Consider the following 144,179-nt stretch of genomic DNA (forward strand, 5'->3'; position numbering starts at 1 on the left):
CTCCCTGCGACTACCTTTGTTCTGGCCAGATCGCTGCGCCTAATCGTTTCTTGACATCGTTCGGACTCTGTTGTATCAATTTAGACTCTTGATACAACCAACCCGTCCAGCTATCCCCGATGCTACACGAACCCGTTGTTTCCGGACTAACGATATCAGACCTTATTGCCAATTTAACAGAGTGATGTCTGAACTGTGTGAAGATGCTGTTAGCACAGTAGAATATGCTAGGATAAATAACGTTTTTGGTGCATCATTTCATATTCTTATTTCTCTTTTGTTTCGTTTTCATGTGAACGGAAATGTTGATGATCATTTAGATGTTATTTAAAGCATTCCCCTGCCATTTTATCTCTTCCGGCAAATCTAGCTGTAATGGAGCAGACACGCCTAAAGAAAATTCATTCTTACACGATCTTCAAGTTCAGACACAAAAGATATATTGTAAAACGATTCTGTCTTCATTTCCGTAAGACATTAAGCATTGCTTATACTTAGAGAAATCTATCAATTAAGGTAATCCAGTACACGGTATCTCATATACAAAATAAAGAGACGAAATTCGAAGAACTGCATTAATTTCATTCCGCAAGATTTCAACAAACTTGCAGAGGTATTCGCAGTCCCATTGAGCATTCTATTAGAAGCAACGTCTTCAAATGAAATTGTGAAATGGCTTAGAAATGTAGAAAAAATAGAGAAATGGAGAGAAGAGTGTAAAATAGAGATTAGGTAAAACACATTATGCTCGTTTGGCGTTGCGTAAATGTATGCAAGAACTGAGATGTTCTTTCATAACGAGAGCTTGTGTTTATTAACAATAAACACAGATATATGATGAATGTTATAATGTGAATGTATTCCACGGCGCGCGCGGATTGTCAACTACGGAGGAAGGACCCTAAACTATGCACTAGAATGAACAATCTTGCCTTCGGATACGCTTCAATTGCTTTAACGCATTCCATGTGTTCGTAAACTTATTCTTACACTATTCTGTTCGTAAACTTGCCAACAGTTTGCTTGGAGGGATAAAATGTATGGAAGGATGAGTGCTTGCGCAAGAAGGAGTGATGTATAAGGATTTGTTAAGAAACGTTTAGAAATTAAATAAATATAACAGCGTCTTATATGAACGACAATAGACTACAAACGCGTAAAGAGTTAACAAGGTCCAAACGAGGCTCTGCATATTTTCCAAAGTTCCCAGCCGAGTGTATAGCAGAAAAGTGATTCCCGAACGATTCCTGGTAACAAAATCTCCATTCGGCAGGGACCTCCTCCGTCCATCGGATCGGTAATTCGACCTTGTTTCTTCCCATCGTCCTCCTATTCACCATTGCCGGCGAGACCATGGCGACCGAGTCGATAATCAAATTAGGTCCCGTGGCCCGTTTTGCGGGAGAAGGGTCAGGTCGTCGCGATCACGGGGGCCGACGAGGTGAGGTCGGGGACGGGGGAGGCAGGTGAGAGAGGACGTCGCTCGTATCGAACCTGTCCACTGGCCGGATCCCGTCCAACCGATGGAACAGGACGCGTCTCCTAACAGGGCGTCCTGTTACGGCCGCGTAATTGAAAAACGCGTGCAGGCCCGATGCTGCCACGGTCTCCACGTTGTACCTCCTTTTCCTCTCCGTTCGTCTCCCCCGGACTCTCGTTCTATCCTACTCGGACCCTCTATTTTTTTTAATTCGATCGCTGTTCACGAAGCGCTGAATGGAGCGCCGGTTTTCGGAGAGAAAAAGAGAGAGAGAGAGAGAGTGAGAGAGAGGTGGAGAACAATGTTGGCGGTGGTGATGCGTTGGTCCTTACCGATATCGGCTTTACGGTGTTTTTGTGTTTCCAATTTGGTAACGACGATACGTTTTCATTAGATGTAACGCTGTCCGGATAGACGAATTCGATGCCAGACACCGGATGTCGATATCCAGGAGGCCGTTGGTCGTCTCCATTTTCTGAACGATCTGGGATTGGCGGTGCTTTGTTTGGATCGTAGATGAGGAAATTTTACTGACTTCTTAGAACGTCACAGCTGATACTTTGATACTTTAACGCTGATACGATATGGTATCGAAAAAAGATAAAGATATAAAGGTAATATAAATAATAATAATAAAGGTAAGATATAAAAGTAACGCCGGGTAATTGTCTACTTACTAGATTATTTGAAAAGTTCATTTCAAATCTTTTATACGAATTCAGTAAAAACTCCATTCAATGTATAATTAACTTGCTGAATAAACCTAATAGTTTGAGAACAATTTATTGGGTTATTCGAAAAGTGCGTTTCATATTTCATAGAAATTGTTGCATTGAATTTATATAAAAGATTTGAAACGAATTTTCCAAGCAACCTAGTAGTGCTACTTGTATACAGTTATGTTACTTCTCGCGTAGTCTGCTCGGAAATATTGAGCAAACTAAATTTCTACGTGCCAGTGCGCAGCCTCAGATATGTATCTATTTTTCGTCTTGAATCACACCGTATATTCTATAGATATCATCGCCATTTCATTACTTTATTCTACCTAGTTCAGTTATATCCTCTCCTTTTCCATTTTCTATTCTTCTATTTATCCATATTGCTGCACGTCAATTTTTATTTACATCGATACTATTATTTTTATTTTGTATTTTATTTTATTATATTATGTATTAATGTCTCTCTTACTTCTTATCATTGTTCATGTTTCTAATATATTTTTCTAACTTTTTAATAATTATACTCGAATTATTATATATTAATATAATAGTAAACTATTGTATACTATATTACGAATCATCGTTCTGTACATTTACGCGTGGACAAGTTATTATAAATTATTATAATTACCGTGAACAATAAATAGCTACGTTCATTCTGCTTCGAAGTTCAACTGCACGAGACAACATCAGAAATAGGTTCCTCATAATCAGAAGCTATATTACGGACACCAGAGGTCACTATAATCCAGAAGAGATCGTTCAGAAAATCGAGGATGAGACCGAAATAAGTATCACTAACAGAGCGAATGCTATTTCATTCAAAGATCCTAGCAGTCTGGAGCTCGAAGGCCCGAAATCCTCAATCAAATAGCCACGGACAGGGCCTGTGCAACTGAACCCGGCGAATCCAAGGGGCCGCAGCCGCAGCGGATAACCCGAAATACCGAAGATTGAGAGATTACGGAGGAAAGCTCGCGCGAAACAGAGATATAAAGAAAGGCAATAGAACCGGACAGAAGAGAGAAGAGGAGCGAACGGTGGGCCAGAGGAGGAAAGACGCTGAACGAGGCAAAATGGAAGGAAGCCGAAGCATCGCGGGCCAAGGGAGCAGGAAGGACGGAAGAACGTAGGATAGAATGGAGGAGCCGGGGTTTCGCTCGGATGATGGAACGTGGCGGAGAACGCGGTGGAAGAACGCGGTGCCCGAGGCATGCGAGAGCGTAGTTTCGAAGGGAAGGGGGCCTTGGCGGGGGGTGGTGACAGCGGGGCCCGCAGACCGCGGGGGGTCTACTCGGAGGAACCAGGAATTTAACCACGAATGGCCACGCAACCAGCGGAGAGCCGTCACTTCCAGCGAGCCCGGGCATCCATTACCTCCTGGTGCCCTGCCAACCACTGCACCGCCACTCGTATCTTATATTAATATATTATTTACCTCGATCCATGCCGCTATAACTCGCTGCGCCTCGTTGCACGGCGCGCAACAGAAGGAGAGACGGAGAGAGAGAGAGAGAGAGAGAGAGAGAGAGAGAGAGAGAAAGAGAGAGAGAGATTACGGGCAGAGGACGAAAAGAGGGTAGCCGGTTAGAGGGAGCAAGAGACGAAGAGCACGGACGAAGCCGAGAGGGACGAGGACGGGAAAGTCGAATAAGAATGACCGGAGCGTCACGTGCCTCGCATTGTTCTCATTACTCGAGGACCATCCTCTTACCCTCCGTCCCCGGGATCGAAGCGGGAGATCGACGATGATCTAGAGCCTCGACCTCGGGGCTAGTCGAATTCTAGAACGGTGTTCGATCGATCGCGAGATCCTTTCCACGAAGGACGGGAACCGGGTCTCTGTGATGTCATACGGATTGCTGGATCTACCGTCACTACGGCCTGCTCGATTGACTGGCTGCGATCTTGCATGATCGGTCTTCTAATCCTGGATGAGGCCAGGATCGTTCGACGGTTGCGAATTTAGCGAGTGAACGGTGTGGATCGGGCTACGTTGATTCGGAGATGATTGAAGAACGGTTAACGTATGTTAGCAGGAAGTACGACAGCGCGGAGTACGGCGTTGCAGGGTCATCCTGCTTTAGGTAGATAGACCTTTCACTGCCGCAATCGGTTGACTGTTATCTAACTTTCGATCGAGGATGATTTGTTAGAAACACTAGGATTGCCACATATTTAATTATTATTAACGATGATAATAATTACTGCTATTGTTACGTTAATTATTCATTTATCCTATGTAACATGTATGAAATAAAAGCAAAAATACGAGTATAATTATACAAAATTTAGAAGAAAGAACGATAATAAGTATTATAAGTACGAAACACATAAATATAAATACAATAAAATTTAAATATTATAAATATAAATACAATAAATAGCGACACTGTAAATATAAATACAATAAATAGCAACACTGTAAATATAAATACAATAAATAACGACACTGTAAATATAAATACAATAAATAGCAACACTGTAAATATAAATACAATAAATAGCAATATTGTAAATATAAATACAATAAATAGCAAAATTCGTGAATTTCAGGTTGTACTTTACGATCAGATGGCATCGGTTTGAAGATGAATAAAAAGGATTTGTTACGTGAAAGGGAGAAGTAAATAGTCTTCAGATCTGCCTTCGAGAATCCCATTCGACTGACTAATAGTGATCTTCCTCGATCTATCTTGTTATCCAAGAAGAAACATCCGAGATCCCTCGATTGCTTCAAAGTTGCAAGTATAATAGATCAATGAGCTCTGTGACCAGATTGCGTTCACTCTGCCATAGTTAAGGATCTACTCTACGGAAAGGAGTCGATGATGTTGCCCTGCTGATAGAATACACAATTGCTTGATAGTCACGAATTGGTTCATTTATTTATTTCATGTCTTCAATGAGGAAAGTCTTTGTTACGTAAGGTGAAAAAGCGAAGTTATTAAGAGAGTTAATAGACACGGATAAAGAGCCAGTTCTAATGATTAATACAAAGATGGTTAAAATGTTGACACTTAATCAACCGAATGGGGAAATTTCCCACTATTATCTTAGCAACAATCGATTCAATAATTTTTCTTCCTTTACAAAACATAGTTCTAATTAAACTTTGTTAACACTTTCACTGTCGCGTTAATAATACGTAAGTGGTATAGTCATTTAAAATGTAATTCCTAGAAATTAATTTTTACGCTAATCGACATTATAATTTCTTAATTTTATTAATATTTGCAAGAGGTACAAATCTTACAGACTCCCGATGCCACATAATTGGTAATCAAAGCAGAATAAATATGCGTTGCAATTTTAATTTAACAGAATAAAATCCTCTAATTCTATAGAATTTTTAATTTCTTTTTGGCGCGATCGTAAAAGTGTTAAGATAAACGATGAACTCTTGCAACTATGTATAACGTTTCGAACAAGGTAAAAGAACTACTAAAGAGATTTTTAGATAAACGAGCCCCATGAACAGGATACCTTGATTTCGGACTAGTCGAAGAGTGTTACCCTGGAAAATAGCTCGTGATATTTTCAGACTTGAATCCATTTAGGTACCAGTGGATTGACGATCAGATCTGCTCTCGTTGCTCCTATCCAAAATGAAACATTGAAGAACCGCGGATCGTCAGATAGCCGCGGCTTTGCGAAATAAATGAGCCGAGCGAACAGGTTGCGCTGATTCGGAGATAGTTGAAGGACGCTTACTGCGCTCAGTCACGGTAGAGAGTAGCATCAAAGCGTCGCGGTTGTTCCGCGTTGCACCGGTGCAATAATTGATTCATCCCGCATCTCTGTTCCGCGCGCTTGCGACACATCGACGGAACAATGACGATAGCCCGGCGTACGCCTGTAACTGTCAGCCTGGGACACGATATCGTCGGTAATTTTTGTCGAGAAATTACCAGTTCTCTGCCATCATCGACTTCGTTCTCTTGTTTTCCTTCTTTTTTTCTTTTTCTGTGCTCTCTTTCTGTCTCTCTCTATCTCTCTCACTCTCTATCTCTATCTGTCCATCTATCTCTCTATCTGTCTTTCTCTCTCCTTTCTGCTTTTATCTACACGCGCTTTGTGTGTTCCCTAACCCCGAGTCGTGCATGCACGGAACAACCCGGGTACAACGCTTTTTCCGAGTCTAATTAATTCGCAACGACCAATTATCATGCTTCCAGGGTATTAAGGAAAAGTTATGTCGTACCGCGAAAAGTTTCCTCGAGCACGCAACATTGCGCCGCGATACCTTTCGTTTCCCGGGAAGATACTCGACGATTAGAACGCTGACAAACATCCCGCGATAGGAGCGGAACACCTTGACAACATTTTTATTGCGGGCAAATCTTTTGAGAACAAATGTCGGTGATCGTCGATGTGTCGATGATATAGAAAATGTTGTTTCTATTGTTTGCTTAGCTGGAAGTTTATAAAGCCTATCAATATAATATGATAACATAATGTTTATTTATACGTCAATTGTGAACAAGAGAAACAAAAGGAGAAAGAAAGGAAACATAGCGTAGGAGAAATGGGAAAGTATTAATGATAATGATTAATGGTACTTTGTGTCCAAAGTCATTGATATGTACAGTGAATCCCATTAATATTCGAACACTTTTTGAAATGGAATAACATTTTTGAAACTGGATTAAACGTTTCTAAGTTCTTTTGTTAGATGACAGAGAATTGTCTTAGACAATGGCTGTTTCAATTTCGCTATTGCTTAGAATGATGAAGAAAAATAAAAATAACTCTCTTTCTTCAACTTTATTATCTGAGCTTGTAACGAAGATTTAAAAAATGTGATTTCTAGATCTTTGACTTTGACATGAGTCGAATTTGCAGTTACTAAAATTTTTCAATGGGGGTAACTTATCTCTGCGTTAACCAATTTCAATGAAATTTACAGCCTACATGCGTAATAAGTTAACGAGATCTACAAAACGCATTTTCTAAGTTTTCGTTATAGACTTAGATAAAAAATGAGTTTTTTCTATCAGTTCAAGTGATATTAAAATGGTATAAATGTATATTAATTATTACCTAGTAGACCAGTCTTTCCATAATCTAAAAAAAATTAAATCATTTAGCGCAGTTTAAAAAAAAATGATTGCAGTTCAAAAGGTGTCCGCATATTAATAGAAATCGCCGGAATTAATGGATAGCGAATTTTTACTCACAGTAAACATTTTATTCATCAATTCAATACTTTTAATCAACTAAAGATAATGTAACAGTGTTCCTAAATTTGTTAATATTCTCACTGTTCTGTATTTCCTTCCTACAATGAATGGATAAAATCGGCTGTTTAATAACAAGTAGACATCCAGATATTTCGAAAAAGTGTCTCTAAAACACCAAGACAAGATCGAAGATGCACCAGAACCCGACGCGCTTCAAACTGGCGTAAAACTCGCCGAAATTGCAACGGGGAAGACGATCTCCGGGTTCCCCGGTGCATGAAAACGGGAGTTTGCATAATTATCCACAGTCTAGTAATTACTCTGCGGCGCTGACGCGCTAATGGTTCAAAGTTCCGTAGAACCCGAACAGCACCGAATCGCAGAAGGTACGTACATAGAATCCGAAAACGCGGAATCAGCACGGTTAATCGGGAATCCACGGAACGCTGTAAGATCAAAGGTTTACCGTTTCCGCGGGACAAGATACAGTGACAGAACGATCGCGATCCGCCGGCTCTCGTAACGTCCCTTGGTGCCGCGATAACCAGAAACTGTTAGCGCGAAAAAGGGCCGCGTATCGTGGGTGTGTGGAGGCGCGTAGATACGCGCGAACCCGCTCCTCGCGCACTTTCGTGGCCGGTGGTCGTATACGCGCGTTACGGTGATACGGCGAGGTTTATGGTATCGCGTACCGAGGTAGGCATAGGGCGTGCAGTCATGGCGTGGTGTATTCATTTCCACGGCAGCCTCGTAAAACCGACTTAATTTAATGTACGCTCCTCGCTTCCAGCCTTGCGCCTCGGACTGCTTTTCCGTTCGGACCGTTTCCTCCTTGCGAGTTCGATTCCTCTTCGCGGAAGACGCATTAGCGCATGGAACATAACTCTGCTGACGGTTTCTGTAAAACACGCCCCGTAGGACGTGTACGGTTCTGTTAGTCTCTTCTTCTCTATTCTTCTTAACATTTCTTAAATAATTTTAACATCGCGTGGCATTAAGACTAATTAACGCGTGCTACTTGATATGAAAGAAGAGATTGAACTTACCTAGTTTTTTCGTTTTATTTGTCGTAATGAGTACTCAACACTTAAAATTGCAGTATTTTATTCAAATAATGAAAACTTCAGAACAAAACAGGCATCAATCTTTAACCCTTTGCACTCGAGTGGTGACCCTGAGGCACCACTAAAATTATGCTATTACGTTGCAAAATAATTTTTGTAACAATAAGGTTTAGATTTAAAAAATTATCAAGTAGTAAAACTGTTGGTAGGAGTCACAAGATAAATTTTGTTAAATAGAATGGAAGTACCACGAATCAGAAAAATTATTTCAGATTTACGCTCCGCGTGCAAAGGGTTAAAAGAAGAAGATTGGCGGTAAAATGTCTTCCTTCCGTCAATAAACGATTTAATTTTATCACAGGGAGATCTCCCCATGCGGTTAACTAAATGTTAACACTTATTGAGCAGTAAAAGTGATAAACGTGACTTCATAAGAATGACAGCACTGGATTTATTTAAACTTTTTGACATTTTTTCTATAATGTACAAGCGAACTAAGAGATTTATTCAATTTTTCACCATGAAAGTTTTCATTAGTTCAATAATCTTAAAAAAAAGAAATTGGGTATTTCGACCGGGACGTTAATGATTTCTTCAAAAGTGACACTATCGTTGAAAAATTTAGAATATGACTCGAAAGGTAATCGTGAGTTTTAGAGATATGGAAATATGGCTGGAAAATGTTAAAAAATGTAGCCACAATTTCATGTCGGTATTTTTCTAATTGTAGTAAATGGTTGTTATTGATTGATTAATATTATTAATATTTTCGTAGATCAGGTCTAATTACTAGAGTGCGAGGCTTTATACAAAATGAAATGTCTTTTTGTCAATTATAAGCAACAATTGTTGAACACAAATATATTTCTTCTTTTAATAATGCGAATACTAATGATTATATTATTAAAACTAATAATTATATTATTAACATGAGTAGATGATATACAAACCTGCAAAAACTTGTGAAGAAATTAAGAATCTTCTTAAATAAGAATAAATGCATAAAATTCATCATTATTGTATCCGCTAGGCTCGCAAGCATCAAATGCATGTTCCCACGCATTAATTTCCTTCGGATGTATTTTTATCAACATTTTCTCTATTGTGATGTCAAGTGATTAATACTCTGTTAAGACGTTTAATGAATCCAAGAAATTGAAAGTATTCGATGTTTCGTACAGTTTCAAGGATCTCAGAAACTTGTAGGTTTCGCATTTCTGGGATCCTCCGAAGGATGGTGCTCTTCCCACACGTGGGTTCTCGGTCGCGGAACATGTACTTCATATTGTAGAGAAACTCTGGGAATATTGTAACTTTGCGCATACTTGAGGAATAAAATGAAGATAGCTTCGTATTTTCGCAAAACCTTACACGCCGTCGGTAGTTTCGCATATTCGAATCCCTTGAAGTTTTGATGTATCATACTCCCCTACCTCCGATAGTTTTTTACTTCACTTACTCGGAAAGAACATCTACATCATGTAGATGTAACTTTACAATATATCTGGACACCCCGTGCATCGTTGTTCAATCCTTGGAATTAAGAATACATAGATACTAATGCATACAAGATAATGCTTCAGCGCGTAAACCTAATAACAGCTTCTAGAGAAGCTAATGAAGTCATTAGGAATTTCCAAGAAAGTATAAAAGGAACAAAAGAACAACAGTTCTCTTCGCGTATCCCACGGACGCAACCTATGCCCTGTAGGGTTAATTTCGATCGTTAGTGTATTCTCACCTGAGTAACCAGTATAATTCTACCAATCATTAGCGCGAGCATCCACATGCACGTACATCTGAAAGGTTTTTCTGGCTTATCGTGATTCCATGTGCGAGCGCATACACGATTTCCATTGCTTTCTTATTTTGTATGTATCATCAGCATCTTTCTGTTATTACTATCATTGTTGTTGCAATGCAAAATAAAACTGTCCTGCCTTAATTACAAGGAACAGGAACTGCACAAGTATTTATTTCTGTCTTGAATAACTTTAACGAGTTATGAATAATATAATCGAATCGTTAAATTTGTATAATAATGTCGCTGTTTTGTACGCCATTTGTTAATATTTGTCATAAATACAATACATAAAATCCGTAATCTAGTTATTACTATTCTCTTATTTAATGACGCATTGCTCTAGGAAAACGAGTTTTTGTTAAATTCTGTGTTTTAAAAGTAATTGCAGTACGTCGCATAATTTTAGCATGTCCGATTTCTACGTTTCTTGATTAAATACCATGACCTATATTAAATAGAGGATGTGCATATTGTGAATGATGCGTACTCTTTTGTTCATAAAAAATATCACAATTTATTCTCCTTTAAATGTATATGCACTTTAAGAAACATAAACACACAGGAGTACATAAAGACAGGAATATCCACTCTCGTCTGTTACATTAACAATTTTTACCACTTGTAAAGTAAAAGTTAATGTACTTACAAATATAAAGTTACTTGTAAGTAATGTTTTGAATTCACCTTTTTATGCTTTTTGATTGTAACGAAACAACACTACATCATTCCACTAAAGAAAACCAAAGTGACCTTTAAATAATCTGGAAAAATTTAATAAAAAATCTTTTCTCCCACATTAACTTGTTCCATGTAAAAAAAAAACCCATAAAAATGCCTTTCCATTCCGTTCAATGCCGTTTCCATAATGTCAACCGTGTACCAGTCATTTCGAACGACACTTATCGATGGACACCTTGTATATTGCATGAGATACGACTCGATTTACACTCCTAACATCGTCGGTTATCCAAATGACCTAACCTAAAAGCAATTTCAGCCGAACATAGTTCTGTTCTAACGTTATTTCCGCGGATATCGAGCATCCGACGGCAGAAGCACATCTCCGATGCGCAGAGAACGCTTCTTCCTCGGACAGGACGGTTCCAGAGGATAGGGTGCACCGATTGGTCGGTTACCGAGATAGTCTGAGAAACCGCGGCCAGCTCTAATGCTCTCGCAGTATCGTGGCATCGTCGGCCGGAGCATATAAAACGCGGTTTCGGGTCTGGGTTAATGCGCCGGTCTCCTCGGCCGGCCTCGGCGGCGTGTTCTGCATCTCGCGGGCATGTTTTGGCCGGCTTATGAATTTATTGGGGGCCATTCATTAGACATTAGGGACAGCCCCGTGAGCGCGTAGGAGTCGAGAAAAAGGATAGCTACTCTCCCTGCGGGACCCCGTTACGAGCGTCTAGCTCCGGACCCGCTCCGAGTCCGCTCCGAGTCCGCTTCGGACTCGCTTCGAGCTCGCATCGAATCCGCTCCAGCACGCCCCGCGAACTATCTGCATATCGGGACCAACTGGATGGGGAACTCGGCGCGGCGTGAAACAAAACGGTCCGCTCGCGGGAACACGCGAGCTCGTTAAAAACGATCGCTCGCGATGCGTTTCCGCCGCGCGTTTCCGTCCGTGTTCACCCGGGGAAGATCGCCGCGGCGGCGCGGGGCCCGGCAGCGGATCTCGCGCGGATCGCGCGCTGATTTATCTGCGCCCGTGCATACGGCCCGGCCTTTTTCGCTGCGAGTTTCGTACCGAGCGTAGATCGCGGTGATTAAGTGCCGTGGTACCGCGGGACCGTTCGATAAATAAATAAACCGCGGTGAATTAATTGGCGCACTCGGCCGGGCCCGGGCCGTGTCGAGCGTGTTCCACCGGGCCCGCTCAAAGCGCGCTCTTTATTTTTCTGTAATCGATCGACGCCACCCTGGGCACGCTTGATAACCTGCGAATCGCAGCAACGAGATCGGCTACGGAATTCTCCCCCTTTAAACTGTTCACGAACTCGTTTTATGAAGTTCAGATTGTCGAACACAATTGGACTTGAAGGCTGGCGTCGAAGTTTCGCCGCGATTTAATTTATCGCTTTTGAGGAGAAGATTTTCTGGGGTTTAATTATTGTTTCTCTGTTAAGGACATTTCTTTTTTTCTCGGATAATTTCTTGAAAACTGTTAGGTGACTCTGATTTTATGTAAATTTGCATTATTTCTATATAACGTGATACTAGAGATACCAAGTATGTATACTAAAGTGGAACAAACACGAATTTGTATGTTTTCAAAGAAAAAAGATTTATTTTCTTCGGTATTCTCTTACTTTTGCGTTAGTTAGCTCGTATGTAGAGATTAATTTGTTCCTTTGCGATATATATCACCGTCCATAAGTATATGGGTCATTTCTTTTAATAAATAAGGGATATATAAGATTAATTAATGCTATAAAACTCTATTTTGCAAAATTCTATTTCGGATGTATATTCAGTAATATCTAATAGGATTAAATAAAGCGATTTAATTATTTAAGTCGCTAAAAGTCATTATAAGTTTAAGTGGACACTGTAGTATGTCACTTTCCGTACGTTCATTTGTCGAGGTTCCCTCATCTCGCATTACTATGAATGTCACGAGTTAAATGAAAAATATTTCTTCAAGTATAATGAAGAAATTCGTGGCTAAAATGCCAAAATTAGTAAAAGAAGTTTTAAGAGTGCACAGATGGTACATCAACGAGAGAATACATAATCGTTTCCTTGTTATTATCAATTAAATATTAAATACCTTTGTTCATAAAATATATTCTGTAATATATTACAAATTAACCTCGTGATGATAAATAACATGCATACATGTTACATGATATTTTATTAATGTATTTATATGAAAATAAGATTATGTTAATGTTACGACCTTAATGTCCTAATGTTAATGTTATTAAGATTACAATTCTTTCGCAACTCTTTTTATATAACCATTTTAATTAAGGAAGAGTCCACATACTTATTAACGAGGTATACATGTTATTATCAAGGTTACTACTTATTACTTTTCTCGGACAGTTGTTTTCCAGTGACTGTACAAAAATCATTTTGTTTCTTCGCGATCTAATGGGACAATGAAGTGGTAGAGAGGCGAACGAAAAGAAACTTGCGAAGACCGGTATACATTCAGGCGTCGTCGAAGGCTGCGGTGGTTCGAGCAAAGAGCGGGCCACAAATTAGCTCGTTAGAAGCGCGACTTACCAGAGAACCGGTGTCCCAGCATCGTCCACGAGAGACACGCTGGTTTCCGACCGGCTGAAGTTTCTTTTATCCGCGTTTCTCAGGACATTTGAAGCGACGAGTCGACAGGGGACTTGTAGCTGGTACGGCGCTGGTACCTGCAAGCTTTTCTAGCTCTCCCGCGCGTCGCGTTCCCCTAATATGCGCGAACTGCGAAAGTTTCGTCGTAAAAGCTCTGACAAGGAGGAGAGGAGTCGGTGTAACGAGATCAAGGGGCTCCGCCTACGTTTCGTTTCCACTTCCTGTATATACCCCACCTACCGAGGAATCTTCTTCTTCTTCTTCTTCGTCGTCGTCGTCGTCGTCTTTGTATCTAACGCTCGCGCCATTAGAAGACAACTTTTGTCATTAACAAGCGCGGACGCCAGTTCGGATCCGCTCGAACAATCTATTCCATCCGCGAGCGAATTACAGCCTCGTTTAAGCAACGAACGCGTCGCTTTGAATGTTAACGAAGTTTCGCTTTGTTCGACGGCCCGCTGAATACAATGCCGTACTTCGTGGTCACGCGACTCGTGAGCCAGCCAACGGCTAATTAGAAATTCAGGCTGCCTGGAAGCTCGCCGCGGCGAACCTCGTGTTCCTATTGAGGAACATTCGAGAGCTGCCTTTCGGCGACCCGTGCCTCGATGACTCGCCTATGAAATACGATGTCGATATCAATTGGTGGACAGTTCTGATTTTATTCAGCACCATATTCGCTTTTCTTGCGCATTATTTATTCAATTGGTTCACGTACTCTGTTCCATTTCGGTTTATTAGTATATTAGTATATAGTTTTATTAGTATATTAGTATATGGTAATAACAATAATCGCGGAGCGATTTCTATCGCTGATCTCTACCTCTTTTCTTTTGATGAAACTTATCAACTTTGCGTTCTATTCTTCTGCTTTCTCACCTTTCCACGCAGACCGAATGAAATTTTTACTTTTAATTAGAAAGACACAATTAACTCAGCTGTAATTCTTAAGTTAACTTGTTAATCGAGGAATTAACTTTTGTTCAATCTGGTTTAGAAGGAGACCTTTTTCCGTCATTGTGCAAAGTTGTATTATCACACTTCAAGTAATTTAGAGAATCGCTTTTTTCTTGTTATTCATTTTGACAAAATATTTTATAACATATTTAGAAAGAATTAATATAAATTGAAATAATTGTTTCGGGATGGTTAAATACATAACGTGGTAGCAGTAGAAGATTAATAGTGTAATATATACTAAAGAATAACATATGTATAATGCATACATGTCGTACATCACGAAATGTTTCGTCATATCCGATTAACAGATTGACGATGCATTTGGAATATTATTGAAACGATAGAAATGCATAAGCTACAATTTTCTTTTATATTTCTCTGGAAGTTTTAATGTAGATAACTTCAGCCTACTTATCATAGTTGCCTCAAGCCTTTTTCTTCGAAGAACAAATCGCCGCATTATCCAATAACGCAAGAAACTTCAATTAGCTTATATGTTTAACATACTTCGAAAGCGCTTTACATACTAGGGCAGACACCTAACAGCCTTAAAAGAGTCCAGTCAAAATGGACGCTACAGAGGGTTGCGCAAAGTGGCAAACCAGTATCAGCTTACCTAAAGCTTCTACGTCTTCAGCGATCAACCATCATGAAATTTTCACATCACAGTGAAATGGCTGGTCAAGTAGGTTCAGTAGGTTCGAGTAGGTTATCTCCAACTAAACAACGACGTCGCTGTACAAAAGTTCTCTGCTTGCAAGCTACCTCAAAGACCACTTTTCAGATAACAAATAAATAAATCCGATGATCCAGATTAAAGAATATAATTCGCAAACCTCGAGGAAACGGTCGTCGACAGCGACGCCGTCGCCAAGACGGCAAACTTGTCTCGACACCGTCGGAAATAGCAGCTCCTTTTTGCTCGATCCCCATCTGGGCAAGACGACACGTTCTGTGCACGTCACACATCGTGACGAAACTTCGGCTACTTGTACAAACTGTAGGTACAGCGCGTTTCGACAGCGACTGACTAGGTATATACCTATACGGGGGGGGGGGGGGGGGGGGGTGTACATCCAAGACAGAGGGGTGTATGTATCCAAGGTGGAGGGGTACATAGCGTCGTAACGCAGCAAAACTTACACGAAAGTTTCGTTCGAGGGGGGTGTAACGGGACTGGGAAAAGAGCGGGGAGAGGCTGCGAATATACGCGGCCGGAAACTCGGCTTCGACGGAAACATAACGTCGCTCGCGAGAGCATGGAAACGGGCCGTAAGGCAGTCAGAGGAAGAAGAAAATCGGAGGTGGTGCACGTGTCGTGCTCGCGAAGGGTGAAGCGGCTGGAACAGCCCCCGAACTGCGAGTTCGCGCTCTCAACTTCGGTCTAGTCCTCGTGTACCATGGCAAACTTTATCTCGGATGAAATTCGTTCGGAGCCCGGCCCGCCCGAGCCCGGAATTATTCTTTGTTTCGACCATATGGTTCGCCCCCGCGGCACTGATTGAATCCGGGTGTCCGTGTCTTCGAAACAAAATTTCGCTAATATAATGAAATATACTAAGCTGGAATTACATAAATCTTTTCTGCGCTTTTGCAATTACCCATTCTTATAGTAGTTTTCAAATAATTAGAAAAACAATATAATATTAAGGCTCTGTAATTATATTTTTTATCGAAGCTGCAGCAACAGTAACCTCATTTACAGCCTCCATGCTAACATAATTTCATTTCGAAGACATTTTTAGTAAATTCCTAATTAATATTAAACAAATCTTAAAATTTTTAATGTAACGGATAATATGTTAACTTTTAATGAAGCTGAACAATTTTAACTTGACAGGTGCACTGTGGCAAGGTTACGTCATATCGACAAGGAAACCCTGTATCATGCGTACGCATCACCTGACGATAGCGAGTACCTCGTAAATAAATATTCTGTGTCTCGTTCATAAATATGAGAATATTACCAATTCAACTTCTTTAATTATAGTACTGCATTCAATGTTATGGGACAACAGGAAAAATATGACTTGCAATTAAAAAAGGAATTAATAGCCTGGCATAGTTACGTGTCAATTCGTAGCAAATTGATATTCAACTGAAATTCAAATTAGCTGTAAATAGATACTCATAAAATAGTAACAAAACTATTAAAGTATGATTTTATTATATACGTTCCATTCATGGTAGGTCTTTTATCTTTATTGATAAAACTTTTATAAAAGATAGTTACTGTAAAAACATTTCACACGAATTTTCTTTCATTCCCCGTCGTTCACGTTTAAAAGTTGAAAACAGTTCTGTAAGTTACGACTGGAAAGTCAATTTAAGGGATGTTTTCACTCTTTCAGTATGAATGATACCGGATAAAAAAAACACATATTAAATATTATTTGAACAACTATTTCTATAATTAAGGACCAGTCTATTGCACGCTATAGTGTTTCCAGAAAGTCTCTATACATTAAATTTCATTGTCACGCAGTCGGACGATTAAAAGACATGCGTTCAGCGTAGTGTTAAATAACTGCTGACACAATCGAAGCAATATTATTCCTTTCATTCAGATATTTCTATCCTGGCTGAATATTTTTATTGCATAAAAGGTACAGAAAGTGCAGTGGAACGAGAGATCCGTACTTTAACGGGCGAGGAAGAAGTAATGGACTGCGTTCGAAACGGCGTGTTTGACGGAAAGGTTGCCGGTCAAGGGTTAATCGCAAAGTTCCTGGCGCGATCTGCGCTGTCCTTGAGGCTGCGTTTCGTCGGTCGTAGATCAGGATCAGTCGCTGGGGGTGGGTAGGGAGGGGAGGGGAGGGGGCGGGGGGGGGGAGAGAGGTTTGGCGAAGCAGAGGGATCGGTCCGCGTCCTGCAATAATTATTCCGATGTAGATAGGGCCGCGTAACTCGAGCGTTAATGCTCGCCGACGGTGCAAGTCGCCGTGAGTGCACCGCTCGAGTGCAACGCTGCGGTCGGGGGAGAGCTGAAACGGGGAGACAGATCACGAGGCCCGATTGGCTCTCGGCTATAACCTGGCTCCTGAACGATATTCATGCCGGTCAACGGTAATAACGATAAATTGCCGGGCCCGTAATGCTCGTACTGCCGTCCCTACGAGTCCCGGGAGGATGCGCCCGAACGATGCACCCTTCGTCGTCCGGTGAACCATTTTTTTTGCTCCGTTTTCGGGCCCCTTAAGAACCGGGGCCTTCTTCTGCTCGGGCCCGTCGGTTCGCGCTGACCGCGCGCGGCGCGAACGCCGCCCGCGCGAACTTCGTGGGACTCGGCTACCCTCGCCAACGAGTATCTCATCGGGCATATCGAACGCTCGTCGCCGTAATTATTCAGATATCCGTCGTAAATTGTCGCATCGACGCGTTACATTAACGCGCTGCCCATAAAGTGCCAGAAAGTCGGAGTTATTTATTTAGAGAGCTTCGGTAATTGAATAGTCGGGATCCATTACAAAGATGATTAGACTGCAGATTTTTGTGCAGTGCAAGAGTCGTTTGCATTAATTGCGACATAGAGGAACTTTAATGAGTTGAAGTATTATTAGCAGCACTTTAAAGACACTGTGAACGGCTTTATTGGCTCCCGTTAGGCTTGCTCGTTTTTGCCGCTGCATGAATTCCTAGTTTATTCATCGCTCTCATTAAAATTAACTCGTACGAACAAGTACTTGCGGAACTGAAATATTTATCAATATTCGAACGTAGAAAGAATCCGGTGACTGACTAATTGTTTTGATCAGCGGTCTTTTGTTTATTCAGAGTTCCATTGGGGAATCTCTAAAACGATTTTCAATTATGCAAATAGTCTGACTGTTTTACAGGATCGTCAACGCGATTTTTATAAGTCATAATAACTCTTTTGTATCGTTTTCCGATTGCTTCTTTATTCGAACGGAGTTACCATTTCGACACTGACCTCGTAAATACGTCGTATATCACTTCTTCATTGGTTTTTTGACGACAGAGATATCAGTTAGATAACTTCGAGATTGTGGTTTACATAACGGGAATACGGAACTTGCAACAGTCGCGAGGGCTATAATATCACGCATAAAACGTTGTGTTTAAAGATCAATAAAAATAAAACATTATATTCAATTTCATTGAGATGGCCCGACGTCGGTCTTCCTGCATTACCAACATTTTTACGAGCTGTGAATTCTCGAACACCGCAGTTCAATTATGAAGAGATTGCCAATAAATCATGCACAGACAGGAAAGTTACATTAACATTCCCTTACCGCTATGAAATGTTTCACGTTGGCCGAACATTATTGATTCCTATTAAATCGTGTGCTTCCCTGCATTTTATGAATTGAAATTTAATGCCGAACGTCGACGATCTGTTAGTATGCGCATTAGTGCGCATTTATGGCAAACGTTAATAGATGGAATTTAAGACGTTAAACAAATTCTTTGAATTTAGGTATGCCCATACGTTATTTTGAGCTATTGAAATGATTAAAAAAAAAAAGCACACATACATATTTGCAATTTATTGGACACTCTGTCGTGTTCAGGTTTGAGGACAATATAATTACTATCCTTGCGCAAGGAGCTAGCAGAATTAATTGCAGTCAGTACCGAAAGGAATTGTCGACTGTGTCCTCGTCGCGATAAAAACCTCTCGACACGAGAGAGATCATACCCTAATAACAGGCTCGGTTCGTTAAAGATCGCGAAAATTGTAACGCGCGACGACCTAACGAGTCTTCGCACCTTTCGTCGCCTGTTGACGACAACTGCAATCACCCCGTGGGCAACATAGTGTTTTTCTGCACGTAACCGTTTCATTCTGACGACTGTCATTATCGAGTTCGTGCTGACAATCGCGGAGTTCAAATCTGCTGAGCACGTATCGTGTAAATTCTACAGCTTCGTACACTGTATTCTGTATTATACAGAGGACATTTTCGATCGTGTACAGAGTTGGCCATCCGCCGGTTTCTTTTTAACGCTGTCGTAAAAAAGACCCGTTTAACATATTCCAAAGTTATTTTTGCTTTATTAACGAGAATGAACGTATTGATAAACTATGAAAAATGAATTTTGAACGTGTTCGGAAAATTGAATTTTATTATAGTAGCATGATTAAATCGAAAGAGTATTTCATGACAATTTTACAGGGAAGAAATTGTTTCTTTATTTATTTATTTACTTGTGGAAAAACTTTTTAGTACAGAAAGAAGGTAATATGTAAGTATATGATAAGCATATAGTAGGAAATTGGAATAAAAATTATACAAAAGAAAACATCATTGCTTATAAAGGTTAGTAACAATAATTATTATACAATATGCTACATGTTCAATCATATCTGTTTTTGCGTGTACGAAATTAGCATGATCGATCATTTCATTTATACAATTTTGAGATCCATATGTTATGCGATAGTTTACAGTTTTACATAATAAAATAAAGTATGATTCTTTAGATATTTTTATAATGCATACAAGAAGAAGAATTAAATATGATTCATTGTTTACAAGATTTATTGTGTTTTAATTTTCTATAAAAATCTTTAGTCTATATATTGGTATATGATTCATGTTATGGTGACCAAATACAGCCATATTCCAGGATAAGTGCAACCAGAGCACACTAAAGAATTAGTGTTATTTATTCAAAAAATTTAGGATCTCTGTGAATAGGTCCCATCGAAGTACGACTACGTGAAATAATTGTTTCATAATCTACTTTGAAAGATAAGTCAGTCGACAGTCATTTGGATAAGATTATAGCAGACATTTTGGCACTCGCCCACTCTCCCACCAAAAACCAGCTATTTCAAATTACTTTGTAAAAACAGCATACATACATTTATTCAGGCTTTTAGCGATTTTTATCAGAATGTACAGAGAAACAAATTCAATAAATAAAGTCGCTCTAAACGTATCTTTATAATTTCAATAATCGTAAACTAGACAGTTTCGAACGTGTCAAAATGAATTAATATTAAATTCGCTTATAGCATGATTTTCTCGCGAGATAAATATTTTTTGAGTTTCGTTATACACTTTTGAGTAAGACTTTCAATTTGACTAACACTTATACTAACGTCGTTGACTTCTTCATTGATGATTATAATAGATTAAAAAATCAGGTACATAATATCAGAAACTGAGATATTTTGTTTGGGTTTGCTTCGTATATTCTAATCGTATTGTCTTCATTTTCATTTTCATATTCGTTGATATTCTATTATTATTATAACTGTCAGTATCTTTTTTGTAGAAACATGAAAAAGGCATCCGACCCGCATATGCCAAATAAATTAAACGGGATAATTTAATTAAAGGCGAGTCCGGAGTTTCCGTATCGAGAGGATGGCCAGGTTTCGCAACATAAAAACCGCTAAGTGCAGAATTCCAGTATTCTGTTCTTCGACGAATTCGTGTCACCTTTCACTTTCTACGATCCGCGCTTCGCGTCGATCCGGATCGCTCTCTGTGTTCTGGCCCTCGTAAATTCAATCTAAACGCGTCATCGATAATTAAACGCGGGTTATTCCGAGGCGATCGACACGGGATCTCTCCTGAAATATTCGCGAGGAACGGGATCGCTCGTTCATTAGCGCAGTTTTATCGTGCAATCACGGCTGCAGAGCGATGTCGGCCCCGTGTACCGGTGCACACTTATCGCTGATAAGCAGCCGTTTATCGGCGCGGTGGTAGGGAGGAGAGCGGCAGGGAAGTGGGGAACGCGTAATGGCAGCTTCGGCATTCATTATCAGGGAAATGGCAGCCGGTGGCGTGCTCGAGTTCCGATTCTATGATCTATTTTGCACGCGCCGGTGTCGCGCTGGAATTAACGCCGATGCAAATCGACTCGCGTCGACGTTCCCTTCGGCCGCAGGACATCGTTCTCCTCTCGCAAAGACACGCTCGATGACCTATTCGAGTGCTCGCATCCGCTTCGCCGGCGACGGCCAGCCGGCCGATCGACGCCGATCCTTCTCGCGACGATCGCTCGATCCGTGGAATCCGAGGATATTGGCCGGCGAACGCGCGCGATGATCAAGCGCCTCCGCTATTCGATCGTGGATGGAAACGTGGGCTATAAATTGAGAATAATATCTTGGATGGTTGCCTACTTGAAACGCTGATCGATCGGAAATTGTGATTAAATGGTCAGCCAGCTGCGGATCTCCTATTTTTCTGGAAAACTCCTTATATTGACGAACTTCTTTTGCGGGGCTTCTAGTAACAGACCGTACGGGAAATGAATTTTAATCTGTTGAATTTTGTTGTTTGTTATTTCTTAGTAGACGTAGAAGCTACAAGCATATTATGATCAGATTGCAGATTTTATGCATTTACAAGAAAAGTAAGTATCTGTAAAAAGAATAAAAGTATTTAATGGTGTCGAAATTGTCAAAGAAGTAATCATATTTCTAAGTAAATCTTATTTTATTAACAGATGCAGACAACTTTAATTTTTTATCAGGGTCCGCTGTCTAATTCTATTCCATGGTTTATTTGATCGAGTTGAATTTTATCAGCTCCTTCCTTTCAAGTAAAAAATTAGATTCGTAATTACAGTTCACGAAAATGCAGAATATTTCAAATAAAATAACTCTATAGTGGTGAATCCTAGATCTATTTTCAAGATTCTACCTATATTTTCGGAATTGGTCAAGGAAATTACTATTAATTTGAAAGAAGTGCGTCCAAAAATGCGAAATAATCGTACAGGTACTACGGAGAGACGTCTGAAGAAAACATCAACGGCAAAAAAAATGAAAATTAAATGTTAATCAAAAATCGATTATGAAATATTTTTAATGTTCATTCAGCAATACGAGAAGTATCCAGTTAATGAATTAATAATGATCAGTTTTAAAATCGAGGTACTCCTTGTCCTTAATATACAGACAAATATTTATGTCTGGATTGATTTATGTTCGTCAAAGACTATTCGCAGATCCATCAGTGTCCCTTTTCACGCAATCTTCCTTTCAACGTGGCAAGGTATAAAATTTCCACTGATAAATTAATCAAGTAGAATATCCAATGCACGTCTACCCAGTTCTACCGGAACCTCTCAAACTGTCTAGCCTTCAGAAACTCTAATTAACCGAGCAGACTTTAATCAGTATCTACCAGCTTCTATCTGGATCCTCTCAAACTGTCCAGGTTTAACGTCTCTGAACTGTGCATTCCACGATACTCTGAACTCTGCGATCTACATCATTTACACGCTACTGTGATTGCCCTTAAATTTATCCAAAGTTGAGATCTCCAGACTTTTCTGTACTTGCTGATTAAAAACCAAAAAGTGTTGGTAACAATACTTTTATTATCATATTGGTAATACGAAAAGTGTCTTATTCGAGTTCCAAATTCTAAATTGCAATCCTGGTTTTATTTATCTTGTTAGTAAAGATGACGATTTATTTGTATGTACAATGGCAAGCTTTAGAACTAAATCTATTTAACCCCTTGTACTATGACTCTTTTCACGCTACGTTGGTTAACACTTATTTATCCTAAATATTTCTCTTAATAGGACCGGATGATTTTTGTCTCTTTTATTAACTTTATTTAGGCTTTGTTAACAGAAGAATACAATTTGATTACGATTTAGAAGAAATTAATAATATTCACATCTAATAGATCCCACATGGAATCTTTATCACGAGTCTGACTCGTTATTATAGTGTATCAATCCTGCGACGGCGGAGTCTTTACAGTATTGAAGTTTAAATTGAATTATTCAATTATTAGCGATTATATAGAATAAGTGGCTGCAATATATTAAGAGCAACATAAAAATTAATAAATCCGCAAGGAAATCCTCAAAAATTCGCTGAATCTTCTGTGCTTGTTAAATAGATCAAAAAGACTTCTTACAAGTTTTATTAATATGTCCGCTTGGATGAAATTTATTTAATAATTTCTTAGAAAGAATCTACACAACGTCAATAACTTTAAAATAAGAAACGTTATAATTAACAATACACAGTAGAATTGGTCACAGTGTAATTTAGATCCCAAATCAATTTATTTCCATACAACATCTCAAAATAATAAGCAACAGTCAAGAAAAAACCAAGAATCACGGCATTTATATGTAGATGACGTACAACAACGTATTAGAAACACCTGAATCAAGCAAGTCTAGTTTCTGCATCGGTTTTGACATGAAAATTGCAGTACAAATCATTCATTATTTTCATCTGCTTCTAGAAGAGTTACCGCCACGTAATCACAAAACGAAAAATGCCAAATCCACGATGCACAAATCGAGCGTCTTCCACCGAACAATATAAAATTGCATCGTGATTGTCCGTCGTCTTTGAACCCTTGATCCGATCATCCTGCAAAACCGGAAATCCTAAAGGCCCTCGCGGATTCTGGACGTTCGCCGCGATGCGGCCGCTGCGGCACACAATGACCGCGGATGCAGCCGCTCGGTTGCAAGTGTTGCAACGCGTAAAAACGCTTAGTTCCCGCAAGTAGCAGATGGCAGCACCGCACTGCACCGTGTGGAATTAAAAAGCTGGAGAGGAGGAGGGAACGCTGGCTCGGGAGGAGGACGAGGAGGAGGAATGAATGGAGCGAGAATCCTCTGCGGTCGAACAAAGAGAGAGAGAGAGAGAGAGAGAGAGAGAGAGGGAGAGAGAGAGAGAAAGGGAGAGAGCAAGAGAGGCACAGGATACGGTTAGAAAGAGATGAAATCGTAGAACGACTGGGGGGGGGGGGGGGAGAGGCAGGGGGGGGGGGAAAAAAAAGAGGAAAAGGAAGAGGGCGGGGGGGGGGGGAGAGAGAGGCCGTTGGTCGGCGAAAAAAAAGAGCGAAGAGAGATGGAGAGAGGGAGGATCGGTATTCGTTTGTGTCTACGTGCACCGAGGCTAGTGTGCGTTTAATCTGCTCTATGGCAGGGAGGTGGCCCGATGGGGGGAAAGTCCGGTCTTCTTAGGAGGGAGATGACTCGGCCGGCTTAATGATTCCGGGGGAAAATAATGAAACATGACCAGGTATCAGAAAGGGGCGTTACTGGCGTCGGAGAGGCTGGAGGGGTACGGTCGCCCTTTTCCTTGGCGGCCGTTGATATAAGGACCGGGATACGACGTCTCGTCGGCTCGGGGAAGGTAGGAGGCACTAATGAGGACCGTGAACAAGGACGACAGGGCCAGCAGGAGCGACGAAGGCCGAGAGATGCGACCCAAGTGCCGCCGAACGGAGAGGGAAAACGAAAGGAGGCTGTGGCTCTCTGGACCGGCCGATCATCACCGGGGATTGGCCCGCGGGCCCCGGCGGAGCCGCCACCTGGTTGGACGAACGGACCCCTCGGTGCACCAGGTGAGAAAAACTCACCTGGAGAAACCATGCCTCCGCCGATGGGAGTGGTGAGCCCGATCGGCAGGGCTGCGAGCCCGGCCAACTGATTCGGGCCTAGCTACCATGTTGACTAGAGCGAGTCGAATCGGCGCGTCGGTGCACGGCGTCGCGGCGCCGAACTGCGATTTATGGAAAGCCGCTGTGAGAACCGCGGCGGCCTCTCTTCCTGCTTCTGCCGATGAACCCAACTTTGACCCCGATGGGAAACCGTGCCGGCCCGACAGCTCTCGGGCCTCGACAATTTTTGCGGCCCGTGGGAAACGGGGGAACAACGGATTTAATTGCTGCAGATTCGACGATATTTGGTAGCAGATTGGTAGCTGGTCGGTCTTTGAGAGTCACGGTAGCTCAGGCAGGGATTATATTTCTATATTATAATATTACCGATATACATATATACTGACATATTTACCTACATTTACCTGTGATTTCTACGATCTCTGGATTTCATTATAATTTTTAAGGATATCTTGAAGCAAAAATCAATAACTGGTATTATTATCTATTCTATTTTATTATTTCCTTTTTTCTTATTATTACAGGTGTTATTTCTCATGCCAAAACTGTTGTAATACTGAGATTGCTATAACACTGAAACCAGTATAATTAAAACAAGACTGATATGCTTGATATGTACGATTTTCTGGGACCTTCAAATTAATCACTTATAGAATTGGACATCATTTTTATAATGCTTATATATCTCGATTTAAACGACCACGATTGAGACATTGTATTGTTTCTTGCAACCACTGCGGCGGCAGTGCGTGGAAAAAGTAGAAACCACGCCACTTGTAGTGTCTAGAGAGAGTAAAGGGAGAATGGAGAGAATCAAGACGTTAAAAAATTGTAATCAATTCTCTAGTTAAGGCTCGGAATGAACTTGCCTGCAACCGAGCATTTGCGGAGACTGGCTTTAAATGTGCTGCAGAGTGGTGGAGGGGAGATCTCACAATTGGGATTGGCTGTTGCCAATGGATTCCAATTGCATTTTCCAATGACAGTATCGTCAGTATATTATTCCAATCCCCACTATCACTCTGCAGTACAGAAAATGTTCCATCGCGAGCAATTTAAAACCCAATCCTGCTCTAACAAGCATAAGGATTCGTCACTCTAATCTTTGACGACTTGTACCCGAACGGAATATCGTAATAATATCCCTACTTGTTTCGATTTTCGTTATTATCGTTATTATATTGTCATATATTTCGATATTCGGTTTTGATATTATAAAGGGATTGGTATTTCGCTATTATAGCGTTTTCGGTATAATGGAATGATATCTATATAAAATCTTTGTTTTGAGGGAAGTTTTTCACTTTTATGAAAATTTGGAGGTGAATGAGTAAACGTAAGGCTGTTCGCAGGAATTTCAATCCTATTCGCAGAGCTGTTTGAGACAAAGACTCTGCAATGTTCGATGAATTCGTTATTTTGTAACGATTCCAATGTAGGAACTATTTATACTATTAGCTAAGCTATCTAGGAATTTGAGAAACATTTTTAAAGTGTATGGACGTAGTTAGACAAGAATCGCAAGATTCGTGTGAAATTAATTTATTTTTGCAGCGTCAATCGTTTCGGCAAGCAAAAAAGTATTGTCTTGCAATATATACCAAAAGACATCAATCATTCTAAAATATTTGAAAACGTCAGATTGATCAACTTTATATCTCTTTACTAGCTTAGAATATAAGCAATCGATGTTAGTTGAAAATGTACGTCTCTATTCAGTAATTTCAATGCATCGAGCACAATGTAACAATACTATTAAATAGCTTTACTCCCGCTGTCTATCAGCAATTAGTTCAAACTACAAATGCATTTCTCTCAACATTGTATAGCTTCGTTCATAAAGGATTGTGCGCAATTGATCGCGAACTAATATGCGCAACATGTATGTTTCCTATTGTGAAAAGCCAAATTATCCTCCTATCTAATTGTCTCGCTCATTCAACTGCACTAACAAAAACGAACTCTTGGAGCGATCTAATGAACACAATACAGTCTCCTGATTGCTTCACCGATACCACGATTCCCGCTTATCGAGCAACGAAGAAAACGTTAAGCATTGAACCAGAAAATTGTTCGAGCGCGAATTAACAGTTCCCCGCCTCTGCAAGCTCGTCACCGTTGTCACTATCAATTCCGTCGTGTCGCTTCTGTTTTCATCGGATCTCACCTGGCCGATGGAAACGAATAATCACGGGCGAACTGGTTATGAGCCCCCGTCAACGGGTCCCGTCGCGGAGTTTACAGCGTTAATATAGCGGATCGACGTCGAAAATCCGTTCGGATTTCATAGAAATGCAGATCTGTGTTTACCGATACGCGGCGTCGTATCCACGTAGCCGAGCTTACAACAGGAAGCGATTGTTACTTTGTTATCGAGCGGATGCAAACTCGCGCAATTACCTTTAATTACCGTTTAATAGCGAGCGAAACGAGAACGGTAGCGCACCTGTCTCTCATCGGGCAGATCCTGATGCATCGACACGGCCAGCCGGTGTACCTATTTAATTGCTTTGATTATATTTGAGAAGATCTGAGCCCGGATACCATCGAGCAACCGGTTCTGGATCCGTAGCTAGAAGTTCGTGCGCACGGTCCATTTCGCTAAAATAGCCGTACAGCAATTAATATTAAAGGCACGATATTTGGCTTAATAAACGTCCGCCTGAACCGCTTCTACGAACGCGTCGACCCGTTTCAAATCGCATAATTTATTCCGCGGTCGGGGAGGAATAAACGCATCGCGTTTTCAAGGTATCCCACTTCACGACTTAATTGGCGCTTGGAAAATGGCACCCGTGTTCTCGGAAGAAGCGCGGATTCGTCGAAACGAATTTCTCCCTTCGAAATCAAAATAAGCCGAGATAAAAATCACAGGACTCTTGATCTAGACTCAAAGAATCATTATTTGAACTTTTAATTGCATGAATGAGTTGACAAATGTGTGACGATTGTCTGATTTACTAACTTAAATTCAGACTACTGTAATAAGCAAGTTGCGAATATTCTATTCGATTATATTTAACAGCGAAAGATAGAAGATAAATAATAAGTTCCTTATGTTTGAACCCCTTGCGCTATAGTAACGAGTCAGACTCGTGATACTTCATGCAAGATCTATTACAGATGAATATTATTAATTTATTTTGAATCGAAATCAAATTTATTTTTTCTGCTGTCAGAGTCCAGAAAGAAACGTGTATAAAGATAATAAAGGAAGCAAGAATTGTTTGGTACTATTAAGAACAATATTAACGACAAATAACTGCTAATCAACGCAGCGTGGAAGGAATCATAGTGCAAGGGGTTAAACGATCTTAGTAGATTAGAGGTAATAAATTCTCCTAATTCTTCTACTACATAAATACACTTTAGATTGCATCTGCACAGTTTTGCCACAATTGCATATAATCAACGGTCTAATAATAAGATACGTTTTCCAATTAGAAGCATCATTGCAAATTCAGTATAATCGAGCAAAACGTAAGTCGTTGACATTCGCTGTTTTATGCGAATTTAATCAATGCTTGCGCAATTTAATTAATCAGGTTATATGTTGCGTCAACTAGAGATATCAAGCTGTCTAATGAAGCAGTTTGCGTCAACAGCTGATTCACCGGAAAACCCGCTGGTTCATGAAGCGCTTTGTAATCGTCGTACCCTATTTTGCCGGTAGATTCGTAAGATTTCGATAAGAGATCGCCTCGAGAGCAGCCGTCGAAAAGGGGAAAATCGGCTCGGTCACCGTCAACGATCTGCGGGAATTGTCACACGCCTAATTCCCGTACACGGGCGGCACACGCGTCCCCAGATAAAAGTCTGGCTTTAATAATTAGCGTATGCATAATTCACCGCTGAAAAAGCGTCTTATCGCCTCCTTTAAGCGGTCGGTTATGCCGACTGAAGTCGTCGGCTGTTGCACAGCAGGCCCTCCGCGATCTCTGCCTCGGAAATGATAAACCAATGGTCCTATGGTGGTCCGAACGGCCGTGAAATGGTACTTCGGTACTTGATTCTGTGCTGAGAGCTGTGTAAACGTAACGTTATCCTTTATGGTTTTTGGAATCGTTAATAGTGGTCTGGAAAGATAAAAGAACGGTCCTTGCGGTCTGGACGCGAGTAAAATGGCGCCTTACTGTCACGATACCCTGATAATGATTGTTAATTTATTAATCTAGAGAGTTTTATGTTCAACAAACTCGACATAATACAGAAAATATGTATCTTGTTATTTTTAAAGATCTCATATGTTATAATCGCAGAAAGGTTTCTTGTTTATCATTCCAGCCATTATCAGACTGTGTACCATTATACAAATTTCCATTTCCATGCATAATTTTACGATAAGCAAACCGAAGGAAAATCGAGCGATTAAAAGTCTCCTTGCGATCAATGCGTAATTCATTTATGTATAAATGCATTCGGATCCGCGGTGCTCTCATTATCATAATCGAACGATTTACAAGTTAATAAATACACGTAAAACTCCTGTTATTTCAATAAAGACAAATTGTTATTGTTATCGGGATCTGTTTCACTTGAAAATGACAGATGGATCAATGCGGATACAGATCGTTCCGATACCAATAAATGACACTAATTAGTTGCCGACAACGACGATTGCGACGCAGTGCGGATAAACGTCCCGGAAAGTTGGGCAACGCGATAAAGTATTCGCATTGAGGAATTCCCGAAGATGTTTATGATATGTGTGTAAGTGAGGTACAAGACTTTAATTTTTACACTACACGGATTCTTTATCTTTCTCGTTCTATCGCAGATAAAGAACACGAATCGTATCGCGTGTTGCCGGGCAGGGTGGTCCTGTAACTCTCCCGTATCCTTCTACTAATGTAATAATCCATTTTACTATAAACTTCCCTGAACACTGGCTCGATCTTTCGTGTTTCACAGTCACAGCCACGCGGCGGCGGAATTAGTACCTAACGATTCAATAATTAGATTAAACGAAACCTGCATGTTTATAATCCCATTTGGGGATTCATACGATTGCAGGCCTTTCAGGCATGTGTCGAGTTTTTAACATGCTGGTATTTTGTAATCAATTCCATTATAACTGTAAAATAAAGGCAGATAGATCAGGTAGATTAGGATAAGAAATAAATCCAGTAATGTTGCTCTATTATTCATAGCAAATTTATGTTGATTTAATAAGACGTGTACAGTGGTTATAATTCTTTTCTTATTTATTTAATTGCTTCTAACTACTTTACTTTCAGCAACGCCGTATTAAAGAATAACAAAATTTAATTGCTAAAATTATTAAAAAATATCAACGTGTAGTATACAATTTACACAAGAAGATCCAATCAGTTGTCTAAATCAACTATTGAACGCTCAGAAAATTGATCTGGTATAAATACCAGCTCGGCGGAAATTCTGCTAAAATTGATATTTTATTATTCAAGATGAAATTAAAATAAAAATCATTATACTGTTGTGAAATGTTGTATAAATTAATAATCAATGGATTCTGTGTTTTTACTAATGCATTTTATATGATTCGTTGAAAAAAATAATAACTCAGCGAATACCGCAGTGAATTAATAAACGCCATGCCGCCACAAGTCCATCGAATCCACCCCAAAAGAGCGGGCTACACGAGAACGGTCCCTCGGAGTAATTACCATCGAAACGACGTCCGCGAACGTCCTGGGTCGATAAAGCAACGCGTTATTGTTCTCCCTATAAACGCGTGTAGCCACTGTTCGCGCGTAGCCGCCGGCTGAAACGGAAAAGAGATCAGCAAATCCCTGCATCGCGGGGGTGCGGTGTCCGGCGAGAATGGCATCGCGTACGATCCGCGTTATCGTGCCCTAGAACATTACAATCAACCGGCGAAGTGTCATTAACGACATAACGACGCACAGCGTGGCCAATCGTTTTCATTCGCTTAGCTCGAAGCTTCGCAAACAATGTACACGTCTGCTTTACGGAAATAAATGGTACTACGGGTCTGATGCATTTGCTAGAGAATGAACAGGTTCGTTTTCGAGAAAAATGCAATTAGCAATTTCTTTGATATGATTTAATTGAATAATTGCGGATTTTCCTGCAGAAGATATTGTCAAATCGTATTAATAATTTCGTATGGGGAAAGATCGATTGTATACAGTTCACATGAATTAACGTTTAATGCATGTTTCATTATTGAAAATATCTTGACATGTTACTTGATTTCGTTAATATTTATTATTACTGTACTGTACCTTAGTTTAATATTTCTTCACAAAGTCTGTCTCGTAATTGAAATAACTTAGAATTTTATAATTTATATATGAATAAATTGTCTTGAAAAGTGCAAGTTCCAGAAACCGTAATTTAATTGAATGCAACGTGCACTATTCAAATGTGATAAATGGTAACACGAGCTTTTACATATTATTGCGAAAATAATGAGGTCTCGTTATCTCGTTTCAAATCATAGTATCCAGGGTGGAAGGAACAAACTAAAAAAGTGGGGAAGAGTGAGAACATCGTGATTCAACGCAGCCAATGCATCATTGATAAGGGTTGATTATCGCGAATCGCCAAGCTAAAAGATTAGTCCCTTTCCTCTGCGGTCCGCTTCGTCGACTCCAATTCCGATAAATCTGTATCGTTATTAACACCGAAAGGCACACGAGGGCGAGGCCGGATTTCAGACTCGTTCCAAGGGTCCATCGCGTTCGTTTCCGGCGATGATCCTTGTCCATCATTACCGCGATCGAGTAATCCGGAACGATGTCCCACGGCGAACGACCGGAACGGTCCCTGTCTCCGTTGTCTCCGACCAGATATACCTGTGCATCGATCATGCTCATTATCGGCGCCCGAGTCACCTGGAAATTTTCAGAAAGCTCCGTGGAGCCAGGATAACTTAACGCGTGCCGATAAGCGGACGACGTTCGTGCGTTGTCGGGCGATAATCGGGGGGGAAACGATCCCCTCCTACAATCGTTTCGGGATCCAGCGACTTGTCAATCAGCCGGCGAATCGCGATCCATCAGTAGAACGGATCGAACAAATTCGGAAGAAAGTCGAGCCTGTCCCTAGGGATATGATGAATCGATTCTGGTTCGAGTCTATCGACTAATTTCGAGGCGACTTTGCTAAGGCGTTGGTAGAACTCTACAGATGAAGTTGATAATTAATAGATAATTAATAGACTGAACATCTTCATTCAGATTTTTGTTTTAACACTTTATCGATCGGTAGCTTATAAATCGGCATTTATATTTTATTAGTCGCGGTAACAAATAATTGTTTAATAATCCAATAAATGCTATCGATTATTGAGGTATTATTATATAATTTTCTAAATATTAGATAACTTTCGCGATGAATAAAATAAGTAAAATAGCTACAATAACTATTGTTTAACGTTAATGTTAATGTAAAATTTTTTATATACAGTGTTATTGCCACTTGACTTTATGCATTGTATTATAATTTACATTCAATGAGTATATCAATATTCATTTCTCTCTTGTATATATTTTCATTAAGAAATATGTACATGCAACTTGATCCACGTACCCTAACATTCTAATGCATCATAATTTTGTTGTTTTGTTAAATAACACTTATTGAATATTGACTTTCGTTTTTAGTTTGAACGTTTTAAATTATAGTGCTGCTTTGTGAGTCATTAATACTTATTTCATGTTGGCTTTTCTTATCTTAGAAATGCCGACAAACTTGAAATATTTTAAGTGATCAGTAAATAATATAGCTAAGAGTGTTTAAAATTCAATAATTGTTTTCATGTTCAGAAACCAATTTTTAAATTGGATAAATTAACAAAATACAATCTTTTGACAAAATTGTTTTATTCATGCATCAAATTGTAGCAAATTGTTTCCTTCACACTCAAATTGTGTATTTTTACTATAGTATAATGTACATTTTGCTGTGAAATATACATGAAAGATTAGTACATTTATTGTTAATTATTTTGTGAATGCTTCAAGGAGGAAAACATTTGTTGCAATAACATGGACATTCCTTCTGCAGAATGTAACATGTTTGAACATGTTTTGTACCATGTTTTGAAATTACACATTTTGTGCTCTTATTTTATTAGATTGTGGAGGTTTATGCATTGAGGAAATATGTACAATAATAAAATGCAAGAAAACTTAAAAGCTGAACAACATCGACATAAGTGCTTTTCACTATCTTTTTTAGTTTTTAAAAGACAATAGACGTTTTTAGTTTTAAAAGACAAATTATACGAAAACTGTACTTGGTATAGCAGTATATAAAATACTGTAGTAAGATACCTCAGTAAGAGGATAAAAAGAGAATGCCTGCGGATTGATTACACAAGATATAAGAATAGGATAGATATAAGAATAGAACAAAACAGATGATAATAAGTAATAGCTACAAATACCCACAAATCAATCACAATAATGTACCAAAGGAAATTTAAAATATAAATAAGACACTTATATTACATTGTCTATATTATATAATATATTATAATGGGTATATAATATTACATAATATATTCTATTAACGAGGTGAGTAATAGATAAAAGACATCAAAGCACATTTAATATAAAACCGAGTCCATCTCCCTACCTTATATCCTGAAATAAATAAATTTAATCCAGTTTCAGTCCCCTATGTGTTAACGAAATCATTAATAAACAGTTTTCCTTTACCGCAAGCAATATCAATCAACGAAAATAAACGCTCTATCCTAGTCTCTTGAAACTGGCCATCCAAAAAAATAAAATTTCTCCTAGTTATCAAAGCTAGAAATAAAAAGGCCGTGAGGCTCCACGCAGGTAACAAACGTAGCCACTTAACAAAGGAGTTGATGACTAATATAACCGAATGTGGGCAAAGCCCAGAAGGCTGGGCAGCGCCCAATCAACGGGATCGACGTCCATGTGTCGGGAATAAAGGTGGGCTAGCGTGCAGGCCAGCGGCAACATGAAAGATTCCTCGCGGTAGAAAATCCACCGACGGATTCGTCCGTGTTTCGCTCCAACCCCATACATCGTCGCTAGCTGAGTGGTCCATAAACAGCGTGATCGTTGTATCCTCATGCTAGATGCGCGTGTAATCGTGAGAAGAATCCACGACTAGACCTACCGAAGAGGAGAACGGACGTCGAGAGAGGGAGAGAGAGACAGAGAGAGAGAGAGAGAGAGAGAGAGAGAGAGAAAGAGAGAGGGGGGCGATGCCGGCGTTCATTAATTAAACGAAGCGTGAGATTCCCAACCCTCTCTGCGCGGCGGTCCCTCCGAGTCGCCCCACCCTCTCTCTCTCTCTCTCTCTCTTTCTTCCTCCTTTGTTCCAAGCCGACCAACCCCCGCGATCATCTGAAGGAGCCGCTTCTCCGGCGATCATCTGCCAGAAAGTCGATCGACCGATTCATAAATCCGTCCCCGGTGTCCCTCGTCGCCCTTCCGCTTTAAATTGTCGGGACAGTTCGAGAGCCCTGGAACAAAGGGTCGACGGGACCGCGCGCGTACAAAAGCTCGGCGGGACGCGGCGCGGCGTGTCCGCGAGGATCTTGGTAATTGTTGCGTGATGATTGGACAGCTTAACGATCTTCCTGAAAACGCTCGGCGGAGATCAGAGAGGGCTCGCGACCGTCTCGCGTCGGATCGCCGATCCCTTTCGGCTCCGCGGATCTCATTTCTGCTCGTCGGAGCACGAACCTCGCGAAAATTTCACGCCCTCGAGCACACCGATTTTCGATTGCTGTTCATTATAATAATCGCCCACGAAATTGTTATACGAACGTAAACGGTAAGACGTGACATTAGAGGCTACTATTTTGTTGTTTTAGAAAATCTATATCTCATTGTTAGGCTGCAGATGTTAATCGAAATTTTCTGAGTCGGTCGTAAGATTTCCGAGTGCATTTTTTAACACTAGGTTTACGGAGTAATAAAAGCAGCCGTTTTGTATTTGTTTATGAAAGTAACGATTTATTCTAATCGTTAATGTAATCGATAAATAAGCAATAAATGTATCTTTAAAATCTGAATTATAGCACGTTAACAAATCGGTGACCCGTCATTTTGACGGATTCCGTAAATCTAGTGTTAAATATTTCAGGTGTAGTCGCAGTCAGTTTTGTATTAATCCAATATCACAATATACATACAAATACATTGTGTCTGCAACATAGATATATTGTATTTCAATTACGGTTAGTTTAGTTGCAAATTACTTTAATTACGAGCGTAAATTAAGTATAATGTAATGAAAATAAAGAACTTCTTAAAAATAATTTAATTAAAATACAATTCATCATATTACAATCTAGAATGTCGAAGAAGTCAGACAAATTTCTATGTTTTTCTTTTGTATAATTATTCTTTGTCTCCTCTGCGTATTTTCTACTCTTATTACCTATCTATTTACTATTCCTTAATAGGTAATTTTAATTCAATTACATCGTAATTCGTAATTAATGTAATTTTTTTAGTTAGTATTTCGTAATTATAGTCCAATTGTAATTACGAACATTATAATTTAATCGAATGGAGATTTGAATTACAAATTACAACGTGACCGAATTATATAGTTGAATGAAAATGTAATTGAATCACTTCATAATTATCACAAATCCTTTGTGTAAATCAATCGTAATTCTGCACAATTCTAATTACGGTTATAGAATTCATAGGTAAAACATGACTGGAAGCAATAGAAAGAAAAACAGAATCGAAGATTTTTTACGACAACAGCTACGAAAGATTATTCTTTTACCAAAATATCCTGCACAGAAATCAATCGAACACATCGGCGTATTAGCAAGGTAGATGAGCAACAATTCTCAATTGTTGTGCGACCAGCCAGACGCGGCACAGCCAGGTGACTCGTAGTTACCCGGACATATTTGCTCGGACCAGATTTCCGATTTATCAGCGATAGGCTGACAAAGGGTCGGCCGAAATCCTTTGAAGATATCGCGTATCGGTCGATTCGTTGTTTGATCTGCTACGAAACATGGACGTGCACTCCGTCGGTCGTCGATAACGGCTCGCGATCGTCGACGGCACTCGTTCGAAACCGGCCCTTATCAGGTACGACATATTTGTACGTGTGTCGGTCAAAGTGTTGCTGAAACGGGATCGGCGAATGGATGACGAAAATCGTCCACGTTCCTGCAACCAGAGATTCCCCGGGGATAATGGCTCCCGAGCATATGTTACGTAAAACCGTTATCGGCACGAGGCCGTGCGCGTGCAACCTCCAACTGCAACTTCATCCAGATAAAACCAAGGAAAATCGTAACCGCGCAGACGCTCGAAGTGTGCGTTCGTTCGACATCGATTATGAAATTTGTTGTGATCGTTCTTGACCCGATTATCTGACCAGATAAATTACAATTTGACACAGTTCGATATTATACTTTCAAATCTGGTCTTTCGAACCGGCTCTTTTTTGTTCGGAGAAATTTACGCGTATAGCAGAGCGATTATCTGTAGAATAGCTTGATTTGAAAAATGTCATAGAATTTTGCAATATCGCGTAGGTAATCGTGTAATCGACGATGAACCACGGAGTTCAATGATGACTGACTCTAACTTAAATATTCGGAAACAGAAGAAAATTCGAGGATATATCATATTTTGCAGATACTTCGATTAATAAAATCTCTTATATTTTATATATATAGATAAGTAACATCGCGCTGTGACGGGCGAGAAAAATAAAATCTTAATAATGAAAACATTACTTATTATATTCAAAATATAAAAGAAAAGTCGTGGAGTCAATACGAATTTAAAACAAAAGACTTGTGTCGTTCCTTCATAAAGTATGTATGGCACGAGTTCAGACGATAAGACGGATTGAAAATAAATACTGTGGCTTTGTTCTCAGGTTAACAATACGCCTGTGCGAATAGTTTTGAAACTCTACCACTTAGCTTCATGTTGTACATCGGCCTTCGCCTTCCTCGTTCTTATCTCCGAGTTCTTCGCATTCCTATAACTTCTTTCGAAGCGTCAGAGAGCGTCGCTGATCGATCGATCGATCGCGATCAACAACGAGCTAACTGTGGCGTCTTTTTTCCGTTACGTCGCGAACTGTTTATGATTCGGAGATTAATCGCTCGCGTCCCATTCATCTGAGAAGGTACAACATCATCGGGTCCGGCCCGGTCAGGGTCGGGAACAATCGACGTCGAAGTAATTGCTGTCTCATTAATAACCCCGAACATCGGGCAGGCGGCGGCCATGTACCGCGGCGTGTAATAAGTAGCAGCAATGACTCGGGATATCTGTCGCTCGCAAGATCGCGCAATCCGCTTCGGATTCCGGCGCGGAACTCGCCGCGATGGATTTCATGGTGAAGTGGCCGCGGACAATGGCGGCCTCTGGCAAACGCCCGGCGTCGCAGATCACGTTGTGTCAACCGGCGCGCAACAACGGCGTGCTTATGTACGGCCTGGTGGGGTATTAATTATCCCCGGGCCTCCTTATAACGTAATTTATGGGCGGCGGAGGTAGGGCACGGCCAAACGGGGCGAAGCGTTATCAATCCGGCAAGATTAATCACTCAAGTTTATGCCTGCGCCCCCACCCAACCCCCCTCTCCTCTTCATCCACTTCGCGGAAGCGAAGTAGCACACTTCGCTTTGCCTTCGCTCTATACTTCGTCTTTTCGTTGCCCTCCGTCGTCTTTGGCCTAACGTCTTGATTTATGAGCGACATCCATGGGGTCGGACTCTCTATGATACCTTGATGGACAAACAGTCTGCTACAGAAAACCACCCCCGAAACTTTCGCACTACCGTAGAAGGGTTTCGTTATAGTTCAGAGTAGAGTGAGATAGACGACATTGGTGCGAACCTAATACTTGAGAAGGTTTTCATTGGGGTCGTGGGAGCGGCGTTTTGATTGATTGTAGAACCCTGGTGGCAGAATATCACAATTATAGGGATGCACCGTCGTGGTAGAACGACGCCAAGGTGTGAATCGAGGCGCCATCTTCTTTGCACGTTCTTTAGAAAGGAGCAAGAACTTTGCGGTTCTACAAACTCACATTTTCGCAGGTGATTTACATATAAAACGGTACAAACACAAAACTTTGATTTATTTTATCGACGAAACAGTTTCTCCATTGCAAGAATGATTATAGATATTACATACACGGGATCCTTACCGTGATTGTAATGGGGTAGTACGAAAAGATGACAAAATAAAGTAAAAAGGAGTATGTAATATAAAGCAAAGAGAAAGATATTGCAAGAAAATAAGCAAACCTTATATAGCCATAATAGTGGAGTATTTGATGGCAGTTTTGAAGACAAAATGAAACAGGTTTATTTAAGATAGCCCTAACAATGATATATTTCCGCTCTGTTCTAGCTATCACATAAAAGTGAACGTACAAAAGAATGGAAAGGATTGTAAGCTACTTCCAATTACTAGCAATAATCCACCGTCAACATGTGCACAAGTAACAATGAAAATTAAAGTAGAAAAATGGAATCTACATATTTACCACAACTGGTAAAACATCGCAAATCAAAGTGGATGCATCGCACGCCTCTATGCAGGCGCTGCAATCGCAATTAAAACTTTCCAAAAATCACCTGGTGATCCAAGTGAAACAAATCCCAAATATACCTGGAAGAGACCGTCGATCGTTGGTCGAAAGCAAGATATTCCACTGTTCTACCAAGAGGGTGCGAAACCGCGTCTGCTGCAATATCCGTTCCGCGTAGGGCACCGGCGATTCCGGGGAAGGTGCATCACCGAATTGAAAAGTGCATCGGGCGGCGCACTCTACCGAGTGCACGCTGAACCCGTCGGTGATTCTTTCCTCGTTGCACCGGGGGCCCGGCGTTAGAAACGTCTCACTCGTAGAACCTGTCGAAGTGCGGGTATTCAACACGGTGACAACCGTTGCTGCACACATTGTCGAAAGTATACGCCACCCCTTCTCTGGGTCCAGGTGCGAGGGGGACGAGCACCGGAGGGGTGGTCGCGAGGAAACTGGAAAGGGAAAGCCCCCCTCCACTGGAACCCTCGCCCCTCTCCTCATCTACGGCAACCGATGCCGCGGTGCCAACGAGGAGGGTCTACAACCGTCCTTTGTCGAGTCGTGCTGCCACCTGTGCTAGCAGCTTTCGTCGACCTTGTCCGTGACTGGTCGACGGCCGCTTCGGCACCGGTACGCATCTCGCCCCGAAAAGCTTCTTGACCGCCGATCTTGCGCACCGAGGCCCCGACGTCGCCTTCCTTCGATTTTACACCACCTAGACAGAGCCTGCAATTGGTTCGCCAGTACCGGCTCGGATTTAAGGCGAATTTCGCTTACATGCTATCGGAACGAACCTGAGATCGTAAGAGGGTGTCGGTGATTTATTGAGACCTAGTTCAGATTTTGTACTCGGGTACAAGCCCTTGCGCTTCGAGTGTGTTATTACTTAAGGGTGCAGCTGTTTCGAAACAGTTCTCTTTTGACGCATCTGAAAAATGAACTCCTGTTTCACCAAAGGAAAGAGATCTTGATGTTATTAGTAATTCGTTTATTTAATTAATACCGTTCGCGATTTAAAAATTGGAGTTCGAAATCAAAATTTTTCTAATTCAACGTAGTGCGATTATTTGTAGAAAGCATTTGTAGAAACGGTCTTCCAAGTACGTCCATGGCGTGTTTGGGCAAGTATCATTACTTTGCTGTCATCGCTGGTTTCGGTATCAGTATTTTCAATTTGTTTGGTACTATTTTCAAATAAATTCTTTTCGGCGAGGTCAAGATTAATTTAATTCTCGCTTTCGTTTTCACTAATCTCGAAATTTTCCCAATAATCGTCTTCTTTCATGTTTTCTCAAGGATAAACTATCGAATGTAAATCAAAATTGACTCAGATTACGCATCAACTTTGATAAAAGAATCTGTTATTTATTCGATGCAACCTGCACTCTATAACTATTTTCGGATATTACTTAGAATAATCAGTAACGCAAAAACAATGCCAATAGCGCTGGTACCGTCAATAAGAAACAGCGCAATAGCGGTGCCGACGGAGTGCAGAGGATTAAAGGAGGACATAAGATTCGGATGTTTGCTGATCACGAGTGAAGATTATGTTCGGCTAGGAGATGCTGGGGAATCGGAATACGATTATATTTTGTTAAGTGAACGACTTAGGCCATAAGACTTTGGGGTTGGTGTTGAAGTTGAGACCTACTCGTGATTCTTTCAATCAGGGTTTGCAATGCAGTGAATTAACTATCTTCCTTTTACATTATTAATCCCACCCCTGAGCATCTTTTGCAGCGGCGAAGATCCTAACAACGATTAAGGTTTATCTGTGATATTGTTAATTTAGTGTAACATTACAGAGGGCATTATTCATTTGGATTATATACATGGGAGAGTCGTACATTGTTCTGTCAATTTTATTCGTATTTCGTTAATTAAAGTCGCTGATTTTCCTGTCGGGGGTAAAATTCTTCGTGATTTGCTCGGACTTAGTTGTAATTTTCACATTGAAGTTTCACATCATGAAGATACAAGATAATAGTACAATGTTATGCGGATTTCACTTACACGCTACTAACGAATTCTGACAGGCGTTACTGCTTGCGATAAAAGTGTAGTGCTTCACTAATACGTTGTATGCGGAACACGTATTAATAGATTCTTCGTATATTTCTGTTCAAATGCGTATCTCTAGTTTTTTGTAAATTAGTACTTCGTGAAATAGTGACTTTCGATGGGATAATGTTAGGAACATTTCGTGATGGGGAATTAAATACAATAAAAGTTCATTTTATATTAATAATTATAACAACTTTCTAAAATTATTTCAATAAAGTTATCACAATTGAGCCGCGTGCGAGGTACGATCGAGCTGCGATTTTATTCCTTGCACTTGTCATTGAAGAGACAGATTCTCGAATGGAAGAAGAGAATTTTTAATCTGAATTCAAACGTTTCTTTATATGTGCTATACTTATGTGAATTTAGTATATTAAGAAATCTGTCGATGCCAGTTGAAATACACATTTACTTAAACATTATTCAGCTCACTGTTCTGAGTTTTAGTCAATGTACGCTAAATCAATGTCGGTACATGCGAAACAGCATACAATCGCAATCTTTATATTACTACATGTCATTGTCATTACGCGAGTTATGCCCTCTATCTATTTCTTATAATTATTCCGAGCTTGTCTTTCTCACTTTCTTCTCATAAACTTCCGTGTCGTATAATATATATTCACATATATCAAATATATTTGATAATTAGACTACAGATTTCTATGCAGATTTCGTAACTATTTTACACCAACTAGATAATTCCTTCCAGTGAAAAATAGGAATATAATTAATTACTGTTACATTTAATTGTATTTAATAACCTTCTAAAAGCTTACAAGTTCATAAACCCATAAAAATCTGCAGTTTATTTAAAACCCTTCCGATTCCACTGAACCTCCAATACAAAACTTGCCAAGTCGATTATAAAACGCAAAATCATTTTACTAAGTCAAAAATGTTGCAACAATATTCTTAAATTCGTAAATGCGTAAAATCCATGATGTCAACGTTACAGATAAAATTCGTATCGTCCAGCGACACTTTTCATCCGATCTAAAGTATCATTTATCTAAGGACAAGCTCATTAGGGAGCCGCAGCAGCTTCAGAATTCCAGTTTACCTCGAATCCACCGATGCCGATCTCGCCAATCGCTCGCGATCGTACGCGGAGGACAATGTTCGGCGTCGGGATACATGCAAATCGAATTACGTGCCGCGAATCAGATAGCGGCCCGCGGGGTAGCTCTACCGAATCGCGATCTCCTGGCGTCTGATTAAAATTGAAAAAGAAAGAGTTACACGGAGGAACGCGCACGCGTGGCCGCGTATCGTGCGAATAATTACGGGTTCAACGGACGATGAGCCGAACGAACCTAGAGGCCGGGTCCCGGCTAAGCGTCGGATGAACTTTCACTCGGGAGTTACGTGCGCCTTTTACCTATCGCCCGCGATCTGTAATTACAGGTTACCGACGTGACAGTTTTCACGTGCTCCGTGATAGACGTGCGTACACGGACGCATTGTGCGCGGGCCCGCTCACAGATCCACGTGAGAACGTGTCGTTTTTTTTTTTTCGCGAAACCGCGTGTCTCGGTTCTGCAGAACTTGGCCAGTGTTCCGGGGATATTCGCCGATCAAGAACGCGATAACCGTGCACGATTGTGTTTCAACATCTCCACGAAGTTGTTCGTACAGCTTAACAGTGGTCATTGTTGGAGCATCTTTAAATAGACTGTGTGGAAATTCGAGTAAATTCCGTCGGAGATACACGAAAAATTCGAGGAAAGGTAGACTCGTACAAACTACGTGTTTCATTAATCATGAAGGTCCACTGTCTATTTGTGAATGAAGAGCTAAAGTATGTTCTTTCATAGAGAACACTCGATATCGCTAATGCGAATTTCAGCATCATTAATCTTCGCTCGGTAGCTGTTAGTTTGAAATTTTGGAAATTGAATGTGTATGACGAGTAGATTCTGTGAAAGGGTCCTAATGTTCACTAAAATAAATTGATTGAACAATTTTGTTACAGCTTGTTTCAAATATCCAACAATGGTGAATAAGGCGCATGACAAGGCACTATGTTCTAGGCTTTGTATATCAAAACACTTGAAAAAATATTCTAATTTAAGATAGCACAATGACGAAATTTTTTGGAGTACATTCTAACAATGCGTTAATTAACGTAACCGACCGAAGACGTTCGTGAAGGTTTAAATGTCGGATCCGGTAAAACGTGTCGTTAAGCTATCGAGAAGAACAATCTAACAGTCAATCTTCTATTCAAGGGAATCTAAACTAAACAAAGATTACTTAACAACTCCATTGTCGGGGTAAATTCCGCGGACGCTGGGTGTACAAAACAACTTATCACGTTTCTATCGGAGCTCGGCAAACAAAGGTTCAAGACCGGCTTCCAAAACAGCATCACAGAGGATCGCGTTCGCGTCTCGAACAAGGCAAACACTCGATTCGTGAAGAGCGCAAGTTCGTGCCGCCTATCATCTTTCCGACGATTTGCATTCGAATTTCCGGCAAAGTGTGGATCATTAGTCGAAGCGTAACAATGCGTGTGTGGCGATGCATTTAACATGAATCGCGATGTACAAGGTACAGAACTATAGTTTACAGAGTGAGCGACTGTGAGAGAGACAGAGAGTAAAAGAGAGAGAGAGAGAGAGAGAGAGAGAGAGAGAGAGTGAGCAAGAGCGGCATTAACATGCTAATGCCTTGTCTCGCGCTACAGTTAACTGTCTCGTCCCGTCTCACTACAGCTAAACGCGCCGGTTGATCCATGGCATTAGTAATTCAAAGCCGAGCCGACACCTATAGGCACAATCATAATAAAACACGCGCACCGACGACGGTCCTCTAACGAATCGGGATCGGACGATCAACGCGCACTCAGAGATCTGTCGGTTCCCCGAAATAGCACGATGAATTATTCAATATACGACACACGTGGCGGCAAGAGGTCGGGGGAGTAGTTTCTACGAGTAGTATAAATGTTTCACGCGTGCACTGTGGTCCGGTTGCTGCACCACCGACGATGATCGGTGGCCAAGAGAAAAGGAAACAACGCAACGAACGGTTCCCGTCATTCTCCCACTGACTTTGGCTGCTCGATTCCCGATTCCGGGCGACGCACCGATGATCCTGGTTAAACACACGCACAGACGGCCGACGGGAAATCCGAAATCGATGTGCGACGACATCGGTCAGCGGCTTAGCCTGGGCGTAGTCGTAGCGGAACGTCGACGTTCTCTGTGCCGTCGACAAATTCGGTGTCGCATTCTCGGAAAGTCACCGGGTGTTGGGGATAGAAGGCGCTGGCGGGACCCGGGGAAGGGGAGCTTTTAAGGTGGAGCCGAGGTGGGCCGGAGGGTGGAGATCAACGCGACAAAGACGAAGACGGGAGGAGGAAGGAGGACCAGGGAACGGAGACGGAGACGTAGGAGTGGGTGGAGGAAGAGAAGGTGGGCGAAAGTGCCACGACGTTGCACACACTGGAATGACACTCGCGTATATCGGCGACCCATACACCGGCGCGTCGGCTTACAAAGCATATACGCATATAGCAGTGGCCTCTTGAAATCGAGCTGGCAATCGGGCAGGCGGGGGGTGGGACCCGGGGGCTGGGGGACTGTGCGCGCGAGGAGACACCGAGGGAGCGGAGGAGCGAGTTGCGCGCGGCTCTGTGTGTAGACCGCGGTGTTAACAAACGGTACACTAATGTTTCACATCTCGGTGTGCCTCCGCCGTATGTTCCCGTCCCGTTCCATCGCGGCGAAGCGAGGGCTCCTCGTCCCGCAAACGCTCGACTCCTCTAGGCCAGCGTCGCCCTCCGTGGCGAGCAAGAGCGCGAAGCAGTAGCTCAACGTGCCGCGCACACTGCGGGGTGACGAGAAAGGAAGGCAGCGGCAGAGCGGCACGAACCCAGGCCTTGGTGGTAGTGCGAGACTCGTAGCCGGGAGCGAGGCGAGGCGACGCGACGGGAGGGGGCTGCGGAAAGGTGGCAAGGGCGGGGCAAGATTAGTCCGCGCCCACGGAGGGGAAAAAAGCCGAGCTCCGCACCCACCGCGGAACGCTAGAGGGGGGACGAAAGAAGTGTGGAAGGGGACGATTTATCCTGCTACGCGGGCTGTCTCTCTTTCTCCGTTTCTCTCTTTCCCTCCTTCGCGCCGGCCCTCCCTCTCTCTGTTCGGTGTCTATCTACGCGAAGTGGCGCACACCGCTGTACACACTGGCGAGAGCGTCTAACGAGCCGAGGGGTAAACGGGCGATCGCGCGAGTCTCACCGCGAAACGGCAAAAATATCGTTGCCAGTAGAGGGTGGTAGGTGCACGTATATCCGTGCCGGCCGGCGAAAAATGTCGGCGCGCCTTTTTATCCAACCCCCAGACCTCTTTGTCCCCTTTCGCGCGATCCCCACCAGTCCCGATCAGCAGTCCTCCCCCGCGAACAGCAGGCGCTCGCGATCCACCACCTACAGCCGCCCCTACCCGCCCCTTTGATCGGCTCTCGCGCCGGGAGGGCGACAAGTAAGCGCGAGGAGGCGAGTTCCCTTGAAAGAACTGCGCAAAACACACTTTCGCGTCGCCACGGTCCCGAAAGTTGTCGTCTCCCGTTGCCGCCGTCGCCGTTGTCATCGTCGTCGTCGTCGTCGTCGTCGTCGACCGGCGACCGTTGTCAGCTTGTATATTGTTAGTGATCGCCGGCACGTCGCCGCAATCGCGCGCCACAGCTCGATCGACGATAATTCTCGTTTTTTTTTTTGTTCCCGCTTTTGTCGAAAGCCGACCAGAATTTCGAAGCTCGGCGAACAAAGAGGTGAGCGGTTCGTCACCAGGACATACCGCGCGACCGATGACAATCACGGCGCGTGATGGGACGGCCACGCGTCATCCACGCATTAAATTTCCGGTACGCGTTTGTCCCGCGTAAACGTGCGCGTGTAATACGTTCGTTGGACGGCGATCGTGCGAGCATCGGAGCGAGAAAGACGTTGTTGCTTTGGTGAATCGGAGCGAGACCAGGTAGAGGGAAAGAGAGAGAAAGAGAAACGCAGAGGAAGAGAGAAAGAGAGAGAGAGAGAGAGAGAGAGGTTGTGTAGTCAAGTGTCGCGTTGTGTGTGGAGCAAGGAGGTGGATCTTGGGAGGTGGGGGTACGAAGTAGTTGACGATCGTCGCTGGCGAAGTAGTATTAGTAGTAGTAGGAGGAGGAGGAGGTGGAGGTGGAGAAGAGAGAGAAAGAGAAAGAAAGAGAGTAGTGGGAAATGGTCGGTGGTGGGGCGACATCAGAGTGTGTGCGGTCGTGTCGAAGAAAGAGGTGGAGAAGCGAACAGGGGCGGTAGAGAGGGGGCAAGCGAACAAACTACCGGGAAGAAGTCAGCGGCAAGTAAAGCAGCGCCGCCGAGGCTAAACTTCGGGATCTATCGAACTAAAATTGTCGTGTAGTTTCTGCCTCCTCTTCTGGCCCCCTCCCGACGCGGTCGGACCTCTCGCTCTCTCCCTTGACCCCACCAGAGCGAATACACACGGTGGCAACGGCAGCATCTCGGTCGGTTGCGCCCCCTCTGGCTCTGCGAGCGAGCACCCATCCCCTCCACCAAAACGAAAGCCGAACGAAGAGGGAAGAAAGCATCGACGGTGGGGCGTCACGAGGTACGCGGCCCGTCGGATGAACGAGGAGAGGCGGATCGGTCGGGCCGTGGGCGGGAGCGAGACGGCGAAACGGAAAGAGGCGAAAAGGAGGGAAAGAGACGGAACTCGAATGCGAGAGGGGGTAGGCAGGGAGCGCGTTAGCTGGCCCCACGGGCGACTCACCATATTTTATTGTCGCGTTTGCCGACGCTAACCGCCGGCGTACGGCTCCGTGTGCCCGATCTACGGAGATGCCGGCGACCTGACTCTCCGCCGCGACCCTACGGAGAAGAAGCGCAACCAGCCCTACGGGACAACAGCCTTACAGAGGATACAGACTACATACCGCCGCTGGCTGGTGTCTCCGTTTTCGCCGCGGCCTACCAGCACTCGGCACACCGGAGTCATCCGACGATAGCGCGGTTACGACGAATTCGCGTGGGCTAGAGGTGCCGTCGTGCCGGCCGTGGCATCATCAGCCACCAGCAGAGGTGGCACCAGCACCCCCACCACCGCGCGCGGCGTGCCGGCCTGGACCCTCCCACCCGTCTCGCCGAGGGCAAACCATCTCGCAAAAATCGTCCCCCTTTCCATGGAAGGAAAAGAACTACGGCGACGACTCTGCCACCACCACCACCGTCGAGCCGACCGTTTCTCGTCACTACCACCACCACCATCGGCACACTACCATCGTTATCGCCAGCGCCACCGTCACTGTACCGCTGCCGTGCCTCCTCCTACACCGCGATCAACCGTCATCTCGCGGAACGAGGATACCAGAACTTACGGACTCGGATCTGGTCGTTCGGTCCTTACGACGAGGCCGCGACCTGCAGCCCTGAACGGGATCGGTGCCGGTCATCCTGCGTCCGATCGTGTTGTTCGGTGGTCCTTTATCGGATTCGGTAGCCAGTGAGACTATTGTAAATAAATTAGAACAGTGCGCGAGTGGATCGGTATCGCCGGATTATTAAACCCACCTTTTGGGACTGATCACCTTTCCCATTCGCTTCTCGTTACCAGCCTCTTCCTCTGACGCGCGAAGAATCAAATCGTCCGGTCACGCGTGTCCGTTGTACGCTTCTCTCGCTCTCTCTCTCTTTCTCTTTCTCGAGTGAGACGCGTACGCTCGTATACATGTGGACGCACACGTTCGACGATCGCGAAGAGGACAGAAGCGAGCGGGCGTTATGCGCGCAACATCCGCGCCAGTTCCACGGCTGCTCGTTTAAAGAGTGCGCACCGCCGTACGAAGGGGTGGGACGATCCAGCTCCCCGTCGCTCTAGGAGTCAGCTGGATCCCTCAATTTTCAATTACCCGGAGAAAGAAGACACGAGACGACAAGCAGGATACACTGGGTCGTGATCGCTCGAGGTGCGAACAACGATTTACAGTGCGTGGAAGAAGAAGAAGAAGAACAGGAGGAGATAGAAGAAGAAGAAGAAGAAGAAGAAGCAGCGGCAGCAGCAGAGGAGAAGGAGAAAGGAGGGAAGACGTAGTCGGCGTACAAGCTTTGGGAGGAAAAAAGAAAGCGTCGTGCGCGCGAGAACAAGTCGATCCTCGGCTTTCCTTTTTCACGAGTCGTCTCTCCGTCACCATCGCTCGAGTTCTCGACCTACCACTCTCTCCCTCTCTATCTCTCGTTACCCGGCTGACTGTCCGTCCCTCCGGCGCTTCCTTTCTCGCTCGCTCCTCCCTCTATCCCGACCCGAGGTCTCTCTCTCTCTCTCTCCCCTCTTTCTTTCTCTTTTTCTCCGTCGTGCCTCTCCTCGTCGCACTCGCAGCCGTGTATACCTCCGCCTTCCTAACCGCTCGCCGGAGGACTGGATTCCGTCGAAAAGAAACGACGATTCGGAGGATAGTCGCGACCGATCATAGCTGGCGCGTCGATCGGATCAACGCCGGCCGAGTTTCGCGGTCTGACGATCTCACGATCGCGACACCCCCCTGGTGTCACAGTGTGTACCCTGTGGAGGAGGGTGGTTCCTTGTTCGTTCGGTTTTTTTTTTCATAATCGGTTCGCGCGCCGCACCAGACCTCGTGACCACGACACCTGGACAACACCGGAAATCGGTTTCGATCGACAGAGCAGCGGGCTTCGGCGAACTTATCCTGCCGACGTTGACGTACGGTTGTCATCGGGAACGCGTGTGCTGTTTAGTCGTGGGCCAGTCGCTGCGGCAGACAGTGTCATCAGTCGACCACGTTGCGGTCTCTGGAAGATCGGAAAACTGGTCCCTCTCTGTGTGCCTTTGTGCCCGCGCCTCTCCCGTCTGTGACAGTGCCACTGGTGTGTAGAACCGGAGAAGACCGTATCCTTGCTTCTCCAGGGTCGGCGACGCGGCACGATTAGAAGGTGCGATAAAACGCGAGTGCGGAAACTGTAGTTGATCATCGAAGAATCCCAAACCCAGGGACACGTTCGTTGAAACTTGAAAACAGATCTCTGTGGGTTTCTTTTTCGGTTTTGCTTCTGAGCCGTGTGAGTGCGATACATTCGATCGAGGAAGCGACAGTGATAAATACACGTTTAAGTGAGACTTGGTGAGACTAAGACAATACGGATGCACGGTACGATACCATGATCGCGTAGCGGTGCCCGACCATCACGGCCCTGAGTGGCCGACACACAATGTCACAGTTCTCTTTCCGGGGATCGCCAAGTCTACAGGTGAGTTCTCCCGCGATTCTACCTTGTACGTCATCGGTTCGCGGATGCTGGGCCTGCGGGATGGGTTTCGGGGGTGTGGGTCTCTGCCCGTGATGGATGCACTCGCGGTGACATCGATCATGCTCGCCGCGAACGGAATCAATCGGTACCTATGCTCGCTAGGCCTCGATAAATAATGGCTAGACGGGGTTGATTGGTCCTCCATAGAAGATCAATCCTTTGCGCGTTTCAAACGAAAACTTAAACTCTAGTTTAAAATCGCTATCACCGCGGAAAGTGTGCGAGAATTTCAGTACTTCCATGATTACAAAGTCTTCTTCTAGCTCTTATGTTTCTGTCGAAAAAGTACTAACATGTGTCAGTTGTCAGTTCCTGGACAGTTCACACCCTTGAATTCTATTGATGACGCTATAGTGACAGTCACAGTTTGTTCCTGAAGTTATCAGTAGTAACACCAAGCTTATCTTTATTTGCTTTAGAAGAAAGTAAACCAGAGAACGACAAACAACGTCCGAATTTTCTGCTACGCGTCGTTAACACTGTACCCACTTTGCCGGTAAAAATGATAATAAAAATTATTACAAGTAACAGTCATTTTTACCAGTTATTTTTAAAGCTTGGTAGGGTTGACAAATGTTCATTATCGCTCACTTCCTGCAATGAAATAATCGTTAATTAGAGAAAACGCGGTAAAATTTGATCGACAATAGCCCATGAGATTCATATCCCCACTTATGATCCAGTTTCTTCGAAAATCTGGCCCTCGTGAACGGCGGGCGACACTTCTTTCCCCGTAGAAAAACCTCAAGTGCTTGACTCGGCATCCGTAAAAACTCGAGCTGCGGTCATCCGCGGCGTCTTTTTGCCGCGCCTAAAAACTTGTGAAATTTTTTCCGGTTCCGGTAAAAAACTGTGAATGCCCGAGCGTGTTTGCCTAGACCATTTTTTGCCGATAGCCCAAGGAGCTCGCCTCGGACGAAGACGGAGAAAAAAATAGCCTGGACATGGCCGCGAGGAAACAGGGCTCGTGCGGTCAACTAGGGCCGCCGGTAAAAAATCCTAGCACACTACGAGAACGTCCGTGAATGAACGCGCGCGCGCGCGTATTTCGACAGCGAACACGGTCAGATCTAGAAAGAAACGTCCGGGTAACACCGTCGATCACGCCGGGATCTATGAACCGCGATATACATAATTCCCGCAGTTTGCAAGTCAAATGCATTCGACGAAAGAACAACAAGAATGTAGTCGGTCTGTTCTTCAAAGTGGGCTTTTGCCAGCACCGGAAATCCGTCTCATTGATTCCATTCCGATGAGTTACGAAAAATGAGACTCGAGTTGTTAACATTTCGAGTGTTTATGGAACGTTTAAGTCGATTTTGTCGAGTATTAGGACACTTCTGAATAACAGTTTGATGACAGGTCATATTTTGGTACGATGGGGAACTTGTTGCACGTGTAAGTTGGAAGAAATTAAATCAGTGGAACCGTAAAATGTTTAGAGAAATGCGTCAAGATAAGCAGTGAAAATACAAAGTTCCTATTCATGATCTTAACGTCTGGGCTGAGAAGTTACATTGTGTTCTATAAAATAACGTTAGTCCGATGAGGTCACAGACGAGTTATGGTCCCGAAATTTCGTAGGCTGTCGTAGACTGTGCTCTAGCAAGGGTTAAGTGTATATTCTTCGTCGAAATTACTGGCTGGGATTTGTTAGTTGGACGTTAATGAATTCCTCCGTAAACGTCTACAAATTAACGTTTACTGTAGGCTTTTTATCGTGCGATGGATCACTCGAAAGGTTGAAAGCGTAATCCAAGCCAGACGGAAGATTTACAGATGGCGCCTTGGCGTAGAATGCGATTCCGACGCAACAATCGGGCTTTAAACATCGTAGACCCGCTTCCCGGCGAACGTTTATTAGCCCGTTCGTCCCAAATTCACGGAGTTCAAAGTTGCCCACTAAATTCTCCTAACGGGGCATCGATGAAATCGCGCGAACTGTCGCCACGGTCCACGTTAACCGAATCAGTTTCATTACCTGCGATACTACCGTGATACATGGCAACTGCGAAACGAAGAGTATCGTTCGGATACGCTGGCGATTCAGGGAACATTCGCTTCCGAAAATAATTACGTAATTAAGGATAAGACCACAGAGAGGAGAAAAATATTTCAAACATTTCATTTCAGTGTCACGTTTCCTTCTGACGTAATTTGTTCACGAAATTGATAATCAAAAAGTACACTGTATTCTTAAGAAATCCCAACAAAAAAAAACAGAGCATAGATAACCCCGTGTCTTCCTGTCACACTAAATCGTCGACAGTCTACTAATTTTTCGGAGAATACTTTTATTTTGATTAGATTGCGCGGCTTCGTGCAAGTTAATACGCTCGTACGTAGATTATTTTCCGGCAACCAGCGAACAAGGAGGCGTTTCTTTCAACGAGCGTGATATTACGGTGAAAATGAAGCAAGAAGCGACAATGTTTCCTAATAATTTACAGATCGGCGTTTCGTAAACGGATAAAGATTCGCAGATGACTTTCCCCTGCGTTTGGCGACCACTCGATACATTCGCTGCTAACGTCAACATCGTATAACCTTTGCCATCTTCTATTAGCAATGAAAGATCAAACACTTAGGTGATAATCGCCGATCGCGGAATGAATTTACAAACATAATCGTTCGATATATATTAAAAGAAAAGTAAATTAAATCGAACGCAATACATAAATCGTTCGCATGCAGAAACGTCGTAAATTGTTACGTGGAACAGATAAGGGTTGAAAAAGAAATCAGAGCTATATTTATCACACTTCGCATACGGTACAGTCAGTCAGGGTTGCAACTGCGATCGCAGCGTTCCCTGCAATTGTCCCGTTGGAATTCAAAGGTTTACGGGTGAAAATCCATCCGGCAAGAGGGAACGGGAAGGTAGAGCGTGATGGAGAGGGGAGAGAGGTTCGTTTCGGTCCTCGGACCGCAGTGGATAATTTGTAGCGTGGGATCTTGTCCGTTGCGAAAATGGATAGCCGTTGGCAAGCCTGAGAGATTCGGTACCACGTGTCCTGACACGTTGCATATAGGTGTAGTACGCCGCGCATACCTATGCAACGGTGTGCATAGCGGCCGAGCTGAGAACATGTGTTGCCACGCCTAAAGCAACGCTCCGAAATGATCGAAGAGCTTGCGCTCGCTGGAATAATTATCTCGTCTTACCATCGCCGGAGCTTTTTGCTACCAGCGCCGTTCTACGCCCACACCCACGCTAGGCACCACGTTGCACCCTCTCTTCTTCTCTCTTACTCTCTCTCCTTCTCCCTTCTCTCTCTCTCTCTCTCTCTCTCTCTCTCTCTCTCTCCTTCTCCCTTCTCTCTCTCTCTCTCGATCTCCCTCACACACACACATTTTCCATGAAGCCACAGCCTGCGTCCCTCGCCTCGAAATGGCGTTTCGAACGGCTCGTTTTTGCCCCGTCTTCTAACATTGTTCGTTTAGTCGGTTGCCATTACGCGGTCTAATTTTCGCGTTTTCAGACACAAACCCGTCTCTTTTCCTATCGATTTTCCCGGCTCGCTACGCCACGGGAATGGCTATGGGGGACGCGATCAACAGAGCTCGACCCTACGAAAGAATTTCACCCTTTGCACCGCGTTACCTGCGCTTGCAATGCGTTCTGTAACTTCGGTGCTGCCATGTAATGGTTAGACTGCCGATTTTATGCACTCATGGCAAAACCGAGTAGTAGCAATTTAATAGGCTGTTTGAGAAGCTTGTTTCAAATCTTTTATACGAATTCAATGAGACGAATTAATTTGTAGTTTGCTTGAAAAACTATTGATACATTGTTCAAAAAGCTCGTTTTGTTTTTCATAGAATTCGTTACATCGAGTTCGTATAAAAGATTTGAAATAAATTTTTCGGACTAGCTGATACAATATTGGAAAGATCAAAATAATTGGAAAATGACAGTGTATTATTTTTAACCTGTCATGCGAACAATATTGATTTTGCATGAAAAATCGCGGTCTAGTAATGATACATAATAGGCAGATAATATTGTTTATTTGTTTACATGTCTTCATAGCGTTTACAAAAATTTGCAGTCTAGTAATACGATAGTCAGCTAAATGGATCTTGTGTCGTGTTTAAAAAGTGGAAACAGTCATTCAAATTTTTTGTGTAGTTAGTATAATAACGCTATACAATTCATACAATTAATTATGTGTTAGCAATGTTGTCTTCACTCGACATTAATTTTCTAAATCGTCGTGATTGACGTTGAGGAATGTTCATACTGTGCTCCACCAACTACGTTATATTAGAAATATACCTACTTTCCAACAAACTGTAAGCCATAAAATGTACATACGTTAGAAAAATATTTCTAATTTGTCCTCTTCGATACAAAATGTACAGTCATTGGGAGCTCTTCTATAAAATAAATTGAATACGCTGACTGTAAGGTAAATGTTCAAAATGTCGTATAAAAATAGCTATATGAAGTTCATTCAAGATTTAATAATTCTTTTTCCTCAGAATAAGTATTTATCATCGAATATATTAAATACAGCTGAATAAAATGTTGTTTAATACATGATCGTTTTAACAAAAATATAGTTGTACATATGTGCCACGTACATTTATAATTTCATTCATCAATTTCTTTCTACATAATTTTTCAGACGTCTATAGACTATAATTAAACGTTTGAACATATTTATGCTTTGAGCGCAAGTAAACCCGTTGTTTAAATATTAAAAAACAGAACCTTGCTGATGCAGGAAGGAGACACGAACGCAATATCGATTGAACTTCGCGTCATGCATGACACCTTTCAGGAAGAGGTCTGTACGCACGTAACTGCCGAAGCCGGGGTAGGTTTGAAAAATCGACGAATTGCATTTATCGAGATCGGTTCGCGGCAGACTGGCACATTGTCCGCTCGCAAGAAAGCTCGTGTTGCATGGCGGCGTTCCAGCCGAGTAATTTCCAGTAACGAGCCGGCTAATGTCTCTCGGTAGGCAAAAGCGGCAGAATCGGTTCGCGTATGAAACGGTATCACGTTGCTTAACCGCCGATAAAAATTAATGGTCTATTATCTATGAGTGTTACTCCGCTTATAACACAGTTAAACAAACGAGCAACCACTTTAGCCACGGTTGTCGTATTATCGTTGACACACTTTTCTTTCGCGTTGCGTCGCCCGTCAACCTAAACCGTTGATCTCTGTGCACGCGCCGCGCATCATTTATTACCGCCGAGAAACGAAAGAGTGACTGAGTGAGTGAATAAGAGAGGGAGAGACTCACCACCTCGATCGAGGGTTTCGATTGCCGCGCGTAAGTACGCCTGTGTGTATCGAATCGTCAAATGTCCGGCACTTTCTCGCATCGTGACTGGGTGACATTCGTTATCGTAATTGTAGAACGGCGAAAAAACGCGATAATGTGCCGAGAGCCAACTGTCCGTTCCAACGTCCGTCAAACGGACTACTTTCCTCGGGATTGAACCCGGCCTCTCTATTTCCGAACTTTTCACGCCGCTCGACCCGACAATAAACTATTAATTGTCGCTTGCGCGTATCGCGCTGCCAAGTTACCGCCTTGGCATTTGCGTTTCGCCGGTGATGCAACGAGAGAGTTCGTCGACGTGGAAAACCCGCCGCGCCGTCGTAAACGCAGCCGGACCGTGTAAACTTATCATTAATAATCGTCGTTCAGGTGTCTTCGACATCGGCTTGACGCGGCTCTTCCTTTACAGGGGATCTATCGACGCCTTTCATCTCGCCCGGCATTGTTAGAAGGAAAGAAGCTGCTAAATAGTTTCAGAATATTCATGAGATGTAAAATCAAGTATTGGAGTTTCGTTAATTTTGTGGTTTCTGTTTCTATTGGATTTATTAACGCTGCGCCGTTGACAATTTACAATCGAATTCCATTCTTGTGTATTTGATGGGTTCATTTAATAGGACTCCGCTGATTGCCCCAACTACGTGTAACTTTTTGTTCGTATGTAATTAGATAAATAGATTTAATTAAACAAGTAGATGAGAAGGTGTAGATTCTCATTTAAGATCATAATTTATTTACATATATGGTTTCTAGTCTATTTAGTGTATCAAAAGTATTAGAAATTATAAATATTAAAAGAATTTTGTACGTAATTTATGCAGAATTATCATAGGGTGATCGATCAAAATCATTTTGAAATAAGTGGAATTACTTTCGGAACGCTGTGACCTGTGCAGAATATTCTAGATTTGTTTAAAAGTTAAAAGGCGCTTATTGAATTATAAAATTAAATAATATTATAAAAGTTAATATTTAAAGTATTTAAAAATGTCGTGGAAAGTGGCGTAATATATTTTATCTAAGAATGACAGAATACGATTTCATATACAAACATGTTTACTTAAAATTGTAGATTAATACAATAGATGCCGTGTCTTGTGACAGTTGTTCCATCGAAAGCATTTTATTCGTGTTGAAAATAAATAACAGATCCAATTGGTATTTCGAACTGTTCAATAAAACAGCCATTAAAGCGATCGAGAATTGTAGTTCCCGGTCTCGGAGAGCTTGCCCACGCATAAATTTACATGAACTTTGCGGAACAGTGTTGCGCTATCTTTGCGCATAACTTCAGTTTCGAGGAAGTACTTCGATAAAACGCAAGGCGAACTGAAAAGCATTGAAATTTGATGCTCGAAGGTCTATGCATCGAGCCCGAAGGTCTATTTATTTACTCGCGCGACTTATGCCCAAGCCACGAAAATGACCGGCGTAATCGCAGCCTCGCCGTCGATTGTCAAAACACCGGGGTAACTTTGTAGCGCGCGTCACGCTAAAAGGTTACTTGGCTGACACAACGTTAGCTGTAATGGCTGTAATTACAGCAGTAGAAAATATCGCGTTCTGCGGGCGACTCGCGGCGATAGTATACAATCAGACCGCAAAGGTTTAACTTCACTTTTCTGAATATCGGTTACCGATCTCTCTGCGTTACATTATGCTACATCCGGCTAACCTGTCATGCTAATATGAAATCGTAATAGAACGCACTGTTACAGCTCGATCTAAGATACATAAACAACCGCTCATTCACGAAATAATGTAAACCAAGGCTCGCATAATAACTCCTATAATATGAAATTAACACTTAGTACAACCGAATGGGTTTTTCTCCTCGTTTTAAATTAAGTCGTTTGATGACTAAATGAAAAAATTTGTCCGCTAATCAACATTATGATTTTTTATCTTTATTATGATTTCCACGAGGTGCAAATGTTGAAGAACTAATTAATGTAATATAAGTTCGTTTCCATATTTTCATTAAATGCAATAAAATACTGTAATTGTATGTGTTAGAAAGTGTGTTCCCCGGGGAACATGATTTGATTAATAAACGAATAAGTTTGTTTCGATATTTTCATTAAATGCAATAAAATACTGTAATTGTACGTGTTAGAAAGTACGTGAAAGTGTTAAATAATTATGAGAGACTTTTAGTTGTGAAAAAACTAAAAGTCGGACTATATCAGTTTAAATTGTGGTTCTTGCGTTAATTCCTATGTAGAAAACAGTACTTCAAAAAAAAAGTAGTTCAGAAACTTAACAGTATGCTAAAAAGCATTGCGTCAGCGTTCGTCCATGAAAGCAGATATTGTAGATGGTGTTTTATTAATGCAACTAAATGTGCAGAAGATAGCAGAAAACTTTTGACGAAATGTAAAATTTGTTTTATGAAATGAAATGTCGTACAAAATCAATATTCAAGGTAAGAGATGAAGCCTGTTATTTTTTCTATGTTAATTTTCCTTTACTTTGAAATGCGCAAACGAGTGTTGATTTCAACGAAAATTTATCAAGCTGCGATACAAATATTTTACGTATGATATAACCAATGCTTGGCATTAGTTAGCGAACATCACGAAGAGGCTGCAGTCGTCTGACGTGACCGTCAAAAACGTCGTCAACAAATATTTACTTACATATTTAATTCGAAATTGTTTCAGAACCTATAAAGAATTTTACGAAGAACTCCAAGAATTTTAACTTAAATTGATCTAGTTCGATTATTAAGTTCTAGCTAACAGACGTTATAAAAGTTTTTTATAACAGTTTCTGTCAGAACTTTTATATTACATTTGGCAACAATTGAATCACTGGAAGATTTCACAAGCGACAGATAGTTGCGCTTATTTTTGTCGGTAACAATGTAAATTTCCATCATTTTCGTCATTGGAACAACTTAAAAGTCAATTTTATGTAATCGCTGGACTGTGCATGTCCATTTATTTGACTGTACAAAATGACGAAACAAGCCTTACAATGGAATAGCCTTTAATTTGCTTTTCGCTGCAGTCGAAATTCTTGTCAACATGCTGTCGCAAATTTACATTTGTATCATTTTGTTTTAACTTAGTTGTATGCATGCGTATATCTTCAATTTGACTTGGAAACTTAGGCTTTTCGTTGAGTATTTACATATGTGTGCGCACAAGCTGTTGATAATCTTGACCAGAAAAATTATAGTTAAAGGCCTGTTTTTGCAGGTCGCGGCGAACAAGTAATATTTCGTATAGTAAGATTTTACATATTATTTTTAGTACGCTCCATTATATGATAGGAAAAATTGATTTGCGAGTGCACATATCAAAAGTCATACATGTATCCATATAATAATATTTTTTTACTTCAACAACATATTCGTAGCTGTTAAAATCGGCAATTTTACTTCTCAACTCAATTATTGTTAAGGGTAGCAAAAGTTGAAGGTAGCAGTATTAAAAATAGAATCGAAACAAAGGATATTGTTTTCTCTTATTTATTACTTAGAATATTAAAACACTGTTAAAGATACCAATGTTGTTTGGTTTTAATTACCTGTATTACAATTTCATTTCTTTAAATTATACTTAATAAATTGAAAATTTAATAACAGTTTCCCTATCCTGCCATTGCATATCAAAAGTGGCATTGAAATACGTAGCTTACTGCGCGCTATTTTAAACAAAAAAAAATATTTCACCAAACTTACGGAATTCGATTAATTTTCCTTATACTTAATTCGTATAAAATATGAAAGTGTAACGCAGAATTATCGATTACTAGTGGCATTCATATATCACTCCTAAATCGACCGATTACCCGACAGAATTCTAAATAAGAAAATCTTTTGAAAGTGCAATAGAAAGCAGGGCACGATGCTTAATCTCTGCGTGAAAAATTATCAGGCACAAGATGGAGGCTGCCGACGACGGGTCCGAATTAAATTTAGAAGACTAATTCACATCGCTAATCTATCTCACTTACTTCCATTGAAATAACGACTCCCCCTCCAAAGCCAGCATCCACCTTAATCCGTCGCGTATTTTCGGACTGTCTCAACTTCCGGCGAGAGAAACGAGAGAGAGAGAGAGAGACAAGGACCAATCGCAGCGATCAAGAAATCGCTGGATGATGCACGAGCTGCTTCGAAATCGCCGCTGGCAATTGGTCGCTGCCTAGACCTCGAGATTACGGGGCTGCTGCGAGCGTTACAGGCGAATTAAAGCAATTAAGGATAACGTCCGGCCGAAGGCACGCGTGTCGATGTCGATAATGGAGCCTGTTGCTGAATTTTTCTCTTGTAGCGGTTCCGCGCTACCACTGCTCGACTTGTTCTCCCGGTAGCAACGCGATGGAGAACGTTTCCGTTGCACCGGGACTTTCTGTCGGGACCCGTGTAAAATATACCAACTCGGGCCTTTTGCTTTATGAGCAGAGCCCGTTGGGGATAATGAACGATCGGTTCGACGAATAGGTGAAAGCCTGATCCCGTGCTCTTTGTTCTCCGGGTAATTTACACGCGAGCAGCTCGAGAAAAAATCACTAGAACGAACGAGAAGAAAACGAATAAATCATTATTGAAATCTTCGATTTTTACACTGTGGGACTTTGTTATATTACTTTGGACTTTTTGGTTTAGGGTAGTAAAATTTGTTCTGCCAATTTGGCAAAGATATAGACTCGGAAGGAATAATAGAGTTCGTTTTCCTGGTAATCTTCTGCGAAAAGTAGAACAAAATATTTGACGAGATCATATTTAATCGAATCTATATGATAAATGAAGAACTCGAAGAATTTATTTGAAAGATTAGTCGAATAATATATCAAATCAACAATATAACAATTACAGTAACTTCAAAAGTATTGATTTGATTACAAGGGTAACAAAACTATTCTCTTTCATCGTACAAACCATAGATTACACATAGTCGTCCATGTCGAACATAGGAGTTGAGTTTATGTTTACTTCTTCCTAGTTATCATGTCGTCGCGTAAGCAATGCTTACCTACTTGACATAAAAATTGCACCTTTTCTTTCACCTATACTACCGTCCTTATTATTTCCTCGCGCGATATTAAATTCTTATTCAATATAAGTAAGTCATACTGAAATAAAAGCCCGATATAAAATAAGATCAAGTAAGAAAATGACCGAAATGTGACCAACAAATTTAAAAGAGAAATTAATCATTCGGAACAGTATTAGGCCGCAGCCGAACACGTCAGACAACCGTTTGGAACTGCAGTTTTCGCGTTCGAGTTACCTCGACCGAAATTCCATCCGCAACTTTGTTCTGCGACTCGACGGGGGTGTGTGTCGCGCGTTCTCTGTATCTCGAAAAGTTGAGGCCCGGAAGCTAGAGGTGCCCGCGGCTTTGCAGCCTCGGCATGGCCGCTGGAAATTGCTCGCCCATGGAATTCGTGGAATCGCGTGGCCTGCGTAATCCACCGCGATTCCACCACCGAGGGGACGCCGAGGAGGCGGCGAGAGAATTCGGCCGCGTTCCTGCGAATCGGAATGCCGGTGTCGCGGGGACGGCGAGGAGCAAGCGGGTGGGGGAGAGGAAAGAAGAGGATTCCTGAATGACGGCGCGGCTGCGTAAAAATTATGAATGGCCATATTATTGCAAGTTGGCAGCCCGATGCGCCTCGCCACGATACGTTGCCACATAGATACGATCTCCGGTAGTAGTTCGCGGCCGGCAGTTAGCGCTGTTTCGCCCGCTGACTCGGCGCTACTCGATCCAATCGAGCTGACTCAGATCCTACGCCCTCTCCCCCGTCTTTCTCTCTCTCTCTTTCTCTCTCCCTGATTCCTCTCTGACCCTCTCGCCCCGGCGCATTCATTCACTCGCACGCTAGCGCAGCCTTCTTTCTTTTACCACTTGTTCCTTTCGATCGCGATTTTACGCCTTTTTCTTTCACCCCCTATTCTCCCACCCCCGCAAACCTCGGACTCTTCTATTCATTCACGCGTTTCGTCGTCGTCTCTTTTCTGGCCCGCTCTTTCGGATTGTTTCTCGCGACACCCCATGCTTTCTTCTCGCCGTACGCTTCTCTCACGCAGCTGGTTCCAACCCCCTAAAGGTCGATCCACATTTGCAGAAACGCCCACTGAATTCTACAATGAATGAAATTTGGAAATCAACTTTCTATTTAGAGCCACTTGACACGTTCTCGGACGTGAATGCTGTAGCATTCATTTTCATCGCGATGCATTCGATTCTATATAGCGTTTATTTGTGAAATTATTAGACAATTTAATTCGATCCGTGTCAACGTGAATATTGTAGCATTCGCTGCGTATAACTATCAAAATATAATATTCGATGCACTCGGTCAGAATGTGACTAATTAAAATTTGGATATCACAGTTAGTTTAAGAATAAATTCTCTGTCTAGTTTTGCACCTCGTTCAAGTTATTACTGTTCATGAAAAATTTTTCATCACAGTTTTTACTGTTAATTACGAAATTTAACTCAGGGTTGCAAGACAACTTAAAAACATCGTTATAAAACAGAAAAATCCTGATCATTGTCTCTTACAAGTAAAATTTTATTTTAAATAATAACTAACGAATTACGAAATTAATATTTCCTTTGCAAATAATTAAAATAAAAACAAAATTTAAGTGCTATATTTTGTTCGAATTTAAGCGCAAGGCAATTTTTCTTTTTATTTAAACTTGCAAATAATACATGATTTTATATTTAAATGAACATTTATCAAAATGATGGCTAACATATGCTTATAGATACAATGCACTAACATTTACAAAACAGTAACGTTTCCAATTTGTAACCTAATTTGATGTTTAAAACAGCGCAGCTGGAAACTGGAGCTCTCTTTTATTACACGAAGCGAAGCCGAAATGCTATCGACGTCAATTCGGTTTTATCAGGTGTGCGCTTTCATTGTGAAACAGCCCTAACTCTCTTTCCGAGAATCTTTTTCTGACTTTGTTGCAGCTTTCGTTCTCCGTTCTGTCGCTTCGACGAATTTATACGGCTCTCCGTTCAATTGTTTCTCTTTCTCGGCTGCCGGTGCTTGACTCTGCGCACGCCCCGCGATTGTAACATTGACTTCCGGCACTCCGGTTACGTTCCGACATAGCGCGCCAATTGTCGCTGTCGATAAGTTGCTCGACTGTTTATCGCGCGTGATTAGTCGAATCGAGACCCGATCTCGACGTCTCTTCCGCTTCGGCCTCGATGGTGATACCGGTACGAGGAATTCGAGAGATAACCAGCTGAGAAATCGACACCTCCAAACTCGTCCAATCTTTGCCTTGTTCAGGTGCGTCTGCCGCAGCATGATTTTTTAAAATAACAAATCTAGACAGCGATAATAACAACAGTGACTGTTGCTTAACACTTTGCCGACGAGTGGCGACTCTAAGGTGCTGCTAAAAATTATCATGTCACGTTTCAAAAGAATTTTTATCGAATTTACTTATATTCAACAAATTGTTAAGAGCTGTTAACTGTTGCACGAGTCGCTAAATTCAATTCCATAATGTGTAAAATGCTTCAGGTTATATCAAATGGAAACACTATAGTCTGGAAAAATATTTTGGATTTTGAGTTAAAATGGCTGCGACTGCAAAGAGTTAATATCCATGTTGTTTAATAAATGTAACGAGAATATATTTATAGAGAAGTTTAACAATGTTTGTTACAATTAGTACGTAGATTTTTATATATTTATACAATGTGCAAACTTGTGAACTAAGAGAAAACGGTTAAAAATAATATTTTAATTCAGAACTTCTACTGACCGTAAAAAATTCTTCTCAAATACTATTTTTAAGAATGGCCTGTCAGAATAAAAAGATGTCAAAATACCCGTCTTCTAATTAGTGAAATTCTATAATGAATGCGACTTTAATAGATCCGGTAATCTGCAAATTAAAAATTTGAAAGCCGTTATTTATAGCGTCGCGTTAGTGCGACTGTGTTTTGCTACTGTATGCATATGTATGGAGTTTTGTCACATGTTAATATGCCTTACTATTTATCGATGTAATTGCAGAATTATCTATTGAATAAATCGACCGACCGATTGCAAATGTTCGCAGTATACAATGCAAACAGTTTGCTAAACTGGCACTGCTTTTAATGCGACGGGGATTTTCATTTCTCACAACTCGTTTGCTATTGTCTGTTCTGTTTACTTTCCATCTGACAATCTCGAGTAGTTTTATCCGTTTATTCTTGGCAATTCTTCTTGGATCTTTACTCAAGATTTTCTGTGAAGTTCTCTTCAATGTTCGATTAAAGGTTTAACGAGAATTTTTATCTCCTATTCCCAAGAATTAGTTGCAATCCGTTGCAATTCTTCGTTTAAGAATTTCAACATGGATTCATTCTACTTAAAAAAGAATTGCCTGCGATGCCTTCGTAACTATCGCTGAGTTTAACCCTTATGTTAATAACCAAAATTGTCGACGTTGTTCCGTAACTGCTTTATATAACTTTTATATAATTATCTAAACATTCATTTTTGTTCATAAGTAAAATATTTTGATTAAGTGTCTGTAGAATTTCTACCTGTTTATACATTTCCACTTAACAAGTTAACTTTGACACCCCTTTTCCAAAGCGCGCACCTATACGTATCGTGTGAATCAAGCGATGGCGAGTATACTCGCCGAATACGGTTAAATGGTAAAAATTTACGTTGTCGCCTATTTCATTTCCGATAAGAAAATTATAGACTTGAAATAGAGATCAATAGAAAATGTTGAAAATAACGACGATCTAATTGGTCATTGAAATATTTCACCGTAACAGAAAATATTTTAAAAAGAGTTAATCGTTACCCCCTGCAAAATCCCCACAGATGCTATTTATCGTCCAATAATATGCTATTATCTATTCTCCACTGAAATTACTGCTTTAACCCTTTGTACTCGAAGCAATTTTAATTGTAAATCTGAGATAATATTCCCGGCTCTATAGTATTTCTATTCTACGTAACAAAGTGCCCTTTTATGCACACGAAATTGATTCCTGCGATATATATGTTGCCATACCAACAGTTTCACTACTTAGCAACTCTTTAAATCTTTATTATTATACTCTTAAAACATTATTATTATAAAAATTATCTTCCGACGCAATGGAACAGTTTTAGCGGTGCCACATATGTAGTCACCACTCGAGTGCAAAGGGTTAAGTACAGCATCATCGACACGTTCGCGAGAAACCTCGGGTCCGATAGAATAATTACCCAATCACCGTTCACCGATCTACATACCGGGTTCCGCAGCAGGTCCAGACTGCTTTCGTGCATCGTCCCACGGCAGCGCAAGCCATTTTATTCGGGAACGTGTCCGGAGAGCGCTAATGGCGCGCTATCTCGTGATTGAAAGGGGCGCCAAGAATATGGAAACGATTGGAACAGGAAAAGAGAGTCGTGGACACCGAATTCGTAATGGGGCCCGTTTTACAAGCGAGCTGCGGAATTTATTGCACGGTGCACGGTACACATCGCCGTTGCCCGCGGAACCAATGATTTATGCCGTGAGAAAGATTAGGCATTCGCGGCTGAACCCTTGCACCACTACCGTTATGCCAGAACGTGGTCTCCCCCTCTCTTTCAGCCCCCATGGATAAAATAGTAACGACTCCCGGCGAGGACAATTTCAATAAATTATCTCTGTAGCGCGAATGATCGGAGATCGCGCTGTCTCGCCTTTCCCCGAATGCTTCGAACACCGATTACACCGAGATCTAACTCCCTCCACTTTCTTCGATACGAGTAAATCCCCCCCCCCCCCCTCTCTCTCTCTCTCTCTCTCTCTCCCTCTCTCGAACGTAGTCGACGTAGCGTTCTCTCACCTTCCGCTGAATTTGCATCGACGTGTTCGTTGCCAGGCTGTGCAGCCTCGGCGCACGAATGGGACTTCTGTCGGGACCGAACTGATCGATGTCCTCCGTGAATTTCATTGTTCCCCGATAGTTTTAGTTTCTGATAGCACGAGAGAGCCATCTGAAGCAGCGCGGCTAGTTTATTAGACTCCCGAGACACAGGTAGACAGCTCTGGAAATTTTTCGAACGACGGAAACTTAAGGTTGACAGTAAACTTTGCTTCGGAGCTGCCGACGATCTCTAATTTTTATCTTAATCCATTTTTATTCGAACCCTGTCGCGAAACAGGCGAAAGAAGTGAACTCAATGTTAGCTTGAAGTTGAGAATAATTGAGCTTCGCGTACATAATTAGCGATATTCTCTCAATATACATATAACATGTATGTGTATGTACACAAGCATATAATAATTTGACAAGATCTGAGAACATTTGTGCTTTATATTTTTCTTTCACGTGGCTGTGATATCTTAACACTTTCACGACCGCGCCAAGAATCTAACAAATTTCATCAAGTTACAGTATTTTATACAATTCAATTTGATTTATAATTATTAGTATGTATTTTTTACAGTTCAATCTACTTACACCGTGGAAATATGAATCAAATTAAGAAATTAGAACGTCGCTTAGACATTCTTCTCTATTCGGTCATCAAACGACTCAATTTAAAACAATGAGATCCCCCTACTCGGTTGGCCGAGCGTTACCTACGGTCACGGCTTACAAAGTTTAGAAAATACCACATGTATCGCGATTCCCAGCGCGCGGAAATAGAAGCTATCTGCAAATCTAGTCCGTGAAAATCGTGTATACTTTGTAGACGTTCGTTGCAAGAATGTATAAGTCCGGCAGAGTCTCACGATACGATTTTGCAGAAAGTACAGGTATCCCGCTCTTGTTGCTCCTCGCAGCGGAACTGTTGGTTCCCATTGGAGGTTTTCGATGCAGGGAGGTCAGAATTAAAGCGAGGGAATAAACGTGTCGATGGTTCTGCAAGAGTGGTAGAAATGAAACACCGCGAAGACTAAACACCCACAGGACAAAAGCAACAACGGCGGGAACATACTGAGGCTATTCTGGCGCTGCTTAGACTTTATTTACGACTCGCGGTTTAGTTCATAAGTTTGAGGTGCGTGATGTTCTATTGTTCTCTCCTTCGAGAATGTTCAAATAATTTATACCCGCGTGCAAAATAGGGAAAAGCGCCTCTCCCGACGGTATTTATAGAGCGCCGGGAATGCGACGTCTATAAAAACCGATAAGAATCCCGGCATTGCATACGTTGCACCCTTTAATTAGCGCCTGAACGGTTTCGTGTTCCCGAGGATTTATGTTTGTTTAATTAAAGGACGGGGAATATAAATTTGTTGGTCCCCCGGAGGCGCAGTAAACGTGGAGTACAAACTCTTTCCGACTAGTCTCCGCTAATTAAATAAGTTTACAGATGCTATTTTCGAGTATCCCGAGTGTCACTCTCGAGTTACCAGTTTACCGGCGAACTGGTTTTATTTACTAAATTACTTCGTCAAACTTCCCACGTTTTATAAATTCGTGTAACGGTGACTTACAGTTTACATAATTACACTACTGATCTAGGCAAATTTTTATTTGGAAGGGTAACGAGAAATGGCTATTTGAAATTATTAACTTGGGACTAATATTTACAGTGTTGTAATTTCAAAATAAACGTAATATCGACTTATTTGAAATTAGCAATTCTGAATAGCAATTTCAAATAGTAGATTATTTTGTTATTTTTTCTTTGAAACGTGCCATCAGAAATTATTCTCAAAATGTTGGGCCGTTAAGACTGAAATGCATAGATTTTATAGTAAAATTATAGAATAAACGATGCATTTCATACTTAATGACTTAATAATAGGTAACTAGATTTTATCTCAAGAAATCGTTACATCAATTTGCATTGAGCAAAACTCTTTTTCAAAGAGTTCATCGTTAAGAAATTTATCTGGGTCTATGTAATATCGTCACAAAAGAGAATAAAAATTCCACTAAATTTCATAATCAATCCAATCGTTCCATAACCAACAAATCCGTTCTTTTACCTCGGAGATGTCAGTATAAACCATTGTCGGAGTTGATAATTCAATCACCGTATAATTCGAGAATAATTTCACAATCATTTCAACTAATTAATTCAAACAATTGTCAAGTAAAATAACACGTTGCTCGAAATTAGATGTATATCGAACACAGTTACTTAAAAAGTGTTCACGATCTTGGAACTGTTGATTTTTCGATGATCGATGCCTTTAATCAACGACTTTTACATACATCAATTGATGAAATCAATCGATAACTTTTCGACAATTAATGTCTTCGAATCGACTTTCAAAGATCTTCTAAACAAATTTCAATCGATCGATCACTGTTATTGATTACGAATGCTATCAGCGGGAGTCGAAATTTGTAGGAGCCAGTTTGTCGCGGAAGTCGGCGGAGTCGCAGACCGGGTAGTAGGCCAGTGTTTTGTTTCTCTCGAGTGCCGGTGAACATCCACCACACGGTGTGCTCCTTGATTACAAAGTAACTGTTCGCCGCGATAAGCCGTTCAGTGTATCGCGCTTAATACGTTCGAGTGGTGTGTGTATGTTTAATAAATAGAGTGGAGTCGGTCTCCTGGCGGGCACACCGGTGACAGAGCAGAGAGAATACGATTATGCCTACGAGGACGAGAAAGTATACGGCGACACAATGTGTACAGCCCACAGCAGAACCAAAGAGTGAGCGAGTGCGGGTGTGTGTGTGTGAGAGAGAGAGAGAGAGAGAGAGAGAGAGAGAGAGAGAGAGAGAGCGAGATAGGTTCACTATCGTTCGGCTGACGGCGTTAGCAAATGACGCCGGATGCGCCATTGTATCGTCGCGGCGTCTCCGCCGATAACGCCACTCACCCCGTTAATCGCTTTACGGCGAAACTTCGGTGTCGGATGGCGATTTCTCGCTACAAACCCGCTCCCGGAGCCGCTTTTGTCGAAACCCATGCAAACCTCTTCCGCTCCCGGCGATCTTTCCATCACCGGTGGTCGTCGCGATTGTCCCGACACCCCCTCGGACGATCACCGCGGCCGATAATCGACGCCTTTCCGAATAATCGCGAGCCGACCGAACCGGTGCACCGATTAGCATGGAGCGGCAAATTAATTTAGCTGCTGCCGGGAAATCCCGTGGGAAACACCGATTTCACGAACTATCTGATTCCATTTACATTCGGCGCTCTTCTCGTTTGTAGGGTTGCCGGTCGATTTTAATTATTCTACTCGTTTCGATGGGCCCGGTGGTTTTATAGTCCATTTTTTGGCTTTCTTGTCTCTGATTGATTGCTAAAATTCTGGTATAGTTCTGTTGTAACGAACGAATGTTACAGAGAACAGTTTCTCTCATTAATCCCTTGTTCTACAATAACGAGTCAGGCTCGTTAGAAAAATTCGGAACGTGGAATGTAGATGTTGTTCAATGTGTTAAATCGAAATAAAATTCTACCCTTCTGTTACCAACGTTGGACGTTGAATTAAAGGTTGCCAAACAGCAAATATAAATTATCTGTCTCATTCAGCAATTTATTAGTAACGAAAACGTGTTAATTAATGTAGTTGTGAAAAAAATCGTAGTGCAAAGGTTAGAATCAAAGTGCTACAACGAACGAATATGTTACAATGAACTCGGCAAACTACAATAAAAGCGAAATTGAGGACTTTTCTGTTTTCTTCTTTATATTTTTTTTTTATAAATATACTCACATGTCCAATATTTAAAATTTAAATATGATAAATTAAATTTATAGTATGTATATTTCATATTAAGTTTATATTATTTTGTGTGAAATCATTGTATGGATACCCCATTGCATTTTACTTGGTAAGCTCGTCATACTTTGTAGAAATGTATGTACATCTAACGCTGAGTAAGCTGTGTTTCTGACAGGTGCAAGAATCGTTCTACAGACGTCCTGGTATTTTATTCAAGTTCTATTTAAATTTATTGAACGAACAGAATTCGATTTAAAATTGTTTTCCATTTCCTCTTTTGCTTTTAAAAGCACAAAACGTTATGCGACTGCTAATGTCAAACGACGGCCGTGTATACATTTTCTCCTCTATATTTCATTATACCAAAGAAGGTATAATCTGTACGTAAACCAAATATATAAATAAATTTGCAATAATTAATAAATTCGTAGCAAGTTCTATATAGAGTTATAATTGTGGAGAAAAAGTGATCGAGTAAAAAGTTTGGAGATTTTCATATCTTGTTAACGCAAAACAGTGTATTGTACACAATATTGTTTCTAAACGATTTCCAAGAATCATCGGCGACACGCCAGGCGAACTGTTTTCACAACAAGTGAGTTTTTACGTGTCCCGTACTACTTTCCAGCGGCGCGGATCCAGAAAAAATATTTTCTTATCTGCTTACGATATCGATTGTGTTGCCGCAAAACAAGAAATACGCGCGGCTCGCGGTTCTCATTTCTTAATGAAATCGTGTTTCTTAGAACATACGTGAGCTCGATGAGTTACGCTCTCGGTATCGAAAGAATTTTCGGCGATGCAATTCGTGATCGGCGATTCATGTTTTCGTATCGATCGATAATTATGAATGATTGCGGTTGCGATTCTGTAATTGTTATTGATCGATTGACCGCCTTGGTAACCGGCAGCCAAATGAAATTACATATCGATGCTTCCCTGAAGAACTTTCCTTGTTTGTTCGAATCGTGACGGTGTTATTAAAGTAATCGTTTCGGCAGGATTGCTCAAGAATTGAGGAAGTGTTTGTTCCTTCCACGTTTCAGAGCTCCGAATTTCCGATGGTGTAGTATGCGCCGAAATTGCAGTTTCCTTGTATTTCGGACATTTTAAATTTTCAAGTGAACGATTAAGTTATTGAATCTAGAATTTTTCATGCGAACGATAATTCACTGAACTCTTGACTTCTTCACATTTTAGGCGATCCAAATCTTCAGTGAGAACAATTATCCTTTCAAGTGTTGCATTTTTTGAGAACTTGAAATTGTTAAGGGATTAATCCTACACTTGAGAAGATATATTGCTTTCTTAATATTTTTAATAAATAACAGTTCTATTTCTAAGCTCTCCTTCCTTGCCGAATTTTTGCTTTTACAACACTTCTATAATTTCTTTCCAAAACTTCACCAAACTATATTAAATAGGTTTAGTATACTCCACGTATTTACATATATTAACAAAAAGTTAAATGGGAAACCATCAAAGGGTGCTATGCACCCATTTCTATGCTAATATTTAGAGAAAAATGGTTTCTTAAATGATAAAATAAATAAATAAAATAAATGAAGAAACGCTTATTTCTTAACTATTAACAGAGATATACATTGTAACTGCTAAAATACACTATTTTTTTCATTTTACCATGCAGACATGCATTAAAAAAATGTCTTCTACATTGTGTACAAACTGTTCGCATGTAGCATATTTATTACAATACTTGATATTTTTTCCGTGGCTCTGTATCTGAAAAGCTTCAGACTCAGCGAAAGTTCAAGTGGGTTTCGAGATAAGAGGTAACCTTATACGTTGTATACGTAACGCGACTTGGTTTTTCCAACGACGCTGTGACCAGTGAAAGGAAACTATTCATAGATTACGATTACGATTACGAATGTTGAAGCATCGCTGTAAATTATTGCAGTAACAAAACTATAATTCTTCGGTAAAAAAAATGGCCGTCGGCCGCACTGCTAGTGTCAGTTTGTCCAAGTGAACGGTAGGATAAAACGTGCACGACTTTTCGAAACCGTCGATTGCCGTGCGCAACTGCGAGCCTCAAATTTTCAGGCGATCGGTGCACATCGATTACTATTCATCGTTAGGGCTCGTTCCGGCGTCCGGGAACGAATCGCGCGCCCTTAAAATAAATCCCGTCGTTTGCCGCTCGGTTTACCCTGGGCGGCCGTTGTCTCGTTCGATCGGCTGGTCGAAATTATGGCAGCGCGACCGCCGATCCCACTATATCTTTCACGTTTCTCGGAACGATTTTCAGGACGATATAATACACGGCCGTGCCGAAAAACCGGGAGGGTGGAGACAGAGGCCGTGGGGCTAAACAGGGACTAACGAGGTCAGGGTGGGAACATAAGTGAGTGCTGCGAGGCCTAAACATACACGCGAAGACGGTCCATCAATCTGGCCTGCAGTCAATATTGACTCGGCTGGGCCTCGTTGCAAAGAGGGCATCATCGAGCGGACCGAGACCGGTCCCTTTTCTTCTCGCCAGGACACGCGTGACAAATGCTCCGCGTGCAAACACCGGCGCATCTGTGTCCACAGGATAACCGATTCCCTCTCTTTCTCTTTCTGTTTCTTTCTCGCTCCCACCGAGTCTATAAATTGTGGAAGAGTGCAACACGGCACCCGGAGGTCCTCCGTTCGAATCGTATTCCGGGCTTTTTCCGTCACCGGCCAGGATTGCGCAGCAAACCGTGATTTCCTAAGACGCCACGCTGCAGTCCCGATTCTTTTATGCAGACGCGATTAGTTTCCCCCTCTTCGAACCTCCCGCAGACTTATTACGCCCTCCCTCATTCAGTCGCGATCATTTTATTGGATAATTTCGTGGGTGTAAGAAACGCCCCGTGTCACAATTTTGAAAGATCTTAGTTTACGCATTAATTGTGCTGTGGAATGCAGAGTTTACCTATGTGTCGAAGAATAAGTCAAAAGAAATTCGAGAGGTTTAAAATATAAGATAATTAGATACATTGTTAATACGAAGCATTCTAAATCAGACGTATTTTGGATACACTGGGTAGATTATGGATTTTTATGTAAAGTAAAAGTGATCTTTATTGTTTGTATAATCGAAACATGGGTCAAATAGAAATTTTAAATTATTCTATTGAGTTGAAAATAATAAATATATATTCTTAAATTCTTTTAATATTTTCATTGTTCGAATTTTGAACATTCATCGTTAGTTTGATGTTTGGAACTCAATAATGAATATCGAGATTTTGCTAGATTGGTGATTGATAGATTCGACGTAGATTTTATGTAATTATGATGAAAAATTGCAAACACGAAAAATTGAGGAAGAGTGCAATGTGTAAAAATTATTACAAGTAGAAACACGTTTTTATTTCCTTTGTGTTTCTGACGATTGAGTTAGTCAATTTATATTTTGTATAAAGACGTACAGTTTAACTATGATGCAATAGAATAAAAGAATTGTTTTTGTAGCAGAAAGAAAGCAATGTTTCTCAAAGGTGGTTCTCAATTAGAAGATTAATCTCAGCTTTCTATCAGCAATAAAGTCACTAATATTGTCTAATAAATAGAACTAATAGCGTTTCTCACCTATGTCACTGACGGCGAAACAGTTGAAAATCAATTAAATCAACTAACAATTAGATGGCGAATAATTTCTAAATATTCTATATACATGAAATATTTTACATCTCATCCCTAAAACTGTATTTTCTTATAAAATGTATTACCTTATTACTTATTTATTTGCACAATTTTCAAACAAAAATTGATATGCTGTTGACAAATACATAGACACGCCTCCGCTGCCGGATCGTCAAAATTATCCTAAAATTGCACCAGAATGCAATTACAAATTTCAGTAACAATTTGCGACGATAGATACGAATAAAGTCTTGCATTCGAAGCAAGTTCCATTTCCGAATTCGACCGGTCCATTGTCTAAAGTGAAAAAAAGGGACCATCGGTCAATCTGCGTCGCGATCGCGTGCCTTTCCAAGGGCCCGGTCCCCGATCTTTTGCCGACGGATAAGCCAAGGGTGGAGAGAACGGAGAGGGTAGAGAAAGGAGGAAGAAGAAAGAAAGAGAGAGAGAGAGAGAGAGAGAGGGCCGTTCTTGCCGAACGGGCAGAAGAAAGGAACGACACGAGGAATCGCGACGTTACGTGTTCCCACGTCGACGCGACTGTTACATTGTGCATATAAATCGCGTCATAAAACGCGTGTACCCGGGCCCCGATCGTGGCCGTACAACCGAGTCGTACTGGTTTTCCAGAGCCGGCGGTACACGCTCGTCCACGACCGTTTCCACCCGAGGACTTCCAGTTTTTTTCGCAAGCCGGGATCGGACGTCCATCGATCATCCGTCGTCGGGGCTCGCGCACCGATAGATCGGTTTTTCGTCCGCCAGCGGACACAGGTATGCGAAGCTACCGATGGCCTTGCCCGTGAGCGGAATCACTCCGAGAATTTTCTGCAGAGCCGAGCACAAGGTGTCACCCGATACCAGTCCTTCCTTTGATGGCTCCTTCGCGTCACCGTTCCGTCGTGATTTTCGATATCCGACGATCGCATTGGTTCTTCCAGCGGTTCTTGGTACCAAACCATGCCCTCGACTCTTCCAGGTTTGAACTCGTACTCGTAATAACGGTAAAGCGCACTTAGACGTTCAATTTCACTTCGAACTGGGCAGTTTCTGGTTGGTTTCGTTTTGGTATGTGAAGATTTGTGACTAGTTGGCACTCTTCAATCGATGAGTAGGAATGAGTAGGTTGCGATAATGACGAAGTCAAATTTGCAAAGTTGTAAGTCAGGGATTAAAACATAATTTTTTTTTTTCGATTGTTCGACAATGTAAGTACATTTCTTCCATGGTTGTCAAACTTTGTTAAGGGAAAGAATTTATTCATCTCTTTAATCCCAAAGAGAGAGGTTTCTCTTTTCTATTATTTTTGCGCAGGTTGGGTTATAGGCGACCTAAAATGAAATCTTAATAGCTAAAACATTATTTACTATTTTCAAAATATAATCAAACCTATGTCAAATTATTATTATTATATACTATAGGTTCTTTTTAATCCATACAATTTGTGAACCGCAATACGAAGTTTTGTCCACCTAATTTAGTCGAATAAAGTATATACATTTTGAACTTTAACTTGCACCTCCGGCGGATGTATAAAGACCTGCAGCTTAGTCATCACTTCGGACGATTATTCAGCAACTGCGGCTGACAAAGTGACTAGTCTAAGTCAGGCACACTATCTATCGACGCCAGAATCAGACTAGAGACTCGGACTTCGGGTGGTCAACGATTCAATCAACGCTCGCAGCGTTGACAAACGATTCATACCTGTCGCGGTTGATAGTAACCAAGAAGAGGTACGATGGTGCCTCGGTTATCGCTCACCTCTTATCACCGCCGTGCGCGTCTTCCGTTTTCTGGAGACAGAAAAAAAGGCGAAAGTAGTTCGGCAATTAGCATGGTCTCGGAAACAAACGAGTCGGCGAATCGGTCCGATAGCTCGATACATCGATCCCCACGAATAATTATCAGCAGGCTATAAGCAGCGCGAAACAGAATTTGCCGGAGAGGGTTCGACGAGGGGAACGCAACGTCTCGGACGCTACTTTAAAGGCGACGACGCCAGCGAACGGCATCGGGCCCCGGGGTGTGATATAGTTGCCGGGGCCCCGAGGCCCGTTGCACACACGGTTGCGAACCGGCGTTCTCGCGGCACCTCGATGCGATCGCGTCGAGTAACTCAGGGACTCGCCGGCTGCTTCCTCCCGGGCCCTAGCACTGAATTATGGCCCGTGGCCTCGGACACTCGGCAACACGCTTCGTCGTTTAACCCCTTGCCCGATCCTGAGGCCCCGAAGGCGCATTCTTGCCGGGCCGTCCTCTGCTTTTCTCGCGGACCCGTGGAATCTTACGGGCCCCGGTGAGAACGGACGCCCCGGGCACAGTATTTCTGCCGCGTTGCTGCTCTTCGACCCTCCTCCCCTTCACCTCCCCTCCCCGCCCCTCCCCTGCCCACCGTCGACTCGACCCGGGAAACATAGAATCTTACCGCGAGGGCCGCATCATGTTTCGAACACCGTTCGTCGATCGGAATTTTTTGGGGATCCACGGTTTCATCCCCTCGCCGCTGTCCGACGTGGCTTTCCCGCATGGTGCTAACCCTGGTTGCACGATTCGCGAAATTCGGGAACACGTCTCTCCGAGGAGCTATTGATGTAAAAATTCCAATATTATCTATAAAAGATTAGAAAATATCTAATATCGTTTCTATCGAGTCTCTTCTCGTTCTATTGGTATTAACGTGTCGTGGATTACATTCATGCAAAGCAATCGCACAACTTGAAGACACTTGAGATACCTAGAGTTACAAATAGCGTAATCTCGCTGTCTAAAATTTTTTTAAATTTTCTCCAAGGCCTGAATATTCTTTAGGTAGTATGCTTCCTTTCGAAGTTCACGGAATCGTCCTTTACTGATGCTGGAATTCCATAGTACTGTATGTGATCAACAAAATGGTGTCAACCTCGTATGAATACTCACGTAGAGTATTCTATAAGCATACTAAAGGGTGTCGATTCGTTGAATAAACTATTATTATTATTTCAATACAATTGCTTGATTGATTGTTATGAACGAGTGCAAGATTGATGAGCTAGTGTGAATATCAAAAGAGTGGCCATGCTTCAACTATAATATCATACTTGTTGTATTTATTCTATTTTATATTATATTTGTTTGTATTATATTATAATTGTTTCTCGCAACACTTCCGGAAAAATTGCAGATTGTGCGAGTGTGATGATGAAAGTTACAAAGATCAAAGTGCATTCCACAAAGATTTAATTATCGTTTGTCCTTTGTTTCGTTAATTGAAATAAACTTATACATTGAACCTGTGTACCACCGACAATTATTATTATTATTATTTCTCAGTCTTTTCTTGACATTTTCAATATTTCTTTAAAAGAAGAACGAGTGACACTTTAATCAGAGAAATAATCACCCTCTGCATTTATTCATTTTTGCCACCTGTCACGCAAGTGCCAGATGTCATCGCGAAAGGAAAATGACAATTTCGTTTCGGTAACATTTCTACCTGTCGTCTATTGTTGAATCCGTCAAATAACGTTGTAGTAGTGATCTATATAAATAATAGTCTGGCGCAATCGGATGTACACCGCAGCTTCCAATATCCAAAGGGTTGATATTATAGTTGATTTCAAAAGAAGCCCAAGAATTAATTTGTATGTCTACAATTAATTATCTAATTATATAAAATATCTAGTATTTTACAGTACTTGTCGCATACCGACGGAATTTTCAGAAATTGTACTTAGTTCGTTCGCGCGGCATGAGCAGTTTCTTTAGATTAATACGCATTCTAAAATAAATATATCTTCGCAGGAAATATTCGATCAATGTCGAACATGCGATTATTGAAAAATTTAAAAACGAGAAATAGTATTGCATATGTCGAATAAATTTGTTAGAAACGATACGCTATTTGCCGAATTCAAAATATCAAACTTTATCAATTTATGTAGTAACGTCGGAGCGTTAAAATATTTTCTAGTCCTTCGAGCGATTTTTATATTGACGATTATTCGACTGTGGATTTGATGTATTTATAGCAAAAATGATTATAAAATAGTGAGAAGATTTCAGGAACAAAATATACATCTGATTTCTGTCTCCAATGATCTAGTTTGGAAATTTTCATTTGCTTAACACATCTTGCGCGGGAAGCGACTAAAGTCGTTATTATTGATTTTCTTAGTTTTTAATTTCTGACAAGTTGTTTTAATTTTTTTAAAGGGAATGAAGAACTTGTTTTTAACACAGAAACTGAAACTTTTATCAAAAGACCCTAATGTTTAAAAACTACAGATATCTTGTGCAGAAGGAATTTTGCGTCCGAACTGCAAAAAATCGCCCGCTACACGGTAAGACTCTGGCGGCAAAGTGCCCGCGCAAGATGTGTTAAAAATCCAGTCTGTATCTATCTTTTAAATTCCGTGTTCCTAAACCTACCCTCGAATACGAAGCACCAAAACCATAAAAATATACATTATCCCCAACAGAAAACTTAAAAATAATTATACAAATACTCAGAAGAAGAAATATTGGAAATAAAAGTAACAATCTGCTTCTTATGAATAAAACCTGCGTAGACGGAAAAAACCAGTCGTCGAGCGCGCGAAAGTAACAAAGATCCGGATTCGTCCGGGTTTGCGATGGAATCGACCGCTGCGGCGTAGGAACATCGGCCGAGTGGCACAAACAAACCGGGTGCGCAGGATGATCGTGCCAGCGATTATAGTATCAGCGATGGGAAGCGTCGCGACGCGTTACCAAAAACCTCGGATCGGAAACCAGGGGAACACGTCGCGCGGCCGTGGCCGGGTGTATCCAGTTTGATCGTAGGATCGAGGGAGGCTGTGGATCGCGCGCGGGCACGGTTATAACGCACGGTTACATGGATCGACATCGGAACGGCCTGGCAGGCAGTTGGACGGTTTGGTTTCGCGGAGTAGCGGGCCCAGGACACGCATTAACGCGGCTCTCGACGCCATAATGCGTGGCGGGTCACGTTTTTCGTGCCGACACAATGCGCGCGGCTGGCTTTCGACAATATGTTTGGGGCCATCGGAACGAGCCGGCCGGCCGGCCGACGGACGGACGGATGGGTGGATGGACGAATGGATGGATGGATGGATGGATGGATGGATGGACGGTTGGATGGATGGGTGGATGGATGGATGGCTGCGGACGGGACGGATTGATGGTCGGCAGAGTCGCACGATCCTGCGGGAACGAGCCGGGGGTTTGTTTAGGTCCGGGGCGCGAAACCCACTCAACCCGCTAATCTATTTAGCCGTGCTGTTTGATATGGAATTAATGAGGAGACTCCCCCTTCCCCGTCGCTATTATTCACGGATCCCCATTCCGCCGATTTTCGGTTTACCGTGCGGAAGAGGGGGCACACGATCCGCCGACTTAGCAGTTGCTCTGCCTTTTCAGGCTGCTGGAAAACACGGGGGTCGCTCCTGGGTGTGGTTCTTTCGTGCAGCTGCCACCTAGGTTGACTCTCCGCGATTATCGACACCGTGCCGCCGTGGCCCGTTCATTGTTTCGCGAATCGGAAACAATCGGCGCACGCGGCAGGTGTCCGCCTCGCTCTCTCGGCAATCGCCGTTTCCTCGATCTTGCGCCACGGACGACAGGCTCCCCCCCTCCCCCCTCTCTCTCTCCCTCTCTTCACCGGTCGTTTATAGAAACGATATAGAAACGTCGTTTGTTCGCCTGTTCAGATAAACTGCTGATATCGCGGTGACGGGCTTAATTTTACTTTGTTAATGGGCTGCTCGCGCGGATATCTTTTGTTGGAGCTGCTGGACTTGTTGGCGAACTTGGTTTTACGGAAATTGCTAGTTGAGGTATGGCGACAGACAACGTAACACGGTAGTTGGTCGATTAAGCGGACCGGGCTCAGCGAAACTAATGCGCGCTGTTTTAACTTGTCGACCGTTGTAGCAGTTATAGAAAATCAAAGCGATTTATTTAACCTTTGCTCTGCGCTGTGTTTCCCGTCTATGATTCTAAAAAACCTTGTTACAATTATACTTCCTTGTGCAACTTTGCTAATCTGTTTAGGACAGTTTCGATATAATATAAATGCCCTTAATTAAAATGAAAATCGGTAAAATTTATAAATAACGCAGCAATTCCAATTTGTAGTTTCATAAGATCGTATCAACTGTGCTTTACTCGCAACTTAACTTTTTAAAAAACACACGTCGAATTACAATACAATAATACACAAATTGTGTTTGAAAACAAATCAAAGGCACAGCAATCGATTACCTTATAATAACCTGCTTCATTACTCTTCACTGCCAAAAAGTATAGTCTGAAGACAGATATTGATAGTGAATGGTGAAATAACAGCGATCTAGCCGGATGTTGAATATTTTACCGGAAAATGTCTGTTATTGTGGCAAGGGTTCAACAAGTGACAAATTCTACTCTACGGGAATGAAGCAGTGGAATAAGTCGACGGGCAGCGTATTTTTATCTGAAGCGACGGGAACCGGACGAGATGCGTTGGATCGGGTGACGATTATACCGTCAGATCCCGTAGGGAGGCGTCCATCGTCAGCGAATTCTCTCGCCGCCGGTAGTCTTCTCGAGAGCAAACTTTGGCTATGTTAATGCGGCCAGCTCGTGTGTACCGAGTGAGTTGTTGGCAGAGGCGTAACGCGTGTCCATCTCGACAACCGCGCAAAAGGCACCGTCGACTTTTCCGATTTCGTAATCGACCAACAGCGCCAACTACCTGGTTCCCCGATGTTGTCAGACCCCGGGAACACGATGTCCGACGCGGACCCCGTGGGGCCCCGGTAAATATTAAATTCGCGATAAAAAAATGTCGTGGAAAAGATGACGTGTAACGCGAGAACCGAAAGCGGATGACCGAGGCATCGAAAGTGTCCCGGGATTATTGTTTGTCCGGGGAGCGGGGACGTGTTGATATAACCTTCCGCTGGAATAATTTGATATCCTCTTTTTCGTGAGTACACGCGGGAATCAATCTCCGTCCCGGGGCCGCTGACGTACGCACTCGATACGGATAGAATGTAACGCAGATTCGATTAAAGTGTGTTCCGTGATCGGTGACTGAACGGCGACAAGCCTGCCGAACAAAGCCGTACAAGTGTCGCGCCGCTGTTGGACCCGCGATGACGTAGCGCCGCGTCATTTGATGGCCGGAGTGGTGTTACGTGACGTTTCAACAAAATCGGGAATTTTATACTGCGCGGTGAATTCGATGGACGCGATGCCGCGTTCCGTGGATCGAATTTTTGCGCAAGCGGCTCTTGCGACGAAGAAGCACTGGCTCCTATTTGTTCGCCGACTTTTTACAGCTCCGCGTGTTTGCTCGAAAATATTGTACTTAGCTGATCGGATTTTCTACGATGCAAATTCACGATCGTATCCGACATGTCAATATTGGTTATGTAAATGCAGTTATCAGAAGAATCGCATTAGACGTTTGTTTCGCAAATAATGACTTCTCGTTGAAATGCAATCGGGTTATGGGATTGTCGTGTTGCCTGATTCAACTTTCTCTGCAACTGTTCTATAAAGCAAATATTTGCAGTCAACAGCTTTAACAACATTTACAAATCTCTCGTTTTAAAAAAGTTAAGACTACTGACATCGACTAGTTTAAAACATAGATGAATTTCAAAAAGATAGTTTAACGGTGACCACGACTGCGTCCAGTTTGTTTGTACCAAATGATGAATCGCGTAAAATCCTAAATTGGCACGAATTTGATTATTTCAAGGGCTGGAACAGAAGCAAAAGGTCGATGTTGTTCGATGTTGCCTCAGTATAGACGTTGCCTGAGAAATCAAAGATTCAGCCACATCATTTAATTCCTCGAATGTCCACATCAGTTTCCAAAGCCTGTCCACTGTTTTCCCATGATCTAACCTAGTTATGATTTTTGTTTCAGTGTCCTGTGACAGTGAGCTCGTCGTTAGCGTCGTCGTCGGCATCGCCGGTGTCCGGCGCTATCCTGAGCGCAGGCGGTTCGTCGCTGGTCAGTGTAGCGGGCACGGCCACGAATCATCCCCTGAGCGTAGCCGGTCTGTCGAATGCGAGGATGGCGGTGACCAGCGCTGTGGTCAGACCGCCTGGCAGCCCTACCACCTCGGTCAGCCCGTCCCAAGGTCATCCACCGCCGACGACCGGAGGGCCAACGCCGACTGGACGATGTTGCGACACCGGAAGACCGATCTTCACGGACCCGTTGACGGGTCAGACGGTCTGCTCCTGTCAGTACGAGTTGATCGGCGGTTATCAACGACTGGGAGCTCTGCCGACGGCAGCGCTGTCAATGTACAGCGCCCCGTACGCGGCAGCGGCCGCCGCCGCCGCCTCCGAGGGCATGGCAGCGTATTTTCCGAGCCTCGGCGCTGAACAGGCACCCTTCTATACGCCCACGGTGAGCCTTAAAACATTCTATAGTTATTATATACCTTTAGAATAATTGCTAATCGCTTGTAATTATTCCATACCTCTTACTATGATATTATTTGATATATCAGTTTACGTAACATGTTACCTCATTCCATATCGAAAGTAATATTATTAGATATAGTTAATATTATTAAATGTAGCTTCAAATAACGTGTTATTTTATTTCGTAATCATTTGAAATAATTATTTGAGATATAGTTTAAAATTATTCAGAGAAATCGGGAATAGAGAACAACTCACATTGGTTTAAAATTGGTTTCCGTAGGTTTGATAAATCTACCAAATAAAATTGTACATTACAAGTTTTCAAATCATTGTAAAAGCGAGGCCACAATTTTCTTCGATTTACGCTCTCAGATTACCCGAAACAAAATTTTCTTTGTATTTAGGGACGTTTGAATGTCGACAAAATTGCGAGAACGAAACTCCTTCGAGGAAACACTAGCAATATACAATATAGCGTATCAATTCTCGGAAACTCGATCTACGCAATCTTTAAAGCTCGCGCTGCTCCCGCCCCCTCTATTTTATTTAATTATGCCATCGCACAGGTGGCTGGCAAGCGCGTAACGCGTAATAAACGTCTCCGAACGCAGTGGATGTTCATACGCGCGCGGAACGTTTCACTCGGCAGTCTTAAAAGTTAATTTTACTGCATCCACGAGCGACCCAAGCCGAAGGCAAAAGAGAGGGAGAGGGGGAGAGAGGGGGGGGGGGGGGGGGAGAGGTGGAAACGGCGAGAAAGAGCACGAGAGAATCCCTTTCGTTTTTATTGCCAGAACAGTCGCGAGCAATTCCATCGAGCACCGAGTCGAATCGTTCTTTTATCCGATCCCCGCGAAATATAAATTCCGTCGATCGAGCCTAGCTGCCATTAAACTGCCTCGCGGATCGCGCGGTTATCTCGAATCGCGTCTCACCGCCGCGATAAGGAAGACGATCGCCGATTGCCCGCCGAGGAACGCCGTCGATTTCGCGGACATCGGTGCCTGCGACACGATTTTTCTCCGGGGTGGCTCCGATCGAGAAGATTCTCCTCTTCGCGTCGCTTATTCGGTTTCTTATTAAATCGTCTGCGCTTCGACGCGATAAATGTGGAGACATTTATAAATTACACAGCCTTCATCGTACGGTGGTCTACGAAAGCGTTCGCGTGTCAGAATGAAATCCGTTCAATTTTATTTCGTCGAACTCTGGACTTTTATACGATTGCCGAATAAGAGTGCATCCAGCTTCTGTTTTTAGTTACGTTAAAATCGTTTATCGTTTTTGGAGCGTGTTGAAATTTAATGTATTCTTCCGAAATTTGAAATTTTAATAGATTGGGTAGAGTTAAGGTGTAGATAGCTCGCGTTTTTACGCTTTGTTTATGCTAACTTTCAGGAAAGAACATGTACGAATTTTGTTATCAAAACGATTATTCATTTTTTAACGAATTATTATCGTTATAATTGTTATTAATGAGACATAATATTATAATAATATTGATATTCTAGTATCGGAATAACGTTAGACTCCAAAGCGTTTTATTCGGCCTCACGCTGTCAACTTTTAGTTAAACCCTCGGTTTTGTAATAGGTGTATGGGTATATCGCGTAGAAAATTGTATATTTCTCCACAATAAGTTAAAAGTTGGTATTTTGAACACCTTGGAGATTTAGGTTAGACTCTTAGAAAACAGAATATTCCATTTCCGAATTGCTTACTTCGACATTGTAGAATATACGCAATAATGTATGCTAAAAGCCAAACTCACAGTTTTTTAACACATTTGTCTAGTACTACTAATAATAATACTACTTATGCATGTTTGTTAATCCTTTTGTGTGAACCAAAACTCAAATCACCCCTCAATAATTAAATAAATCAAACAAATAAATAAATCGTATAGTAGGTCGAATAAGAGCCGTATTTGAAAAACACAATCAATAAATTTTGAAATTACGCACATTTAGAAAACTGTGCTAAATTCTCGGTAACATCCTCGCACTTGCGAATTCAGTCGTAAAAATTCAAAACATACATTGAGGAGTACGCAGACGTAGAAGAAACCGATTTTCCGAGCCAATTGCCCAAGAGTCCTTAAAGTCTGACGAATCGATGTCCGTTTCGGCAAGATCGTTAATAATTTCGTACGAAAATAGCATGTCGTTTGATAATCGAGATGTTATCGGCTCGAGCCTTAACAGTAAAGTTGACAGAAAGAGGGTGAGGCGGGGTAAATGGAATGGGGATCGGGCATCGAGAGCGTATTCGTCCGGCCAGTCGGAGGTTATCGGACCACACACAAAGCGTATACACGAAGAAAATAGCCGCGAAGCGTAAATTTATGAATCCGTCCCGCCGTAACAGTGGGACACTGTCGTGTTCGAGCCGTCGCCGAGCCCCGGCCTGTTATCGTCGCTCTTTATGATCGAGCTTAAGGGGCGAGCGTACGGAGAGGCCGTCTCGTTACGAGGCACCAGATTGCGCAGGTTTCTCTCCTCGCGGCTACCTATCCCGGCGAACTCGCGCACAATGTCGTTAACTAGCATTTTTTAGTGGGAACGACCCTTTACCCGTGATCCCTTTTTGACACTTGTCGCACCTCTCCAGCCTCTTAATTTCATTCATTTTTCGGGGGAAAACTTGCTACCACGTTCGCGGCGTCGTTTTAATTCATCACAGTCTTATGCAGATTTTTATTTTGAGAAGATACTTTGCGGAAGTCGGGACACCTATGCTTCTTTCACTTACTTGGTAATCCATTTTGGTGAAAGAGACGTTGGCAATTAGGCTGTTAATTTTTCCTATGAGCTGATCGAATTAAGGCTATGCTGTAATTTAGTATGGATTAGAAATGAAACGCAATCCATTTAACAGAAGATATAATGTAGTGTAGCAGAAGATAAATTACAGGCATTTTGTTTGCATCATCTGCTTAGAAGATATGTCATATTAAATTATTTATTTATTTAATTAATTCTCTATATATCTTTTAATATCTCATTTCTACTATAAACTACGTGCCAAAGAGCTTTTTCCCTTGCCGTCAATAAACTATTATTATTAAAATCGTACTATCCTTAAGAAGTCTAAAACTATTTCGCGAACTTTTATAAACGATAATATCTACTTTTGTACCATTTTTATCTTGTTTCTCCTTACATATTAGATTCGCTTGTGTCATTTACAATACAAACTCAAAGTTGTGCCTATACCAAAGTCCATAAATAGTCGATAAAAGTTACTCTTCTGTCCCCAGCATTTTCTTAATAAAAAACGAGGTTTCTCGAAGGAAGCAGTTCGTAGGTAATTGTTATTAAATTTTGCGAGGTTTCACGACCATCATCGACTGTCTGGCAAGATTGGAGCCAAGATTTCGAACGCGCAAGATCCTCCGAGAAAAGAAACTCGTATGAAGAATTTACAGAGTGTTCAACAATTAATTGACTCCGGAGTCGTGGTTGACAAGCTCCCGGGATCGAGTAATATTCTCGAATTACGGATATCTCTGTGGTCAACAAATCCACGGTTTTTCAGTCGGTTCCCCGACGGCCAACGCCGCCTATTTTCGGCCGCTAATTACAATCGGTCCGCCGCGATGACTGAGCGAATCGTACCCGGTGTATAATTAATGTCATTAATGCAAGATTAATGCATATAGAAGAGCGACCGACGATGGGCGTTAGAGGTGTGCGACGGGAAGAAGAGAGAGGGTGTTCTATGGTTCTATTATTCCCCTTTTGATGGGGCATTCAAACCGAGAGAGTTCTATCGACGAGGTTACGGGTTAGAGAAACAAACAGGAGCCACGCATCGATTCCAATTATTATTATCGCCGCTTTGCCAGCTATTTTTCTCATTATCCTCGATGAATTGGAGATCTGCAAGAACGGCGACGCCAATTAACTGGCCTGTCCTTTGAAAAATGAATTTTTACAGAGCGGCCAGGAACGCTGCGGAAGCAGAGATTGCGACGCGTTGTTTCCCTCGCGGACGCTAATTACAAATTCTGACTGCCCGTTGATACCAATTTGATCACACGGTCGAAGAGCCGGGAATGAGGTTTAATGTTTTCCGGTTCGTTCCGTCAATCGTTTTTAGATTAAATTCAGCCAACATTTAGTTACAGAAGCATAGAAATATAGTTGATTATCAGACTGCGGATTTTTATGCAGGATTAACATATTCTGTGCCAATTAGAACAAGTAAAAATCACTGCTTTCATATTAATTCTATTCGTGACAAATTCTTTTTTTTATTTTCACAAAAAATTTATAATTCGTCTACGTGTTGGCGTTAATAATATGTTGGCGTGCGTACGATAGCGATTATATTGTGTGTTCCCGTATGCTCGTACTTCTTGTCGTACAGATCATCTGCGTGTAAACACGTGCCTGTAAAGACATGTTATATGTATAGACAAGAAAAGAATATTTTACGCGACGCGAATAGATTATTTCGTCAACTTTTCGAGTCACTTTAATCTTTCCATTATTTTAAATAGCGACCACTTATTTTTGTAATAAATGTCTAAAATTCGCAGGCTAACGATCAATGTAAGTGTTGAAAATAACTTGAGAGCGTCGGTACCTTGATGGAGAATGATCAAGAAAGACATTTGTACTTGGCTTCTGCGTGTCTCAGAAAATTGCTACTTTGCATGAACATCCGGTGTTTAATGAATCAAGTTTGATTAGCTGTCATGTTGCGTGATTCCGCGTAAACGAGCATCAGTTTTTAAAGCGCTGCTATTATTTATACACGGGCACGTACACGTTTTCTTGCATCAGCTCGCGCTAATTGCTCGACCGAGGCGCTGCTTGGTTTATTAACAAGTCTAATTACCTTGGTTGCAGGCCGCCGGACTCGATCTGAAGGAAAATCTCGGAGCCGGAGCTGCGGCAGCATGGCCTTACCCATCTGTCTACCACCCCTACGACGCCGCTTTCGCCAGCTACCCCTTCAATGGGTGAGTTTCGAAAATGTTTCTTCCATATTTGGTGCAATTAACAGCTAACAGTCTTCCTATTACAATATAATATAAATCGCTATGAAACGCGAAACGAGAGAGCAGGAAAGACTTTTCGAATGTTAGTGTTGCAATTTTTATTAATAACCTACGCATGAAAATTTGTACGGGTTAGTTTAAACATTGAGTGGCTTGCCAAAGAATGTTCAACGATCCTTCGTATTTCATAAATTGAAATTTATTTGTTGAAATAATGGACACAAGTCTAATGTAACGTATAGAGGGCGCAGAAAATCAACTGAACGAAGAACGGCTCTTAGCGTGTTGTGTAATGTCATTCTATAGTTATAGACACTGAAAAAATCGATTCTATTGGTGATTAAATTAGCAAAAATGCAGGTACTATTAATGGGATCCTAGAAATTACGACCGGTTTTAAATTTGCTGTAACGAATAATGGTATATATTTTATACACGGGCATTAAAGTTGACTAAACGAAGTAGCGTTGGATAATCAATAACATTAAATAATTATAAACACTCACTAACTACCAAACAATTTTAAATAAAAAGTACATCTGCAGTGATTCCCCCTTTCTCCAATACAGACAAATTTAGGAAACATAGAGCCGTTACACCTTTTTATTCTGGCGAGGTGTCGATGACCTGTCAATTAAGTGACTTTTAACGACAAATAGAGCGTACACCATTTACTGTGATGACAAATGCGACACGGTGTTCCCTAATATAGGTACTATATTAATAAAACGGTTCGTAAACTGAATAGAAAGGCGGCTGTAGTGGGGTTTGTTGATTAACACTAGATTTACCAGACCAGCCAAAGTGACTAGTTTTGCAATTTCAATTGAAAATTCCTACTGCATGTAATATTTTCTTTACGAAATGATATCGTGACTTTCGTAGCCATAACTCAAGAATCCTTGGCTATCTGTAAGTGCGAACTTGACGCTCGGGGTTTCCACAAACAATTAAGCGTTTGATTAATTGATAATGTGTATAAATTTAGTTTTGTATTACGATTAATATTATTCAACTCCTTTGTCATTTTTTAAAGAGTAAATAAAGACTGGAAACACCACTAATCATTTTTTCTGAAGACCAGTCAGTCTTGGTAAAAATAGGTATACTTAAATTGCTGGTAAATCTAGTGTTAATAAACATTTTCAAGTTCAATAAATATTCATTACGGCTTTACTAAACTTGTCTCTCATTCTGCAATATTTTCGCTGTGATTCAAAAGAGTTTCTATCTTCAGATTTAATAAGAACCCTTCATGGCAAATCTATTGTTAATGAAGATATACTTTGAAGGTATACAGTGAAGATATAATTAATGAAGATATACAGAATATGCTTCGTCGGTGCAGTGCCCCGAAATATGAACAATTATAACACTCTTAGATAAAACAAAGAAAGCAATTATTCAGAGCGTTTGCGCCAATAGTCCTCGCACAAGTTTCAAGATCCTTGTTGCCAGTGGTTAAACGGCCGCAGGATGAACATGTCCGTCAAGTATCTTACTTGAAGGGGTTCAAGATAAGAAATTTGAATTTCAGGAATCAAACTAAAAGGAAACACGAAATTGGTCGTTCATGTTTCTGCGGCGAGATCATCGTCATTGCATAAAAAGTTGTAGTTCTAGTTTGGCACAGTGTTCACCTTATGCGCGTTCTATATTTCTGGAAACGTTCGAGAAATTGTAAGGAAGATTCTTTTTATTCGACCGAGGCAGTGACGTCAATCAATGTCGAGATTGTGCAGCGCGAAGTCATTAGAAATGATACGATCTATGGATCTCCATTAGCGTTGCAAATTGCTTGAGTTATCATCACTTTTTTATGCATTATCTGGATTCGTAGGAACTGTGCTAGGAAGATCATTTAGCTATGAAATTAGTGTGTTCGATGTGAACGCTTCTGCGAACGGTCGACGTCTCTCATGTGGAGAGTTTCTTGAGTACATAGTATGAAATTTGTGCGTTGCTTCGTTATCGAGTTTATGGTCGTTGGTTACGCGAATTTCATTTTATACTGTGCTTCAGGGAATTTTAACAATAATGTAATAGTAGATCGACTCACTGCTGAAGTACTATGATGTAAATTCCAGATCTATTTATTGCAGTAAAAGCAGAATTTTTACAAAAATAAAACCTTAAAGGTACCTGTAAAATTATTTTACGACTTCCAGTCGACGTATGCAATGTTTGTAACGAGATAATCTTTTCGATGATTGATACATTTTCATACAAACGCGTTCATTGAAATGCCTTACGCATCGAATTAAATCTGTCCATTCAAATAATTCGAAACTATTAATACCATCACAATTACAAAACATCAAATCAGGCTTTCCAAACTGATATTATAATTCACAGCTGGTGCAATGAAAAGACAATGGCGGCGTGACCATTAACGCCCGATACAAGCACATAAACTCTACAATCCAGTTATAAAATGTTTTCCCCGCTAGTTTCGAATTATCGCTCGAGCACGTGCGCAGAATCTCTCGTTTTCTTTGTGCAGCAGAACACAGCAGGTCTTCACAAAATGTTGCTTGTAATTGTAACATATTTTAAAGTGACGGAGTACTTCGAGATGAGAAACAATGATTTACGTCTTGAAAAGTAATCTGTGCGCGCGCAAATGTTAAAAGAACAAGTGAAATAAATTATACGGTTACTATAAATTAACTGGACTCTGCATTATCTTAACAATAAATTTGGTCACATGTTATTAAACAATGACACTCCTTGCTTCGCGCAATAAGGACAATGTGACTTACGCCGCCTCTGTGGATCTTCTTTCATAGCAGAAAATCGTGTCTCCGATTTCTCAGGATAACAGAGAACAATTACGTCGCACCGAAGAAGGTTGTCTTTCATGAGCGTTTAGGGTCTTATCCAAAATTTTCCGTGTTGTTTGAACAGCTTTTGAGACAACGAAGCATATACGAATACAGCAGACACCGCGAGTACGTGCTGTACGGTGAAGATCCGTTCGTGGCCGATGTGGCCGCGCACACGGCCAGATAACGAGCGAGAGAAACACATAAACATTCTAATAAATTAGCGCTCCGCTGACCCGGGACTGTCGCCTTGGGCGTTTTTATTCTCGCGTTTAGCGTCGGAATCGGTCAACGCGTGTCACGATGCGACCGGTGAAAGGTCTCGCCGGTCTCGATAAATCGACGCGACGGGGCCGCATATGAAACTATACATATCGGCTGAGATTAGGAATTCGGCCGCACGGATCGAAGGTGGCAAGAGCGTCTCGCCTCTCGATAATCAGCTCTAATCTGCGTTTCCGGCCTGCTTTTCAATTTTACCATAAGCTCACTCCCCTTTTTCTCACCATTTTTCGTCTGTTATCGGTGTCGCTTCTATTCGCGTCGGCCCGGCAACCGATATTTCTTCGTTCACGATTTCGTTCACAACTTGTTATACACGTTCGATACAACAGGAAAAAACTCCGCAATACGTCATTTAATGACGATAAAAATAAAACAAATATTTAAGATTTATGGTAGTGGAACCGCGCAACTGTATAATAAGATGTGTAGCAGGATTTAGTAGTTAATGTCAACGAGATTGCATTAGCAATAGAAAAATGATTTAAATTGTTTAAAAATTGTCCCGGACTAATTAATTCGTATCTCGTAGATTGCAGTAAAATATAGCCGTAGTCATTGCATCTGTGCAAAAATGAATTTTCAAGTGCGATAAACGTGTTATCTACGAAGTCGAAAATAAAATTGTCTCCGTTTTCATATCGTTGCGTTTCGTGTCAACGAATGTCCAACCGATGTACAAAATCCGCGATCTATTAATAAATTTGTACTTCATTATGCAAGAGGCTCGAGTGTCGTTTACAACCGTAGCACAAACTTGTTGCTTATTCGTTCCATAGTTTCGTAATCGCTTCTAATTTATCCGATTATATTGTACTAGTTCGTATTACCGTCTTTATTTCACGTATCACGGATTGTTCTTTTCTTGATAAACTATTTTGTTCTTGACGAGGTATTCTCTTTTTGACAAGTTACTCTCTTCTTGACTAACTATACTATTTCTATGAAAGCATAAAAGTCTGTAAACTACAAAATATTCGATAGTCTGAATTTATTAAAAGAAAAAATGGTTTGGTTCATTCACCTCACGTATCTTCCAACACGGAGATTTTCAGACTCGCAGACAGATCCGTAGCCTAATTCGGGCAATCGTAACGACAGCGTGCTCGTCTCGAGAAAATCGCGTGTCCCGTTTCCCTGTGGCACGATAAGACGCGGTAGTGGAGACGATAGCGTTATCCGTAGGGGACGCGCTACATCGGTATCAGCGGTTTCGATCAATTTTTCCAATGTTCATTATCTGGTCTGGGGAAAACCGGTCACGTACTCGTCGACCCGGTGGTCGTCGTCGTCGTCGTCGTCGTCTTTCGTTGACGTTGTCCTCGGTCACCGACGTGGAAATCTGTACAGGGGCCGAGCACTCGTGACGCACTTCCGCTGGATGCCGATTCGTATGCAAGGAAGCGATCGGGTACTACAGCTTGCTTAGCAGCCATTCGGTCTAGTCGGCTCGAGCACCGGGTCTTCCTTTACGGAGACCTACCGCCGGTCCAAACCGGAACCGCGGCCACCTCCAAGCGCTAACAATTACCGGAAGATCGGGGATTTGCACCTGTTGCGAGCGCGGGCTTCGATACACGCGATATCGATGGCTCTGTGTTTCTTTTATCTCGACGTATTCGATTTTTAATTGCTGTTTACACGGTTTCGGTACGTGATAATTCAGGGAAATTCAGTTTTAATTGTAGAGGTACATAGAGTGTTGTACGCAATCGTTGTTTATGTATTGTAGTAATAATTTATTTATTACAAGCGACATCAAAGCATATTATACGAGTATGATTATAAAGAATGTAGATAAATGTAGGAGGAACGAGAATAAATGAGAAAGAGAGACAGATATAAATACAATAAAATCTAATACAAGAAAAGTATAATAATAAGAAACGAATGATTTTTCTGTTAGAGAAAGGTTTCTGTCGTAGGTGTTTGTCCATTTACTTGAACATGCTGTTAATGGTACTTTGCTGATATGCGTTGATATTTTTTTTGTAACATTATGTTGAGGATCTTCAATTCTAATTTCACGTCAATGCTTGAAAGAATTAAAGGGTTGATTAAATTTAGTTAGAATTTGTGAACAATCATCTTGATACATTATAACCGAGTTAATTCCTACTAGAACGATCTGAATTAAATTGCGCTAGTCTGCTTGAATAAAACTAATTGTACGATACATTAATGTTCGAGCTGAAACCCTATTTACTTTTCTAGCGAATTGTACGAGCAAGAAGCAATTAACAGCAATTTGCAAACATCGTGTACCTCAAACAAAGAATCGTCAATGAACGATAGCCGTTCGCAACTCGCGCGAACTACGGCAATTACCTATTTCCAAACGAAACAAGTACTGCACTCAAGCAAGTCCCCAGGCTTGCGGATAATTTCGAGCAAGTCAACTACTACTAGCCGTTATCGTCTCAGCAAACGAGTCAATTATTGAAATTTCTGACATTGATTATTCTTCACCTGTCTACACGAACGACAGTCTTCCATCAGCGCGTTCAACCGCCGGCAATTTAGCGTTTTCAATTTTCCGTATAAATAAAGCACGCTGCTTTTCAAACGACCGGGCCGGTCTAATGAACCGTGGGTCGCATTCGGGTTTGATATCGCGATGGCGACGGTGTCGGGCCACGAGAAACATCGGCCGCGATAAGGTCGAGGCGCGACGACGACTTTTTCCTCGTTTTCGCGAATCGCTCGCGTCTATTTGTCGCAGACGACCGATACGTTATCAGGAGCGTTTTTTTCCCCGCCTTTCTTTCGCCGGAATAATAAAAGCCGCGGCACGAGATTTATTCCCGCGTGTCGGCCGCGATATACAGCGATTTCGCTTGTCAACGGTGCTCGCCGCGAACTTTATAAATCGCTCAACGTTTCGAATTTTCGTTTTATGTCTGAACTTTGTCGGGCGCACGGAGCACCTCGAATTAAATGGATGAATGCTAGCAACATTTGTTGTATCGATAAGTCGCTTAACGAACAAACTATCGCTCGCGGGCGGTTACGTAACGCACACTTGGAAATAATCGCGCGAACAACGCGAACCTCTTATCGAATCGTGTACGGACAGAATTCGCGTTTGTAACGCGCACCGGCTAACCACTTAATAGGCCCGATTACCGTGTCCGTCGGACATGGCCGGGGTAACGGGCGATTAAGAAATAATTAAGAAGCAAGAAAGTCGTGTAAGCGAACGCGTGAATATAACGATTGGCGGTGCTAGACCGCGCGACACCCCGCTTTTCTGCACGAATTTAGTTCTGTAGCTGAAATCTGGGTCGACCATTTTTTTTTTTGCACGAGGTTTCGCTCGATGGAGAATTAATTTCGAAGTAGAGAGTTTTGTAAACTACTTTGTTTTGTAATTTGTATTGCATAATTTGTCGTTACAAATGTATCAAATGTATTTTAGATGGAGGAAAACGGTCTACAGGAATTGCAAATTGATAATATTGTAGCAGATGGTTATCGTACATCTTTTAGCACCACTTAGTTGCACAATTGAGAAAGCAATTCAGTTTTACAACTTTTCAGAGTTAGGTTTTGTAATTGCACTGTAAATTTTGTAATTGCTGCGAATTAATTTTTGAAAATTCGTCGTCTCACGAAATCTCGCAACGTTAGCAACGTTTGCACCATCCTCGTCTCAAACGATATTTTACGAATATTAGTTTTGACAATTGTGTTTACAAGAGAGAGGGAGTATTATTATTGTTATCGTTGTTATCGTGGAAGCATTTTGTTTTCAATGAGATCGTACAAAACGAAGAAAAAGCTTCATTGTCTGATATTTCCAAATTAATTTAGTATCGCGCGGAGACTTGATAACTTGTCGAGACATGCTAAACAAAAAACTTACAAATTAATTTAGTCAATGAAGTCAAGAGTATAATGTAGAGCCTATCGAGAAACAACAGATCTGTAGCCGTTTATGCGGATGATATATCAATGCAAAATTAGAGAAACTCGTTTTCTCAGCTCAATGTATCCTTGATGGAAAATCGATGCAACAATAGGTCGATAGATAAATTCCTGATGTATTTTGACTGTCATACCAAAATCGTACAAAATCAGAATTATCAATTAATTTACAATGTAACGATAGATCTGATAAGATTTGTGGAGGCAATTCCTGGCATATAAAACTCTTGCAACGAGTACAATTTGCTACAGTCTAGATAACTTCGGTCTACTTAGTCCTGTCACCAATGTGTGACTGACATGGCAATCAAAGTGACAACGATGGACGCCTAATTGAGAAAGACGGAACAAGTTTAACTTTTTCGCTATCCAGAACATTTCATAACATTAACATAGAAATTGTTTGAATTTACAATATGAAAAGTTTCATTGGTGTCTCTATTCGTTGGGGATGCAAAGAGTTGAAACAAGATGCAAAACATACTAGTACAATAAAAAATTCAAACGAAGAATGTATGAGGGGTTAATACACAAGTCTTTGCACAATCTAAAAATTTCCATATGCCACAGATGCATAAAATTCCACAGTTTAATTATCGCTGATGGGAGAGGTTGGAGCAGCATTATAAGAATAATCGCGAAGGTATTCCGAGGGCTTATATCGTGCAGAAACATTTCAATTACCTCCCTGAGATCACCGATAGCTCGCGAGTAGCGCCCGAGTTCTCTAAAGGAAGCGGCCTAACTCCTTCAGGATCAGATAGATCCAGAAAATAGATGCGCCACTGAAAATTGTTGTGAGGTGTAAGAAAAGGTGTGTGCTCGTGCTCGATGATGATCCGAGAGCATTATGCGCGAGTGTGAGCGCGCGCGCGCGCGTTGCGGCCACTTAACATACAAAAAGCCAATAATGCAGAGTTGGCATGCGCGGCCGCGAGGTCTCGGGATCGTGCGGGTTAACGGTCTCGTCTTTCCGGCGGATTGGCCCTGCTTCCGGGGACATATAGGGTAAACAATAAGAAACAACCTGGCTGGTCGTGTATCGGGCTCTCTCGCTCGTTGTACGAACACAGCCGGCTTACGTAGCTCTCGGCTCTATGTCCGGCTAACGCTTCCTCCGCGATCGTCGACACGTATTATTAAGTGTGTCCGTACAACGACCGATGTGTCGGCACGCGCTGCGATCTTCGGCCGCGTTTAAGGACCTGCCGACGCACCGCGAATTCTTAATTCACGCCCGCGCGCAGCTGCGACACTGATACATCGGTGGAATCGAGGCGGGACACCTGTGCGAGCCGCCTTGACATTTTTTCGGGCCCTTGAGCTCCTCCACCTTGTCCCCTTTACCTACGAAATTGGCTCAGTGTTCCGCAAAAGAATCGCGATTCAGTCGTGCAGACGCTTCTGAAGATTACTCTAACCTCGCCAGATTTGTTTTTTAATTGCTGATGATTAGAGCAGGAACTTTATATCGACACGATTTTAATATTGGTAGCAAAAATAGATGTTGAAATGTGCTTTGTGTTTCTCGTTAGTTTGTTTGGACTGTGTGATATCCTTTACTAAATAGATTAGGAGTAACTGTAGAGTCTTCCCTTCCGTCAAGTCATTTTACTTCGTCTCTTGCTTGTGTCTTGTTATTTTAGTGTTTTTTAAAACAAGCTTGTTGCGATCGCAGATGTTACTGTTAAAAGCTGCTTAGACCCTTGCCTGTAATATTTGCTTAGAAGGAAAAGGAAAAATATTTATTGCGAGAAGAATGGAATAACATTCAAAGAACGGAATAACATTTATACTTGACACGATATTAATAGAAACCTATATGGCGAGCCAGACTCGTCGAAATACGGCAAGGGGTTAAAGTCCCTCCTTTGCTTTCTTTGACCTTTGCGCTATTCAACGCCAATTGAAACGTTGTTTATTAAAGAATAGCGTCTTCTTCTTTATTTAATATTTTTGCTTTACCCCTAATATTCACTTTAACGCTATCTTATATATTTCTAAATTGACGTGCAGTGATTGCAAACATCGTGACTTTAACAAAGTTCTTATAATTCCATAAGAACGCCTCACGTCTCGTTCGAAATGGTCTTTTTATACCTTACATTCTCGAGTAAAATCGAAACTGTTGAGGAAATGAGTGGGCAAAGTTATTTCATTTTCTACGATTTTCTTCAATTTCGCCAACCTTTATCAAATCGTGATAATCGTAGGAAATTGTGTTTGAGCGATTATACCGCTGTCAGACTGCTCGGCAGATTATAGACGAATTTATTGACGCGATCGGAACATCGTATTATAGGACCGACGTATTGGCGATTCGATACGTCTATTTCGAGCATCGGAATGAATGCTACCATCTGAATTAATTGTGACCGGGAACAGGTACTATGCTGTATTCGATGGATAGAGCCTCCGGTGTATTAAGTGTTCATGCGTTACGACGTTCCATTAATATTTAATGTTGATTTTATGTAATAGGAAGCGGTAGCGATGATAAACGACCCACTTTCCGTGACTATGTATCTATTTGTGGTTATAGTGCGGGTCGGGTTAAATTATTAATGATTTCCTTGATGGGAACGGCTTCCAAATGGTCAGTAAAAATGACACGCTCACTGCGACAGGCCGGTTTACAGAAAAATTACAGGATAATTCGCTTGAAATCTGTTTCCTGTTTTCGCAGACGTAAACTTTGTCTCAAGCGAGCCCGAGCTCTGCCAACGGGCTCGTTGCAGCCGATATAGAGCAGACAAACCACACATCGGTTTCCATCATTAGACCAAAAGAGGGGGAGGGTCGTGGCTCTCGATGGCTGCGCTCGATACCAAATTAACGCGGGACGAGTTATTGCGAGGGGTCTGGTGTTTGCCCGCGACAGAAATTGCCTCTTACTCGAATTGATTTTCACCATTGGCTGTATCTGCTTCCCGTCGATCCGATAAGATTAAATCACATTTCTCTAGCGACCTTTCGCTACGTTCGAGGATCTACGAAAGACACTGACGCTGATCTGAAAATTTACAAATTCCTGACAACTTCTGTTACCTTCAATAAGGATTCAATAATTAGTAGTCACTTCAATTCAATATTTACAATAATGGTAATATACAGATCGGCTTCAGAAGAGCAAAATAAAGTTTGACAAAAGTTGACGAGTATACTCGTCATGCATACAAATTTGACGAAATAAAACGAGCAAATAAAAAATATATATAATTGTTACGAAGAAACTATATAGTATCTAAGTTAGGTTATGTTAGGTCGTTAAATAGTTCTCTGTTATTTAAACTTCTTCCAAAATTTTCTACATTTATATAGAATAAATGCAAACGGTGTAACTCGAAGTGAAGTTCAAATATATTTAGAACATGTACTACAAAAGCAGTCTCGTTAGCATAATGCAGTAACAGTTTAACATTTAGATCGTCACTGAGAGATGCTATCGTGAACCATTTAGCGTTGGCATCGGGTACCGTACGCTCCGACGATAAGATCGCTTATTTGATTTACGCTTCGAGTAAGCTGCCAACCCCTTCTGAACGACCCGCCAAATATTTGCTGTCTTCGCCTGGGATGGAATTATATTGAATCATGGGGCAACTGATCCATTTATCCGTCTGGATTGTCTGTCTGTCGACGTTGATGTTCGTTTATGGTTGCACTGGGAGGCTTAGGGGTTCGATCGTAAGATGCTCTTTTGGCTCCCATTGTGCAAACTGACTGTGATCAAAAGTATCCAAACTGCCCACCCACGTTCACGACCCTTCAAAATTACTCTAATTCATCGCCTGCCTCCCAGAGAATAAATAACTTTGTCAACATATCGAAATTATTCACATTACTAGTATAACACGACAATTAGATTGACGCGACACAATAGGCGTCGGAAGTGACTGATCAATTATATTTGTCTTTGCGATAATTAGAATTTCAGTTTTGAATTTTTATGCTTAAAGTTTAAGGTATCTTTTAATTATTTTCTCAATTAAATTCACTGATAGACTGTTTCAAAATGAAAATACGATTGGTTATTAACGCGCGCAATTCAATCTGCGATACCCTCGTTGCAAATAATTTTTACGTTGCTGTCGCATTTCCAAATTCACCGGTGAAAATGAAGTCCGCGGCAACCCAGCAAATTAATCATCGCTCCAAACAGAGTGCAGGAAAGGAAATCGAGTGCAATCTTCGCCGTGTTCTCGAGCATGCGAAGAGGAGAGCTCTCACCCCTTGCGAGACGCGCGCCTCCTCGCTCGGAAGTTTTGTGTCCGCGGTGACAGTCGGTTGTTCCACATCCAACTTTATTGCCAGTTGGTTGCAACGCGGCAGATCGATCGTAAACTTGCCAGCACCGTTGTGTTCGCGTATCCGTGCACAGTTGTTTGGCGGTGTCCGGACATCGCTGAAGGAGAAACACTCACGGGTGACGCGATCGCGTGTGCACCCATACAAAGAGCCGGTGTTCTCGTCTCTCCGGGAGATTATACAACCAGCTTCCATCCCTCTTTCTCCTCCTCAGCCTCCGTCTCCGCCACCTTCACCTCCTCCGTCGCAGTTCCCGCGGCAAACGTAACAGAGTTTATATAAAATGATACACGGCCCGCTACTTTGTCATACGATCGTTTAAATTCATCTCGAGGCAGCGCAGCCGGCCCAATGGGCCGCGATTAAAGTCAGCCACCGCTGAATTATCGTTAGCCGAGATTACTCTCGGCCCGCTGTTATGGCTAACTCGTTGAAAATTTACAAAACCCCGGTGATAGAGCGCGGTACGCGCGAGCTTGTACCGTTCCGGAGTTACACTTGTCCCTGTTCTACCGTTACAATGGGCAACCTTTATCGAGCGATAAAGAAACCGACGCCGGATCTATGGGCTGCCACCGAGATACCTCGGTATCCCTGGAAAAGCCGACATAGAACGCTCTCGACGTTATGGGGTTTGAGAGAACCTCCGAGAACACGACGAAAGATCGCGCGATTTCCCCGATGGATCGCCTCGGCGATTCCTTTACCAACATCTGAAACGATCAACAGCGTTATTTTTAGTGACATTAGTTGACTTGAAGATGGCGAGCACACTTTTGCAACGTTCTGAGAAAGACGCTTTTGATTATTTCACGGTAGCCAGAAAAAGATCCACTCAAACGATTTCAACGCCGTTTGTAAACTATATATTGCACTTTGTGAGCTGTGCATTTTGTATTTTATTGTACAACATATATCACCTCCTTCTACCTAGAGACTATTTCCTTGTGCAACATGAACGTTTCTTGTGTAAAACACTATTGCTCAATTTCTTTTTGAGATTTCGCTACAAGAAGAATTTCTACCAATCGTTCAATTGTGTACTTTTAAATAAAGTACTACTTCGTAAACGAAATCTGTCAATTTTCTCGAAAAAATTGCAGCAAATTACGACCACAGAAATGTGTCTGGCTAGAATATTAAATTTCCTAACAGAAATTTGTAATTAGATCGCAGACTTCACGCGCAACAAAAATAAGTGAGAGAACCCACATGATTTGATACACTTTGGACAGCAAAGATCGGAGGTTCAGAAGGATCGAAAGCCTGCGTCCCGCACCGAACCGGCCAGACTGCATAAGAAGGTGTCAGCGGCTCGGCACCTAAAGGTTCATTAAACGGTAGGCCGATAAATCACAATTCCCATGAGCGATTTTTCCAGGGTGGTATCTGTACGCGTGGCGTGACCTTTTCGGTCGCCACGCGTTATCCGTAAAAGCGTTCGCCTAGCAGTCCGTGGTACTGTGTCGAAAGAGGAAACGACAGTGAGAAAAAGAAAAGAGAGAGAGAGAGAGACGGGGACGGAGAGAAAGTGAGAGAGAGAGAGAGAGAGGCGCGGCCGAGTCATTAAATCTTTGCGCTCGCCCGACAGGACTAATCTGCCTCCATTAAGGCTAATGGGAAAATCGCGAGAGGAGGCTCGGCCGACGAGCCGCTGTCATCTGCATGTCGAACGGCATCGCCGTGTGTCCCCGTTAACGAAAAACGCGTGTCCCTGACTTTTCACTTGGCTGACGTCGCCGACGCAACCCTTGCCGCGCAACCCTGAACAAAAACCCACCCCGCGACTAAAACCAGGTCATTAAATGGCCGTACATCATCGCCGCGACGTGACACATCCTGAACGTTACGCGGCCCGACTCATTAGCCCTGGATATTCGTCCTGCCGGCGACGCGGGGATCGCTTCAAGTTTGACGGGCGAACGAGTCCTTCGGGAGCCCAAGCTGCTACCTATAGCACGCTTCGGGATCGATAGCATTGCGGGAAGATGCCGTTTCTTGCGATCTTTGAACTGTTTTTGGCATTCGTCCTAGCTAGATCGAGCAATCTGTTGTGTGGTTGAGTTTTGTACCTTCAACTTGAGAGGGTTGTTTCAACACGACCGCGCTATAAACCTATAGAATTTCATAAAATTGCAGAATTTTGTTCGATCAAATGAAAATTTCAAAGCAAACTTATATGGCATCAATTACTTCGTCAACATTCGTATACCGTGGGAATTATAAAGAAATTAAAAGATCATCGAACGACTTAGTTTGTGATGACTTAGTAATGTAGAGATTTCTCCATTCGGTTGGTTAAGTGATGGCTCTGAAAGTAGAAGCAGCTAACTGTAAACAGTTGGGTAAGAAATACTTTTTGGCGTTCTACATGTGTGGCAAGTTTGATTGGAATTGGTGATCTCTTGATAGTTATATTATATTTCAAAGTAGTTTAAAATAGTTGTCACTTTATTAAGTTTGTTGTGTTTATCGAAAAGTTATTGATAATTTAAGTACATTATGAATCAATGCACTGAATTTTATCGTGGATTGTTAACACAGTGGGGTATCTTACGATGAACGAATACTACAGCCAACAGACTTTTCTAACAAACAAATATGCTACAGTTGCGCGGAGATATATAATCGGCCTCTTCTTTAAAATACTCTTTAAAATTATATTACCAATATATAAAATTTAACTACAGTAATAAATTAAATTTGTAGCATATATTTCTTTACTTCGTCTCTAATTAATACTATTTCACGTGAAATCGTTGTTTCCAGTAACAACTGTGCCATATATTCAGCAATTATCTATCACTAACGAGTTGATGCTCTAACGAGCGAAGTTTTAGAACAAATTAGATGTGCAACAAATTCTGGATAACATATACATATCGATTATTTTTGGTTCGTACGAAGTATCCGACTTGCGAAGCCAAAATGGCCTCGTCTGCAGAGCTAACGTCTTCCGACAGCCTTAGCTCCCACCCTGGGACCTTGCGCACCCAAATGGGTCTCGCAGCCGAAGAAAAAGATGTCGGCCGTTCGGAGGGTAGCCTATCCGAGGCCCTGGAACCCGATGTAGCTCATTATCCAAACGAGCGAGCACAGGGCACGGCGTTCGGCTCGGTCGAGCCTGAAATGCGTTCGCTGCTAAAACAATCGGACGCCCAGGTTCGGGGGATCGAGGGTACCTGTGGATCGAATATACCTGAGACCGGGATGACTCCGGCGTTACTAGGACGAGCGGAGAAGGACGAACGGGCGGTCGGACAGAGATGAAAGGGACCGCGGCTCGGCTGGCGTGGCTTCGCGGTTGATTAAACCGAAACGCGACCACGAGGCAGCAACTTGAACGGCTCCCTCCGTGTGCCATGTGCGTGCACACACGTCGGGGGAAGATGGCGCCGTCACCGAAATGGCTGCACCTTCGCGTTGATAAAAGCGCGCGAACCCCTCCGCCAGTGGGGGCCGCCAACCTACCTGGGCGCAAAGGTGCGCGCCGGCTGAGCGAGCCCCGTGGAAAAGAGAACGACGGGTTCAGGAGGGACTGGGAACGTGACGGGGTGGGGGGAGAGGGAGAGGGACGAAAGGAGTCGGATATCACCCCTAGTTACGAGTGGTAACGAGGGGCGGAGTCGCGCGAGCCGCACACCTGCCTCGTTTCGAACTGGCCATGGTCACTCACCCTCCGGTTTTATCCCCCTTAAAGGCTACGCCTTGACAGACGCGTTTAACGTAAACGCGAGGGGGAGAGGGCGATGGAAATGGCCGATTCGGTGGACTTTGATGGTCGATCGACTAGGCCTGTTTTGCACCTCTGGTTCGGTCTTTCTGATTTCGTGTCTCGAGGGTGCGAATGCTACCTCTACAGCGTCACACGAGTAGAATGGAATCAAACACTTTACGACAGCGAAGCCGGTTACTGAGGGCAGACCATTTGCTCTGCCTTTGATTTGTTTTCAGACATTATTAATTTTAAGTTTATCGAATAAGACATATTACATTCTTTTTACTAGAAAAATAAAATAAATGACAAGTTGAACAAAATAAAACTCCGGTTACTTTCTATACATTTCATTATAAACATTGCTTAAAAGATCATTCGACAACGTCACATACGATGGATGCGAAAGAGCATCGGCGAGGTCGATGACCAATCACTATGCAAACAAGCTTTGATTGAATCAGCTTCTTGTGTGAAATCTGCTAGCTCTCTCGGCTCTTGTACATAAGTGTATAATGTGTATATAATAGGATACGCGCATACATGGATTGGTGACAGATCCATATTCCAGCGGCCTGACCGGCCATATTTAAAGCTGTCGAGGACGTCGGTAGCGTGGCGATATCGTCGAGGCTGGGCGAGCGATAGATTGGTTGGAGAAACGAAAAACTCTATCCCGGAAGAAGGGAGAAAGAGAGAGAAAGGCGGGGTGCTGGGGAGGAAAGGGTGAGGGAGGGTACAGGTGGACGCGGAAGAGGCGGAGAGATAGAGTCTCTCGACAGAGGAGGGCCGAGGGTCGGGGGATAGGAGAGACGGAATCGGTAGAAAGCAGCAGTTCCCGCTCTCGGGGGCGGCTGGCTGTTATCATGAGAAACAAGCTTCCACTCTGATTTTTTAATCCGATCCGCGCCCCCCTGCCACCGGCTGAATTTTAAAATAACTGCAGAACGCCATTTGCTCCTCGCAAACAGACCGGGGGTTAAGCCATCCTCTCTCCTCTCCCTTCGGCGCTCTCTCCTATATCGTCCTCTTCTACTTCCACACACTCGCTCTCTCCCTCTCTCTCTCTCTTTTTCTCTTTTTCTCCGTCTCTTTCGCTCTCTTTGCGAGCGTGCACAGGGGCTCAGGTTTCGACCCTCCGCGTGCCGGATGGGCGCCGTTTCAACGGGAAAGAGAGAAACACACACCTGGGGCCGGCGGGGGTGGTGCCGAAGAAGAGAACGCGCGTGTGAGCGTCTCCCTACATCCCCGGTGTGGAAGCGGCTGATGCCAAATTGAAATGTTTAGCGCCTCGTTTCAGCTGCTGCGAGTCCCGCGCATCCCGCGCGACCACCCCCGCCGAAACAAAGACAGATGGAGCGCCCGCAACCGAACAACCGGCTCCGAAAGATACGGGCTGGAAGGAGATAGAGAGTAAGCCGGCAGAGATACCGAGCAGCAAGCGAGAGCTAGCCGGGCTAGGCCTGCCCCCGGGAAGGGTAGATAAGTGACAGTTTTATTAATTTCCCATCTCCGCGGGCCACCCCCTCGATCCGCCGACAACAGGAACGTCAGTCCCGCGCGTCGACACACACGTACACACACCCACCTACCTACACGAGCTCGCGACCCGGAACGAAAGAGGGTGGAAATAAAGCTCAATAATGGCGGCTACCCGTCACGCAGCCTCGACAAAGGTGCGCTTCCGAGGCGGCTCCGAAGGGATTTCCAGCAACGATATCTCGTCGTTCAGGATGTTGCGACCTGGTCCTCGGCTGCTGGGATTTTTCTGGCGAGTGACCCTTTTAGCAGACGCTGCGACTTGGACAGTTTTCGTCTCGAGAATAATTATAGGTTGCTGTTAGTAGCTTGTTCTGGTAGACTAAGAATTTACGGAAAAGCGGTTCCTCGCTTCTGTTGGACACAACTGAATGACTGTTATTCTAACTATTGGACTGTTCTAGAAATTCAATAACTAACGAAAACACTGCGGAATACTTTACAATATAATTAAATTTTAAAGAACGATATAAGATACATTATTGTACGACAGGAAGATCCAGACTGACGAGTCAAAGCGAACCTCGTCGTGAATTCGCAGATTCTATTGGCTCTAACATAGACAGCTGAGATAGAGACACTATCGAGATCTATCAAGTAACATTGTCTTAAAAATACAAGGAAGATAATTTCTGTATATTTATCAGATAAATCCAGCAACCTTTGAATCATCGTACACGCATACAAAAAGCAGTTCTAAATTTGATTAAGAATAAGGCTTTTCCTAAAAAGATGAAGTAAACGACGAATTTGAATTACCAGAAAATGAGGCCAATAGCAATTAGAATAAATATCCCCGGATCAGCGACACCAAACACCGGGTCCAGATTGTCCACGGTAACCGGAAGGTCTGCGAGTTCGAAGGGTCGAGGGCAGAAGGTTTCCAGCGGACCGGGCAGAAATGTGAAAAGGGGACCGCAACGAAGAGAACGAAGTCGAGTGGAGGTGGGACAAGGGAAAAAAACGAGTAGCAGGGGGGAGTAAGCATCTCCGCAGTCCTCGGGAGTCGGCCGCCGGTGGAAAATTTAATTTCGATCCCGTCGATTCAGCAGTTATACCGAAGTTTAATCTTTGATAAGGGTTAGTCTTTTAGTAATGGGATCCCCGGGGTCGGTCGCTCTGGTCCGACTTCGTGAGCTTGGTAGGGGGCCTTCGGAGGAGAGGTCGGCGTAGAGGGGATGAGGGGGTACTCGTTTCCACTCCACTCCTCCCGGCCAGGATGGAAGGAAGGAGCTTAAACCGTTAGATAGAGATCTGCTCTCGGGACGAAAGTAGTAGCTACCCGCTTATATCGTTCCTCTAACCGAGCAGGACTCGGACTTTTATACCGGACCCGGGCGGGGGAAGGCGTAACGAGCCTCACGATTGGATAAGTTTCTCGACACGAGCTTCCACCGGAGACTTTGCCATCTTCCTCGTTTTCTTCTTCCTATCCCCTCTGACTCCTCTGCTCCGCCGTTCCCCCCCTGTTCCCGCTTAGATCGCGGTGTGTCTCTCTCATCCAGTTTGCTCGTATAACGTATCGCGACTTGTGTACGGTCCTCGACCGCCTTATATCCGGGTCACGTGCATCCTACGACGACGAGAACGGCCAACGTCGGAAGGACTTAATAAAAGGATGGACTCTAACTCCTCCGCCTCTCTTCTTCCTTTTCTATATCTCCTTCCCGCTATCTCTTTCTGCCCGGCCTCCCCTTTTCCTCTCCCACCGAAGCGTTTCCATTAAAGACTTTGTTCAGTTCGCCGCTTCGATTCGCTTCGCGATATTGGGGACGTCTATTCGTACCACCGCGGAGGTTAATGCTTTCAATTTGGTGCTGGACTGGTCTCCCGACCAATGCTCGGTTCCTTTATTTATACCACGACGGGGATGGGATCGAATGCTTGGCCATGCGACTTTGGAAATTTAACGGTCCGTTAACTGTCTTGATCGACGACACATCTTCTCATTACCGATGTAAAGTTAGGTGTACAAGTTTCTGAAACAATCTATCACAGTTGTCTTGCACTATTTTAATACAGCGTTGCAGGATGTTTAGGATAGTTCTAGAGAAAGATTTTGTGACTTAACCAACGTATTCGTTTGCCTGTTGCAGTTATGGGATGGACCTCAATGGCGCGAGACGGAAAAACGCGACACGGGAGACCACGAGTACACTGAAGGCTTGGTTGAACGAGCATAAGAAGAACCCGTACCCGACGAAGGGCGAGAAGATCATGCTGGCCATTATCACAAAAATGACTCTGACACAGGTATCGACGTGGTTCGCGAACGCCAGGAGGCGTCTTAAGAAGGAGAATAAAATGACGTGGGAGCCCAGAAACAGGGTGGAGGACGAGGACAACAACAACGAAGATGACGATAGTGGAAGGAAGAGCGTGGACGAGAAAGATCGACTAGGTGAGTCTCTAAAAGATGCGTCGCCGAAACAATACATCCTGCATTCTGCTCACCTAGAATCTCGAGCCCCTCATACCCCTTGCCCCCTAAAAGCAAGCTCCCCTCGTGTTCCAGACTCCAAAGACTCAGGCACCGGTTCGAGCGAAGATGGCGAGCGACCGGCGCACCGAATGGAACTGTTGGGTACGAGTGGCGGTTCCGGCGGTGTCCAAGGTAGAACCGAGAGTGAATGGAGCGAGTCTAGGGCCGACAGTGGTCCCGACAGTCCAGAGTGTCTGTATGACCAGAGAGAGCCAAGGCACCCTCTCCAACTGCAGCACCCCGCGTACTTGTCCTCCCCGCATGGCAGGCTGCTCCGTCACCCGTCCCCGGAGAGCACGTCACCGAGTAGTCATCATCTTCCTCCTAGCACGAGCGCGCCGTCGACCGTAAGCGGTGTCACCACGAAGCCCCGGATCTGGTCCCTGGCCGACATGGCGAGCAAAGACGGAGAGCAGCAGAGTCCAACGCCGACGACGATGACGGGTCTGTCGTCGCCATACAGCGGCAGCAGCGGGGGCGGCGGCGGAGGTGGCGTGACCAGCGGCGGAGGTGGCGGAGGAGGCGCAGGGAAACTGGTGAGTCCCCTGGCGAGTCGATTGCCACCCCACCACCCTCTGCACCCCGCGATGCACACGGGAACGCAGTTCGTCCGGCCGCATCCGGACTTCTACCGCAACCTGTACGGCGCCTCGCATCTCGGTTCCGGCGACATGTCCTTGCTGGAGACCTACTCGAGAACTCTGGGCGGTCTGAGCGGCGTGATGCCGCCCTCGACTGCCCCCAGCATACTAACCTCCTCCGCGTCGGCGGTCTCCGCCAGCGGCAACGTGAAACCTTTCTCGATCAACGGTGGCGGCGGACTCGGCGGGCCTGCGGTCCTCCTGACAACCGCGTCCTCGGGTCTCTCGCCATCCTCCTCGTCGACGGCCTCCTCCGGCGGGTCCGACCAGTCGCCCCATCCGAGCGGAAACCTGCCGCCAACGCAGGAGCTCAAGTCCCCCGGCCGAGTGTGATTCGGCTCGACTTAAAGCCGTCGAATCTCGCGAACACAACTCGAACGACCCGACGCGCCGCGCCGATGGACGATCGTACGCGCGAGCGCGAGCGCGAAAGCGTGGCGCTGTGTGGTGTGGATGACAATAATAAGAGACTACGATCTTGTAATTAGTGTACAGTAACCGACCGAAGAACAACAGAACAAGATGTACTGCCCCGCTCCCCCTCCTCCCTCTCCCGATCCTCCTCCCCCGCGAATCCCACGTTCCTAGTCTCTTCGGGTGAGAACCTTGTTTGCCCCTTCCCACCTTCCCCTTCCTCTATTCTTGCGCGTCCTCGAAAGAATTAAAATTTGTAGCACCCACTTCTCTATCCTCTGCCCCTCTCCCGTTTATCTCCGTAGCAGCAGCAGCTATCGCGGTTTAAAAGGAAAAAAAAAATGGAAAACCTATCCTAGTAATACTATACATAAAGTACTATATATATAAATACACACACACGATAATAATAATAATTATTATTTATGCGTTTGTAAATAGTAGAGAGGGCCCAGTAGAGAGCGTCCGGCCAGTGTATGTATTGTATGTAGAGTAGGTACGATATTATTATTATAATATTTGAGATCATAATTCATACTAACGACGACGATGATTATTATTATTATTATTATTATTATTATATGATTATGATTATTATTATTATTATTATTAATATTATTATTGTTATTGCAATGTTTATATAATATTATCGATTCACGTCGACTCAGTCGATCATGACGAGGTATGGATCGTTGATCGAGACGGGTTACGGGCGGGACGGTTCGATCACCGAAGGTGACCGGGCCCCCTTCGTTCGCAAGTATTATTTATTTATTAGCTCGGCTGTTCTTCGCGATCATGCTCGCGAATCGGTTGACGGTCAAAGGTATCTTTCCTTTCGATTTTCTGCCCCCCCCACCCCCTTTTCATGTTTCCCGCCGGGCCCCGTCGCAGACGCGTTCGACTCCGCCCGTAACCCGCCAGAACCCGGAATTCCCGTTGCGCCCTGCTGTTGCGGGCCCCCGGGGCCCCCCAAGGGACACAAGACACAAGGCTCACGGAGACGCAACACTTCTACAGACGTACTATGTAATAAAGGAAAGCGGGGCCGGGGGCGACGGCGACGCTCGCTGGGGGCGCAACGACCGTCAACATATCATGTCATGTCGAGAGTGAACGATCGCCATCACCTTTTAGTCATTCGTGTCCAAATTTCACGCGAGCTCGCCGATATGCCACATTGGCAGATGGCTTGCAGACTGTGTCCTTTCGCAATAAACGAATCATTATAAAAAAAAAGAAGAACGTTGGAGGTTTTGTTATTTCGCGGCGCGCCCCTTTGTCCTACTCTGTAGCGATCGGCGCTGATCAATCACCGTGAGATCAGTGGGAAAAGGAGATCGGAAAACTGGGAGCTGTCTTGAAGATAGCTCGTGGGGACTCTTTGTTCCATTGTTCGGCGCTGTTGAACAGGTAAGAGCACGGTGACAGCCGTTTGACGCGGCGCTTTATGTGTCTGGCGATTTTAATAAGTAGTTTTGGGGTAGGGACGCGAGGGGTTGAATTTGTGGGGAGAATTAGGATTCGAAATTTGCCGTTACAATTCAATTTTCTTCAGATTGTAGCTCCAGTGTTTCTGAGGCGAAATTATATATGCGATATTTAAACTAAAAATTGAAGAATAACTCACCCAAAGGTTAAGTTATGATAACTTTCATCTTTGAGTTTGTCATATTTTTACTTGCACTACCTAAGGATTTCCTATTTAAAATACAAAATACGATATATTGAAAAAGGATTTGGAAACTTCACTAAAGCAAATATTCTCCTTTCATCGAACATTTATTATGTGATTAAAATCGATGGAAATCTTCCAGTGAAAAATATTAGATGTTTCATTCTATACATAGTTCGTACACGTAAATTCAACAAGTTCAGGCTAATTAAAAGAAGTTCTTTATTGGTTAGTTCTTTATGGAATTTCGTCTAATTCGAAATTGATAGGAAAATGACGTTCGACGTGCTTATCCCGCGCAGCTCCAGCACGGCTCACACGATTCGGCGTCGATGAACTCGCAGGGAGCACATCGCAGCAGCGCATCGGCTTCCTCGAAGAAGCGCACGATCGAACAGATTCCCCGTTTGCTCGATTAACGAGCGGGATCATGCACAGCCGGCGGAGGGACGCGAGTCATTATGCCGTTGTCGGCCTAATCGTGGCGCATGCATCCCGATCGTAGCGGAGAGACAATACGGTCCTCCCGATGAGGATGCCGGGGGACAGTCCGGCGAGTCGAGCCGGCGTCGGCGGCGGTTGCGGATGAATATGAAACGTCCTCGTTCTCGGAACCGACCGCAAGATGTACTTATAAAAATGCAAAGCGACCGACTTCTGGGTGGTTGCGGGACAAGCTTGGTTATTAGTAAACATTTAAATCGACAATCGCTATAGGTATACGGACGGCGGGGGAATGCCGCGCAGAGGACAGCCTTCCCTTCTTTGCCTCGGTCCTGCAACGGTCTCCGGGACCTCTGTCACTGTCCCACGGCTTCGCGTGGTAGGGTCCGTCCCTCGCTGTCCCACTCGAGGGCCCCGAGGAGGAACCGAGGAGGAACGGAGGCGAAACGACACACAGGCCAGATCGGCCGTGGTGGAGGAAACAAGAAATCAAGCCGCGGGACCACCCGCCACGGCCTTGGGGGCACCGAGCCGCGGATCCCAAGGAGGTCCATCCCGTCTTCATGAATCAACTCGTTCCTGAATCGGCATAAACCTTCAAAGGGTTGTGGGGGTCCAGACCCCCCCCCCCTTCCTCCACCTCATCCTCCTCCTCCTCCTCCTCCTCGTTCTCCTCCTCGACCCCACTCGATAGATTCCGCAGAGTTATGCGGACACCGGTGCCCCGGTCCGGAGACCCCCTCGCCGCGTTCTTGCAACCGTGCCTTCCGTGCCTGCCATATCGCTGCTCCAAAAACGGGACTCCTCTGTCCACGGGAAGTCGGACCATGATATTTCAATTTTCTCTTTGGCCCTGGATGCTCCCCTGCCCTGTACTCCACGGTAATCCGGTTGGATCGTCTAGAACGAGAAATAGACATTATTCGAGCAACATTTCGAATACGTTTTTATTCGATTAGTATTTAAATAAAAGCTGTGAAGAAAAGAAGGTACTTGAAAATAGTGAATAAACTATTGCGGTCTCGCTCCTCAATACATTGTAATTACAGGGTCGTCTATGGGATTCGGCCTGACAATGTTGTTTGCTTTATCCCTTAAGCCCTTGCACTACGATTGCTTACACGTTGCATTGATTGGCACTTATTCGTCCTTAATATTTTCCTTAATAGGACCAGATCATTTTTGTTTCCTAACTGTCTAAACTTTGATAACAAAAGGATTTCATTTTATTTCAATGTAGAAGAAATTAATAATATTCATATTTAGTAGATCTCGCACGAAATCTTTATCACGAGTGCAAGAGGTTAATTACTTGAATAAATGATTACTCGAATAATGATCAAAATTGTGTTCGAATAAATTTCTTTAACTAATGCTACAGATTTATTCGTAAATATCGAATCAATGTGGAGAGTGTATTATTTGTTACTCGTGGTGCGTTATTCGTACAAAATCTACCCATCTTTGCCTGGAGCATTGTCTTTTAAATCTACCTTCATGTTTTGACAAATTTAAATTTTGTTAGCGGCTTCAATCAAGTAATATGTATTTATAGTTTGCCTTTCCTCATGCTAATTTTATGATACGTTTTATTTAAATCTTGATACTTGGACGTTATCCTGGTAGGTCGTCCTGTCGTGTATTCTAAGTAGGCAGCAAGCATGAGCAGGTGAAAACGAAACAATGAAAACAATATCAAATATAAATACTGTTATAGTAAGTTAAATTATAAATTCATTTATTTCAGTGCAGTCACATTAACTAGGTCACATTAATTAGGTTATAAGCGACCACACGACTTACAATTAACCATACCATAATTATTACGTGACATATTTTAGAATACAATGAACATTAATATTGATATGAATAATTGTAATAGAAAACTATGACGAGTTATATCCTCCTTCGGTTTCGACTCGAGATTTTTTTAACAATTCACCGAGTCATTTCTAACAATAAAACCTTTTATTTTATTCACAATGTCTGAGCTACACTAATTTATCTCGCGTTAAATGTGACAATACACTACTTTCCGAACGTCCGTTTCCCGATTGTTAATAAAGAATTTGGCTCGTTTCAGGAAAATGTATTAACACGGACAACTTTTACTTCGCATAAAGATCCGTTGTCTAATTATAAACTGTAAAATGTGTGTCTCATATCATAAAACGACTTGAGAATTGTAGTTTTGTTTCTATACCATGTAGAGCGCACACCAAAAACAGTTGTTTCCTTAAAATTTACTTGACGATAAGCTATAATAAATATTCTACGAGCTATAGAAATTGCATCGTTGTAAAACTATCAACGTTTTTATCAGATCGTTTTAACCGATAGGAGGCAATAGCTTTTACAGCTTGAGAACGGCGTCGAGTGGTCAGTGCAGCAGCGGAGGAGTGAATAATGGTATTAGCGATCCCGGTTGTGGGATCATGTCGATTCAACGGTGCACGAAAGTTCCTGTCCCGGCTCACAATTGAATCGTCTATTTACGGACGCTGAATACCCATTCTACACGCTGCAATTCTACTTTTTGTCTCTTTGGATCGAGCATGGGTACATACAAGCTCCTTCTTGGAACCTGGACTTTCTAAAACGGCTGTTTCTAGTGATGTTTCTGGGTCAGAGATGTTTTATTCCTTTTTCGCCGGACCAATAGAATCGCCGTCAACCGTGAGCAATCCTCAATCAACGCTTCGGCGATGCTCGACCTTGATACAGATTAGGGGATGCATTTAGCTTGGGAAAAGTAAATTTAGGAGGCCGCACTAATGTCAGCCGTTGTGTAACCTGATTACTGCAGCCTGCCTCTGCGTGACATGTCTCGGTAACCATTCGTCCCTCTTTCAGCGCTATAGTAGTAGATCGATCCAGAAATTAGGGCGGTTTTCATATTGATATAAATTTTCCGTGTAACAATTGTGTAGTAGTTGTGTGTAATAATTGCTTAGCAGTTGTGTATCATACGTCATTTGTTAGCTTTGGTTTCCTCCTTTTATGCGATTGTTTTCTCATTCGTTTCATATGAAAGGCAAAGTGATTAATTTATCGAAACCTTTAAAGTGGCAAGCTTACAAAAAACGTACACCTCCGATACATTTTGCTGTTCGATTAAATCGTTAACGTTCATTCTTGTTAACACGACGCTCTACAGTTTTCAAAAAAAATGAATCGCTTTATTACGAATTTAATCGTATACCACATGTTCGAGATGTTCGCTCTTGTTAATTGGTCACTCTATTGTTTCCAAAAAATTAATCACTTTATTGCTCGCACAAGAAAGTAAACAATCGCGTAACAGCGAAATTAGAACCACTCTTGTGATTAAAGCGAAATTAAAATTACAACCGAAATTAGAACTTGCGGACTCGGTATAGTTGCGACGAGGCAACTACCGCGACAACTTTTCCTTGCTTCTTTCTTGTTACGAAAAATGAAATCGAATTGCTCGACAATCCAAGGAGTCGCGGCAGGTGAGGAACAATCTGCTTACCGGTCGCGTTCGCGGAATTAATTTGTCGTTGCGCATTATCGGCGCCTAGGGGAAGGGGAGCGCGACGTCTAATTTTAGAATTACAAAAATGTATTACGATGCGGCGTTAATGCCGCGAACGGCATTTAAATTGCCCGGTAAACCCGTTTTATGCCGCCATAAAGATACCGATGTGCAAAAATGCAGGTGTGTATATACATACCTGTGTAGGAGACGCCAGGAGGACGGCGCAGTATCCCAATACCTACCCGCCAACAGATAAACCGACCCATTACCAATATAGTAGCCCAGTTGTAAAATGATCGTGTCGCGGGGTACTAACTGAGACAACACTATCTACCGCCCAACGGGGACGCAGTTTTTAGTGGCCGCGACGAGGAAAGGGGAGGGACCATAATCGACCACTTATCTTGCAAGTACACGCGGATACTGTGGGAACACCCTTAGAGCGTGCTGCGAATCGATGAAATAACGATTAATGAGGCTCAGCGTAACTCGTGCTCTCTGCGCTGGGTTCTCTGCTCCGGGAAAGGGTTGTCCATAGTTAGTCAACGGGCATTCGTGCAAACCGTGTAACTGATCATGTTCAAAAACTTCTGATTACTACTTGCATGCAGTTTCTGAACGATTTGAAGAAACCGAATATTAAACGAAGTTATGTTCTCTGTCTCGTGAATTCTACTTGCTATTTGTTGAGTGGTTTTTACTGGAAGTTAATGCAACATAAGGAATATCTTTCTAACCGTAGTGTTTTAATCCTAATTCTTACATTGTTAAGATAAAGAATTTTATTGAGCTCTATTTATAGAAAACTAGAGAAGTCAAGTGCCGACCGAAGTAGCACTAAATATTACTGCTGTATCTTCTACACTGTTCAATTCTTTTTATCGAATCTAAGGTAAACTACGTTTTAACTTAACGATTAACTTAATAATTTCAACTGCATTTAAACTATATTTTAAATGCTTCGAGATTATTTTTTGGCCTTCATTCTTGCTTTCCGATTTACCAGTCGATCTTGCCTGTTTCCAAGCCAACGAATCGTCAGCGGCCTGAACCTTCATGATCGCCGCAGGAGACGAGTGTCGCTGGATTGGCGTCAGGATCATTGTCCTAGTCTCCCGAGGAGCGTTTAAGGAGTCCGTGTCCGGCCGGGCGATAAAAATTAACAGCCGACTGTCGAGTACCAGTGGGGTTTTCGAGGCTGGGTGGATCGGTGCTGTGGGTCGGGAGGTCCTCGAACTCGTGTTCCGCGGAATCCTCGTAAGTCTTATCCGAGAAGGACACTGCAAATGGGCGCAGGTTGGCAACGGTCAGCCCGGTGTAGAGCAGCGGACCGGCCCGGTGGTCACCGTGGCGGGAACCGGCGATAAACTATACTAAACCGAGCTCCGTGGCGATGCTTTATTGGCTTTTATCGAGTTTTAACGCAAGCACACCGGATTCCTTTATGGAAACGCCGTTAATTTTACGACGCGGGCATATTTAGCCCGCGGGCTTCTCGTAAAATCATACTTCGGTCGCGATAAAGTTAAAACATCGGCAGGCTTGAAGCAAAGTTCGCCTCGTAAATATGAACAGGGGTGGCGGGGGTGGGAAAAGGGTGTCGGATGGCAACGCTCCACACCGTGTGCACGTTAGTCAACGTGAATTGTGTGCGAACCCCTCTGCATGTGTGTGTGTGTTTGTTTGTGTGTGTGTGTGCAGGGTAGAAGTCTCTCTGTGTGCGCGCGCGTAGCTAGAGAACAGAGGCGAAGGGGGTGGCTGACGAAGCTTTCACGTCGTTGTAATTAACTTATGGTAATTAACGGGCTCACGGCACCGGGAAAAGATTTTTATTAGGCTTCCGAGACTTTTCAACTTTTTTTATTGGATAGCTTAATCGAGGGCTGGGGTGGCTGGGGCGACGTGCTTCGCCTATCGGGAACACTCGGGGGTGGGCACGCCAACGCTGGCTGGTGGCTTCTGCTGCGGATTCGATGCCAGCCACCACTTACCGTCCGGCGAACAGTATTACGCACTGGCGAACCCCCTCTTCTCATGGCTTTATTGTGACAGCTGACAGCGCGATGCGTGCAAATCGTAAATTGCCGACGGAGTTCGCAATTTTATTCTTTATCGGCTGCGAGTGCTATTGCATTGCCTCGGGACGTCTAACGATTTGTAGGGTCACCGTCGATGATCAGAAACAGAGCTTCGATTAAATTTATTTGTTCTTTCGATCCTTTTAATAGGTTCAGAGCAGCGTGTCGCCATTCGATGAGCTTCTTAATGCTTTTACAGTCTTTCATGTTATTACTCATTTTTGTTGTGGATGCAGGAAATTTACAGTCAAATAATATACATAACTTGTCGCTACTTCTTCTTCTTTTTTAATTTTTTTCCTTTTCACATATTTCTGTGACTAGTGATATTTCTGGTGGGCTGATAAATAAAGTGCCTTTGGCTTAAATTATACGCAATCGTTTTGAAATAATGATGTGTATATTTAAATTCAATGTACAATGTAATTATTTCATCTGTTTAATACACCGGAAAAGCCCTTCGAAGTTAACGTTACAGAGTCATTTGCAAGTAGAAGATAAGTAGATAACAGCACAAAACAACTGCCGTTTGAAAAGATTAAACGTAAAGAAAATAACCATATCGTTATTATCGAAAAAGTTTCCATATCGAGGAAAACGCGATTTATATAATTTTATTTGCCATAAAGTGTACGGCAAAGTTTCCTTGTCGAAAAAGTATTTAATAATACCTGTAATAATACTTTAATAATATTTAACATTACTACAAATAAAATAAAATAATTCCGGACATACGTTGAAGAAATTTAGTAACTTCCGAACAAAAATAATGATTTTTATCTAATGGAACGATGTATATGTATTGTCAATTCTCATGTCGATAAACAGATTGTATGTTGTGATCAGAGTTCTCTATATTCGGAAACATTTTTGCATTTTCTGATTAAACAATATTAAGTTTCGGCGATTCTGTATCGAGCCAGACATTGCACTTTTATTCAGAATCAATTATTTTGCTGATATTGCAACTCTCGCCTATGAAGCTTTGAATAACTTCTGGCTTCCAGTCATGCGATGCATTATATATATGTACAGGGTGGTCCATTTAATAATTGGAATTTCATTTTGCTATAAAAAAAGAACGGCTTAATATTTTTCATTGGTTGAACATTTATTCAAAAGGTTGTTTCATGACATTTATTTATGAAATATGATTTCGGTCAAATGACCACCATGGCTGACTTGACAGTAGTCCACCCGGTCCACCCAATTTTTGAGTACATTTTCGATGGTTACAGGCATAATCGCACCAATAGCAGCATCAATTTCGACCTTGAGGTCTTGAATGGTTACTGGATTGTTGGCGTAACATTTATCTTTTACCGCTCCCCAAAGATAATAATCCAATGCCGTCAAATCGCAGCTTCTTGGTGGCCAATTCACATCAGCATTTCTGCTGATTATCCGATTTCCGAAGACTGGTCGCAAAACATCGATTGTGGCGTTCGCTGTGTTACACGTAGCACCGTCCTGTTGAAACCAAATATCGTCCAAGTCTTCATCTTCAATTTGTTCGAAGAACCAATCGTTCAACATTGCGCGGTAGCGCTCGCCATTGACGGTTACGGCTATTCCTTCTTCATTACAGCAGCAATATTTTCGGTTGAGCGCACTGGACGAGTACGTACACGAGTTGGTTTATCCACCAACATTCCAGTTTCACGAACTCGCTTTACGAATTGATCCACATATTGAGTTCTTGGCACATTTTTTTTGTTAAATTTTGTCTTCAGATTTCTCACAGTTTGAGTTGAAGACTCACCACTTTGGAAATAAGTTTTTAATATTTCCCAACTTTCTTGAAGCGAATAGCGACCCATTTCGTAAATTTCAGAGGGTATGCAAATATCTGCCACTTTCCGAACGACGATTGATTGTTTCTAAAGCCAAATAACTGATAGTTCAAATTCCAAACACTAGATGGACCACCCTTTACATTCTAACACTAAATAATACATTAAACTAAATGATATACGTAGTTTCATAAATGATAAGAATTACATGATACATAAGAACAATTGTATGATTTATCAACTATTCCAGATCAATTAAAGAATCACGTACGAGAACACGGTTGAAAATTACAGCAATTTTTAAAATAAAAATGAAGGAACGCTCTGTACGGTGAACTGTTCCTGCTAATTTGATTATGACATCGCTTACGCGTTTCGAGAGTTATCCAGTGATCCAAGCTGACTGGAATTGATCGTGCAGGACACTTGCCAGTGTCAGGAGGGCAGAGTTGCGTTTTATAGCGCAATAAACGAGGCGGGTTCGTCGCTGAGAAGTCTCCGAAGGGGTTCTTCCGCGGCCTCACGAACGAACGGCCCCGGGGAAGCGGAACGGAAGGGACTGTACACGCGAGTTTTTCAAGTAATCGCGCAGGAAGTCGAAGAGTTACTGCCTGCCGTTGGTATTCGGCCATACGATGGTTTATTCAGGAACAATAGATAGTCCCGCAGTATCCGGGACCTACGTCGAAGAGGAGCGGCCGCATCAAACATTCGATACCGAGGCCACAAATCGGAAAGCCAGACGTCGACGATATATTATGATCGTCACGGACGTCCCCGGTGTTCTTTACCGATTCAGCTGCTGTTACTCGACATCGAAGAGACCCGGAGAAATAGAAAAAAAAAGTGAATAAAAGGAAAACTCTTCCGACCTCGTTCACGTTCCGAAAGAATTTCCCTACTACCTCTTTATCTTCCGACGCAACGAATGCTTTAAACTCTGCTTGTACTCTTATCGTCGACTATTTTAGGTAGAAATAGGGTTAGGATAATAATTAATGCGTTTGCTAATCAAACTTACTAGCAGGTGGTATCTTTTAATCCTTAACCCTACAGAGCTGAATTTGTAACAATAATACCAAGGCGGAGTTTGTCAGATATTCACTAAAATATATTTTCTATAAAATGAATATGATATCGATTTTTACATGGGAATCAAATATAGCATGTATTGCACGTACTTATTGTAAAATATTTTATAGTTACACATACAAAATTAGCGATAATATAGACACAAAATATAATATAGGTGAAGGTAGAGTCTGTCAAATTCCGTAGTCGCAGTTAATAAATAAATTGGTACAAAACCCTTGTTTCCATATAAACTTGAAAGTAGTGTTTTCCTGTTGTTGCTTTCATCAATCATACTGGTTTCTAACAATTCATTTTCATTCTGTCATACATTTCATTGAAACTGAGTTTACATAAAATGTACAGAATCGAGAAACTTTATTAGACATTTAAGCAAGTGATTTAGTGCTAAAAAGTCACGCTACATCTATACAGCGAAACCTTGTTGTTCCTATAAACGATGGAATCTAAATTAATTACTTTTAAAGCGATTAAAGTATAAGTGGAAAAAGGAACGTTATTTATTATAGAAGATAACAATTGTATCATTTGCCAGAGGTTAGGATGAAGTAGAATAGTTAAAACTACAGGAAATGAATAATTTGTTCTTTGTTTCATAAATGGTTAACTTGTCAGGACCGAGAGTAAATACCTAACATTATCCACTTATGACTAATAAAACTGGTATTTTTATATCGTATGCGTCATTAACAACCGCATTAAAAATTTCATTCAAGAATGAAACCAATCTATCACGAATCTATTAGTTCGAATGAAAATAGAACGGACGACAATTCCACGAATAATTTTTCCTGCGAATCCTATGAAACATTAGACATCCTATTTAAGGCAGTCAGATCAAGTAACAGATCAGCTAAAAAACGATATCCAACCGGCCCCGTGAAGACGAGAATCCTGTCATTACTTTTGCAGGAGCCTGCTAAAAAGAGCGGGACCGTGGCGATAGAGTGGAAGATAAATAATTTGTTCGGTCCGGAATTAAATTGCCGCGGGCAGAGCACGAAATAGTGGAACAAGAGAGGCGTCCCGATGGAGGCGTTTCCGGAGGAGGACACCGGGGTTTCGTGAATCGTTAGACGCTCTTTGTAAAACACGATCCCGGTCCTTTTCCCGGACGCGTATCTTCGCGCAACCGCGTCCCGTGTGTCGAAAGGTAGCGTACCCGTGTAGGAGGTGAATAATGAATGGCAACGTCGAAACAACTTGCTGGACCAGCGTCGAGGACCAGGAGGAGGACGAGGCGGTCGCGCGCTCCAACTCGCGGGCGAGGCGAACGAGCGGAAAGAGGGACCCGGGGAGGACGACGCGGTTACAGCGCGAGTTCCGGGTGAAACGACATGAAAAATTAACGGGCTCGCGTTTTGACGTTGCGTCAAACTTTCGTTGTACGGGTGATAGATCGTCGCGCGACCGTGTAGATTACTCTCGCTGCGGCGCGACGCGGCCTGGACCAGCTTGCTCGGAGAACGAGAGAAAAAGGGAGACAGGGCGAGAGGGACAAAGAGAGAGAGAGAGAAAGAGAGAAAGAGAGAGAGAGAAAGAGAGAGGACGAAAGACGGTTTTGAATTTCTCTCTTAACGACCATCGGACAAATCCGAATTTTACGAGCGACGCTCTCCTCGTCGCGTTGCGTCCACTCGCTACCTGTCCACCGACGAATCTGCTTCGTATCCGGCTAAGTATTTATGGGGAGATTTATTGCCACGATGGCACAAAAGTCCTGCCAGCTCGTTGGATATGAGCTGTAGTCACGCCGTTTATGCAACTTTGTAAATGCCCGCGCGGTTTGTTCCGCAATCCCGGCGCCGGTTTTCCAGTTCGAGTGGCCTTAAAGTGCTCGAACGTCTGCAATCAAAATCATGAGTTCATTTTTGAAAATTCACGTAATGACGGAATCGTGTAGTCTGCTGCAGAGAAGTCCGCAACGGCGGTCGGGTGTATAAAAGGCAGCCAGAACGAGCGGTTGCAAATTTTCTGATATATCTAATGGAAATTAGTGCAGTTAATAATAAATTTGAACGTTGAAGTTTCGGATAATCAATGTTCCACTGTATTAAGATACATTTTAACACTTTGACTGCCGCATAACCGTACAGATTTATTTGTTCCAATGCTACGCTAATTTATTATATTTTTCTAATTTTATTAGGATCCACGAAACGTAAGAATAGGATATGTACGCCAACAAAGGGTCTACTGGGGGACTTTGGAAATATTTGATTTATATTTGTTTAAATATGTTATAAAATATTTTGTGAAGATAAATTAAGATAATCAGCAAGTAAGAAGCGTTTTAATTTATTAAGTATAAATAAAATATTGAAAAAGTCCCCATTGAGTAACGACTTGGACAAATGTTAATTCCTTGATTACGAGGGTAATGAAACAATATATTTTAAGATTAAACCTGCCATAAATGCTGTTTTGACCAGTTACCCACTTCTTATATTAAGAATATTGACATTATATTATGTAGTTTGTGTATCGAAAGTGATTGAGCTAATTTTCTAGTTTCTGTATGCATTGCTACAAAATCGATTTATCGCCTAAGTATATTCAATGTTGTTATTCTTAACATTTGGACAATCGGATGAGATCTTTTTGTTTAAAATTAAGTCATCTGATGATTCTTTAATTTTATTATGATTTCTACGACGTACAAATATTGTAAAAATAAATAACGCACTATAAGTTTGCTTTGAAATAGTCATTTAATCGAATAAAATACTGCAATTTAATGAAATTCTTTACGTTTTTGGCGTGGTCTTCTAAGTATTTAATCCTTTGCACTCGAGTGGTGACTGTGAGGCACCATAAAATTGTTCTATCACGTTGCAAAATAATCTCTATACTAACAAAGGTTACATTTAACAAATTGTTAAGGTTATGTTACGTTATTACGAATGACAAGAATCAATTACAGATACATAAAATATACTTTTTTTATATAACATGGAAATGTTATATGCCAGAGAAATTACTTCAGATTTCCAGTTGAAATGGCTTCGAGTGCAAAGGGTTAAGTGTCACAAGTAAATCACTGCCAGTGCTCGCTAAATTTCGTGTAACTTGTTGAAATTTTTCAAGATGTTGCGCGGTATTCATTACGTTAACCAGAGCATGATCGCATCGAATTGCCAATGTAACGTTACAATTAATTTTTCAACATTTGATCATCACGCTCTACTCGCATTCCCGTCGCAACCCGATTATCACGCCGCAAATAATCGCGAACCACGTCGACGGTCCACGAGGTAGCATGAGGAACGGGAACAGCCTCAACTATGAGGCTCGAAATCGGCTGCTCAAAGGCCGGCAGCAAAATCGCGATGAGGCCGTCCGAAGGCGGGCTGTTAAAGAGCCCGAAGAGTAGCGTCGAAAGGCGCGCAATTCGCCGACGCAATAAACCGATTGCGAGCCCGACTAATCCTTCGTAACCGTCTCGATCTTCGTATCCGGGATTTCGAGATGCGTCGACAACGAGCAACGGGAGGACAGAGGAGGAGAGCGAAGGAGGGGGAAACGATATTTCATTCGGCGTACGATCCCGCGAATTCGTCCGCTCAAAGACTTCAAAGGAGGAGGCTCGCGAGTTGCCGGATGTCCGGCTGTTCCTCCGCGACATCGAGTCTTCTTCTTGGTCTGAGAGAAGGAACAGATGAACCGAGCGATAGAGAGAGAGAGAAGGAAGAGGGAGAGGGAGAGAGACAGGAAAAATAGAGGAACACGAGGGGATCAGAAGGAGACGCGACCGTAGAGGAGAAAGAAGAAGAAAAGGAAGAGGAGGAGGAGACAGAAGGAAGGCTCACCGTTCAGCGAGGTACTCGAATTCGTCCGGGGCTTGTCGGCTGGCAAGTACGACATAAGTCACCTACTAAATTAGTGGGCAAGGGGCGGTGCATAATTCACCGCGGGTTAATTGGCGAGCGTTTTCACGCCAGCCGGCAGTCTGTCAAAGCGGCTACAGTTTAGAGGAACGCTGGTTCCCCGAGTCACCCGGGACAGACGTTCGCTCTGCCGCTCGTATAGAATCAATTTTTAAGCGGTTAACTCGCCTGTCTCTTCCTCTCTCTCTCTATCTCTCCCTCTCTCGCTCTTTGGAGAGCGCTCACGGATTCGGATGGAAACACGCCGGACGTTAAAAGCTGAATTAACGACCGACAGCGATAACGCCGCGGCCAACGAGACAGCATTGTTACGTCACTGTAATTGTTCGCCGGCTGTTCGGATATTAGGTTTAGAGGGTATCTGTCCACCACGCGGACGGCTCAATTGCGGTTAGAACGGTGATTCGGGGAAAACCTGGCCGGCTTTATGGGGACTAATCTCCGAGTCTATAGTTTATTATTTCCTGGTGCGTGATACGCGAGTTTCAACCCGTGATCGTAAAAGAGTTAGGGGTGTCGAATGGGTGCAGATTTCTAGGTGGAAAAGTGGGGTTCTTGGGGATTGGAACAGAGGGTGTACAGGGTGCGAACGATAAAGAGTAGGGGCAGGTAAACGTTTCCGACGCTTGAGGCTCGATTGCTGAGATACTATTCTCAAATTATGAGGAAAATTTGAGTGATGTTACTAGACTGTAAATCTTTATGGCAAATAAAACTGTTCTATCTCTTTCATAAGTATTAGTTAAATAGAAGTGTACTCTATTTCTTAAGTCCTTTCTTTATTACATCCTTTATTATTATTATTACTATTATTGTTATTAGTATTGTTTAGTGATTACGGGTCGAAATACCTTTTTACATAGAGAAAGAAAGTACAATAAGTGTCAACTTGACTTTTAAATAATAATATAGGAGGAGATAAAAGCAGATGCTACAATTAAATTAGGTTTGTCGTATTACGTTTATGACAGAGCGTCTAAAGTTGAAAAATGACTTACAATAAAGATCTAAAAGTTTCCAATAAGGATAGCCCTTTTATATACACTTGTATATACAATTTAGGCAATTATATTCACCAAATGTAGTTCTATAAGTTGGATGAACGAAATGCTGCTGTTCGACGTTGTTCGTGGATTATTAACCCGAGATCTAACAATATATGGACATAGTCATGGATTACCATGTGTCATAGTAATACGTGTCCTTTAACAATAAACCTATTATTGCGGGTCACTTCGGTCAGTTTCACAATTTCTATCCTAAAATTGATCGACTTGTGGTATCATTATTTATTACATATAGTGTCTGCGATATTTGTCTATGTCTCGTTGTGTTCCGTCTCTCGTCACCTCGGTTTATTCGGTAATTAGTTAAGGGTAGTTTCTAAAGGATGGCTGCAGTGTTTTTGATTGGAGGTAGGTGTGTCTGAAATAGCTTGGATTGAGCAGTTGGAAATCGTTAGAAAGTTTCACTTTGCATCGTCTTCGTTCGTCAGTGGTGTGATTTATAAATAAATACCCATTTATCGTTTCAGTGGGTCTGTCGCACATATTGTAGATTTGTCGGGTCAAATTTTTCGGAGTGCGGTGGTTGTAAAATAATTAGGCAATTCGGACTCGCCCGCATGGTTCTTTAGCTATTGTATCAATTTTCAACAGGCTCTTCGCCTTAGTACGTTGAAGGGATGACGAGGTATGTACTTCGACCTTCGATGTTACCATCGCAACACAGCAAATATCGATCGCTGTTTATACCTGATACGTCCAGTGCTAACAGAAAAATGTCTACCATACGCCCACATCTACTTTAATCCCTAACTATTATAAATAGAATAATAAAATCGTATTTCGAGTCAAGAGAAACGACAGAGCATGATAACCTTTGAAACTTCCACAAGTGCAACTTGTCTAGAAAGTCTCAAACCCATCTCGTCGAACGATTTCTCCCAGTAATGAAAAAAATTGTATCGCAAATTCCATCGGCGCGTATGGTCAGCCATTATTTCAAAGTAGAAGTCAGCAAAGCCACGCTTCTAGTTCTTGAGACAGTTTCCGCTAAGCGTATCGAGCTTCATGTAAAAAGCCGACTAAAACTATCTAGAAGGTAGCAAGCGCGACCGGATTTGTCCGCAAAGCGCAGCTACAATTTCCACGCGGTAAAAATCGCTCCTTTGCCACCGCGTTTCGTAGCCAAAGTGGGGGGAAGGTAACGCGAAGTTCCATCCGCGTGCTGCGGATCTCTCTCGTGCTTGTTTATAAATACTGCCTGTGTCTGGAGCACGCGGCGATGCCAGCGAAAGATCGCGGGATGCTTCGGGATGGTGGAAGACGGGGAGACTGTCAGGAAAAAGAAGCTGTGGCTGCGTCTCTTTCTCCCTTTCTTTCTATCTCTCACCCTCTCTCTCTTTTTATCTCTATCTCTCTGTTCCTCTCTTTCTGTCTCTCTTTGGAGACAGACGATGCCGAACGACCTGCTCGAGGATGCCGCAGCGCTTCGTTAGCAGCTGCGACGATATGACTTATTTAATCGTCCGAGATGAACACTGATGTGCAAGAAAGGATGTTCTTCGCGTTATGGGCACCCTGGACCACGATTTACGAGAACACCGCCCGAATATGATCAACAGCGCCGTTTAATGGCGCGTCGATGCTCTTGTCACTCCGCGAGTGACATTAACTCGGACCCACCTGGTGGCGAGAATTACGTGTCTCTCGCCCTTACCAATGAGTATAGTGTTCTAAGCATTAAACCGTGGGCCCCGTTTACAGAACACCTTACTCATTCGTATTAACACCTGACAATCGAATCCAAAAATTTCAGATTACTTTCGGATTTAGATTAAGCGGTAAATAAAGTGGTATTTATTGCTTTAAAATTGATGCGCACTCGTTAGATTACTATTAGTTTATGATGAACCGTAAAAGGTAGATTTTGAGATGTCACTTCAAAGCAAGTGGATCAAATAGCTTGTGTGCTCTTATGATAATATAACAAGAAGTTGTAGTCACGGGGCTAGAATACAGTTTTATTTAGTTATACGATAAATTAGGTAAGAGAGTTCAGATATTTGAGAGTCGAATAGTCGATGTTCTACTGTGTTTATAACAAAGATAAATGTATAAAGCATAAAATAAGGATACTCTTGAGAATCTCCTAGATTCATTAGAATTGCTACAGAGAAATATAAATTTTGAGTTAAGTTTGCTGCTTGTTAAATATTTAGAAGATTAACAGAGACTGACTAACGTAGAGTACAGTGAGTAGCAAAGGTAGTACCAAAGTTTTTCGAGCAAAGTTATCGCTTTGTCAAAAACTTCAACGTCGTCCGTCCACCTTTGGAAGCGTTCAAGATTATTGGATCCTGTAATATATCGTTTTCGTGACTGATCCGTCCTCGAGGATGAGAAATATGTTCGACTCTCTCTGTTATACATATTGAGATCCACCGACTCAGTGTTTCCCCCTTTTTGCGTCGCCTACATTAGGCAGAAGGGACACTGCAGCGTGTAAAGCGATGTCTGGCGAAGCGAGGCATTAGAACATTCGTCGGAGAGACGGTTTTGGATATGAAAGACATCAATCATTATAACGATCCCGCGAGACGGCTCCCTGTTTTGAGGCGACCCTGACAACCGGGGGACTTTTAATCTCTTCCAAACTCTTATAAACTCATACGGCGAACGGCCTTCCCCTTCCCTTGTCTCAGACGTCAAAAATTTTTCAATATGCATACGTGAAAAACGCACGCATCTATTCAAGAGAGAATAATTCGAGAACGTTGACGTTCATCATCGCTTTATTACCTTGTCTCTGATTATAAATTCTATGACTGTAGACAAATGGAATAATAAATTATTACAGCAAATTCTAGGAATAATTAATATTCTAGCAATAAAAATGACAAGTGCGTGATTTAAAAGTTGTACTGTAGAGGATTAATTCTACGTGTGGCAAAAAAGTGTTCGAACATCTTTTAAAACAGTACAACTTTTTTAAATCTCGCATTAAGTGACGTAACTATCTTTTAAATGTTAAAATAGCTAATTTTCTATGCAAAGGATAAAACACTCTCTTCTTTCTTAATTGTTGCTATTACTTAAAATGACAAGAAACGACAAATAATTCTCGCTTTATAATTTTTGAAAGTTATACCATTTCAATGAAATTATTTTACAAAACACTATCTTTAAATTTTCCAAGTTAAATAGAAAAAGTTAAAAAACTTTTGTTTCTCTCTTTTTTACCATTACAAGCAATATCAAAATAAATATTTTAAAGAAGTTCATATCGTTTAGTCCAGTCTTAAAAATATTATTATGTTTTAAAAAGTGTACGAATACTTTTTGCCACTAGTTGTAGTGAAAAAAGTGACGAAATTAGAAATACGTCAAATTATCATTATAAAAGTTCTGTAAAAAAGAGAGCAGAATATATATTTCAAGAAAGGAATCTTCATCTTGAAGGGATTGATTGTTCTAGACTAAAAACTGATAAAATTACAAATACGTAGCAATTATTGTGAAAATTCTTGGAAGAACTGCGGAGCATAGTTGTGCATAAGAATGCAGCCGAAGTGTGAGAAGCATCGTTGTTCGGTCTGATTAGTGTATTTTCGTCGAGAGCAGATTCCCGGGTGTGTCCGATCGAGAGGAAAACGATCGGACACGCGCTGCCACTAATTATATCGGCGACTCGTGTTCTCCTTCCAGGAAACCGACATGGCTACGGCGGCGGAGACTCAACATCATCGTCCTCGTCGTCTTCGTGGTCTTCGTTGTCTTCGTCCCCGTTCCGTTCCCCTTTTGATTTATTTGCCGGTCGCGGCTCCCCCGTCCCAGCGGGCAGCCGCGGATTCGGCCCACCGATGAAAAACTGTATTTAATTAAACGACTCGAACCGAGCGACGACTCCGGACAAGAACACGAAAACTACGACGTGGAAGATGACTGGTGACTAGTCGGGGGATCGCGGGCAAAAACAGGATAGCCGCGGCCTCGATGGATGACGAATCAATCCTCGGGACGTCTGCGTCTCGTTGTGATATAGGTTGTGCCACTGCTTCGATGATCAGGGGACAGCCGGGCTCCTCTCTTGCTCTTTGATGCCTCTGCGGGGGTGCAGAGTTTTCAAACTTCGATATAGGCATCAACAGTTCGAATTGTTTAAGTCTCGCGAAGTTTCAACGATTCAAATTCTATTAGAACGTATTTTTTTAACTAAAGAACATCCTAGGGTGGTGAGCTCTATTATTCAGTTTACATGCTCCCTAAAACGATTCAACTATCGTTTGAAATATTTTTAGTATCCTTAATGGTTTCGAAAATGTTTTTGTCACAATGTTACTTGAAAAATAGTTGAGAGTGTTCTTATAGGGTTAACACTAAGTCTATCGCACATTTTAAAGAAAGAAATTATTGAAAGAAGTTATTGAAATTTTGTAAAAATATAAATAAAGTAACTAGGTATCACTGTTCAGCGCTATAAGGGTTAGTTGACTTTATGTTTGCACCATGTATAAGAAATGAAGTTAAAGTAGGCAATCTTATTTTTTTTCTCTAGAATTTTGATGAATTACAAACAGTATATTTTCTACCAAATGTCTCAACAATTTGGTTTCTTAAACAACAGAATCATTCTGTGTAACAGTATTATTTTCAAAATTGTTTCAAGTATACTATTTTCAGCCCGTCAGTTTTTATTGGTTTTCAAAGTCTTATTTCATAATTGAACCTTCGAAAAAATGCTCAAGAGGAATCAGCAAGTAGACTCGACTCGAAGCGAAACATGTTACAAAATGGAGTACCACATTGCGACTTATTGCACCACAATGCGGTATGCAGCTTAGAGCGCAGTTCTCCATCGGAGACGTGCACGATTCCTGGAACTGTTTTGTTGGCTAGCAGCAGACAACGATCGGTAACATGTGGATAACATAGACGAAGAGCAGACGTGCATCAGTTGTCACGTGACACGCATTCCTCCTAGAGGGACCGAGAAGTGTCAGGTCAAATTACAAAACATTATGCCTGGGGCATTACCAAGGGACAAAATGCCGACCTTAAGCGTCGCTTTTTCTTGGTGTTACAACCCGAGGCTCCAAAAGAAAAAAAAAAACAGATCTTTTCCTGTTTTCGAGCGTGATCCATGTGTGCCAGCATCGTCTAGCATCCTCTAAACATGACCCTCGTAAAATTTATCGTCCCCTCCAAAATATATTTTAAAGTTTCTGCTTGGTATAATTTATTCTATAGATTTCGATTGACTAACAATTTAGACGAGACGTTTTGTATTTGTTTTATAGCAGCTCCTGAATGCCACGCAGTCAGTTAGTTAGATATAAATACAAGACACGTGGCCTCTCCACGGTGACACCATAAACGCAGTAATGCAGCAGCTATCTGGACGCTGATTAAGAGAATACTGAGTCACCGGGTCTTAATTATACTGACACGTAATCGAGATTCCTTCTTCCGTAGAAAAACAAACTCTTGCACGAATAAGGAGACACGTATTCGTCGACAGGCCTAATGAATTAGATCGTACTCCACTTACACCGAACCGTGACTCCATTTTTCTAACATGTTCACTAGGAACAATGCTATCCTTGATTCTTCGACAATAAATTTATCGCACGATCGCGAAATACGTATCAGAACTTGGACGTTCGTTATAGTACTTATATAATTAAACTGCAGACTTTTACGCAAATTTGCATGTTCACAAAATACTTTCTCAACTCATAACAAGCGAGATGCTAATTTTGCTGAAAAGTAAAAACACACCGTTCGTCTAGTGTTTGTACGAGTGCCATGAATGGATAGATGCCTATCTAATCATAAATTCCAGTCATCTTGGCACTCCCTCAATCTTCTAATACTAACTTCCACCGCTAACTTCGATTACCTACGTACCCAGCATTCCACAGCACACACTTACCCACTGATCAACATGCACGGGAACGATCGAGCCAGCTCGAATTACCGCGTTCGTACTATCAATTAGCGAGGCCCACGACCAACTGTCATCGACCAAAAATAATCGACAGCTTGTCGGACGATTATCAGTCCATGCTCGCAGGTAGATCAGGTCGCTCAAGGATTCCCGGACGAGAGTCATCGACCGGTAGGATATCCACACGCGACTAGACAGCGGCAGTAGTTAGAAGAGTCTCCGGCACGTCATCCCCTGGTCACGTCTCAATCAGTGTCTGGCCAGGACGAAGATCGAGCGTGGACGAGGGGAGCGCGGGGGGGAGGGCAGAGAGGATCTCGGTGGCAAGAAGCTACTCGAGGCCTGGCTAAACGTGCCGAATGTTAATTACGCCAGCGGGGTTCCTGGTGTTCCGTTCGGGCCCAGGTGAAAAAGTTCTCGTTCGGATCTCGCCCCCCCTTCACCGGCCCCTTCTCGCTCACGAGCGGAGCTGGCCGTCGATTATGGGACCACGATATCGAGAAAAGAAACGCTATACTGCTACCGTCTGCGTTCCCTCGCAAGCCGGCATGGGCCGATCGCCCGGCTGGATTAACATTCTGAAAGCAGCGGGATACCGTCGTCTAACGAGATAATTGACCGTAAAAAGCGCAATTAAAGGATCGCCGGCGTCCGTCCACGTCCAGCGCGCGGTTTCTTTCGATTTTAACGATACGCCGCGATTAACCCGATGCTAATTCCCTGACAATTTAGATAGCATCGGTCTTGCGCCGTTCCTTATTTATCGCGGCTCTTGCCTTTCAACCTTCTCTCTGCTTTGTTGCTGCTCCCGGTGAGTTTGATTAAAATAGAGGGTATAAGAACGTGTAAAAGATTGTTATGCGAATTTTCTAGCTCACGCAGCTGTTAAATGTTAGCAGACATCGTGAGAGGATGATTAAAATGCAAGCTGTTGAACAGGAATTGAAGGTTAATGTTATTCTGCAATTCTGCAACGATGTTTCTGGTTTTATTTGCTGCGACACTGTTTGCTGTCAGAGAAAGGGAATTATCTACGCGAATGTAAAACAACGAAGCTGTTATTTTGTCATGTTGCCGCTGTCCTGTTATAGAAAGCTACTAAGACGAATTAGCTAAGAAATTATAAAATGAAAACCTCCTCAAGAGGTTAAACAATGTTGCGAATCTGTACTGTTGCGGCGATTCATGAATAATTTCCGATGCAGCCGGAAGAATCTATTATTCGCATCTACCTGTTATGAGTCATCGGGTCAAACGGGTTTTTGTTTTCACTAAATAGATAATGTCTATTAATATACATAAATAAATGTCTGATAATGAAGCGAAAGTTATTTACGACTCGACCTAATATTTCTGCACTGCCGTCGAGATCATGAGAGCGTAACAGATTTAAAAACAAGAGTGGACATTAAAGTCTGTCATATCTCCGTCCTCCGCAGTTACTTTTCACTCACCTGTCTGGACCCACCGGCCGTTAACTTCTTCATCCGCGACTACCAGCGTTCAGATTTGCGAACGCTGATCCAAGAATCCACCGGCAGTGGTAAGAACAAAGTGTCGAGGGTTGCATCGCTTTGATCGCGCGGCCCGGCAATCGTAATTCAACGAGGAAGCTTTTATATCCTCCGAAAAGCCGTGCTACATCCGGCGACGCTTGTTGTGACACGACCGGGACGAGACGTCGTAACATAATTAGTAATACACACCGCGTGCCGGGAGTGGGGAGGATTGTATGTCGCCTCGTCGCCGCGCGAAGGGTGACTAACAGTCGTTCTATTAATGTTTGTTTTCCACGTGCGCGCCGCGCACAATATATATCAAACCGGCCGCGATTTACGGTCGCATCGCGTTTTTCCCCGGCCGGTGTAGCCGTCGATCTTTCCTCCGCCCTCGCGTCGCCGTGTGTATAAATAAATGACGTTTATTATGAGAGAATCGCCGGCGCGAGGGGGGTCGGTGGGGCGCGGACGACACCGAACGTCACAACACCGTCGAGGCGCGAAGCGTCAAAGTGGATTTATGATATTTTCCCACCGGCTGCTGTTCGCGGGAGCCACCGAGCCGAGAGACGCTCGTCGCCTTTGATGTCCAAAGGACCCGTTCGCGCGAATCGCCACCGGTTTCAACGAATCGTGTCATTAACCACCCCCCGAACCTTTCGAGAAATTGTTTCCAATTAGCTATCTGGAAGAAACGAGTTCTTCGAAACCATTCCTGTGAAAATAAATTGAAATTTTTTAAGATCAAGTACCCTGTATAAAATAATGTGGTCCTTGCACCAATTTCTTGGTTGCAGAACCTTGAGAAATGTTTGAGCAACAGTCTCTCTTCGAGAAGCTAGTTTCTTGAATTTTTTGGATGATCTGCAAAATCGTTGATTAGCACTTCAGTTGTTAATAAATTTGGTGGAGTGTTCACCGAAATGCACGGAACATGCGGATGTGAAAAGGTATTCCTTGACCTGCTACTTATTGCACCTCAAGCAACACCATTGACACTTAACACTAAAGGGTCTACGAAGGTATGGGTCAGTCGTTCCAGGCCAGCCTACTGAGCTAGTCGCAGCTCCTACAGTCTACTAATTTTCCAGCCGTCATTCTTTCAATGTAAAGTCATAAAGTACAATATTGTGTCATGTTCAAATCGTAATAAGTCACAACTGATAAACGTTTATTTCATTGTGTCGTGGAGTTTGAATAAACACTTAATATATGTGTAAAGTATTATTTGATTTCCCAACTTCGTCAACCCAACAAAATTCCTACGAGAATATATATATATTTCTTGCATGCCTTCATTCATTTTCAAGCAAACTTGAATTTTATATCCATGTAAGACAAGTGGAACGACTTATATTTCGTAGATTACGACACGATAATGCTCGAGGTAAATGACATCCGAGTACGTAACGTTCCTTAAGGGTTCGAAATTTTTGTCGAAGTGATCGACAGAGTCCGCGAAAGGAAACGCACCGATCCGTGGATCGTGACGGATCGGTCGGTCCGAGGTGAACGATGCACGCGTTAAAATGTATGAGCCACGCGAAATAGATCTTCCAAATAAATCAACATTGGTCGAGCCGCGCGAGATGAATGGAAGCCGAACGCGAAACGCGCGGATCCGTCGCTGCCGGCGATTTAGGTCTTCGAGTTTATCGGAGCTTCGTGGAATCGCTCGAGACCTCCTTTGAGCTGGCAGAATAAAATGATCACCCGGGAACGAGACCTGCTAACTTTCTGCATCGTTTTGTTGCGAAGTTTCAGCCTGTCCAGCGATCCCCACTTCCTAAATCATCCCATCATCGGGAAATCTCATTTAAAGTCATTTTCTTTATTCTTTCTCCAGCTGACTAATTATCGATTCAATAGAATTTTCTAATCTGTAGGGCCGTATCACGGTGAGATACCAGGAATATTTCAGATTACCGGTATCTTTGGTTATAAACCTTCTCGCGACGTTAGGTGTACTGATAACAAACATTTAGACATAATTTTCTTTTTCCCTCGCTTGGTAGTATATTTCTATTTATTCGATAAATTGTTTAATTTCGTACATTTTTCACAACGCAATTTCGTTGCGAATCGTGCATGTCTCTATGCAGCAGAATTTCCAAATGTAAACTATATGATTTAACAGTGTCCAGAATATGAAGAATATCGTGCAATTCTAGTAAATGAACTACTTAAGCATAAGTACTACACACCATTTTGTTTTAGCTCCTTCGCAGCTGAACCTGATATTAAAAGCCTTAAGATTATGTACGATATATAAAAAATTATGTACGATATATATAAAAATATGTACGATATATATAATCGCTTTATTTATAATTCACACCACTATGACTTCAACCTCGATACCATGAATATTCTTAAACTCAAACAAAGGGGAACAATTGCAGACATTCTTTATATTTTTAATATCATTAACCATATAATCGTTTGTCTACCCATTATAGAACTAATAAAACTGAAAGTTCTCGTTAAAGCAATACGATCAAAAGATATATTTCACGTAGATCACTTTAAAATTAATTTAGGATTTCAAAATTGTATAACTAGACCAACAAGGGCAGCAAATATACTCAGTACACAATTCAACTTCTTTGGAAATACACTGAACCGATTTACAAATACAGCAATACTAGCTATTAAAACACATACCAGGTAATTTATTTATGTTTTAATTTTATATTATAATATCATTTTTGTTCTTTTTTGTTATATAGTATTTATAAGATTATTCCCTACTATGTATATATGTAAATCCAAAAGGGCCTTACTAGCTCATTGATAAAGAATAATAATAATGTACAAAATTGTAGCCTGTTAGATAAGCTTCACATGATTAAAGCCAATAATAATAAATAAATGGAAAATAAATACTTTACACATTACAGTTTTTATTAATTTTACAGATTTGTCTGAGACAACTGCAACTGCGTTGGGCTATCAAGCTTGCTGTCTTAACGATTGTGTTTGAATAAGACATCATCGGTGTTATTATGTAAAATGCAAACTAGGCTCTCAAACCTGTATACTCCAACAATGTTGCCAATTCTGTGTACCGTGTATACGTAGCAATCTAAGGGCTCATGAAAGTTTTTTTTATAGATGTATAATCCTTTTATTGTATCGCAAAACGGATTTACAAAATTCCACGGTGTTTTGAGCTTGTCTCTCGAATTAATATAATATTAAAGTTGACAATAATGTACTCTGTCCTAAAATTGTATTATTGAATCGAAAAGACTCGAGCTTAGAAAGTTATCATTTGTTAATGACAGTAAATTCTTTTCAATTGTTCTTCAACAAAATTGGACAATTTTTGAAGGGGAGATGCGATTATTCGAACCTTGCTCATCGTTTCTATAGTTACCGATTGTCAGCAACTATAAAAGCGAATCGCAAACCTCGAATAATCGTATTTATCTTCCCATATCGTTCATTTTCGTTTACCAGCCGAGGGACAATTGCAAAGAATTTATTGTATACCCGTATCCTGAAGATCCACAGCCTCGAGTCGCAACAAATTGTCCGCGACTCGTAATTTTTCCCCAAGTTCTATGCACGGAGCCAGCTGCACCTATTGCACAAGGCTCTATGCTGCGCATTAGCATCTGTGCACCGTGCATCATATCGCAGATAGCTTCAATTTCCACAAATAAATGATTCATCGGCCGCACCGAGTTGTGCAACAATCCCAGATCGTTACAAATGGCCACCACTCCGGCTTCCATTATTGATCAATCATCTTAACGAAGTTGGCTCGGGAATAATCGAAATAGCTGCGCCGTGGGAGCCCGAGATAATGGGCCCGGAAGAATTCATCGGCACTTCCGAGGGACAAGAAGGAAAAACCGAATCTATGCCATAAACCAGGACGCACTTCAGACTTTTTTGTCCGCGGCGGGGAAGAAAAAAGCGTGGCCGGAAGATTGATGCATTTTGGGAGCCAAGACTCGCGCGACGATCGACGTTACAAATTACGAGCTATACCGTCGATGGGCAGATGGATCCCCGTGCGATCGATCGTCGCTCGCGCGCCGGACGCGCTCGGCCGGCAATTAATTATAAATAATTAGACGCGATTCGTTAAAATAACCGACGGCGATCGTGACAGTCGGGCTTACCCTAACGATTGCTCCGTCAGACAAACGACTCCGAAAGACTCCTCCTTCGTCTTTACCAGAGAAAACCGACGCCGTCACCAAGATCGTTACGATGACGGATCTGGCAACGGAAGTCACGTGGTGGCGCCTAACTCATCGTCATCCCCCTCGGTCGAATCATAACATCGCTCATATTTCAAGAGCGTATTTTTGTTATTAATAGCAGCATATAGGTGTGCAAGAAATTTTTAAACAGCTGTGTTCTTTGCACTAAGCTAGACGTATGTTGAAATCGTTCATCGATTTGTTTGCGATCAGTTTCGGGTATAAAGTGGAGACGCTTTTGTTTCTTGGTTCTTTCTTCAAAGGTACGAGTATTAATTTTTATAATAAGATTTGAAATAGTATCATGCTATATTTCTTTGTGTTTACACCTTCGATAATTTTACTATTTACTTTGAGAATATTATTAATACAATTTTGTAAATGTTTCTCACAAAGCACGTGGCAGGCATTGCAAAAGCTTCGACATTATACTAACTATATTAATAACCGATTCATGTGTCTAGAATATGAAATTGTGAACAAGGCGCTATTTCGTTGAATCGAGGATCTTCTATACGATTAATGTTAGCTAATGTAGAGAGCAATGATGCTCAAAACTGTTCCTACATTGCATTCCAAATAGTCTAACTGGCGACTCGATTAGGTCGGCCCTGAAGATCTGCGACGGAAGATCGCCGCGTATCAAATGGCAGCAGATCCGAGGCACAGTAAGATTGAACATCGACGGAAGGTTGCTCGGAGCGGGCAATTATAAAACAAAGTGACACGGTTTCGCTGAAACCGGTCTCACTTTTCAGCCGGTTGACTCCGCGAGGCCTGTGATCTCTTCACCGCGCAAAAGGAAGATCTACGCGAGCGGTGTCGCCTCGCTTTGTGCGTTCCTCGCGCAAACGAGCCGAGCACAAATCGTCGAGGTATCCGTTCCAGGCGTGCTCGTGCAGGATTTAGTCCCTTCGGAGCAAGAGAAGATCTAGCCCAGAGGTTCCCAAACTTATTTTGCTTATCGCCCCTTTTTTTCAAGCAACAATTGCTCTGTAATACAATCTCCTTGCAGATAGAATCTCGTTTCATTGATAAGAAAGCAATGTTTCAGGATTTTTTACAATTTAGTGGTAGCATCTTTTGTATTATAAGGGAAAGCGTTGAAGCAATGAGAAGTTTTAACAGATTTCATGTTCCCTTTTGTTCCCTTTGTGTTTCCTTCATCATTCTTTTCATGGTAGAACTTAATTAAAATTCGAACGCATAGTTGCAGCATGCATTGGAACGGAAACAAAAAATTGTGCATTAATGTCTTCCGACTGATTGTAAAGAGGACTTGGAATTCAATAGACTGCAGATTTATATGCAAAATAAACATTCTGCGAGTTAATTGCAATACAAAGAAACTGCATAGATATATTTATTTTTCTAATAATTTTGATGAAATGAATATGATACAACAACTTTAAATCTTACAAATGAATCAAATTCGCGGTCTATTCATTATAGTTCGAGTAACGATAATAAAATTTTTAAATCCCGAAGACGGATCCGAATTCATAAATTGCTACAATTTGCACAAGAAAAAGAAACCACGTTTACTTTCTCGTTCACATTTTACAACAGAAATATATTTTCTTAAAACTGATTTAGGGTAGTGAAACTAGAAACCGCATTCGGTTAGATGCATCTCGAGTTGTCTACTTCAATCGAGCTAGAAAATTTTTATTTAGATCCTGGCAATCCACGAATTTGCCAGCCTGTTGACAATTAGCAAAATTTTTACAGATTTGCACATTCATACCAAGTCACTGCAACCCTTTGGATCGTCGCAGTGCCGTTCAGAGGGCGTAATCCGCGACTTTGGGAAGCACTGCTCTAGCCGAAAGAGGTTCGGCACGGAGAAAGAGAGAGGAGAGAAGAGAAGAGTGTGCGTATCCCGCTCATCAATCACCGGCGTTCGCATGCCCGTTTATTTTAAGTCGGCCGCGTTTTTAATACACACGCGTCATTAACGCGGCCGCTGGCATCTACTAGCGCGAGAACGAAGAGGAGGACCGTGTCGACGTGGCGCGCGATTAGGTATTCGATGTTCGCTGCGACGAAGGAAGTGTCCCTCTGTCCGCGACTGCACGTCCGCGCCAAGGTTCCCCTGCCAAATTTGAAACGGCGAGACGGGATACGATCGTGTGTCGATTCTATCGCGATTTTACCGTCACCGATCTTTTCTTACGTTTCCACTATCATTCACAGGAACTTGAACAACGCGGACTATACCGGCGATCCTTATGCATTCACGATGTGTACAATTTTTAAATCCGAGATGTGTCTGTGAGTAGAAATTATTAGCAGAGTTTCCATATTTCTACTGTTGTTGATAAAAAAAATCTTTTCATTAGTCTGACGTAGGCAGAATGATTTATGAGAATGGAATGTTGCATAAATTCCTTCGGCAGAGTTATGATAGGTATTTATTTGATCCGATTGCACAAATTAAACAATTCTAAGGCGATTTTAATGCAATAGGTCAGTCTATAAATTTGTACGTTTTTAGTGCATAATTTTCAAAAAATTACTCACTTTATTGTCAACAGATAATTATTATGCAAGAAATTAAAACTTATGGACCCATCCAATATCTTGTGTTAAATGAACCATTAAACAGTACGAACACCAGAAGATTTCGACAAGGTCGTAACATTATGATTACCTTGTTAAAATTATTCAAACACGAAAAAATTCTTAAATCGATCTCTTACTTTTTACAATTAACGAAGACAACGTTTATTTCGTATGATTCGCTAATGACGATGACAAGTAGCCTTTTGTGTTATCAATGACGCCTGCAATGGACAAATTTTTTTGTAAGGGCACTAATATTCTTCAATAAATAATTGATTGATTACATAAAGGAACGAAAAAGATCCTTTGTTCTTTTTTGTAGATTGTATCAAATAATAAAACAAAAATATTGTAATACTAATATTTAATATTTATTCCTTTTTAACTAGTGGAACTCGATTATTTTTGAATAAATCAATGTATTTATCTGCGTCACGATTTGATTCACGAAACGTAGCCCATATTCTCAAACTTCCTTGCATGAAAGTTCTGTTCATGGTTACTAACTTTTCTGTGAATAGATCGTATCACTAATATTATTATTCTATAGTGAAAAATCGATTTGCAACGCTGAAGAATGAAAAATCTAGTCTGACCAAAACAACCCCAACGGATAAAAATGGTGTCGCGAAAGAAAATTGAACAGCCGCGGAGAAAGTCACTGCGATTCCGCAACGCGGGCCTCGCCCGCCATGTTGGTTCCTGCTTAGAAAGCGAAACGCGGCGAATTTTTTACACGGACCTGGGTTTCACATGGCGCAATTGATCCTCGACGCTGTCAAAACCGAGGGAACGATTCTCCGGGCAGGCCTGGCCACGCGGAGGGATTATTTATCGCGCGGAGAAACCGTTCTTAATCGTATCCTTTGACTGGGACCCATTCAACCGGAATCACCATTGAACGATCCTGGCCGTGTCTTCCTGGCGGCGAAAGTTATCCTCCGCGAGCGAAGGATCGGTATTTTCGCTGTTTGAACTGGACTCGACCCAGTGAACAACCGCGCGGAATAAGTTTCGCCGAGCGGTCCGGGCGGCTGTTAAAACCGATATCCGCGGGAGAAACGAGTCTATTCAGCGGCGGACTCGCTTATTTTCGCGACGGCCGCCGCGCCGCGTCGTTCGCGCGCGAGAATGGCCGTTTTTCCCCCCCCCCCCCCCCCCCCCCCGTTTATTAAAGCGCTGCTAAACCGCGCCGCGTATCGGTCTTCGTATTTATTCGAACGAGTCGTCGAATACGTAACGGAATTAACGCCGGAACTTATCGAGCGAAAGTTTTATCGCCTCGGACGGGCACAGGTGTGCACACACGTAGACTCCGCCGGAACTGGTTTGTACACGGCTGTTTTTTAAAGCAGCCGCGACACAATGTGCCTGGTATCCATGGTATTTGCATATTCGATGAAAAACGCGGCACGCCAGCTAGCCGAGATCTTTGTCTTGCGACGACCGCGAGCTTTCTTCGAATTATCGCCGATCGAGTCATTTAATCAAACCAACCTCTGTGTGTCCGAGCAATAAGAACAGTCGGATATATCGGAGGATGAATATGTGGAATTATAATTTGTAGAAGTCCAAGTTGGGAGAAGCATTTCGGAATTTTGTCGCGTTTCGTAGAAAACGAAGATGCTACTGGAAATTGTGCAAAACGCTGCAAGATGAAGAGTAGCTTGGATTATTAAAATCTTCAGCATAAAATATGATAATTTTTGTCATAGTCTTATTTTGCATGTATAACTTTTTAAATAGAGAATATAGCGTGCCTGGTACATTATTAATAATAAACTTTCTAATCTTTGATTAATTTCAAATTGTCTGCAATATTAATACAGACTTGTTCATTCATTATTTATTAAGATACTAGATAATTTTTATGGATTTGTAGATTTAACTAGTCCATTTTATTGACATTTTAAAAATTTTACAGTACAGTTTATAGTTTTATTTATAAAAAAAGGCAGAAATTCTGTTAGCATAACTTACAGCGACAAGAACTAAACAGCAATAGCAATTAGAAAATTCCTTATAGCGAACGTGGAGCAATAATGCAATTAGTTTTCGTTAATATGCACGTTTAATTGCATTTTAGAAGATTACATATGCGATAAATACGTACGAATCCGTAGTTTACTGATAATAATTATTGACTCTCTAATTCAATTATATTGCTTGAATCTCTAACGCATAGAATGCACATTTGATAGGAAAGCGTAGTATTCTTCGGTCTCACCAGAATCAAGCTACAATAAAATCTTTTCTACGTCTAAAAAAAGAATTGACTGGTCTAGTTGTTTTTTGACTTTTCCTTTTACATCTAAAACACATAAATAAATTCATTACGTGAACTGATAAGCAGTTTCAGCCGGTGCATACGGGGCGCATGAGTTTATCTCAAATTATTCCTCTTTTTTACTTATTTGTTTTATTCTGACCTGGTTTAAAAATATTATAAGTATCCTGAAATTTGAAAATATGTTTTTGTTTACTCGAAAGTTACAGTTTAAATAATCAATGGTCATTACTTCTTACGCATGACGAGTGTACTCGTCATGACATGAAATACTGCCACTTCTCCATGACAAGTAAAATGATCAAATTAATCGAGTATAACCTCTTAGGCTGGATTTAGTGCGAATGAAATTTTTCATAACTAAATTACCATTTTTCTTAATATATATTTTTTGGTTACAGCTATATATATCCTTTTCTTAGTGTATTGTACATGGACACATTCGATTTAATCGTTTACTTTAGTAACTAATAATATAATTGAGTAACGCACAGAATATCCGCGAAGGCCACCATAATGACGCGTCGTGACTAAGAGGTTAAAGGTCGCAGTCCCACGAATTTCGGATAAAAACCAAAATCCGCGATTTCGGAACCACCCGCCAGGACGTCGAGCGGAAATGCGCGTCCCGGCGCGGAAAAACGGAAGAGCCGCGTCGCGAGGATTATCCGGCCGCGTCGAAACGAAACGAAACGAAACGAAACGCATCGGTCGAATGCCGTGTAAAAGCCCGTAGGAGCAAACAAAAACGCGAGGAACGGCCCTCTTGTTCGACTATAATTCATACGCGACTATAGAAGTGTATTGCGCCGGTGTACACGATCCGTGTGGCGGACAGACAATGGCGGAGATTGCACCGTCGATGGTTTTCCATGTACGGTGGCTTCGTGACACGAAACATTCTGCGCGTGCCTCTCCGCGTGCGTTCGCCTCGCCTCGTCTCGCCATCCCCCTTCTCTAAATTGTCCGCGAGCCGCTCGTTTCCAAAGATTTGCGACGGCTCGCGACGCGTCATCGATAAATTTCGTCTGTCCCCATATTTCGCGCGACTTTTTTTCCCACCGGTGATACTTTCGTTAGTTGCCCGCGTCACGCGTCCCCAGGATTCCATCGTGCATCAGGATACCCGCTCGCACTCGCATCGACCGCTGCAAATACTTCTCCGGACTCCGACTTTCGTGGGCCAGATATTCGCCGACGAAAATCGCAATTGTTTATACGTTGCTTCTGCGCTGCGTTGTTCGGGCATTTTTATCATATTGCGTCGCAACGCTTGCAACTGCAATGAATTTTTCGACGTTCTAAGTTGCGGTACGATTACGCAAATACGGCTCGATCTGTCAATGCTTTTGAACGAAGAAAGTAGGCATGAATATCTTCTAACAATGTTTTGTTGCTTACTTTGCGCAAAGTGCAATACTTCGCATTTGGAGGGACCTTGATAGAATAGTTTATGAATAACACTACTGTATAATCAAGTAAGTAAAATGGTAAAATAGTACTAAAAGATCTCTTAGACAGGTTTAGACTTATTATTTTAATGATAATAAAGTACAATTTGTGGTCAGACATGTACACGATAATAATGTAAAATTCTTTACGCGGCTAAAAGGCGTCTAACAAGATGACGCTGGTGACGGCAGCCATTGTCAAATGTCGAGCTCCGCTCGGTTTCGTAACAGCGTCCTAATCACCGTGCATTTGTTTATACTTATTGATCCGTCTCGCTAGACAGACCGACGGACGTTTCAGAGGTGCATAGGCCGACAGAAAAATCCGTTAGCAATCTCGACAGATCACGGTCACCAGCGGAGCTCGATAAGGCGACAGCTCCTGCGATTCAGAGGGATCAATCGGGCCGGTTGCAGCGTCAAATAACAAGTCGGTCGATTTTGAAAGTTGGTGGCGGGGCGTTGGTTGAACTGGTCGCGGCGGCATATTGTCAGGCGATAAAACGAAGCTGGCAGAAGGCGGCGGGAATAAATTTATGAATGCTGGAACCCGAGGCTGGCTGCATTCCACGCGGCCTGTGCTCGACACACTGAATTGTCGCTCTCATTAGCGACTCGGCCCGGTTCTCTTTCTCCTCCGTACGCCGGTTTCTCTCTCCGTCGTTGTTCCTCCGCCTCCTCGGGGCCCGGTGTCCTCTCCGTCACCCTTTCCTCTCCTCTCCTCTCCTCTCCTCGCCGAGCCGCTCCTCTCCCCTCCCCGCCGCTGGTTGGCTGCCCCCACGTTCCACCCTTTCTCGGTCTCTGTCAGCTTCTCCTCGGTTGTTCGAGTCGTCCTTGTCGATTCGGTCGGCCGTATCTCTGTCGTCCCTTTGGCCCGACAACCGATTGATATGCGTCGCGCGGCCTTTCGAGTCCATTTCCAGAACCGCACTAATCTCGCCGGCTTTAATGAATTTTAATCGGGCCAACGGCGACCCGTTGCGTCAAGAGATCGGCACCGGGATCGCGATCGGATCCCGGCTACCGTGTTAATTGGCTCGCCTCGTGACGGGGTGGGATCGCGTGGGCGTATCAAGGTGGTAAATATGAACGTGAGGAACTCTGCGTGACACCGGGCACCATGGGACCACGGTCTTTGCAATCGGTGGAAGGACTTGCATAGAGCTTCCTGAGCGAATCAAGTTAATTCTCTCTTTCTTTGAAGGGAAATAGGGATATTTGCTTTTTTTTTCGAAATGGAGAGGTGTAACTGATTTGAAACTATAGATTTCGTTGTACATAATATTCTATTGCATTAGAATTTCTTTCACAACTGCTTCGATTAACGCTTATTTGTCCGTAATCCCTTTTCCTATTTTAACGAGTCAGTAATATTTACTAATATTTACTACTTTGTTACTGATATTTAAACGTTGAAGTAAATGTGGGCACGCTATAAATGTTAAATTACTATAATTGATAATCATTTTTTGTTTCTTGAACACCTTCATTTACTTTCATTCTCAGACTTTTGTAAGACAAGGTTATACGTAAGACAAGGTCTGTTTCGCTTTTAAAGACATTTATAATTAGTAGTTCATGTATGAAATTATAAGGAGAGGAATTTAATACTTTTGTCATTATTGGTTGTATAATAGAATCAGTATTATTAACTCTCAAGATATGATATATAAGATATGTAATACAATCAAGAGAAAGAAGAAAATACAGTTAAGTAAAAACGTTTCTTCACGAAAACCACAATATCATGGTCGTAATAAGAGGCAGAACTCATTCTTAAAATAACAATATGTTGTTTATAATTTTGAAAATGATCGATTGCTTTCTTTTATTGGGTCTTATAAACTTTAATATTAGCATACAACAAATGCGTTTATTATTCAGAGTAGATGCTTATAAGACTGGCCTTAAATTCTGTGACACTATTACTTTAATTTGAAATTATGTTAATTCAGTAAGCGGTGAACTTATGATTTATTCCCTGGCTCTACCAATAAATGTAAACAATCAGTTCTCGAAATCACCAAAGTAACCTAATAGAAGTTAACATTTTATTATAATTGGGAACTCAAATCAGGCTTTCGTTATACTAGTTTGCTAAGTTTGATTATTTCCTTATTTAATATTTGTATTGTACAAGTGGGCTCTAAATCCCGTCCAATAAATAATTAAATAAATAAATAAATAAATAAATAAATAACGAACCGTTAGAAAAGTTTCGTATCTTTTAGCAGAAATTGTCAGAAACTCGTAAAAATGATAATAGTTCAGCAACGAGCAGCCCAAACACCCTGATCGAAGGACGCGGGGTTCCCTAATGTTTACGTACGGCGAACGTGCGTGTCTCGCAAACCGTGGGTTAAAGCGTCCACGTACCGTCTTCATGGTTGCTTACAAGTTCCTCGGAGGACTATAAAACGCGCGAAGGGCTGCTTTCACCTTTGTTCGCGGAGCCACGAGCGGCGGAATAGAAGGGCCTCGGCGGGGACATATTAGCGAGACAAATAGCGCGGCACGCGTGTAGGTGTTCCTCCGGCGAAGAGGCCAGAGAGGAGCCATAGGTGTCAGGTGTATCCGTGTTAGTCTCGGATTGGCGAGGCTGCCGCGTAGGGACAGCAACGGCGGCGGCGGCGGCGGCGGGAGCCTTCCGTGTACCATAACCGAGTAACCAAGTGAGGCGCAGTATGCTTGTACGCGGCTCATGGCAGCTACTATGCGAATAAGCGGAGCTTAGTCCCGCGTATTAGCATATGAGCACCGCCTAATTAACGCCCCGACCGCCGACGCCCGCGCCCGGCACATTAAATAATGTAAACCTGGAACCACGCCATTGTCTTACCTAAAGCCGTGCGTAAAACTCGGGTTAAGTCGGGGGGAATCGTTACCAGATTCCACGGCTAATCTTCGCCCTGCCCGGCTCCTACGGATGTATAAGAATTTACTGCAATTAATTTCGAACGTTACGGGCCGTCGTTACTGTCACCGGAAGTGGGAACACGCTGCGAGTGCCCCGACACCTACGTGCGCTCGCTGATTCTCGATTTGTACCGTAACTTTGGGGACAGTTCGCATCGCGAAACTATAATTCATCGACATCTACCATTTTTTAATACTGTGGCAATTCGTCCGGTAATTTTTTGCGTCGCCATTCACAAAATGCCGGTATTTTTTGACATTATTTATAGAAATAACATGGTCTATATAAAACCAATGTAATTTGTTGAAAATCATATATTTTTCAGTGACGAATATAATTATACCATCTTTGGTTAAAATTATCTCTATTTGGTAAAAATTAGAATTGAATTTATTTAGACTTACAATAGTAAGAATTAATTATTTTCTATGATATATAAATGACGAATTTTCATCATGCGGACGAATATGTGTCAAGTAGCCATTTCGACGATCACACTCGTCATAACAGAAAATGTTTCCAATTCCTAGTTTCGCATAAGCTTCTATTTGAAATTATTTTCTATTTAAATTCATATTTAAGAATTATTATTATAAATTTAAACTGTAGTGAACTTTTAATAGAAATTTAAGATAACTGATTAAGAAGCATACGTTTTAATATTCTTAATTAAATTATATATTTTATAAAAGCGTGGTATTTAAACAAAATATTTAGAAAATCATACATATACGTTATAATTACAGCAACTTAAACGATTTTCAAAAAGATTGCTTACTATCCGTTAATAGTACCATTGGATGATCCGAAATGATGTTTTTCTAATTTCTTCGTTTTCGATTATTGTAAGTATACTTAGGTTCCATAATTATGTACATATTTCAACGAGTCAAAACATTTCGACACACGACTTTAAGTAACTCAAATGTTGCTGGCAACATGTTTCGCTACATGATTGTATTCTTTAGCTCATCCGAATTGTTTCAACTCATTTAACTCATCGAACACGAACAGAAAAGTCTGATGATTATCAATTTATAAAAATACTGTCGCTAAATGCACGAATACTTTCGAAAAAATATTACTAAATACATTGCTTCGACTTCGGTGGCGCTTTCTCGAAAGAAAAACCGTAAAATTGCCACTTCAAGAACGGTTCAGCCTAGAAAGCGCCGCAGCCAGTCGAAGTAGCATCGGCCAATTTGTCACCAGCGGCGTTCAGGAGCGGAACAAAAGCCGAAATTTTCCGGCGAACATGAGTCGATGTTCGAGATGAAAGGGCCAGGCGAGGAATAGGCGGTTCACATCAAGGCAGAGCTCGGTCGCCTAAGATTCCGCCGATAGCGAGTCCGGTGCCAGGATCGAGATCGGTATCTGTAGACTAAATGGCCCCTCGGAGGGATCCGTCATTCTAACACAAGGATCCCGGGGCCCGATGGGAAGAGAGGCGAGTCGAACTTCTATCCTCGTGTCCTTCGCCGCATTAATTTATCCAGGCTGACGCCGAGGAAGCGCGAACCGTGTAGCCCGGTTGAATTGTTCGACTAATTCCAGGTCGGGACCACCGTGAAATCGAACGTCCCGCGCCAACCGGCGGACTTTAAATTTAGATTGGCCGTCCGGGCATCTCCTGCGAATCCGTTTTCTCGGCTCGAATCCTCGGGAACTTCTCACGTCTTCGCGGCCGGCCAACATTATTCCCCGGCCTCGCCTCTGTTCTCCTCGGGGACACGATTGAGGACTTCCTCCTCCGGATTCCGTGCCGCGGATGCTGTTATAGGCTATCTTGATCATTCTTATTGTGGCGACTTTCTGTCCGCCGAGGATTTCGCGCTTGTACCGTGAAAAAGGTTCTAGGGTTCTCGGCCGAGTGAGACCGTTCCGGCGACCTTGTTCGCTCGATGCTGCGAATTATTTCGGTTCCACTGTGCTTGTTTCTGAAAACTTCGAGCCGAGAATCTTTATGCTTGGACATTTTCTACAGTAATTCTTTGGGATCGTTGAACAATTTTATACACTGTTTTAGAGCTTTTAATAGATACCGTAACAAAATCAGCATATTATTAGTTATGTTATGGAAAGTCATCCTTATCTAGGACTACATTTTTGTTACGCAGATTTGTGGATCTATGTATATCTAAAATACAGAGTTCCAAGCACTAATTCAGAGCATTTGAGATTCTATAATCATTGCTAAAAAGTTTCCTCGCGTATAAACTTGTACAAAATTTACAAAGAACATTCGCGTTTTGGAGTTACTAGATGTTTTCTTATGCAGGTAAAACGAATAGAGAGTTGTATAAAGTAAATAAATATAAAATAAGGGAATTTTCCACTTATTATCAAGAGAAATCACGGAGAAAATAAAACGTTATATGGAAAAAATTGTTTGATTAGTTAGAACGTGAACGTAGAAACATATATTAGTATTTTAGAAGTGAAAAATTGTTCCTACGAGTTGTACTAAAAAGTGGAGAAAATAAAAATCTGACTGTTTTTGCTGTAGGAACTACTTACTTTTTTGAGACTTCTTTTTGACCCTCTTTCTTTGGTTCTTTTGTGCGTTCTATATAAATACAAATTTTTATATAGTAATTTAGAGAAATATTTGGAGTCTAGGAAATCCACGAGATTTTAAATAAAAGAAGGCGCGTTAGATGAACTGATTTTGTACATGTTGTCCTGCAGCATTTCTCGAAAGTTTTACATTGTTTTACCGGTTCCACAGGGTCGTAATTAGACCAACGAGAACACCAGCATCAAATCCTCGTAAACGGAATTCTAAAATATTTTACAAGAGGCCAAGATTCGCAGCCCGATAATTGCCATAAAATTTAGGAGCACTGGTCAGCGATGTCGAAACGGAGAAGTGTGTCCGAAAGGAATTCCCAGCCACCCGCGAGTGACATAAGTCTT

The 144,179-nt window shown here is 42.3% G+C and overlaps 1 protein-coding gene across 1 annotated transcript; it reads left to right on the plus strand.

The window, feature by feature from the left end:
- The first annotated feature begins 48,096 nt into the window (after positions 1 to 48,096).
- On the plus strand, positions 48,097 to 106,113 carry Mirr (iroquois-class homeodomain protein mirror). The gene is made up of 5 exons (XM_078185222.1): positions 48,097 to 48,731; positions 79,253 to 79,744; positions 84,621 to 84,733; positions 103,465 to 103,769; positions 103,884 to 106,113. Exons 1-5 carry the CDS (start codon positions 48,693 to 48,695, stop codon positions 104,822 to 104,824), a joined length of 1,890 nt encoding a protein of 629 aa, XP_078041348.1. The 5' UTR covers positions 48,097 to 48,692; the 3' UTR covers positions 104,825 to 106,113.
- Positions 106,114 to 144,179: the final 38,066 nt, after the last annotated feature.

This window comes from Augochlora pura, chromosome 7 (genome assembly GCF_028453695.1).
Source record: "Augochlora pura isolate Apur16 chromosome 7, APUR_v2.2.1, whole genome shotgun sequence".
Classification (NCBI taxonomy): Eukaryota; Metazoa; Arthropoda; class Insecta; order Hymenoptera; family Halictidae; genus Augochlora; species Augochlora pura.

Excerpts from the sequence above, each read along its gene's own strand:
- Mirr (XM_078185222.1), top strand. The coding sequence starts at position 48,693 with ATGTCACAGTTCTCTTTCCGGGGATCGCCAAGTCTACAG. Across the intron at positions 79,745-84,620 it reads CACCCTTCTATACGCCCACG|GCCGCCGGACTCGATCTGAA; the intron begins GTGAGCCTTAAA and ends CCTTGGTTGCAG. Across the intron at positions 103,770-103,883 it reads GGACGAGAAAGATCGACTAG|ACTCCAAAGACTCAGGCACC; the intron begins GTGAGTCTCTAA and ends CTCGTGTTCCAG.